This window comes from Micrasema longulum, unplaced genomic scaffold, assembly GCF_059751315.1.
Source record: "Micrasema longulum isolate JH-2025_06_02 unplaced genomic scaffold, ASM5975131v1 h1tg001481l, whole genome shotgun sequence".
NCBI classification, from domain to species: domain Eukaryota; kingdom Metazoa; phylum Arthropoda; class Insecta; order Trichoptera; family Brachycentridae; genus Micrasema; species Micrasema longulum.
In genome coordinates, this window is record NW_028278666.1 from 59,939 (window position 1) to 201,960 (window position 142,022).

The window sequence follows — 142,022 nt, forward strand, 5'->3', positions numbered from 1 at the left end:
ATACCATGGACTATGAGCTCAAATCCGCACTTCTATATTATATGTACTGTAACTACAATAGTTTCCGACCATTTAAAACTATTTTCGTAAAAAAATATTACAAAATAATAAAACTGTTTTCGTTTTTAATAATCTTGTAATGCAAAAATGACCATATATACTTCTTAGACCAGTAGTTAAATATTGATGTTTATTGATCCTGCATTTTTTCAACTTCTTTTTCGTTAATGTAATGCTTAACGTCAATTAGATTAAAAATAAGTACTTTTAGTCACATGAGCTTCAATGGTCAATAATTGTATGTAAAGTAATGGGGAATTTTCTGTGCGAAAATGTAAATATTTGTGTAAATATTTTTAGTACCATATCTGGAAATCTGTAAAACTTGACTTGTCAAAAAATATTTTTTTGAATAAATATTGAATTTTTTATACGAGAAATTCAATTTTACTTTTTAGAAAATTGAAAGTAACCGTGTTAACCCCCCATTGTAATATGGACCCAGGGCCCCAATTTTAATAATAAATTAGCAGAGGTATCTTCAATTGTCTTTAAAGTAAAATTAAATTTTCTGTTTGAATTTGTTTTTATTTGAAATATCTTTATAAGGCAAAGTATGTCTGAAATTAAACATGTTTATCTTATTTTGAAACATGAATATACAACTTTTTATACAAAAACTCTATTATACTCTAGACTCAATTTAACTCTTTTAACCCTTTTGGGGGTATCTAAGGTCCCCCAAGGCTTCGATTATGATGGGAAAAAGTAAAAAGTAAAATTAAGTTTTCTGCGTGAAAAATAGAACATGTTTACATTTTTTTTTCTAAACATGTTCAATTACCGATTATCAACGAAGGTATTTTGAATTTTCATACAAATATACACACTTTCGTACATAAATATCGACATTAGTTTATACCGTCTTAATATATACCGATAAAGACAGCCGTTGATAATCGCGGCCAAGGTATCATATTTTTAATAACGTTTTTGTTAATCATAATTTTCTCAAAAATTCCATAATGTTAAGAATTATATTAACATTATTCAAAAAAAATTCTGTCGAACTATTTAATAAAAATTAAGTAAAATGTTTGGCCACAAAAATAATGCTTTGAATAGTCATAAAATTTCATTCATAATTTACATTTTTCATAACATTCCCCCAGTGCAAACAGCAAACATTACGATTCATTGCTCTACAGTTCAATAATGTTTGATATGTTGGACGGTATGCACGTGTGCTTTTTGCTATTGGGGCGCATATTTCAAATATTTCAACAAAAAAAATCCGGATTTGGAACTTTGCATCTTACATGCATTCCCTCTTCTAATTCCCCGCTGTATCGCCCCGCTAACGCGATCGAGACTTTAGATCAGTGCTGTTCAACGTGTCGTTACGGTCTCGCGATGTCATATAGCATCCTCTCGCAACTGTATTTCACGATAAAATGTATGAATTTAGCAAAAAACTTGAAATATTATGAAACAGTTTCATAAATACAATATTCAAATCCCTCATTAAATCTTACATAGCCGTCTCTTTAGGAAATTTAATGTGTATACTCTAATTAAATAATACCACAAATATTCCTACCTTGTCAAATAAATGTTTGTCGCAGGAGGCAAAATTAGCAGTTTACATCGGAGTTTTGGCGCCGATCATTATGTATGGAAGCGAAGTGCAGAATTTGAAAAACAATGATGAAAGTAGGCTAACGTTGTTTAAAAGTGATCTCTCAGGAGAATGTGTACTGAAACTGTGCATGATAAGTGCACAAATGTCGAGGTCCGTGCATTATGTAAGTCTGAGTAGCTTTATCGACAAAATCAAGAAAGGAGTGCTACGTTGGTTTGGACATGTAGAACGTAGAAACAGTGAAAGAACGGCTAAAAAAATATGATGCGAATGTCGATAGATGCAGAAAACGAGGAAAACTGCGAAAGACATGGCACGATCAAATCCAACAAATACTTGAAAATGAACATGTCAAAAGTCGGAAAAATCAGCGTGCGTGCATGAGAAGATGTATGAATGTAGAGAGAGCGACACTCCGTATTAGTTTTCTATATTATACATTGTTAATGCAATATATATATAAGTTTTTTTTTTTTTAAGTAATAAAAAAGACAGAGTGATATGGCTTTCTATCCTTTCTGCCTATTCCTACGGAGAAACGGTGTGATGGTTTGTTTCGATGCTTGTTTGTATAATTTTCCTTCAGTTTATCGGCTGCCAGTCCAGTGGTCAGCGCGTTTGCTCACCCTGCAAGAGGTGTCGGATTCAATTCCAGAAAATTTAAAAATGTGTTTTTACACTAAAATTAATGTAGTTCCCTATTGATGTACCAATGCAGTGCCTTATGAACTTGGTGCCGAAACGGAATAATAAAATAAGGTAGTTATTTGAAGGGAAATATTTCATGACAATCATGCCGGGAATCGAACCAGGTCCTTGATTATGATGGGAAGATACAGACATCATACCTTCACCTTGACGGTATAGTTGAAAATAAATTCCCTCTAGCGATTACAAATATATACTACCGACCCCCCATCTTCAAGTTTTGGGTAGGTACATCGATTCGAAACAAGGGGAAGCGTACGTCACGGTCCACATATCTACGCCATAAAATGACATATTTATTTATTTTTTAATGCTTTATTTAGTTAGTTCATAACATCTTAAGAATTAATATTAACTTTTAATAATATTACAATTTTTTTTATAAAAAAATCTCAATTACTTATTTTTTCAAATTAATTTGAAATATTTCAATTTTTTCTATTTCCTTTATTTCTTCAGGTAACTCATTGTACAGCTTCAATCCCTTGTACAATGAGTTTCGAGATTCCGTTTTTTTCCTCATTGGTAATCTTATCATTTTTTTACTGTTTCATATGTATGACATTGTTGATTAAATTTTATTATTGTTTTTATTTTATTCATCCCCTTAATTATTTTATGTATAAAAATTGCCACATTATATTAAATTTGTTGCTTTACTGTGAGCAAGCCAATTTCTTTGTGCATTATTTCTACATTAGAATAAATATATTTTTTTAGTATAATCCTCATTGCTTTATTTGGAAGAATTTGTATATTTTGAATATCTCCTTATTTACATAAAAAAAGAATGGAAGAACAGTAATTTATATGTGAACATATAATTGTTACATAGCCTCAGTATAACGTCATAGTTGAAGATAAAAGTCTCCCGACCGATTACAAAGATATACTACCGATACCTCCACCATCAAGTTTTGATGTAAGTACGTCGGTTTGTACCGACGGGTCTAGAACCCTTCGATACGTTTATCTACGCATTAAAAGTGTCAAAATTTTTACTCCGCTAAGCAATTTTTCCTTTTATTATGATTTATTAAAAAATTTTAATCGTTTTGAGGTTGGTACTTTTTCTCTTAAAAGCCAATTTAAATATGAGTGAGATGTAAGTAAATTTTGAAGTCGAATTAAATTCCGACATACCTATCAGTTTAATAAAACTAACGCCTAGATGCAAAAATAATGTCGCTAGGTTCTGTCCTATTAACATATAAGAGTATCTAGGCGTCAGAAAGTTACCACTGTAAAAAAATAACTAGGTATTATATTTTCTCCATATGTTTTACTATCTTTTTGAGAGAACGTGTCGAGAGTCAGCCATGTAATCGCTCAGTACTACCTCAGTAGATAAAAGCAGACGATCGTTAAGCATATCGTTTAGGCAATGGTTAAAAGTCATATAAAAATCATAGGTTAGAAATCTTTTTTTTTGCTTAAATTGGGATTTATTAGAGTTTATAATGGCTTTGAAGTGAGCACTTTCTATCACAGAAGCCTATTTAAAATATAAATAAGAACTATCGTAGATAATAATGACGTAAGGAACGCGGACTAATTGTTTGCGGTCTTTCATTGGCTTGTTTTGATCATATGATGTCGATATGACAAGAAGATAGAACACACTGAGGTAAGATACAGATAGTACAGAAGTTAAGTATACCGTCTCGATATACACAGATGAAGATAGCGTTCATAATCGAGGCACTGAGATCTCTTGAGACGGCCTTGCATTAAAGTATTATTGATAACAGAAACCGCAACCTTCTGAGCTTGAAGCAAGACTCTTAGCTATTACACCACGGGGTCATAAATCAAAAAACGGTGAAAAAGATTTTAATGTTTTAAAAATCTAAAATGTTAAAATTTAATGAATTCTGTCTAACCCAAAAATAATAAATAAATGTATATGTGTAAAGATGTGTTTATATAATGAGACTAAAATTTTGTCGAAATGTTTTGATTGTAAAATAATCTTATCCTTATTTTCTTATATCCTATCTGGTAAAGTGAAGCATATTTTAGATTTTCATTTTCATTTTTTGGTGCTTCATATCGGGCTGTATGTTTTTCAAATATCCCAAGCTCGGTAAAGATAAATTTACAAAAGGTTTATTGGATTTTCCTTCAAAAGAATACTGTATCACCTTAAATTTCAAACAATTAGGTAACTCGGCGATCAACCCACTCTAGGATGAGTAGAAATAATTTATTAGCGAAATTCGAGATTAGAATTATATCCTTAGTAATATTTATTATTACGCTGAAAAAATAAATTACCCTTTATTTTGATTTATTATTCCAAACAATCATTATTTTAGACAATTTCTTCGAAAATAATCAAGCACATAATTTGTGGTAGAACTGATTGCGTGGTTTAGACGTAAACCGTAACAGGAGTCAGAACATATATGTACCTATATATATATATATACAATATGTATCATCATTTTATTCTTAAAGTTACTAAATATCTGATTTTTACTTTAACTTCACTAAAATCAACAAATGGAAGAATTGAAGAAATATGGATGCTAAAACATAGGCAAAATGGTGAATGTTACACAATGTGTAAAGTTGCCACTTAAACCAGCCAATAATAGGTCATAAGCCCTGTAAATGCCTAGACTTACATACTCCCTTATTTAAGGTATTCTCCATCCCTGTTGTAATTTGTTGAAGTTTACTATTTATTAATAAATAATATACCTGGCTTCGTTATAAATATATAAAATCAAATTTAACTCGTTTGGGTTGCTAAAAATGCAAACATAGGAAAAGCTTTGTAGCTAATTTTTAAGTTGTTTTTTTGTTTTTAATATAAAATGAACATAAACGATATATTTATTTTATTTTGGCTTAGTGCTCGATGTTAATAAAACTTTTTTTTGTTTCAGACATTCCACGGTGGAGACTGAAGGAGCCGTCATGACGCGGCCCTCCAGGCACCCGGGCCCTCAGGCGGCCCCCCCGGGGGGGCACAGCCCTGGGCCTCCGCTCCAACAACCCACTGTGATAACCCCCACTACCCCTAATGGCATGACCACCTACAAGATTAAACCAGAAATCGACTTTAACCCTAGCCAATTAGCTCATAGTTGTAGAGAAACCAAATTAAACGAACCCCAACAGACTGCACAACTTGACCAAGAAACACTAGAAGATCAGTTAGAAACCAAGAAACAAGAAAACAAAATTGATGATGGAACTTATATAAGAAAAGAAAGTTATCAAGCTCCCGTAGTGCCTTTATTAAAACAGCAGCAAATCCTAGATTTAGAAACAGAAGCTTTCGGGGAAGCAGTACCCACGCTGCTTCGACCACATTTAAAAGATGTACCAAAAACCCAAAGCCTAGATATAAGGCATGATGACGAAGTCCCAGAGTGCAGCGATAAATCGAAAGCGAACAGCATGGAACCCTCAGCTCTTACGAGGGAGATGAGAGCTAGGTTATTGGTCTCTCAACAGTCCAGATCCTTAGGAAGAGATGAACCGGGGTGCCTGGGGGAAGGATCGGAATCTCCAGGAGGATCTCCGAGATCTGTAAGACGAAGACCACCTCTAAGAGAATCAAGAAGAGTTTCAATCGACGCATCAGGAAACTATCTACAACTTAATCAATACAAACTGATGGAGCCAATCGGACAGGTAAAATTAACTTGTTATTCATTTCTTTTCACTTTCTGTTTCCTCGGTACCCCTTTAAATCAAGAAACTTTTTACCTACAATTTCTTTGCAAAAAAATGTACGTTCTAGAAGCTTTTAATTTCGACACGTTTGCGTTCGCTCAATTGCTGTTTTTCATTAAATCCGCCCATTTTTCAAACAGTGTCAACACGATTCGAGGTTATTTCATACTGAGATACGTGAAAAATATATTTCTTTTTACTTTAGGTCAATATGACAATGTTCATGAACAGTTTTTTTTTAATTAAGGAAAAACTAACGAATTTCAACCTATAAAGAATAAACTTTTTATTTTTGTTACCAATTAAATGAAGTAAACATTAAAAAAAATCATATAACCAAGATAAAACCATTTGTTTGTTAATATATTTCCACAGACAGCTCGGTTGGTGTTTTCATACATTTTTTAAAATAAGAGCTAACTTTTCGATAAGTAAAACTAACCGGCAAAGCAATTTCCCGTCTCTCTGAGAACATAATTATCTTCTTGTAGTTTAATATATTTTTCAAAAATATTTCTTTATTTAATTGTACCTTCGTATTTCACTTCATTAACCCGTCAATTCGCATTGGTAAGCTAACTTGTTTTTCTATTTAAAAGTAACTAAGATATACTTATTAGTGCTCATTTATGAGTAATGTATCCGGGCAGATGAATAATAACATCAGCAGCAATCCAGGACGAGTGTTTTAGACTCGATGACTACTCTCAGGTAGGAATCATGAAAAGGATATCGAGTGGAGAGTTCGCCTCGAAGTGTGGTGGTTGGCAAGTTTGTCTTCTACGATTGAGGTCTCGAGTTGGATTCCTGGCCAAGTAGACATGAAATACACTCTACAGTTTTTTATTATCTCTAGAAAGGACATGCGGCGTTTACTAATGACGTCACTTTATGCAACATATGATCAAGATATACTTCATTTAGGTACTTATGCACTTTCAGGGGCAAATAGGGGGGATAGCAATGATAACTATCAAATAAGCGATCTTTATGAAGTATTTGATCATACGACGCCGGGGGCAGTGCGGTGTGCACAAATTATCTCAAGGCATTTTTATCAGTTCATAGCTAACTCCTGTTTATCCTTCCGAATCATATTTATGTTCCGTGGCTCAGATAATACGTATAAATAACTTTTAAATCAGCGGGGCTACATGCATGATTACGGGATTTATCCTTTAGAGACCTATATGAAAGGCGTCGGAGTTAGGAAATTTTAAAATAAAGATAATTGTAATCTAATTTTTGATACCATTCGTGTTTATAATATGGTCATGAGGATGAATAATATGACAATATCCGACAAAATCGCTCCATATAATTTACCAAATTCACATTGAAAGTAGTAAAGTTAAACTAAATTGAAATCGTAATATATAATACTTGCGAACCCGACAGACGTTGTCCTGCCCGAACGTTGGCATGCCTGCTATAACCTTGGAAAAATACTTTTCATTAATAAGTTAGTACCTGTTATGATTGAATTTAAAAACTGAAAATTATTATTATTCAAATATTAAATTTAAGTAGGTACAGATACTTGTTAATGGTTGAATTCCAAAAGATAAAATAATTAATTTTCAAATATATCTTCTTTTTGCAAACGTCTAATTCAGCTCTTCTCACCAACAGGGGTGCATTTTATTCATGAATGCGATTTTCAAAAATGTATTGAAAGTCAATTAATTTTATTTTAGTGTTACTAAAATTCAGTAAAAAGAAATAAAAAGGAAGAATTTATGAGGAATGTAGGTTAGAACCAGGAAAACTTTAACCGTTTTTTTTGTATTTGCATTCTCGTTGAATGCAAACCTGGTAGGTCGTCGAAAAATTGATTTATGCTTCTAACTTTTTTTTACAGATTCGATTAAAAATTTGAATATTTACAAACACGCGCAGCGCAAAGATTTACATTTCACTGAAAACCGCACGTAAATCGGTTAAGCCGTTTATGAGGAATTCAGTGACATCACACGTACAAAAAAATATAAATAAATAAAGATTGATGATTTTAAAGGGGTAACTCGTTTATTGACAAAAAAACATAGCTTTTTTGTGTGGAGGAATGTAATTTCATATCAACATTTTTTTTAAATGGGGGTTGCTTATTTTTAACATCGCTTATTATGTACAAGGCGCCTGCAAAATGTATTTTCCTTCTAAGTGCTCTAAGTTTTGTGCGAGGACCTGACGGGATAGTCAGCATGGCTTTGTTAAGGAACGTCCCCCCGTTTGCAATGATGAGAAAAGATCAGAAAACTTATTCAGGAGATGTCGGACTATAGACAGACATCAAGAGACTTTCCGCTCCACTAATTCAGTGTACGGCATTTTTTGTCATTCTTTTGTTTATTTCAACAATTGTCTCCATTATTTTAACCATGTGTGTTGTATCTTTCGTGATGAGTCCTTATGAGTTATTACATTTACGATATCTCCCATATCCTCATTCAAATTTTTACATCGCGCCTGAATATTCACATGTACTTTTGAAACTTTGTTCGGCTTATCGAGAAATATACATTAACTTAATATGTATTTAACTCGACATATATGAAAAACTTAAGGTTATGACTATAAAACAAATTTATATAAAAGTTTTACTGATGTATGTATATTTACAAAAATTATTCAATACCTCTCGTGACACTAAACACAAATAGAGTTAACCGACATTAGACCCTGATGCTGCAAAAGCAATTGAAAATTAAAACAACTTTCGTTAGAAGAGGATTGGTCTACTTCTCCATTGAAATGTACAACTTACTTCCATTGTTCATAAGGACAATCAGGAAATACTGTCACTTTAAAATTGCCATTATGAAATGAATAATAGAGGTGTGATGCGCACGGATTGATTGATTGTTTTTATTTGTGAGTTTTATGTGTTTTTATTATGCTTTGTTATACGTATTTGATATAATGATTTAGTTATGTTTAATAAGGCATGTTTCGAAGTTATATAAAATATCTCCCTCGGCACGGGACACCCCCAGTGAGGGAACATTATCATAAATGTAAGAAAAGTAATACATAAATTTCAAAAAAACAAACAAATGAAAAAGTACAAAAATATTAAATAATTAAAAAGATCAAATGTAAAAAGGACACCAATAAATTAACAGGTATTAGATATGAGCGTTTCAGTTATTTAAAAGGTGGAAGTAGCGGTAACAGTTATAGTTTCACAAATTAAACCGTTTTCTAAAACCGTTTTTAAAAAAAAATTAGAGCAGCGTAGGCAAAAAATATAGTAAAACCAGCTGTTGAAACAGTTACTGTAACGAAAAACTAGTTAGGATATTATTAATTCACAAATCAAACTGCTTCGTGAAACTGCCTGGAGGGTGGGTAGCTACGAACTTGCCCACAATTCTATAAACTGTTATTTTATTAACATTTTCATTAATCATATCCTAGCTTGTTATTCGGTACAGTAACCGCTATCGTTTCGGAAGAATATCCGTTTTAAAAGAACTATTTTATATTATTTTATCACCTCTAATAGGTATAAGATTTTGATGGGATCTCGTTGAAATCAATAAAGCCGTTGTATTTGCTTGCGGAAATTTCCACTAAAGGGTGACAAAGCGGTAATGTGCAGCCAATAATGTGACATGACCGTATACGGTCTGTACAACCCCTTCATCTACGGATATATACGCTCAAATATACCATTACAATATCCCAGGGGTTTTCAAACTACGATCGTGTCCCAAAATCTGCCAACCAACACCTTAAATCTGGCGAAAAAATTATCATCATAATTTTTCTTACGATCCATAGAACTAATCGCAGCATATTTTGATCATTTTATTTAAATGATAGATGAGGGGACTCTTGTCCGAACGGATGATAAATACAACTATATTTATGGATGAACATTGGATGAATGTTTTCGACTCGAAGGTCTCTCTCAGGTAAAAATTCTGAAGAACAAAAAGTTGAAATAAGTCCGCCTCGTCGTGTAGTGATTGGCGCGTACGACAACTGTGCTTAATGTTCTGAGTTCGATTCTTGGCAGGATAGATGTGAAATATTAGTTTTAAAGGTGGTTTTACACTGCAATATTTCATTGTTCTTTTATTTATATGGAGGCATTAGACTTATCAGAATATACTACCATTGATGTAGCAAAAATGAATAACATATAATGCTAATAAGTTTTGTGATTAAAGTCCTTACTTTGTAATTATCTTTAAATATATAATTCTTCTGTACGTGTGATGACACTGAACTTCTCTTAAACACCTTAATCAATTTACGTGCTTTTTTCAGCGAAATGTAGATCTTTGCGATGCGCGTGTTTGTAGAAATTAAAATTTTCAATCGAATCTGTAAACACAAAGTTAGAAGCATAAATATTTTTACCATCGACCTACCGGGGTTGCATTCGACTAGAAAACATGTACAAAAAAAGGGAAGGATGCTGTTTTTATGTGTTTAAAAAAAGTTTGTTTTTTAACGCTTATAAACAGAATTAGCTTTTTATAGATCCCAATCAGATTCTTTCCTTTCATTCCTTATGATTTCTACGTTTTTTTTTCTACTTGATTTTCGGTAACACTAAAATAATATTAACTGACATTCAATACATTATTGAATATCGCATTCATGTATAAAGTGCACCTCTGTTGGTAAGAAGAGCCGAGTTTGACATTTGCAAAAAGAATTCAATTATTTTATGTTTTGGAATTCAACCATAAACAAGTATCAAGGTACCTACTTAAATTCAATATTAGAATATTAATAATTTTCAGTTTTGGAATTCAATCATAAACAAGTACCTAGGTACCTACTTATCAATGAAAAGTCTTTATCCAAGCTAATAGCAGGCAAGCCAACGTTCGGGCAGGACAACGTCTGTTGGGTTCGCTAGTTCATTATATAATACAATTTTAAAATTAGCTAATTATAATGGATATAGGGAAAACTTAATTGATAAAATAGTAAAGCAAATGAATAATGCTAAGTTGTGAATTAATATGTTTGTTCTGCTGCCCCAATAAATGAATCTTACCTACCTTAATAATAAAAGACGGATTACTTTTATAAATTTCAATTTATTTAAACATTTATCTTATACCCTACTATCAAACATAAAACCTGTATTCTAAACAACAAATATTAAAGGTTGTGCATTGATAAAAAAATATAATGATTATGGCCCAAAATATAATAAATCCATAGACAAATTATATTATTTATATATGTAATCGCTTATATTACATAGAGTAATTATTGCGATTCAATTTTCATAGGGAAAAATAAAAGAAACGAAAATATTAGAGTAGGGGAACAATAAATTATTATATTTTTTTTCTAATTCACAAAATATCTGATCATAAATTTAACAAAGACGTTGGGTTAAGGGTTCTACAGGTCAAAATTAAACATCACAATAAAGCAACTTAGAAATATTTTAGTCCGATTCCGTCTAGTTTGTTGAAAACAAGTGCAAATTATCGAAATTTTACCCCCCTCACCTCTCATTTCGTACCTCCACAAATACAAAATTATTCTTGACATAAATGTTTGATTCATTATCTCCATATGTATTAGACTTGGGTAGGTACTGTAAATAAAGTAAACTGGGATTATTGTTAATATTCAAAGCATAAACTTTGTGATCAAACATATTTCGAATTGTCGTTAAATATTTTTATTATTTATTTTTTTATTTCGATGGCTTACGCCTTTAACCAAGTATAAAATAATATTGAAAAACAATTATAATGAAACAAAACACCTGTACACAAATATAGAAAATATAGATACATAAAATAAAATCATCAGAAAATAAAGCAATAAAGATATAATAAAGGAAAATCAAATAAGAAAACAAATAACATAGATTTGCAGCAAATTAACAATAAATAAAGATTTAAAATATAAAAAGTATTGAAGTAACAGAGGCGATGTACGAGTATCATAGTATAAACAGTAAAACAAGTGTAACACACTTAGTACATTTTTATAATTTAGAAAGAAAGTGATTAAAAAGTAATGATATTAATTTGTAAAAAGATAAAAGTTTCCATGTTTGTTCGCTAACGTGTGGAGCCGTGGAATAAGTGAGTATTTAGCGTAGTTTGAGCTATGCAAATCAATAGCAAAAGAAGTATTTTGTCTTGTCCCACGTTGTCTCACATAAAAATGCACACAATTCAAAAGTTCGGGACTGTCAATAACATTATTTAATAACTTAAAAAGCAGCACTAAATCTAAAATTTCCCTTCTATCACAAATACATGTTAATCTTAATAACATCATTAAACATTTATAGTTTATCTCCTCAATCAGAATGTTTAATTTGAAATTCATGAATCTTAAAAACTTGTGTTGAACGTTCTCCACACTGTGTATATGGGTAACATAATTATAAGCACTTACCGACTTTTCTATGTCTACCGGTTTCAAGACGCACCCGTCTCTTCGTCTGTACACCAATTAAACCAACATGCAAAACCCACTATACACCTTCACCATAGTTGTTGCACAAAAATATGAGACCATTACGACATGCATTTCAATAAGCACATGCACTGATTAGGACATCGTAGGAAGACAAATTTCAATTAGAAACTTTGCCTTGCAATTCAATAATTTTATTTTTACCGTATGTAAGAAAACATTTTAAATATCCGATTTCCCATTGCACCGAATGAAATAAATTATAAGTGATTAAAAAGTGTTATTGAATTAATATTAAGATACACTGTAATAAGAGTAGGCACCGATGCATTGATCTCCGCATGGCTGCACTGGGTGCATATCTGATCTGTCCCTATCTGATGATGATCATAAATCAAAATGTTGGAGAACCCGGCAATACCCTGAGTCACGTGTATATAATACTGTACAATGTTCTCTTCTCTGTTCAGTCAAAGCAAATTGTAATTGAAACCAAGTATGTATGTTGATCGCTATATCCACACCAGGGATTGAATTAATTTTAATTTCCAATGTTGTTGCGAGTGGCATTATTTTACATTTAGCAGCGTGTATATATTATATTATCACCTAATAAAATTGGATCTATCACGTCCGGTTATTAGGTATTGTCTGCAAAAAAGTTTTGAAACTGTGCAAGATTGTTGACTCGTTGGCTTTCTATAACGTTCGGAAGTTTTTGTTATCTTGAAAAAATCAGACTTACAATGAGTTTCCTGTACATAACTTCATTCCTGCTGGTTTATGAGAGAAAAAAATACACACACGAATTTAAATAATTTGTAACATTTTTCTTCATACTTTTTTTCATAGACCAATTTACGGAATACCGTAGGGCGACATGATAAGAAGAGATAAAAATTAGTCTAGTAGAGATTTAAATATTGTATTAAGCTGCGGTTTCCAAAGAGGGCGGTGCTGTCATCTGCCGTCACGTGGCGGTGAATGATGTCATTAAAACGTTACCAGTACAAACCAATGCCGCTGGTTTCCGAGAGAGCGTTGAGCGTTAAAAACTTTCCCATATCTTCAAGTCGATACGTAACATCTTATCCCTAATTAAAATCAAACAACTAAATTTTATTTTATGTAACTCAATTATAACTTATGGCATAATAGGATGAGGAGGCACCAATAAATCGATATTAAAACCTCTCGAATCTGCTCAAAAATCAATCTTTAATTTTATTTTTTTTAAATCCTTCAGGTACTCCAGCGTCAAGTTATTTGAAATCATAGATATAAGGCAATTATATATTTTTAGAATATAAATGTTTACGAAAGTAAAGTATTCTATCAAATCCCAAAAGAAACACTCCCACACTACCAGAAGTCAAACTAGAGGATGGTTCATGGGGTCTATCACAAACTCTGAATTTGGGCAAAGTAATTTCAGGTTTCTGGTCCCTAAAATATTCAATATGTTACCCAAAGATTGCAAAACCATGACCCGGATTTAATTTAACAAATTTCTCAAAAAATTGGTTTCTGGACTTAGGTCGAGAAAAATCGGAAAATTTACTCAAAATACATTACTAATAAATTAATATTGTATAACTGTATAGTAAATTAACTAGTATGTAGTTATGTTATTGTTTATTTTTGCATAAAAGTATCTGCCTTAAAACAAGTTGTACCTAGTTAGGCAGACTAGACATAATCCAGAGAAATCTATTACCTAAGTGTGTATGTAGTAGATAAAGTAATGATTATTTTGTTAATAAACTATGATTATTATTATTATTATTATTATTATTGTAGCGGAACGCCTAACATCGGTGCCGCCATTTGCAAGACGGTCGTCATAGCGATGCAAACAATCTTCTAACGGTTTTTATCGTGTAGCGGTGAACATTTTTCCCTGTCAAAGCTGTCAAAATCAGCGCAAACTGGATATGGACTAGTGAAAATGACAAAATGTTGATTGATTTTGTAAAAAATCATGACGCTTTATATAATGTGAAGAGCAAAGACTGTAAAAAAGCCCAGTCAAAACAAAATTTGTGGAGAAATATCGGAACAGTATTCGAAAAAGTATATACATACGAGTATATACTATTATAGTGTTTTTTTTTCAAAACATTTCTTTTCATTGTGTGACTTCTACATTATGACTACTGAAAAATATTACAAATCGTAGGTGCTTATTTCAACGCAAATTTTTGACAGATAAATTGTCACGACACCGCTTTCTTTAAGTTTACATTTCTAGACACCGTTAAGACGGGCGTCTTATTACGCCTACCGCATCACAGCATATTGAAGTAAGATAATGATACCGTTTTCCTGGAAAACCATAGCCTTACACTTTTAATCATCAAACTAAATAAAATAAATTCAAAATCCTAAAAGCGGCTTAGGCAGAAAAATTGGTTTCTATAAAATGTAACAATTTACCTTATTTTAAAGAATAACTATAATAATTTGATAATTTGGTTACAAAGACACTTCTTGGTTCTCAACTGGTAGTCGGTTTAAGGCTCAGAGTAATGATTCGCTCCCACTTATAGAGATGCTCTTTGGCTCTATTGCGTAGAACAATAGCGTTCCAAATTTTTGGTTTAACCACAAAGTGTAACGAACAGTTTTGGTTTGCAATTTTCGACCTGATTACCTGCGGCCCGTTGTGTTTACTTATTTGTTTTATTTATTTATTAACGGCCTAAGCCAATTCGTACAGTTTACATCCATGTTATTTGAAGAAAAAAATATTTATCTTTATATATATAATTCTTCTGTACGTGTGGTGTCACTGAACTTCTCCTAAACGGCTTAACCGGTTTACGTGCGGTTTTTAGCGAAACGTAGATCTTTACACTGTGCGTAGATATTAAAAATTTCAATCGAATCTGTGAAAAAAAAGTTAGTAGTATGAATCTTTTTTTCATCGACCAACCAGGGCTGCATTCGACGAGGGATGTGGTTTTTTGCGTTTAAAAAAAGTTTGTTTTTGAATTTTTACAAGCAATTGGATTCTTTATTTCTGTTTCGTTTCATTGAATTTTCGGTAAAACTAAAATAATGTTAACTGACATTAAATACATTTTTCATGAATAAAGTGCTCCCCTGTTGGAGAGAAGAGCCAAGTTTGACTTTTGCAAAAATAATTATATATTTGAAAATGATTTATTTTATGTTTTGGAATTCAAACATAATCAAGCAACATAGGTACCATCTTAAATTCAATATTTTAATATTAATAATTTTTAGTTTTGGAATGCAATCATATACAAGTACCTAGGTATCTCCTTATTAATGAAAAGTCTTTTTCCAAGGTAATAGCAGGCAAGCCAACGTTCGGGCAGGACAACGTCTACCGAGTCCGCTAGTAAATATATCAAATAATACTTAAGCTAAAAACAGAAAATAAGGACAGTAAATTGGAAAAAATGTAAAAATAAATAGTCTTATGGTACCTCAGTTTAGCCATGGCATCCCCCACACTCTTCTTGACTCTAAAAAGACATCTGCGAAACGCAGGAAGATCCAGCCCAAGAAACTCTAAAAGTCATTGCAAGAGTTTACTACTCTACACATCCTATTTAAATTTTAATTGCAAAAGATTTAAATTGCAAAAGACTAGTGACACGGGAGAGAACATGCAAGGAGATTGGTGTAAACTGTAGCAAACTTCGTAACTGATAATCATATAAGGGTTTTTGCCCGTACTGGAGAAGACTCTATAAGCGGGTGGCGTATTATTACTCTGAGATTTAATCGTTTAGGTCAAAAGCCTAAATTTCTGGGTCTTCAATAAGGGATACCTACTATGGGCGTAACTACTGGCATACTGTAAAGAAAATAAACAAATATATATCATGTATTTGTTCTATAGTTTGAATCAAAATTCTTAATTTTCGTTAATTTTCCCGCGCGCACATTTTATTTTGTATGAAGTAAACCTAGTGAATAATTATCTTCTGTCCAATGCACAATGTAGTTGGAGCCGGACGGATGTCACGTCACTTGCGGTATTGTTGATACATCTACCCTGGCCTCCCTTCTCTTTAATATATCACAAAGTCTGCTCAATATTTTCAAGTATTTTTATGCGAGCTTTTCGGAACGATAACAGTTTTATTTACTATGGCAGACAACTGATTTCACAATACGTTAAATATTCACATTCATCTATCTTATCCGCACAAACAGTGCTCGGGGAAACGAGTTTTGTGAAAAGACACGAAAAGCGTATCAATCGACTTGGTGATTTATCGCGGGATATTAACTTAAGTAGCATTGGAGGTTTTCAGCCGTCCTATTTTTGCCATTTATTTTTCAAACTTACACATCCCCTTTTCCTATAACTGACAAGCTTTTATATCAAAGATTTTCACAAATACGAATAAAATCAATGAGATCTAAAGATCACATTTTTTGAATAAAAATATTCCGAGTCTACAAATAATTAAAAGTTTTTTTTAAATAAATATTTTCATTTTTTATAATTTATTTTACGCTTTATATGCATAAACATATAAAGGCAGACATATTGCCTTAACGCAATTTCTCCCTACCTACAAAAACCGTTCAGTTTAATATAATTGTTTTATTTTTATTTTATTTTATTAGGTAAACAAAAAGGAAGTACACAAATATTGCCAATTTCTTTGTAGAAATGGTCATTCTTGAGTTTAGTATTCAGAAATGTTCCTGAATACATTTTGTATCCGCATAATAGGGTATTTTCAGAAATTGGGAATAACGTCAAAAATGCATGAAATATTTAAAACGGATTTTTACGATTCTAATGATATAACCACCGATGTATAAAAAACGAGTAATCATTCATAATTTTTTAGTTTTAAAAAGAACACACACAAAACGGCTTGCAGTTAGTTACCATATGACAGGCGTTTGCTGAATTTGACCGGTATTTTAAGATTTAGACAGGCATGCGGCCGGTGTTCCTTTGAGACAGGCATATTGAACTACAATTTAGTATATTGAGAAAGAAGGACGACACATCGGTTGCAGAAATGAACATTTATTAAACGGTACTTAAAATGCCCTCAAAGCGCTCAAGAAAAAAAAAACTGTCACTACCGATTACTCGAAAACTCAACACTGGAAAACGGCGAGGTTAATGAACGGAATTACAAAAAACATACGACAACTAAGCTTAAAATTGAACCGAAAATTTCGAATATTCCTCCTGATTTTCCGGTGGATAATTTTAGAAAAGAAGCTTTTTAAGTTCGGGTATGGCTTCATCTGTAGAATTTCTTTCAAAGCTGGATGTCACTACGGCCGATGTAAAACTGTAAGACGCTAAAATTGCTAGTCAGTAAAGAAGATATTGGCGATGTATGAAAATTTCAAAATTTCTGTGAAGATATTGATTTTATTATATCAGAAAAAAAGACGCGTTAAAAAAATCTCGGTATCCAAAAAATATGTCTAAGGTCTGTGTGATCTCATTATATTTAATTGCTGTTTCTTTTTTAACGGCTTTTATTTTAAAATGGCATTTTGGGCATCCTAAACAGCCATCCCTTCATTTTGAAATGGTGACCTAATCGCTGTTAGCGTCACGTCGCTTTGACACCACAGGCCATGCTGCCAAATGCGCTTCTAACAAACATTGCATGGAAGTAAACATCTCGTTTTTAAATTTAAATTGAAAAAAAATAACATTTTTAACTTAAAATTTTGAGAAAAAAACTAATTCTTTAATATTTGAAACTGTCGGAAAAAAATAGTTAAAAATCATGGTGACGTAAACTTTATCAGCCTTCAGTCTTTTAAAACTTGCATCTCAACATCGAATTTCTACGCCTTGGATTTGAGCCAAAATTATAATTAACTACTCTTTATTAGAAGTGATACCCATGTTGCCAAAATATTGGTAAATTGTGTTATCTTTAGAAGTAAATAAGGACCTAACTTTAGCTACTGTATGATCTAAAACTCAATTAATTATAATTAAGAAGTTTGTTGGCACTGCTCCAACTACAAGTACGATTTTTATAAATTGATGTAGGGGATAGTAATTTTTGTGTCTTTTTGAGAATTTTTTAAATTTTTTTTTAAAAATAAATATTGGGGTTCTTATAATTTACCCAAATATTTCAATTTTGGTGGCCATTTTCAACGAGTTGTAAATAACTCACTATTATAAAATGGAAACCAAGTTGGGGTAGAGTGGGGTTCGAACCTCGGACCTCTGATCCGTGAGTCCGCCATGGGACCACAACCCGATTCAAATTTAAATTCGTATTTTCTTAAATAATAATTTTTCTCTCTGAGATACCTAGTTCCTAGAACAAGCAGTTCTGCCCATAATTTTAATATCAATTAATAAATCAATTCGTTTATACACATTCACGAAGATGTCGATTTTCAAAGGGTTACCGTTCAGTTAAAAAAAAGACAATGCTCTTCCTCCTGGTATTAATATCGGCAGGCTGGTTCTGAAAGCTGGAAGATAAAATAGCTTAAGCCGCCGATGTTTAAGGTAGTCTTTAATAATGCACATAAAAATACTTTCAATTGCACATTATTTGATAATAAAATCGATTAATCGGGTTGTGGCCCCGTGGCTAGGTCTCGGACTCAGGTTTGACTCCCTTTCTACTCCAACTTGATTCTATTTTCTTTCGTTTCACACCATTTTTATTATTTTACAAGAACACTACTACAGTTTTAGGAAAGCACTCCTCCCATCGACGGGTGATACAAAACAAAAAAGAATTATTTATCATAAAGTGTAACGAAGTGAATGCCGACTCAATAAACAATATTATGTACGCTTTATTTTAAGTAAATAGTAAATATCATGTCATTGAAAGTACGAGTATTGTCCATCGTTAGCGACTACTTTCTTCCATATTTCTAGCAGCATACGAATATCAGTAATATTTGGCGGGTGGGGCAGAACTTCCAATTTGCGCGTTTCCAATTATGTTATGACTGGTTTTGCAACACGTGGTCGAGCGTTGTCATGCTGCAAAGTTACTTTGTCGTGTCTCTCACCTCTATTACTACAAAAAAAGAAGTAAATAATACAAGGGTCGATTTCACTTTATGTATATTAATTACCATTCAGTAAACTAACAAAACTGAAAAAATACACGAATAAGTCAAATATGTGTACTTGAAAACATAAATAAATTATTGCACGATCATAAACACTTCCAACTTTTTTTATTCTCGTGACGCGAAATAAAAGTAGAAGCTGGGGTCTTTTGATCCCCCAGTTCAGATCATGAGTATTTTTTTTATGCTCAGTGAGGAAAAGGTTAACGCTATGATGAAATATGTTTACACTTCGGTGGAATAATATGTACTGTCATTTCAAACCCAACGCGGAGCTTCACGATAAAGATGGCTGTAGTATTGCCTCTATCTAGTAATCTATCGGGAAACAGTGAGAACTTATTCAAATTCCTATTTGTATTTCTAGATCATTAAAATTAACTAATTTTTCACGAAACTTTTATCGTGGTATTTAATTTTGATGCAGTTTGCTTTTTGTTTATTAAGTTTTGATTTATTTAATTAATTTTCTCCACAGCAGGGCCCAATAATAGTGGTTAATTACAGCAGAGAGCATCCAGACTTGGTAAAAATGTAATTAAATAATTTTGTTATGACCGAAAATTGAACCCCGAACCCTTCGTGCGTTAATCAAGCGTCTAACGGAGGCAGATATATTTCTAAATATTCGTTTTGTACTCATGAAACAATAAAAACTTTACCTTTTTTTTACGTTTTAAATGCCTACTAGAATTTTTGTTTGTAAATGAAATCTTCCGAGAATTTCCTGAATTCTCTCAGCGATATTGATTTTCATCAATATTTTCAGCGTCGTATTCTTGAAATGCCGCCGTAGTACTAGATCTTTAACATTTTTAAAATACGTATTCTGGACTCAAAGCCGAAATTCAGTATACATTTTTACAAAGACAAAACAAACTTCCGTATTTCTAAATACTTTTCAGCTGCGAAGGAAATTGAAGATATCCATAACACTTGAAATTTTTTCGTATTTTTAGTCTTCATTCGGAGGCTTTGACGTTCTTTGACAAAAGCTTTGATGTTTTATGGCGTTTGGATTTATCTGATATTTTATAATATATGTTTTCGAACTCTCTTACAAAGAGATGGCTGTAAGAAGAGCGCTATTTGGAAAGTTGTCAAGTTTAGAGAAATAGTTAAAACAAGACCCCGTTTTTAATATCATCACATTCTCGAACAAAACCTACGTATTGCAATGAAAATAACACTTGGTGGGAAAACAAATTCTCACGGAAATGCGGGGCGTAAAATAGCAGGGATGAAGCCCTAGGGCTTCTACAATGTTATTGAGCAGAGCGGACTGCAATTCAATTTAATGAAAATAAGTGAGTTTCCTCAATATGCGGTATGCAGTGTCAATCGGTCACAACCCCAGCAAATGATATGGATTAGGAAGGGATGCCACTAACCTGGTTCTTGTTTTCAGTGGACTTGTCGGATCTGATTTGACAATTGTGGCGGCACTAACACGATGGCAGGCTCCAATCTGGAGCTCAATACTAGTGGTTAGTGGAAGCAAAGTTTTATGAAGCGGCACACATTCAGATAAATATATGCACGATGTACGATACGAGGTCTTAATGTGGCGGGTGATCAAAGAAACTGAGATGAGAAGTAAACAGTGGTTTTTGGTAAAAAGATGTAGAAGTTGTGACAATATTTGATCCGTGCATACCCACATAATTCGCAACCATGAATGTTGGTATAATAAAACATAGTGTTTTTACTGTTGTATATTTTTAGTGTATATTTTGACGTCTATCGTCGACACCTCCATGCCAGAAAATTCGTAATCATTACAAAAATGGCGCTATGTAAGTTATTTATATTAATAATTATTATTGAAGAAATAAGGATTACCAAGAATATATTTTTTTGCAGCGTTAAAAACCTACTTTTGAATTTTTTTTAAATAACTCATTAAAAGTGTACAAGTATTGTTTGTCGCCAAAATCAGTCTAATTAAAGAGATAATTAGTCTAATTATAGACGCAGGACACCGCATACGTGTATTGTAGGTAGCAGAGGCTGTTCCTTAGTATGTGCATAAATGCAGTGTACTGCCGAGTAAAAATTTATTTTAATAAATTAGTAACAATAGATAGTAAAAATTCATATGTAATACAAAGAAACAGGGATTCATTGCAACATAACACTTGTACAACGTTATATATAAACACGTTTAATGATATTCATCGTGTCTACGCATGCGCAATCGTCACCGTGCATATTCTGTTTTGCACAATCTTTTACAATGAATTAATTGTATGAACAATACCTTTACCCATTGTTAAACTACTGGGAGTCTTCTTTCATTCTGACCTTTTTCTTGACGCTCAAACAAGTAGAACGATAAGTTCACGCTTCTATCGGCTGAGACAAATTAAATGCATAAAAATGCCGGTTGGTGCTGCCCGGCAATTAATAAATGCCGCAGCGAGACCTATTTTCGGGATCTCTAAGTTCAGTCATATCACTCCACTACTTCGGGAATTACAACTGGCTACGTTTTCCACAGAGGGTGGAATACAAACTCTGTTGGCTTATGTAACGGTCACTTCACAACTCTGCGGAGTATTTAAGGGAACTCTGCATTCCAGATGATCTAGCTAACAGGCGTCTTACGCTTAGATCATCTACGTCTACGGCGAGTAGAAAAGTTATTATACCTTAACGCAAACAGCGCACTGAATTCGGTGAACCCACATTTGCGGTCGCATGCCCTACGGCATGGAATGCTCTCCCAGCACAGGTGCGAAACTGTGAGAGTGAAGTGATGTTTCGAAAAAAACGTAAAACCCACTTGTTCTATCATTTGAATAAATCCGTTGCATGTGATTACAAAATAGTTTTACTTAAATTACAAATTTAAATATTTCAATTTAATTTATTTATTTATAGAATCTCTTTTTAAAGCGCTCCTGAAGTATTATATTAAGAAAATGGCGCTATATAAGTTATCCATAATAATAATATACGCTAAAACCGTGATTTGCGCGAGATAGACTATGCTTCATACCGATGAATCGTGCGTTAGAGGGAGAAGACAATGTGCATACTCCGGGCATTGCTAACGCAGAGTTGAAACATGAAGTTCTTTTAGAACGTTACTTTGACCACACGTAGTGACATAGTATTAGTACGAATTGAGTTGATTTGAACTTATTTAAAAAAAAATTGTTTACACTTTTTAAAAATATAAAACATAAAAAATAATGAGTCCTCTTAGGTAACATATAACTTTAAACAAATATCTTTAATATTTCTCCAAGTGTTATATTTATATTTCATGCGGCCTCCGTGGTGAAGTGGCTATGATACTTGACTTACGTACGAAACGCTCCGGGTTCGATTGTTTTTACTATTGATGCTCATTTTTTCATTTGGACAAAAACGGACACAACTGATGCTAACGCGTAATATACTCCACCTAGAGAGCGGACATGGAATGTGTTAGCAATTCTTTAATATCATAGCTTATTAAAAAATACATTTTATAGGACGTGCCAGTACTTTATCCAATATGGCGGCATACTCGAAAAATTTCCCGGCGCGTTAATGAAATAAGTGAACAAATAAGATGTAAGACGTTTTTTCAAGTCTCGCCTTGAACAAGATACAAAACTTTTTGCCGAAGATTAAAAAACACACTGAAATAACAAAATGCACATTACTGTTAATGACAACGTGTAAGTTTATCAGAATTTTTTATTAGGTGCCACGAGAATTTCGGATAGTGCATAAAATTACGCACGCTCATGTTCATGACAATTTTCCCACATAATCTGTGTCGAGTATTTTGAGAGGACCTAATAAAAAATACAATATAAAGGTTTTTGTCTACCTATTCATTACATACAAAATGAGTTTCCTTTTGTGTATGAGTCGGAAGTCGGATTTAAAAAAATAAAATACTTTCAATTTTTTTATTTTTTTGTTATTGGTTTTCATTATTTTATTATTCATTATATATATTTACGCGTATGTATGTATGTATGTGTAATTGTGTATACATATATTTTCGGCATCGTAAAACAACGACGATTGTGGGAAAAATGCGGCATTGAGATTGCTCCTTTTTTTTGCAATGCGCGCACTCACTGTCACTACCATAGACTATTATTTTTAATAGATCAATTAACGATTAAACTTTCCCTACAAAATTCAAAGAAGCAATAAAAGTACCTATTTTTAAATCTGGATCTAAAAATAATATTCAAAATTACCGTCCCATTTCAATTTTTTCAAAATTATTTGAGCTCATGGTTTATGATAAAATTTATCCAAAAATTCTAAAAAATGTACAAAATTTTCAGCATGGTTTTCTGAAAAGGCGCTCTGTATCAACCAATATGGTAAATTTCACCGAATACGTCACATCCAACATGGATGACAGAACGCAAGTTGATGTCATATACACAGATTATTTTAAAGCGTTTGATAAGGTGGATCACCGAATTCTTGTGAGTAAATAAGAATATCTGGGGTGACTTATACAGATGGTTCATTTCTTACTTAGATAATGGACTTCATTCAATTGTGGTTGAAGGATATAAATATGATTTCATCTCCATTCCGTCTGGTGTACCACAGGGATCACACCTTGGGCCACTTTTATTTAATGCCTTTATTTATGATATTCAACTATGTTTCAAAATGCCCATTACCTTTGTTATGCTGACGATAAAAAAAAATACCTTAAAATCAAGTGTAGAGATGATTGTGCAAAATTACAACGAGACTTATATGCATTATCGAATTACTGTTTGAAAAACAAACTTCATATCAATGTTTCTAAATGTTACAAAATATCTTTCACTCGTAATAAAAATAAAATAAAATATGACCATATGATAAATGAAAATACAATTAAAGAAGAAAATGAAATACTTGACTTGGGAATTATTTTGGACTCAAAATTAAATTACAATAGTCATATAGAAACTATAATTAACAAGGCATACAAAATGACTGGATTTATCATGCGGCTGTGTAAATCTTTTAAAAACTTAGGTTCATTTATAACGCTATACATAACATACGTACGTCCTCATCTTGAACATTGCACTGCTATCTAGTCTCCTGTTTATACATTAAATATTAATAGAATCGATTGTTCAAAAAAAAATCCTGAAAAAACTAGAATACAAATTTCACTTGCATTTTGCAAATTTTATAGCTTCCTTAGAATTTCATAACCTTGATTCATCAGCACCCAGAAGAGATAGTTTGATCAGACTTTGCTTTACAAAATTGAAAATAATAAATTCGATTCTCCGGAACTCATTAATCTACTTGCTTACAAAATGATTAGTTTCGATGATTAGTTTTAATTTGCGTAAAATTAAAACTAATCATCGAAAATATTCTACGATTCCTCGTATATGAGAAACATTTAACAAACATTTTAATAGTCTTGATATATTTAACACTCCATAGAATATGTACAGAAGAGAACCAATAGGCTTGATTCATGCTCTTCATTCATAATTCATTAAATCATTAAACCAAATGCAATTTTTCACTCTTACTTTCCTTCAATCATCCTTTACCACTCCTTATCAATTTCCTTCTTTTCCTTTCCACTATCTCCTTGTTTTGTCCATATTTATCTTATTTTAATATATGGTATATTTATTATTTATATAGTTTAAACTTTAAGCCGTCGTCGCTTTATTACGGTATTATTAAGAGAATACATATAATTGGATGGCAGGCCTTACTATGTATACATTTTATACAGTTTTTTTAAATATTGATTTAACCTGTACATCTGTTTGTATTCGAAACAAATAAAAATTCTTTGAATTACGCTTCTTCTGCGTTGAGGCATCGGCTCCAACATTTTTTTCAGGTATCGAATGCGCCACGGTAGGCCTCCTCCGGAATGCTCCTTAAAGCCGTGTTACAAGCAGCTTGGATCTTCTTGATAGTCTTGAAATTCTCTTTTTTCATGGGTCTTTTGAGTCGTGGAAACAAAAATAAGCCAGAGGTAGCCAGTTCCGAACTGTCGGGGGCTGGGGTATCAAATGGAACCCCTGCTTTGGCCAGGTAGTTTTGGTGACGAGTAAGTCGCTGCAGACCGGCGCATTGTCGTGATGCAACTTCCAGTCGTCTGCGATATCCGGCCGGACGCGTTGAATCCTGTGTTTCAGTCTTTTTAGCACTTCGATGCTGAATTTACCGTGTACAGTTGTACCAGGTGATACAAACACGCGATGGACCAGTTCTTTGATATAAAAAATGCAATGAGCATCGTCTTAATTTCGGGTCTGATCATCATGACCTTATTGAGGCGAAGGGACGCCGATCTTTTGTTGATCCAATAGATCATCTTCTTGAAAAGCTGTCCTGATCATTTAAACAGTTTCCACCGCAGTCTTGCCAATTTTCACGCAAAACTTGATCGCCATCCTTTGCTCTACTGAGCGCTGCATTTTGACGTGCACAATGTCACAAAACAACTTCCGCGGAAACGCTTGTCCTCACTCTCCGGATGACCGGAGAAGACTAAGTGACCCAGCTTTCGTTATCTGACTTACTCCAGTGCCATTCCCAAACGGTCATTATTTTCCGGACACACCATGCATATGTACGAGTATGTTGTATGTGTATATTTATGTTCATTTTTTTTTGCATTATTTCATATTAACTTATTCTTTCTTCTTCCTTTTTCTCTTCCTTTCCTGTTTTCCCATCACACTTTCTTTCACCCCTAGCGAACTGTACGTTTTGTTTTTTAAGTCCTAAATTATTGCAATTTCAGAGGATTATTACATTTTTTATGAGCTTTTAAAATGTGCCGGGATGAACTACCACCAGGTGATGAAAAGGGGGTTCTTGTCGCAACTAACATGCAACGATAATGTTCTTAATGTTTTTTTACTTACATTTTTTTATTGGAAAACAAAGTGAAATTTATTAAGGCTCTTGTCGGATAAAAAGTAAGGAAATCCTACAATTATGCCATTTTAAAACGTGGTTCATTAAAAATCGCACAATTAAAAAAAAAAACATCAAATAAAAACCATCATTATCTCAGGAATTTCTCACTTACTTAAATATACTTGTTTTACCATCGACAGATTACGGCTCTTGAAATTTAGACCAAACTCAGATACATTGGTAATCGTATAGATTCAATAAAATTTGTTCCAAGGATTTGTAGATTTTAAGCTGCAAAATAAAATTTAAAAAAAAAATGTTTTTAAATAAAAATACGAGCATTTTGAAACGCACAAGTTTTGTGGCGTTTTTCTCTTAGGTTAAATAATTATGCTTTCAATAATCGTTTAAAAAAAAAAATAGTTCTAACTACTACCAAAAAGTCTTAAGGCTTTATAGATTATATAGTTATCAGATAAACTATGATAATATATTATAATATGTCACTAAAAAAACGAATAAACGCTTTTCTGCAACACTGAAACTGTTGCGAAAACCTTTTTTATCGCTTTTTATGTACTTTTTTTAGTAAGAATATTTTGGTTGTAAATATTTTATTTCTATTTAATCTGTTTAGCAAAACTATGTTCGTATCGGCCGTTTGACAGCATTAAAATTTTGCTGCCATAGAATTAAGAATAGTCCAGAAGGAGCGTAGAATCATATTTGAATACATCGGACTGTGTCCAATAATTTCCCCACTTAGACACACTTTCGCCGCGCGCATACTTGAAGTCACCGAGTAATATTGCCAGACCGCGAAGAATATAACAATAACACAAATGTAAGGTAAAAAAAAAACAATTTGTTAATTTTTCTAAAATTTTATTGTGCACTCGGAAACATTGATAGACACAACAGAGTAGATAAGTAAAGGGTCATTTAATAAGAGTAATTGAATTAATAAACTTTGAACTTAAAATATAAAACAAATTTTATTTTACATAAAACGGATATTTTTATATCATGATTAATAATATTTAATGTTTTAAAAATAATTTCGACCAAATTTCCACCATGGTGTTGTTTAATCCGAGGTTCAATTTTTATTATTTCTCTTATTATATAAGCAAAGTAGGGTAAATATTTTTCTACCCTGGCAACACAAACGAAATTTCCATTTTGTTTCTTCGACAACCTGACAGATGGAAAAATAATTCAATTTTTAAGTAATGCATTTGTGACAAACACATTCATTTGCTAATTACACATGAAATGTGATTGCATCCTGTTTCTTTGAGATCCTATCAGTATTTCTACACTTTAAAAGGACACTACACGGCATGGTTAAATTCGAATCAGGATTTGCGTTCTGAGCGATGTTTACAAAGAAACTAATGGGTCAAAACGTAAACCTACTCATTTATGAGTAGTTGAGTCGCCTTCTGTTTGATGTGCGTATGCGGTTTCTGGACTATTCTTAATTCTATGCTCTAGAAATCAATTATTCACAACCAAAATATTGAAAGTATGTAGAATGATTTAGTTATGCAGTACATTTAAAAAAAACTTGTATCTCATTCCTAGAGTTTTTGCAACAGGCCCTTTTTCGAAATTACAGATTAAAGTATTTTTTGTTTGCCGTGGCTTGGTCTATTAAGAATTATTTGCTCGTTCCCACGAATAGGATTCGAGCGGTTAGCGGTCCCAAGTTTTAGTATAAATCATAACTTCGCCGTACTTTGACATACTTAATACTTGCCCTAAGTTATGTTAAGTCCTTAATTACTACCTAATGTTACTTAAAGTAGTGCCGCTTTATTTGGGTGGATGCCAAAAATAGTTTTTAGGAAACTGGAATAATGTTTACAGTCAATTACCATTTAAAAGTCACGTGACGTATGGCAACACAGAACATTTTTTGGCAGCCGTGAACACATTGGACTCGATGAACGGTCGTCTTGTCGTCCACTTCTTTCTCGTCTTTTGTGCTCTGCTGACGTCGGTGCTGCATTCGGCACCTCTATGGTCCAATTGCTCGTGAATAATTTAATATATATATTTTTGTATTAATTTTTTTACTTCTATTAATTAATTTCATAAAAGGTACATGTTTTTTTTTAAATTCTAAACATATCTACTTTTACACATCTAGTAAATGTTATCACTGTAACTCTCCAAAAAAGAGACTTACTCTTGTGCTTGGAAAGTGACTTACACTAATGTTTATTATAAGAGTTTATATAATTTTAACTACGGAAACATGAGAAAAAAAAAAAACATAGGATATGTAAAGAAAAAACATAAAACAATTAATTATTCATACTAATTAAATCTTAATGTAGTTTTTACACGTGATCAAAAAATTTCTTTAGATTTGCTTTAAGTTTATTTATTGATGTATTATTTTTATTTATTTATTTACATACATAAGTTCATTGTACATTATTTGAGACGATAAGTCCCAACTCCGTGGGACTAAAGTCCTGTGTTGAGATGGGACGAGCAATTATATGACACAGACACATGAGTATATTACCACAAATATAGGATTAGAAACATAAGTTTTTGCAGCGAACTGTAAAGGATTTTAATTCCATCACTACCCTCAAAGTGCTATTTACTGCCTTGGTTAGAAGTAATTTAGAATTCAATTCAACAATTTGGTCACCTTATTACAATGTTCATATTTTAAAGTTAGAAAGAGTACAACGTAAATTCCTTAGATTCATCAATTACAAACTTAATATACCCACTGAAAATATTGATTATGATAATTTATTATCTACACTAAATATGTCAACTCTATGTAAAAGAAGAATTATAAATGATTTATTAAATTTATATAAAATAGCAAATGGCGTATTGGACGTCTCGGAATTAACTAGTGTTATCAGCTTGAAAGTACCTCTTCGAAATACTCGGCAGCTAACGTTATTTTTTTAATCTCCTGGCAGTCACAATCATTATTACAATTCACCAATACCTAGACTACACCGGCTAGGTATGTATGTATGTATGTATGGTGAAGTTGATATATTTTGTCTGTCTTTATATAAATATAGGTTAAGTATTCAAAAGGTTATAAATTAATTTGTGTAAAATTTCTTAATATTTTTCTTAATTTACTATTTTTTTTCTCATGTATCTCTATAATAATGTATAAACTTATATGTATGTATATATATGCGTGTATGTTTTCATATGTAAATTTTTTAAATATTTTTCTATGTACCATATACCTATGTTGGTACATTTCCTGATTTTTCTTTTAATTGTATCTTTTAGCTTTTCTTATGTTATCTTTAATTTTAACTAAATTTACATACTCGTGTTTCACTGCTGTACTTAAATATAATTTCTCAAATGTGTAAAAGCCCATAGGGCGTGTAAATTATTAAATAAAAAATAATTATAAAAAATATTTAAAAAAACGTATAGATGGCACATCAATATGGTAAACAGTAAACTCAAGCATTCGGAAAATCATCAAGGAGTTTGCTGTTTCATGTATACTCTGTTTATTTGTTTTATTTTTAATGTATCAATTTTATTAATTTTAGTATTTTTAAAGACAAAAATCAACCCATTTTTTATTAACAAAACAAATTTTAATTCAGTAGTAAAATTAATTATTCATAAAAAAAATTGCAACAAAACTAATTGCGATCTTACAGGTTCAGTACTTGATACTACAGATAAAATTAAATATCTTGGTGTATACATAGACCAAAACTTAAAATGGAAAGACCATATTAGTGAACCAGTTAAACGTATTATAAAATGTATAAAAATATTTATTAGATTAAGGAATATTTTTAAAATCAATAATTTAAAAATAGCTTATTACTCAATTGTACAATCTTTGTTACAATATGGTATTGTAGGGTGGGGTGGTTCATACGCCAATATATTAAACCCTCTTAAAATAGTACAAAGATTAATTATTAAAGTAATTCTAAAGAAACCCACAACATTCAATACGGAAAGTCTATTTAAAAATTTTAAGGTTCATACAGTAGACACTCTTTATAAAATAAATTCTATTACACAAATGTATAAAAATTAAAAAAATAAAAGAATTTGAGATGAATAAGTCACTTAGATACCAACATAATATTAAAATTCCTAAATTCCACACAAGTCATGGTCAAAATAACTTTGTCTTCAAAGGTGTAAAAAATTATAATAATCTTCCCAATAAACTTAAAACTATTAAAAATAATACATCAATAAATAAATTTAAAGTAAACCTAAAGAAATTTTTTGAACACGTGTAAAAACTACATTAAATTTTAACTAGCATGAATGAATTATTGTTTTATGTTTTTTCTTTATATTTCCTATGTTTTTATTTTTTTATTATGTATTTGTATTTAAATTTATATAAACTCTTATAATAAACAATAAACAACTACAACAGTTTAAGTCACTCTCCAAGTACAAGAGTTAGTCTCTTTTTTGGAGAGTTACAGTGATAACATTTACTAGATGTGTAAAAGTAGATATGTATAGAATTTTTAAAAAACAAGTACCTTTTATGAAATTTATTAATAAAAAAAAAATTAAAAAACTTTCTTTTATGAAACACTTATTGGCACAACCGACTAGTTTCGGCAACTCTCGTTGCCCTCTTCAGGGTAATATTATAATAACTAAATAAACATGCATAAAAGAAACAGTGAACAGTGGGTGTCGATAAAGATAGAGGAGAGGGTAATTGTGTTTATGGTGGGGTTGAGGTACCCACTGTTCACTGTTTCTTTTATGTGTTTATATTTAGTTATTGTATAACCCTGAAGAGGGCAACGTGAGTTTCCGAAACTAGTCGGTTGTGATAGTAAAAAAAGATCATAAAACAAAGTAATTTTTTTATACCTTTTTTTTTTTTTTTTTTTTTTTTTTTTTTTTTTTTTTTTTTTTTTAAAAGGAATAACCCGCTAAGCCTCTATTTTGAGGCTTGTCAGCAGGTGGGATAGAGGGGATATGGAAGGAGGTAATGAAAAATACACCACAACACCCAGACCAATTGAGAAAAAAAACTTTTTTGGATTTTTCTCTTGCAACTGGCGAGAATCGAACCCGCGACGCCAGTTTCACAGATAGCCGTCTAACCAACTGCGCCACGGCGCCTGTCTGTTTGGAAAGACTTTTAAAATATAACAAAAAACTACAAAGTGAGTGCTACAAATAACCAAACTATTTATTGTTAGTTCATTTTAAACGGTAACTTATCAAAAATACATGCATTGAAAATATAAAATTTGTCCATACAGTTACACATGATATAGAATTACATTTGTTTTTTTTAAATTTTATTGTTAATTTATCATACAAAATGTACACATTTACTCGTGGATTATTGTTAACTAACTTACTATAAAACGCAGTGTAGAAGAACTGAATGTTTATTTCAATAAAATAAACAGGCATCGGTCAAGTCGGTCACGGCACAAACCCAACATATGTGCATTTTAAAAGGTTTTACTCACGACTTTCAAGGTAGGTTAAAAAATAGAAATATTATTAAACTTACATAAAGTCATCAAAGGCCAGTCCCCAGCCAACTATCCAGAAAGAAAATACTTTTCTTTATTAATGGTTCGGCTTAGGGCACCGTATTAACATTATTTTTTACAGAATTGAATTTGTAGAAATGGTGAAATAAATTTGTGCATAATCAGGTATGTGTAAAATTTCAAGTTCAACAATTTTCTCGGATAGAGTCGACCCTAAATCCAGGTACATACCTCGGCGGCTTTGATATGGCCGCTCAAAGTCGAGATACCTGAGTTAGAAAGAATTTGATATGGCTTGATCAAAACATGTAATGTGTGGATGAAATTTGTGGGTTTTTATGCCAAAGTGTAAAGGCCATAGAGATCGGTGAAGAAAGCAGCGAAATTGGTCTCCCGGTGCCCTCGGCATGCGGCATCGTCTTTCCATCTCGCAAGGAAATTTGTTTCGCCGCATTTGTTGTAAAACAATGAAGGAGAATACAATACTAACTAATTTGTCCTAAATTTTCCCTCTTGTTCTCTTCATTTGGAAACAAACGGACATAAATTATGTTAGCCAACAAATTATTAAATAATGTACTCATCATTATTTTACTACAAATTAGTCAATAATTTATAGCATCTTCACCGTACACTGCACAAATATCGCGAGTAGCTTTGGCAGCTTTATTTCCTCGATTAAACGCAAACAGAAGAAGGTATCAAAACGCTCTCTTTCGTCTACTTGACATTCCATTTTGAAGGGTTATAATAAAATAAATAAATACAAATAACGTTAAATCAAACGCAGCGTGTTATAGACCAGAAAATTTTATTTCGACCCTTAATTTTTGTTTTACTTTTGATGCACATTTTATAATTTGTAAAAAAACGGACAAAACTAATGGCAACATTTATAATTAGAAATCAAACACTGATTTGAGTCTACTGAATACTTTATTTTATTTTTACAAATATAAACATATAAAAATAAAACTTCGTGACAATTGTTTCGCCTTATTAGGGCATTTTCAAACGAATTTCCTCATAATATTTCAATCATGTTTTAAAATTAAAATGAACAGCAACCTGTTATAATATTATTGATATTTTTTTTTTCGACAACAATTATCTAAATTTACAAAACTATAAGGCTTCATTAATTATCTCACAATACATACTTGTATGTCAATAAATACTTACTTTGTTATATTTTCCCCGAAATTCAAATATAAATACCTAAATTCCCCATTACCTATTAAACACTTATCCTCACCCTTAACCATCGGTTTTTCCCTCAATTATGATTAATGTACATGCTATAGTTCATAAGATTATTTTTATTTTCTACTTAAGTACCTTGAATTATATAACTATATAAGGACATTCAATCCAAATAATCTTCACATTCGTTTGAAAATGCCCTAATAAGGCGAAACAATTGTCACGAAGTTTTATTTTTATATGTTAATATTTGTAAAAATAAAATAAAGTATTCAGTAGACTCAAATCAGTGTTTGATTTCTAATTATAAGTTTAAATATGGAGTTCTACAAAATAAACACCAAATCAATCAACTAATGGTAACACCTAATATGTCCTCGTATATATATTTTTATAAATAAAAATAAAACATTCGGTACGATTAAATGAATAATACGTGAGTTTCTTACAGTAAAGAAACTGGTTCTTTGTTTCGTGTATTGTAAAGCTTTATTACATTTCTTTGCTTGCTTTTATTGGTTGTATTTTAACACGCCAGGAAACCGTGGTTTTTATTCCATTCTTTGTAATCGGGTAAAGGGCGAGGCTTTCTTTATAACCTTTACGAACCGTAAACAAGAATTACAGTTCTGTATTTGTACGGCAAAAATGCATTATGTTTTCTTTTATAAGGTTAAATTATAATATATACAAAATAATAAAACAAAGGTACACTCGGTTAAATTGCGGATTTCGGTCGGTTTTATATTTTTGTGCAACAACTACGGTGAAGGTGTATAGTAGGTTTTGCATATTGGTTTAATTGGTGTTCTGACGAAGAGACGGGTAGCTTAAATATTAATACAATTTATATTTACTTCGTAGTTTCTTCCGAATATTCATTACTCCGTAGTGACACCGCTTTTAACACTCTTGCAAAAAAAATTATAAAATTCTTGTAAAAGATAATATGTTTTTTCTTTATAGTAATTAAAAAAGGAAATATTTAAAAAAACACGAAAATATTCCTTATTATTAAAGGGCAACAAAACAAATCATAGAAAAAAAGAGTTCATATCTTTAATTTGAATCCAGGATAGTGCATGTTTTTTAAAAGAAGGAAAATTTTGAAAGTTTGGAATCAATGAAATATTATCAGTAAAAAAAGAATTAAAAATTTTTGGGCCTATAAAATATGCATGTCTCTGTGCAAGCCTCGTTTTACAATATGGTATTTCTAACACACGATCCCTTCTTTGACTTGATCTATTTGAATTACTTGTAAATAAATTTTGGTTCTTAAATATATATTTTAAACATTGAAAACAATATATTTGTCTTAGAACTAAAAGTTTAGCTTCTTGGAACAATTGAAAAGAGAGAAAAGTGCAATTTTTTTGAAGCATTATTTTTAATATAAATTTTTGAATAGGTTCTAATGGTTTAATATGATTGTTGTAAGTTCCTCCCCATCCAATTATTCCATGGGAAAGCGATAACTGTACAAGTGCATAATATACCATTTTAATTGTATTTAGCTGGGCGTAAAAACACAAGATTATTTTTATTTTCTACTTAAATACCTTGAATTATACACGACACCTCGCCGTGTCGCCTCAACTATACGTTGAACTGTAGATAGGGGTGGCTCTGTAGCTGCTGTAGTCCGGCTATCTCGGATGAGATAGGCTTCTCTGTCTGGGTCAGTGGTGATATCCTCCAAGAAGGGCAGGCGGTGGAGTCGAAGGCGGAGAGGGCGTAATTCCAATAAAAAACGCTTTGTCTTAATTTATACACAACTTTATTCCTAAAAAACACACAGGTTTTATTAAATTATTTCCACCGTGTTGCTGTCGGACAGGGTGCGGGACAACATAAGCCGTAGGAGAGAGCGAGAGGGGGTCGGGCTGCCCCGGATTAACGCGTAGGACGCTCTCTCATTTGCTGGACATTTTTATATTTTATTTTTACATAAGTACTTTTAAAGTCATATAACACCGTCGGTATACATTTGACATAAAAATGAAGGATGTAGGCATCATCCCCGTGTCTTAATTAATACATAAATAACACGGGAAAATATTCTTTATACCGATTAAAGGGGTGACACACGTTTTAGTGGGATTCAGTGAGGCCTAAGTTAGAATAACCTAACCTAACCTCAGAGTTCTGATCCACGAGTCCGCGACCACAACCCGATTCAAATTATAACCACCATTACAATATTTGAGTTTGTCTAAATGTTCGTAGACAAAAGACTGGATTTCACCCCCTCGGGAGTCATTAAGATTAACAAATTACAACAGGGATGGAGAATACCTTAAATAAGGGAATATGGAAGTCAAGGTATTCACAGGGCTTATGACCTGTCGTCGGCTGGTTTAAGTGGCCACTTTACACATTGTGTAACATTCACCATTTTGCCTATGTTTAAACATCCATATTTCTTCAATTCTTCCATTTGTTGATTTTTAAATTTTTATGAATTTGATAAACCAGCCAACGACAGGTCATAAGCCCTGTGAATGCCTTGACTTCCATATTCCCTTATTTAAGGTATTTTCCATCCCTGTTGTAATTTGATAATTATAACCACCAGTTTAAAATCACAAATGTGGTATATTATATCTAGCAAAAAAAGTATACATTTGAATAACAAATATTTTTATTTTCGTTCTGTGCTTAAGTAAATAAGGGTGTTTATTTCCCTTTGTAAAATGGCGGAACCTATTGACACAGTCAGTAAACGAGACATTAATTAACATAGTAATATCCCGACTCACCTCCACTTACGTCCCGTGCCTTTGTATCTTCTTATAAAACGTTTTTCCTAACTGCTAAAAGTCCTCCATTCTCCCCTAGGTAAATAAAAGCTTAAACGGGATGGAAACTGCCGAGTAAATGAAATATGTTTGCTATTTCAAAGTCAAAGGAATTCGCTAAACATTTCAGACGACTGAAATTGTTTTCCTCATCAAAAGTCTCGAACAAGTGATTTGGTTGACCGGTTAAGAATATTAAATGAGATTTTTTTATTGGTATCCGTTAATTAATTAATTATTATTAATAATTACCGTAACTTTGTGGTCAAACATTTTTAAAAACATGATGGTATTTTTTTCCAGATATTTTATCATAAAATTATTTCCTGCTCTGTTAATATGTTGCATTCTTCATGTTTTGTTTCTCCATCTATTAAATAATAAATATTTCTGAATCCTTATTTCGACCCAATAACGAATTTTCCTTAAAATGACCGGTTTTTCAAACCCTTAATAAAATACTAATCTGATATTTTTGTAAAAAATAGTATGTAAATTGAAAACGTTGTAAACAATTTACTAGTCCCAAAGATGTCTACTTAGGCGAAAGCGCTCGTTAGTCGAATTAAATATACAAAAAAATAACCATTGACAATTAACCGTATTGATAATTTTACCAAAAACCATTTCGTAAAATTTAAGTAAATCATTGTATCAAAAACCCACTTACCTGTTTCGAGACTTGCCCGTCTTTTCATCGGAATTACCAAGTCCCATTCAACCGCATATAAAAATCATAACAGTCCGCATATGTTATTTTTTTTAATTAATTTTATGTTGTTTTTTTCTGAAATTTTTTAAATACAACTATTTAGACTCTATAAATATGAGAATGAGGTTATTTTTAAAGACAAGATTGATAAAAAAAAAAATATTAAACGGTACAGGATATAAAGGGCGGATGACAATTTTTATGTATTTAAAACTAAAAATGGCACCTAGCGGCAGTTATTATGATCTACATTTCTGTTAAGCTCTTAAAAGGCTATACTACAAAATTCTTTTAAACGCAGTTATTTAACATAGTGTTATCTTAAGCAAAAAACAGAATATTCTGAAGCTCAGGCATTTGAAAAAAAAAACATTAAGATGTACAATATTTTAGTTTGTCCAAATGTTTGTAGACAAAAGACTGAATTTCACCTCCTTGGGAGTCGTTAAGATTAACAAATTACAACAGGGAATGAGAATACCTTAAAGAAGGGAATATATAGGTCTATAAATGCCTAGACTTCCATATTTTCTTCTTTAAGGTTTTCTCATTCCCTGTTGTAATTTGTTAATTAAAAAAATGCTGTCAAATAATTATTTTTCCATAATTCATAAAAATTATAATATAATTAAGGCCACTTGTAGCGAAATAAATTTAAAAATCATAACAACACCGGTCACACAATTAGCGTGCACTCTTTTGTCTACTGTCAATAACCGACTGATTGAACGAATTTTATTTTTGTTTTGTTCACACAAACGCAAACCACAGAACTGCCTTCTTTGTCTTCTTTGTTTAAAGTTCTATTCTCGTGCTTTTTCTTATACAGAAAAACAACCAATAAATTAATTGTGATATTGACATCACTTTTTAATTTTTTTTTTACATATATTAAGGAAAAACAACAGTTGTTATACAAGAATACAAAATATAAAAAATAGTACATACATCCAGTTAAAGTTTTTCACAAATATAATGAGAGAACATGTTACACAGTAAAGAGAAAAATAATATATTATAAAAGACATGAGAAAAAAAAGAGCTCTTAAGAAGGTTAAGGGATGAGGAAATAGAGTGTAGGAGAAGGAATTTCATAATATAGTCGACCAATTAAAAAAATTGATATTATAATAAAATAAACATAATTAAAGGAACATTAACTTTTTACACACTGACAAATGTTTTATTTTACAGTGTTTCAAGAAGTTTTTTTGAAGTCACAAAATTTTGTATTAAAAATATCTAAACGGGGACAAAGTAAATTAAATTTGGAGCAGCTATGATAAATAAACGAGTTTTGAACATAGTTTTTTTTTGGCAATAAATTATTTTAAAAAATGAACTTGTCGTGTTGACTTTACAGGACAATTGATTGAAATCATTATTCTTGTATAGTAAAGATAATTTTTTTTATATTTAAATTCCGCATATTTATACAAAGTTTACTTTAATATTATTTTGTTTTTATTTTTACTTTCCAAATCTGATGTGAAAATGTCCGTTTGAAAAAATAAATACAACTCCTGCATTCAAATAAATAAGAGAGATATTTCAATTATTGTATCCCATGTAGATTCATGTTTCCACACAGCCACACACGAGTAAATAAAATTATACATAAAGATGATTAAACAAGAAAAAAATGTGTACAGGAGATGAAAGGTGGATGTCAGTTAGATTCTGGAGATAAAGTAATAATTTAATATTAACGAAAACCATTTTAAGAGATATATAAAAGTATGGGCTATTTACATTAAGCAGTTTCTTTTATTTTTATTGGTTTATTTTAATGCTCTTGGCCTCATAGAGTTAGATACACGTTATTTTTTTTGTAATAAATGTATCTATAAATATATTTTTTTTAATTTATATTACTACTACTACTACTACTACCATCACGCCATTTCCCCGTAGGGGTAGGCAGAGAGAATGGACCGCCACACACGTCTATCCTGGCAAACACTCCTAGCCTCTTCCACATTCATACATCTTGTCATACATGCCCTTCGGTTCTGTCTGCTTTTGACATGACCAGACTTAAGATTTTGGTTTATCTGATCATGCCACGTCTTCCTTGGTCGTCCTCGTCTAACGTTGCCGTTCATTTTTGCCATATATACTTGTTTTACCATTCTCTCATCGTCCATTCGTTCTACGTGACCAAACCATCTCAGAGACCCTTTTTTAATCTTATCAATTATACTTGTCTCAGATTTACACTCTCTCCTGATTTCATCATTCGTAACCCTGTCATACATTGATTTCCCACACATTCGTCTAAGAGATCGCATTTCAACCGCGTTCACTCGGCTTTCATCCTTCCTCTGCCAGTTCCATGTTTCACTTCCATACATAAGTGTTGGGACTAAAACTCCGTTATATTAACAAACTTTAATTTATATTAACAAATAAAATGTCCAAGAGGTTTGAAACTTCTGTTTCAAAACTTTTATATTTAAAATACATATTTTAGATACTTATACCTTTTATGTTTAATTATTTTTTTGTTAATGTATTTTAAGACTGTTGATAAAATATTATTTATATTTAAAGCATAAACTTTGCGGTCAAACATTTTATTCAATTTAAGTAAAGAATTCCGCATCCAACTCAGGACGAAGTATCCTGAAGAAGAGACAGACGGGTATGCCTAGAAACCGAAATTACAAAAATTTACTAACATTCAGTTACTAAATAATCGAATCCTTTATTAATTTGAACCTCATGATTTGAGAACAATTCGAACAACCACATTAAAATTGAAATCCTGAAAATGATTAAATGGATTTTATGTTGATTGAATAAATGACACGAATAGTGATTTTGCCACATCCGGATACCGGATATTAGGAAAAGCTTTTGGCCGGAGCGTGTGTGCGTTCGGGCGCTTTCAAGTCATGACGTTTTACTCCTTGTTAAAACCGCCTTGTGTTAACAAAGTCGCAACAGACAAAACCTTAATTAAGCAGCATGTACAGGAATAGACTATTCTTTGAAACGGCTGTTGTATAAACAGAAAAGTAAAATCTTTTCTTCTTCTTTCTGTGCCATATCAGGTCTCCCCGACGTTGGCGATCACTCTAGAGTAGGCATTCCGGTCCTGCGCCAACTGGAACAGCGCCTCAACCCCACGCACTCCCGTCCAGTCGCGGATGTTTCTCAGCCAGGACATCTGTCGCCTTCCAACCCCACGCTTTCCCTCGATCTTTCCCATCATAATAAGCTGTAGAAGCGTATATTTGCTTCCGCGCATAATATGGCCCAGATATGCGAGTTTTCTCTGTTTTATTGAGGACAATAGTTCTTTTTCGGCACTGGCTCGTCTCAACACCTCCACGTTGGTCACTAAATCTGTCCACGGGATTTTCAGCATTCTCCGGTGAAGCCACATTTCAAAAGCCTCTAATCGGTTCATGGAGTTCACCTTGAGAGTCCATGTTTCAACCCCGTAGAGCAGTATTGACCACACATAGCACTTGACCATCCTCTGTCTCAGTTTTAAATTAAGACTATCACTGCAGAAGAAATATCTATAAAATCTTTTACTGCCAAGAAATATTGAATTTTTTGTATTCAATGAAAGCATCATATCGTACCTTTAGGATGAAAACTACTTTTTTTTTATTTATTTTTATTTAAGAAGGTAAACATGAACAGAAAAATATAAAAGGAAAACATAATGAAACCCACCAAACCGCGAAACCGGCTTGTCAGCAGGATTCCTTATTTTTCTTTACAAAGAAAAACGTTAAAGAAATTATATACATGTAAAAAGTAATATCAACATTATTAAGAAATAAAAGCATACGTATTTTTAACACAAAATATATTTACAAAAATTAAAATTGATGACTGTTAAAGTAAAATAATAATCAATGTAAAGCCTTGTTACATATTAGCCATTTAATTATTTGTTTCTTAAAAATGTTGTCAACATTTTCTTTTAAGATCTGCTTAGGAATCTTATTGAAAATTTTAGGAATTGTGTAATGAAAAGTTCAAGACCCGAGACAATCGTTCTAAAATTTGGGCCAAGTGTCAATAATGCGCTACTTCAAACTTTATGTTAAACGTCATTAGAGTCGTTTTTTTCTTTGAACTATACAAGTTAGATGCTTCTTATCTCTCCGAGTCTTGAAAGAGAAATCTAAAACCTAATGAACCTAAGGCGTGTGCGCGAAAATTTGGACAATTCTATGGGAACTAGACGCAACTCGACAAGCAGCATCCCGCGTATACTATCAAGAACAAGATACCTAGATATTCAATACGTACGTTGATATAGGAAAAACGCATAATATGTAGCTAGGTATGTATACTGTTCTCAGTGAGAATTTTAGGAATACATATTTAAAGGTTTTATTTCGTATTCGTAATATATTTTTTGTAAAATTCTTGTTATTTTTTAATTTTCAAGGGATGCGCCGCATCCAAAGTATCTATGGACGGAACGCGCCTGGTGAGAATATTTATATGTGTGCCTAATTCATGATTTAAAATAATAAAAAAATAAGGTGAGTTTTCTTTGTATTTCAATACTCCGCAAATTGTATGAGTATTGTACAAAGAAATGTGTGCTAAAAACATTTACGTATTTTCAATTTTTCTATCTTGGATGTAATAAATAGGTTTACCTTTTGCAAGATTTAAATTTCTAACCTTCCCACATGAGCTGGTTTATTCAAATAGAAAATTTCCATAATATTTCTAATCTACATTCGTGGTTCGGGCTTTCTTATTTCTCTTGGGAGAATTAATTCATACTTACACCCGTTTCCTTTCAATTTAACAATATAAAATGATAATCCTTACATCCAAAAATAATACTTATTTCAATAATTCGAAACTAAAATTAAATACAATCAAATTTAATGTTTAAGGGCGCGAAGTAGGCAAACAAATTATTCTGCTGGCGTAACTACTGGCATGTAGGAGAGTAACAGCTATTCAAAACATATTAACTCTTGGAAAAGGAAGTAACACCGCAAGGCTGACACGAGTGGTCAGCGCATTTGCCTACCATGCAAGAGATCTCGAGTTCAATTCACGACATGGTTGACATGAAATATTTATTTAAAAATGTGTTTTTACACTAGAATATTTCAAAGTCACTAGAATGGCACCTGAAGAGTTAGACTGATCATATTGCCTTCACCTAACAAAAAAATATCAAGATACGCTGCGATTGGTGTAACAATGCAGTGCCCTAGGCTTTAGAAGATGCGGAAAGGGAATGATGGTGAAGAAAAGAAGTTAATTTTACTATGAATAAACTGTTATTTCTGTAGCTTGGATCTAGAAAGGCTTATGTCAGATTTTATATTTTTCTTGCCACCAGTTTATACTTTAATCTTTATAGAGGATTGATGTCAATTTAAAAACTTGTGTATCTACTTATATATTTTATTTAAACATACATTTATGTTCAAGGGACCACTTTACACACTGTGTAACACTCACCATTCCGTCCACACTTGAACATCTATATTCCCTCAATTCTTTTATCCTTTGATGTCTGTGAAGTCAAAGATCTGAAACCTTTATTTATACGAGTGAAATTCATCTAATTGAATTATTTCACCTACATACTAAGCAACGCCTGAAAAAAAATACTTTTTCAATTTCTATGCTTCTTCATGGACCAGGTGGATTTATCAACAATATTATAATATAAGTTTGTCCAAATATAAACGCATAAATAAAGGTTTCAGCTCTTTTACTTCACACAAATCAACGGATGAACGAATTAAGGGAATATAAATGTTCAAATGTGGGCGGAATGATGAGTGTTACACAGTGTGTAAAATGGCCACTTGAACAAGCCAATGACAGGTAATGGGCCCTGTAGATGCCTAGATTTCTATATTACCTTCTCTAAGGTATTCTTGACTTCTGTTGTAATGTGTTAGTGTTGGCAGCTCCCCAGGGAGTTGAATCCAGTCCTTGTCTACATAAAATTTGGACAGACTCAAAATATTGTTGATACATTTATGTGTTGTAATGTTTTTGCCAATGACTACTTATGCATTAGAAAACATGGCTCTCATAAAAAGAAATGTAGAAAAACTCAAATGCACACGGCGATCCGTTGAAAGATCTATGCTTGGTATAAGCCTAAAAAAAAAAAGAAATGAAGAAATTAGGAACAGAACCAGAATAACGGATATTATGAATCGTGTAGCAGGACTGAAGCGGCAATGGGCAGGACATGTTGCGAGACAAGACCCCACAAGATGGACGCCTAAAAGTTTAAGATGGAGACCTTGGGAGAATAAGCGAGGCGTCGGAAGACCTAAAAAAAGATGGTCCGATTGACATATGATGACATATTGCCCATAATCAACTGTCATTATCAACAGTTAACGTACTTTGATTCACAAATTTATCCCCCAAATTGAGAAAAAATAGTATCTGAAGTAAATATGTTGATATAAGGAAAGTTTTTAAGCAACACAATACACGTGTCGGGACAATAAATGCCAAAAATAATCATGGGAAAATATTCGGAATCAATTACCTGTAAAAACTGACTCATTTAACACCTTTGACGCTCCTACTGCTGCAACCAAATATACTGCAATTCACCGTAGTCGATTTTTATTTATTATAACGTAAATATCCAAGTTATTTACAAACAAAGCCAAGCACGGCTACTAAAGCATCCGATCGACCCGTTATGTTTATGTTGTCAAATAAAACAAAATGGCCACCAATTGGTTGCTAGCCAACAGACCAACATCGCTTGCGTTCTATGAAACATAGTGTTCGGGCTTCTCTCTAGGTACGCATTATTACTCTGAGGCTGTAAATGAATTTTTCAGAATAAATTTAGAAAATGAGCCGCAACTATATGTTTGTTTGGAATTTCACGCGGTAGCCATTGGTTATATGTCACAGTTAGTACAGGTTTTATGCTAACTTGCTTTTATTTATTTTTGAAAGCCTCAACAGTACAAAACGAAACATCTTCGAGCATGATGGACAAGAGAAGCACTGTAGAATATATTATGCAGAAAAAAAACCATTCGCGAGATCTCTAGATGTTTCAATGTACCTGAGCGCACTTTAATGCGGCGCATAAATGGTATTAATTTAGAGAAAATTCCTCTTGGTTGTAAGTGCTATTTGGGACAAGAGAATGAGAAGAAAAAAACAATTGTGTATGTGCAATAAACTTTTGTGTAAGCCTTAATACCCCACTAGTGGAGTAATATCGCATTTCGACTGTGTTTTTCTTTCTTTAAATATAAAAGTTTTTTAATTTTTTTTTATTTATTAATGATTAATTTAACGTAGTTATGGAGAAAGCAGCCAGCCATAGAAAAGTAAAACTAAGAAAATAGCACCTTTGTGAAAAGAGTGAATAAACAAATATCCGCTACAATTGGAATGTTTTTGACTCTAAAAAATGATAAACAAGGAATATATTAGTTTTTTTTAAAGTTACAAACAAGAATTTAACTATGTATTTGACCAGTTTTAACGATTTTTAAATTCGTTAAGATTTTCTAGTGTTTTCTGCAAATTGAGAAATACCGTTTTTGTGATTGATACCATTTTCAGAAGGTGATTATGACAACTTTTTGTATGAAAACGGTCTGGCTGTTTTGAACAGAACATAGAATTGACCTTACTGCACCCGATAACATCAATATCTCATTTTTTCAAAATTGTGGACTGACTGCTTTCTGCATAACTACATTCAATTGTGTTTTATTAATAAACAAACCCTTTTCTGGTATTTGATTTTTGATAATATTCCTTTTTCCACATACGAACAATCCCAATTCTTTTTTTTGTTGCTGTACTACCTCGACTTACGATATTGATTTAAATTGTATTGTTTTTTTTAGTAGATTGAAAACCTTTTGTTTTATTCGTTTAATTTTTTTAAAACCCGTTCGGATTATATATGCATATTAAAAGGTGAAGTCGTGTTATATACACACATGTAAATAGTACTCACATAGTTATAATGTGCTTTTGATCTTAATTTAAAATTTGTCTCCGATGTAATTTTCCAAATAGTCAGGTAAATAATATTGAATCGTCGCATTGGCATTGGTTCAATTTATTTTTCCCCTGGTGGGTAAGTTTTAGTATTTGTATTCAAGTATTTGGAGATACTCAGGTTACGATTGACTTGAAATACTTTACATTATAATATAAATAATTGTATTCATTTCCCGGGCAATTGTTTTGTCTTGACCATCGCTGTTTTGTTTTTCCTTCTGTACAAAGAAATCACAGAAACGAAGAAGGGTTAGACAAACGTTTTGCGGTATATTGTGGTTTGTTACATTGTAACTTGCATTGTTTTCTCGATAAAAATGACTTTTTAGTCCAAGAGGTCTTTTTGTAGTGATGAAGAGGGTCTGTCAGGGGCGTGCCGTACTTTGAACTACGTCAGGATTTTTGACAATCAACCAATCAACTACAGCGTTGGATAGGTTTCGGTTTCCGGAAGGCCAACTCGCCAATCAGGACAACTCACCGATGACATCTTGTTGCGTCACGGGCGAAGTAATTTCAAAATTACGAAAATTTAAAAAAATCTTTGCGATGAAAATACGATAAATAAAAAAAAGTCAATCTTTTAACAAACAAAAAATCCATTGAACTTCTTCATTAATCTAGAGCAGTTATTAAAAATAGCCGAAAATTTACCTACTAATTAAAAAATATAACGAAGACAGTTTATATCATATTAATGAAAGAAAACGTAGATTTTTATTTCGGTGCTAGCACAGGCAACACTAAAAATCCAAAACAAAAAACACACGTGCCAGGTTAAAACATGATTTTTTAGGGCATGCTGTTACAGGATACCCATAAACGCCAAAAAAAAACGTTTAAGTTCTTTAATGGTAAATGTTATTGGATATTTTTTATTTCTACCGGCTTCGAGACGTACCCGCCTCCTTGTCAGGACACAAATTAAACCAACATTAAAAACCCACTATGCACCAAAATTGTGGCACAAAAATATAAAACTAACATGCCGATTTATAACCACATGCTTTTAGTAGGCAATCCTTACATGCATTGATTAGGTTATAAAAACGTTTGATGTTGTAGGAGAAAATGTTGAAAAAAGTTAATGCCTAAATATCAATCAGTTAGTATTTCAAATATTGATTATATTCTGCAATATGTTTTTGAACTGTGTGTTATATAAAATATATGATTAATAAGTTAGTAAATAAATTATCTACTTTTATCAAGTTTTTAAAATTTATTTATACGTATTTCCTTATTTATTTAATTTGTTTATAATGAAAATCGACAAGATGAATATATTTATTTTTCGTCTATTTTTCTCTTGTTTTATATAGTTTTTTTTTTCTTTTCTGTGTAACATTTTATCTCATTATATTTGTGAAACACTGTAACTGGATGTATGCACTATTTTATATATTCTTATGTAACATTTATTTATTCATTTATTGATGTTTTTTTGTTTATGAACTCAACTTTCTTTCAACTCGTGCTTGTAAATATTTTTTTTAAAAACTCATCTAAATATACAAAATTTAAATAATGATTAAACAGATATTTGATACCTCTTGATTTTTTGCTTTAATTTATTGGGTACCAAAAATTGCGATGATTGCGTATTGTTATGCGTAAACGTTGCACGCCCATGAGTGTGCTTCCTTGTAACTAAAATATATTTCCATTTCAAAAGTAAAGGGTGGTCGGTATTTTGGCGTGGGTTCGTAGGATAACTAAAGTGTTTAGTTAACTGACGTCAACATACCCTAGAGATCACGTATTTTCTTTTTGAACATCTAAAAATAGCCGCGCTAAAAAACGAAATGGATAACATAGTTTATTATTGATCAAATAAATAAACTTTTCTTTTATTTCTCTAATAAATAAAATCTCTGTAAACATAATTTATTTATTTATTTTTATTTATTAAACTTTTTGTACATAATGTTATTTGTACATTGGCGGGCTTATTACCAAATGGCAATTTCTTCCAATCAACCAATAAAATAAAAGTTTTATTTTTATAATTCAAGTCACAGAACATATTCACTAGAAAAAAAAATTAAAAAGCTAAAGATACATAAAAATAGAAATAAACATATCTGTTTATAAATTACCTTAAATCGAAATTATTACTCAATGGTAAAAAGGAAAAAAAGAGGAAAAAGGAAAGGAGGAGAGATTAAGGAAGAGAAAGGAGATGTTTCTTCAGACGTGATTTAAATAGAGAAAATGTAGCAACATCTTTGATGGTGGATGGGAGATGATTCCACAGTCGAGCCGCATGGACACTATATGAGTTAGAGAAGAAAGAGGAATTGTGGATGGGTATTAAGAGAGTGCCTTGAGAATTAGAACGAAGAGGTAAACCATGAACTGATAAGCGTTGAAATTTTTCACGCAGGTATATAGGAGCGTTAGAACTATAAAGTACATTGAACAGAAGTGAGAGGGAGTGATAGTCTCTCCGCTGTCTAATTTTAAGCCATTTCAGTTGCCTACGATAATCAGAAATGTGGTCATATTTCCTAAAACCAAAAATGTACCTTATGCATGTATTCTGAAGTCGTTCAAGTTTATCGACCTTAAAAGGTATTCTCTATCCCTGTTGTTATTTGTTAATCTTAATGACTCCCGAGCGGGTGAAATCCAGTCTTGTGTCTACGAACATTTGGAGAAACTCAAATATTGGACTTAAAATATTGTTTACATGTTGAGTACCGGCCAAATAAACATAGAATTTACCCTGTGCCCGGCCCATTTTTGTGAAATTTCCTGCATTGTGAAGGGTTTTTTAAAAGTGTCATAATTATAAAAATACTGGATTATATCAATTGAAACTTCTCATATTTATTTGAAACAATATAAAAACCTTTTTGTACGATAGTTTTGCTAACATTGGCTTTTATGGAGAGCCACATTGCAATGTTCGCACATATACCTACGGGCACTGGCGGTATTTCCATAGAAGCCCATAAGCCGGGCTTGCCTATTAATTTTATTTCAAAATTACCAAATCTGGACCAAACGCTTAAAAATAATTTATTTCGTTTCTTAAATTTCGCGCCAAATGTGAATTAGAGATCTGTTCGACGTTGGTACTGTTCGCATCCCGAGATCCGAACCGTATGAAATCCGTGTGCGCGAACGACACTATGTCTTCTTATCTCGCTCACGCACGTGGGGTTCTTATGGGGCTATTTCACGGTGCAATTCGCATGTGATGCAAACAGTAAACTCATAAAATGTTTGTCAGAATATGTTGAGTTTTATATGGGAATCTGAAGCCAGCTTCTTTAAGGTAAAGTTGGCAGAGAGCGCCTCTTGTATTTCGTATCGAACAAACTTTACGATTGTTTATTATGCTCTTTTTTACGGAATTTGATAATTTTAAACGGTTATTTTTATCTTAATTGATTAAAGACCCGTACTGGTTAAGATTTATGATAATTTACTTCATTTTGTGCAAACGTCACATACTCGTATAAAAATAATTCGGAGATGGCCGACGTTTCTTTTTTATTTTCCTATCTACTTTCCTTTTTCCTTTTCCAATATTATATATCAATTATAATTTATCTTTATTTTATGTTGATTGAGTGCATGTTGTATAGGGCAAATTATTCTAATGTTTCCTATATGTATTTGGGTTTCGTGTCGTTTGATTGATTTGTTTGTATTACTACGTTCTTCTTCCTTTCCGATGCGGGATCTGGAGCGTACGGCCGCGGTCTCAATTTAGAACTAACACTGTATTCCTCCACTGTAATACTGGGAAATTAGAAAAGGGTGATTGTGCTGACCATGTGTATTTGATTGATCACAAACTGACAAAACTGCAGTGAGGGGTACAATGAAAGTTTTTAAAGTTTATTTGTTTTGTTATTTTCGCGGTTTGATTGTAAAGAAATATTAAATTTTCGCTTAATTAGTTTAAAAAAAAAAAATTGATATTGATATGCGAAACTGAAGAAAGACTTTATGAACAGTTTCGGGAAAGGGGTGGATGCTTTCATTGTATGTATCTATGGGTTCCGATGACTATTATTCAACTCTACGCATGCTATATTTTATTAATGTTACTTATTGGTAATGGTTGATATCTGAGGAATTACTTTATATAAAACAATATTGTGTTTTCTTTATTTCATTTATTTCAATCAGAAAGATTATCCTATACATATTTTCATAAAATATTGTTATTCGTCATAATATACCTTTTGGATGCTTTGTAGACTGTACAACTGTAGCGAAGAAAGCATACATCATGTTTTCACACAAGTGAATTCATCATCATTCCTTTTCCGTACCTAATGGTGCATAGAGCACTGCAATCGCAGTGTATCTTGATATTTTTTGCTACATGAAGGTAAGATCATCAGTCTTACGCTTTAAGTACCAGTCCAGGGACCATGACACATTCTAGTGTAAAAACACCTTTTTAAATAAATATTTCAAATCAACCATGTCGGGAATCGAACCCGAGACCTTTTGCATGGTAGGCAAATGCGCTGACCACTATACTATGAGGCCGTCAGGGAATTACACCACATGTAAATTAAAAATATATATACATGGGCTTGCCTTACTCGTAAACCCAAGGCACGCTACTGCCTACAGGGCCTCACTTCTTTTTTTGTGCTTTGTATCCCGGAGCCGTGTAAACACGTGGTAATAATAACCACGCGTTGTGTCCCGGCCCCGTCTTTAAAGTACGAATAAAAGTCACTAGATGTCAAAAAATGCACTTTTTTAGACAGCTGGTAAACCACGTGTAAACACGGGACCGGGACACAATGCCTGGGTATATAATCACGTGTTTAAACGGCACCGGGATACAAATTTTTAATAAAACACATATTTTTAAATGGTCATTAGCTCAATCAAAGGAAAACGCAATTTTGTCGTACGAGAAAACACCGCCAGTAAAAGTATCAAATTTATATTTTTCTTTTGCGGGTTTAGCGAGCGACAGATTTGTTTCGCCAAGTTTGGTGAAACTTGTTCAAAGGCGTTTTACTTACAACTTTTTCGTTTTGTTCCAGGGATCTTATGGGATTGTGAAACTTGCATACAACGAGGAAGACGACACAAACTACGTAAGTACTTTGCTCCATCTTTACCAAAGATCCAATCTGAATATTTCATATTTTTCCACTTCAATTTTCATCAAGAAATACTGAACAAAGACGTTATTAAATTGTTTTTTAATGATCATGATTATAAGAACATAATTGTTTTGTGTTTTGGTGTTTGTTTTTACTGACAATAGTTTCCACAATTACTTATATGCATTTTTTTTTACGTTACAAATTCATTTAATGTTACAAATTCAAAATACATTATTCCATTAACAAAAAAAACCCACAAATTCAAAGCCTGTGTATGGCAGTGGCGAATGGTATTTTTTAAAAAAATATCATATATTTGTACCTACATAGAAGGTACATAATATAATGCAAGTTGTATTTTATTTACTTCAACAGAGAGGGAAAACATTTTTGAGAAGGAAAAGTGGTAGTCTAGGCATTTACAGGGCTTATAACTTGTCATTGGCTGGTTTAAGTGGCCACTTTACACACTGTGTGACATTCACCATTCTGAATTTATTTATTCATTATTTTACGTTTTACATAATACTTTTTTAAAAATAATGACAGGTCATAAGCCCTGTAAATGCCTAGACTACCATTTTTTCTTCTTAAAAATGTTTTCCTTCTCTGTTGTTATAAATTTAGATATGAATAACTCCCTAGGGAGGAAATCCAGCCAGTCTGCGTGCATTTGGACATACTCAAACATTGTTAAATATTTTATATATTTTATTTTATTAACATAATGGGCAAATCTGCCTTTTACAAAAATTTAAAATACCAACATTTTTGGCTCAATATTTTTTTTAAACACGAATTTCCTTTTACCCAAGATTTATAAAAAAAAATTATACAACATATTTAGTAGAAATTTTAAACAATTCAAACATATATATTATATTAATTGATATTTTTCTGTGGTTCTGGGTGATACAACAACTCTCATCCATGAAATCAACTCAAACGACATAACTTCGTGATCTATTATATTATATAGATATATTATCCATTACTTTGATACATAACTCATCCAATAATAGCACTATGAATTCAGTCGATATTAGGTATTCAATTGAAATGTCAGCTGGCCAAATTGTTCTAGAAATTATTAGTGCTAAAAACGGCCGCGTCGAGCGCCATATGTCCTTTAATATGACGCATGAAAGTAATTATGGTATTTTGTCAAAAGTACCATAATATCTCAGAGAAAAATAGCCCTTAAACAATGTTTGAAATTCTGTTTTCCAAATCAAGAATCTTCAAATAATTTGTGTAATCTGCAAGTTCAATCTAGGAGAAAAAACCCGCACTGGGGTTAAGACAATCAAAATATAGTATACTTACTTGTATGAAAAAATAAGCTGGAATAATCGGCTAGTTTCTTGGCTCATTGCAGGCACTGGGCGCGCTTTATTCATATTTATATGTATACTAGGATAAAAATACAAACGATGGAAATGATTTAAAATAAATTATAATCATTTATTTGCTTTTTTGTAAATAAAGTTACCGTAAAACATTATTATGGTTAGCTACGCACAATTGCTTCTACACACGGTTTGCCCCTAGTTGTATGGGTATACATTTTATTTTGAGGCTAGTGGAAGAATACGAAGAATATATAAAATATCAAAAAGAGCTTATCTTGGAACAACAGCAGCTTGTTAGAAAAGGGTCAAAAACAGAAACTATGTACTCGTATACGGAGAAAAAAATTGAAACAAATTTTAACCGATTTAGAACAAACAGTTTTGGATCTATGAAAAATGAGTGTCAGCACGAATCTTGATTTGTATGGAATTTATTCACTATTAATACGGAAATATCACGTACCCCAAAAAAACTGACAAAAATATATAAAAAGGATTTAGAATGATTAATTGTGTTTTCGAAATCAATATGGATATTGCGGAGAAACGTTTTCATATATATCTCTAAAAGAGAAATGTGTCACTAGAAAAACGCGACATGTTTGGCATTGATAGTTATGAGGTCAAGTTTCGTGACGATGTTCTAAAAAAACTTGAATTGTTTGGAACAATGTTGATTATGAACATGAATCGTGACGTATTAGGGGCGCGGCCAATGGAATGACCGTTTTCGTGGGAATTCAAAATTACAAATTCAAAAATATTTTTTATTAAAAATTATTATTTTTACTGGACAGTATTTCATAAACCCTTATTACTTTTAAAATGTTGAAAAAGTGAAATGTCCCTATTTTTGGGATAGTTCTATTAAACATTTTGTGAAATAAATGTAATCGCATAAAAACATTTCAGATTATTCATTCTTATGTAAAATATTTTATAGATATGTGGGTTTTCTCCGCAAAATTTTATATTCCCTTGATTGGTGTTATAAGCTGTTATTGGAGTAGTACCCTATTAACCATCAGAAACGATAGAAAACCTACGTTGTTACTTACTGATTTTCATACTTGGATTTACTTTTTTATTTAAAATATTTTAGAGAATTTCATAAAGTCAAATCAGCTTCAAAACCTTTAACCCACTCTGTTTATACTGTACATTTTGTATCGTTTTCATTTTTGCCGCGTTAATCCTTTAAATAATCTGTGAGATAAAGTCTCATATTATATTAATAAATTATAAAAACAGCCTACGCAAGCAGTCCTTTAAACTATTTAAATTACCAAGATCTTTTTCCTCTCTAGGGTAGTAGGAATTCACCTTTTCTTTACACAGTCAGCATAAGACAGGAAACATTCTTCTAAGGGATGTTTTTAGAGCTTTTTTCACAGAGAGTAACAAAAGTGTAAGAATTTCCGTTAAGTGCCTTTAAAAGTTATGGTTTCTCGAAATAATTTGTATCCAAAGGTTATTTCTTTCTTAACTATTTGTTTTTCGCCACAGTTTCAATCATAATATTAATATACGGATTTAAATTACGTTTTCTTTCGCTTATTTCCGAAAGGAATAATAGAATCATCGTTTTCGTAAATTCAAAAGAAAAAAAATATTTAAATTTGTTGCAACAGAGAGAAAACCTTTTTGAGAAATGAATTGAGTCTAGACATTTACAGGGCTTATGACCTGTCATTGGTTGGTTTAAGTGGCCATTTTACACACTGTGTAACATCCGCCATTCTGCCTATGTTTGAACAGCAACATTTCCTCAACTCTTCCACCTGTTGACTTTTGAAGTAAAAGAGCTGAAACCTTTATCATGTGGGTGAGATTCATCCGGCTGAACCAATTCACCTCACCTACTAGGCAACGCCTGAAAACAATTTTCTAATTTTTATACTTCTTCGCTTACCACGTAGTTAATTCAACAATGTTCAGAGTATGTCCAAGTGCTTGCAGACTGGCTGGATTTTCTCCCTAGAGAGTTGATCATATTTAAATTTTGTTGTAACAGAAAGGGAAAATATTTTTCATAAGGGAATATGGGAGACTAGGCATTTAAAGGGCTTATGATCTGTCATTGGCTGGTTTAAGTGGCCACTTTACACCATGTGTAATTTCGCCAGCCAGTCGCGAAGAACATTTATCGGATATTATTAAAAAAATATATAGTTGTATAATATTTTAATACTCAATAAAATAGAGTTTTGGGTACAACGTTCATAGGTCGATGACACACACGGGCCGATTGATTTTATCAGAAATCTAGAGCATCGACTGAAGAAGCAATGTAGAATTTTCTATTCAACACAATACATTATGCTGTGCAAGACCAGCATTATTACACACGGGACCTTAACTCAATACCGGAATCGGATGACTAATCTATTGCAACGTTCTGGAGTACATTTACTGAATATTATTTTGACTGCCTAGGAACATAAAATAAAGTATTTAAATAAAAAAAGGCTATAAAAAATGGATAGTGGAGCTAGGTAGAAGTAAAATGGATTGTCCCATTCGCCCAAACCAATATTGAATCAACTGCTCCAGTGTATAGCTTATGTTAGGTTTTTGTTATTTTCATTGTGCGTTTTGTAATATAAATAATATAGATGTACATATTTACCTAGTTTTTAAAACTGTGTATATTTTTTTTTTATAAATTATCTTTGTTTATAAAGTTTGTCTTCTTTGTTTATTCTCAAATGTAAAAAAAACATTTATAAAAAGTATATTGTTAAATGTCTTCGACACGGGTATCCCCAGTGAGGTCACATTATTTTTGTTATTAATTATAGTTTGTTAGAGAAAAATATGAATAAATAAATAAAATGCTTCGGCACGGGTTCTAGCGTTGCCAACTATACCCATTTTTCGGTAGATCTACCTATTTTGGCAGCAATCCACCGATCTACTGAATTCGAAAAAAAAATTACCGAATTTTAAACATTCTCTCATATAGTAAAATTACACCTTATAAATCGTTTTATCTATGAAATTTTGAACAATTGTCAAACTTTTTGGCACACGTCAAGAGGTTGGCAATGCTGGCCAACCCCCGTATACCATCCACGACACATGCATTGGTTATGAATCTCATGATTTATTTTTCAGGATCTACCGATTTTCGTTTAGTGGAGGTTGAAAATCTGACGGATTGTACCCAGTAAGGTGGGCATATAGAATTAAAAATGTATTATGTAAAAGAAGAAAATCAATAAATATAAATAAATTTAAAGTGTCTCAAGCTTAAAAAAACACTCGATTCATATTTTTTTTTAATTATTTTTTTTTAATAATAAATTTCATAAAAGGTACATGTTTTAAAAAAATTCTAAACAAATCTACTTTTACACATCTAGTAAATGTTATCACTTTAACTTTCCAAAAAAAAGACTAACTCTTGTGCTTGGAGAGTGACTTAAACTGTTGTAGTTGTTTATTTATAAGAGTTTATATAATTTTAAACACGAGTACATGAGAAAAAAATAGAAACATAGGATATATAAAGAAAAAACAATAATACATTCATACTAATTGAAATTTTATGTAGTTATTACACGTGTTCAAAAAATTTCTTTAGATTTACTTAAAATTTTATTTATCGATATATTATTTTTAATAGTTTTTAGTTCATTGGGAAGATTATTATAATTTTTCACACCTTTGAAGATAAAGCTATTTTGACCATGACTTGTGTGGAATTTAGGAATTTTAATATTATGTTGGTATTTGAGTGACTTATTCTTCTTCAATTCTTTTACTTTTTTTCTTTTTATAAATTTGTATAATAGAATTTATTTTATAAAGAGTGTCTACTTTTTGAACCTTCAATATTTTATATAGATTTTCCGTATTAAATGTTGAGGGTTTTTTTTAAAAATTACTTTAATAATTAATTAATTAAATACTTTAATAGTTTAATAATATTGACGTATGAACCACCCACTCTACAATACCATATTGTAACAAAGATTGTACAATTGAGTACTAAGCTATTTTTAAATTATTAATTTTCAAAATAGTCCTTAATCTAATTATAATAATCTAATTATAATTTAATAATTATAATAATCCTTTATCCAATTATTATCTATGTTTACACATTTTCTAATTCGTTTAACTAGTTCACCAATATAGTCTTTCCATTTTAAGTTTTGGTCAATGTATACCCCAGGTTATTTAATTTGATCTTTTGTATCAAGTACTGAACATGTAAGATTGCAGTTAGTTTTGTTGCAATTGCTTTGGTGAATAATTATTTTTACTACTGAATCTAAATTTGTTTTATATAAATATATATTTAGAGCATCTTATAATAATAAAATACAAATGTATCTACAATTCGACGTATATAATTTAAGCTTTTTTTTATCAGGCGAGCAAAAAATGTTTGAAACTTGCGACAGACAAATGTTCTTGTAACACGATGCTTTTGAATAAAATTTTCTTCAAGAACATATTTCTGTTTCTACAGCCAACTTGCTTAAGTGTATTTTTTCGTGACAGCAAAAATTCTTTAACACGCATTTTATATTATTTAAAACATAGGTTTCATTTATTTATTTTAGTGAATCAAGAGCGATTAAGCGAATCAAGTTAAACGAAAGACGGTAATAAAAAAATTGCACATATAACTATTGGGTAAAGATAATTAAAGTCGATCATTCTTTATCTTGCGATATTTTTTTCTGTTTATGATTTATATAATATATTATCTTATACTCTAACTGTAATTTTATTTTTCATTTTTCATTTGACGTGGTAATTTTTTCATATTTATTTATTTACTTTTCTATATAATAAACAATGATTAATAATAAAAATAATATGACCTCACTGGGATTACCCGTATCGAGAACACTTTGCAATATTTTTTTTCAAATATTTTTACATGCGAGAATATACTATAATTAATGAAATTTTCAGACAGTTTTATACACTACGTTTTTATATTTAATAAAACTCACAATAAAAGAACAAAAATAAAACCTAAACCATATATTTGTGGAGCAGTTTCCATTTTACTTCTATCCAGCTCCACTATCCATTTTCTTATAGCCTTTTTGAACATTTCTCGATACTAATTGTTTTAGTGGACAGTGGAAGTAGGTAATGAATATTTTTTTTTTTGATATTTTATTTTTATACAATTTACTTTTTATTTCGTAGACCAATTTTTTCACTTTAAATACTATTTTTTTTACTTTTAACGTCGTATCTATATTTTGTACATAACTTTAAATGTGTATATATTTTTAAATCTTTTTTGCAACGCTGATTTTTACTGTTTATTTGCATTGCAGCATATTTTTTTGGTTTTTACACATCTCATTTTAAAAACAAATTATTACATACCATGTTTCTACTTACCTGTGTTATTTTTGCAATTGCCCCGGGGCGTATTGTGAAATTAAATAAATAAAAAAATAAATAAAAATATCCACACATGTGTGTATAATATGTTATGCATATAACGTGCGTCTAATTGAATCAAATGAAAGCTTATGAAAATTGCACTTAAAAAAGTGTATGAACAATAGTTATTTGATGCACTTAATTTAAATGGTTTATTTTTTTGATGTGGTTCTAAACAAAAATATAAAACCAATTATTCATAGATGGGCGCTTTTATATTTTTTTTATTGGAAAATGACATTTTTACGTTTATTTTCAATGGAAATTTTACAAAACTTTACAGTATATTAATTGCAACAAATACCATAATAATAAAATTTAGGTCCTTTTCACAAAATGGTGTACAAAACAAAAAGTACCTTATCTTATATTTTTAAATTTCTATTAAAAAAAAATAAACAATAAAAAATTATGAATAATTTGTTTTATATTTTCGTTTAGAATCACCTTAAGGTTATTATTGTCGGCCTCGCGCTTCGTGATGTTAGCGTGATTGCCTATTATGCAAGAGGTCTCGGGTTCGATTCCCGACATAGTTGGCATGCAGTATTTTTTTAAAAAGGTGTTTTTACACTAGAAAATTTCATAGTCCCTAGACTGGTACCCGAGGCGTAAGACTGATCACCTTACCTTCATGTAACAAACATGACCAAAATACACTGCGACTGGTAGACCAATGCAGTGCCCTGTGCCGCATTAGGTGCGGAAAGAGAAATGATGATGATTTTTTGAAGTAATAAAAACATTAATAGCTGAAACAAACCAAGTATTTTAGAGGAAAGTTATGGCAAAACCGAGAAACTACAATGAAAATGCGAATGTTTATGTTAGGTGACGTTATTAGGCGTTTCTCATGGGCGATTTAATGGCGTTTTTAAATTAACAGTGGTAATTAATACCGAATGAGCGACCGAGTGATTCCGAAACATCCCGAACAGATAACGCGTCGGGTGTTTACGAATATGCAGCCGAAGCGCAGTACTGTGGTAGTGTTACTTAGTTAAAATTAAAACATGAACTGCCGACAAACTGTCAACAATGGACGTCCAGAACCAGAAAACCTGATGCCGTGTATAAAAGGCAAACGTGGTTATGGCTCTCCTAAAGCATCCGCACCAAACTAACGCGAAAAAAATATTTTTCTCTGTAAGTAATCATAATTCGTATCTTCTTTGTTGAATCCGGCTTCTGAGTGTATAAATCTGTGTTAGTTTGTTCGTTCGTTGTTTGTTCTGAAGACTTTATCCTTCGAGTTAGGTGCTTATTATTACCTACGCACGAATTTCAACATTGGCTGGTGTTCTTTGTCGGTTGAACATGTTGCTAAAAATAATTATCCCCTTGTAAGCCCTTTTCGAAGAACGAGATAATACCATCTCTTTAACAAATAGCTAAGAATTTAGAACCAAACCGAAGTTGAACAATCAGTAACAAATATTGGTAAAATAAACCAAAATATGGATCAAAATGCCGAACACTCCTCTAGTGGAACGGAAGGCCTGTTGACTGCTGCCAACATGCCGGCTTCTCCTGATGAGTTTTAAGTGGTTTCCTTTCCACATGAGCAAATGCTGAGAAGTTCCTGATTAGCCCACATAAGTATATCCCTCATGATCCTAATAGTTGAGACAAATTTAATGATATTTAATTCCAGAAAAATCCACTTTTTGAAATATAAACCTTGAATATTATAAGCAAGGTAAATAATGAAGCAACTCCCATATAATTTTTTTTTAATCGGTAATGAATTAGATTAATAGCAAATATTCATAATAAAATGAAAAAATATCAACAAACTAAGTAAGAAAACATGCTTATGGTTACTAGTTAGCGGGTTCGTCTATTTTTCGGGTTGAATTCCTAGAACAAAGGCACGTGCGAGTATTTATTTGAAATTATTATTTATCTTCTCTTAAAGCGTATAACTGGTCGTTTTGCATTCATGTAGTAGAACTTGTTGCTCTAAGTGTAACGATAAAGAATATTTACATATTGCAACAGAGATGGAGAACATTTTAGAGAAGGGAATATGGAAGTATGGGTATTTTGGGGTTTATGAATTATCATTAGCTGCTTTATGTGTCCACTTTACGCACTGCTTTTACTCTCTATTTTTTTTATTGTTAAACTAAAAAAATGATTCAATTACACAGTAATGTATTCTTTTTTAATTGCACCATAGTCAAGATAATAAAATTGGTATCTTCGTATACGTCTTGGTAACAATTAGTTATGGATTAATTAATATCTGCATTTTGTTCTGATATTTTTATTACTACTTTTATTACTGTCGTCATAAATTTTCATTTTATGAATTCATCTATGTAAAGAAATGATATTGAAAAAATACAATTATAACTCTAGAGCTACCTTGTTAAATTTGTAGTAACTTATCTAATCTTGTTTTTATTTAACTCTACCTGCATCTAGCTTAGATTTTCGCTAATTTCACAAATATCAAGATGAAATGTCTGCTTTTACCTGCTAATGCTCTCGAAGCTCGCGGTGCGCGAAGAAACTTCAATTACATCAAATAATGTTTAGTTAATCTCCGTGAGACGCTGGAGAAGTTTGAAGCAGAACTTGAGTGAGCTTTAGATCAACTGCATGATTTTTAACTTCACTGAGTGAAAATAATGTTGAGTTGATGTATCATTTTGTTTAGTGCAAAATATCTCTTGCAGAGATGCAGTATTGATCTGTATCAAATGAGCAGCACCGTCTCAGACTTACAGGAAAATTGATGAAAAAAAAATAGTTTAAATAAACAATATTTTGAGTTTGTCCAAATTTTGGTAGACAAGGACTGGATCTCCAATCAACTCCCTGGGGAGCTGTTTATATTAACATAATACTACAACAAAGATGAAGAACATTTAAGAGAAGGTAATATAGAAGTCTAGGCATCTATTTATTTATTTGACACTTTATCTACATATACAATAAATATACATATAAGGGCAGGCGTATTGTCTTAAGGCAATTTCTTCCTACCTACCCAAACCGTTCAGTTTGAGAAAATTATAAATACATGGACATATTGAATCTTACAATTTTATACAAAAATTAAAAGCAAAGATTAACAAAAATATATATATATGTATAAAAATAACACTATACTATGAAGAGAGGAGAGGGGATGGCAAGGAAAGAAGAAGGATAAAGGAACAATTAAAATATTTAGGTAGTGAACATATATATTCCTTCAATTCTTTCCACTGTTGATGTTTGTGAGGTTGAAGAGCTAAAACCTTTACTTATGCGGGTGAGATTCATCTAATTGATTTATTTCACCTACATACTAGGCAACGCCTGAAAATGTTATTTTTTCAATTTCTATACTTTTTGATGGACCAGGCGAATAAAGTTTTCAGCTCTTTAACCTCACAAACATCAACAGATGAAAGAATCGAAGGAATATAGACGTTCAAATATGGGCAGAATAGTGAATGTTACACAATGTGTAAAATGGCCACTTAAACCAGCCATTAATAATTATAACAATAATTATGGATAACTTATATAGCGCCATTTTCGTAATATAATACCTCAAGGGCGCTTTACAAAGTGATTATATAAAGATATAAATTTAATTTTAACTTTTTAATTTAAGAAAAATAATGTACTTTTTCATATAACTTTTCCACCACGTGCTAAGAATTTATTCAAATGATTTAGAGAACAAGTGGGTTTTAAGTTTCTTCCGAAACATCACTTCACTCTCACAGTTTCGGATTTCTGCTGGGAGAGCATTCCATGCCGTAGGGCCTGCGACAGGTCATAAGCCCTGTAGATGCCTAGACCTCTATATTACCTTCTCATAAATGTTCTTTATCTCTGTTGTAATATGTTAATTAGTTTAAATATTAAAGGACATTCTATTTCTTTTGATTCTTCGAGTAACTGTTGTACAAATTCAAAGCTTTATTACTGGCGATGCGTAAGCTGGTTCCTGACAGTGGGTATAAGATTTTTTTTTGTCAAAGCGCAAAATTGGATTAAGAAAGGAAATTGAGATGGACTAACTTTTTGTAGATTTTTGTTCCTCTGGAAAACAGCGGCAAGACTCCAAACAAAAGGTATCTTCTTTATGACATAAATTTAGTTTGAATTTATTTTTAATTATATTTTTATTTTTACGCGATGCGGTATACCGAAATCGATTGGGCAATTAACGTGTATGTTAGTTGAGTTTTAAGCGGGTACTGACCCCAGGTGACTAAATAATAAATCAAATAGTTTTGGACCTTTATACAGGTGCGAAAGGGACATGATTAAAGTTGGCGAGAGAAAAGGAGACAGGTTTAGGAATTTATTTACGCTGTGACACCTTATCAAACGGCCTAACCAATTACTGTATTGTGCTGATGCCAGCTCAGGGAAATACAAACATGAACACCATCACCCCCCTTTTCCGCACCTAGTAATGCATTAGGAATTTCATTAGTAAATTAAATGCAACGCAGTTTGATCATCTGTTACATGAAGGCAATCAGATGCCATTCCAGACGCCATTCCAGGAACAATAAAATTAAACCGTTTAAAAAACTTTAAAATCAATATTTCCCGTCGATCCTGCCAGAAATTGAACCGCGGACCTCAAGAATAGTAGACAAACGTATTTAACCACAACACGATAAGGCGGTCTTAACTCCACTCGATTTCCTGAGTCAAAATTTTGACTTGGGAGCAGCCATAGAGGCAAAAACACTCGTCCAGGTTTCTGGTTATATTCCACACACAGAACTGTTTCCGCTTGGACACAGATAATTGAACGTAGTTATACAGAAAGCAGCCAGCCATAGAAAAGTGAAACTGAGATAATAGCCATTTTGTGAAAAAGAGTGAATTATAAAATTTACACAACAAGTGGAATGTTTTTGTCTTTAACAATAAACAATGAATACATACGTTTTTTTTATATATTACAATCAAGAATCTTTAATGTATTTGACCAGTTTTTATGATTTTTAAAGTACCATAGGATTTTTCTAGTGCTGTGGGTGTTTTCTACAAATAAAAAAATGCCGTTTTCGTGATCGACACCTTTTTCCGAAGATGATTAATACAGTTTTTTTTTTTTTATGAAAGCGGTCTGGCTGTTTTTAGTAGAACATAGAATTGGCCTTACTGCACCCGATAACATCAATATATATATATCAATATGTAATTTTTCCAAAATTGTGGACTGGCTGCTTTCTGCATAACTAAGTTCAATTATGGTAGTGGTAAGCTAGGGTTTCCTAGGACAGCGGTGCCCGTATCTTAACGGCCGTAGTGAACGGTGATGCGGTGGACAGCCGTCGGAACGGTGACTAGAGAGTGGTTTCCTAGGAAATCGGTGTTAATAAATATTATAAAAACCGTTTTCCTAGGAAACCACTCTCTAGTCACCGTTACAACGGCTATCCACCGCATCACCGTTCACTACGGCCGTTAAGATACGGGCACCGCTGTCCTAGGAAACCCTAGCTTTACTAATCAAATGCACTAACCTGTAAAGCGTGAAGGCAGGCTAATCCCCCGTAGATCTCCTATTTCAGAGTAGCCACCAAGTAGAAAACACCCTTCTAGGGCTATGGTTCTATTTCACACACAGAACTGTATCCGCTTGGACACAAATAATTATTGTAGTGGTACTAATCAAACGCACCAACCTGTAAAGCGTGAAGGCAGGCTAATCCCCAGTCGATTTTCTATTTCAGAGTAGCCACCAAGTAGAAAACACCCGTCCAGGGTTCTAATACAAAGCTGTTATCTTTATTACACCCAAAATCAGCGTCATTTGATTCTTAAAAAAAACACAACAGTTGTAAAGTTATACCAAAGTATAATGCTAGAATACGGATGGGGATATTATCCTTATTATAGTGGTAGATCAAGAAGGGTATTCCAATCGCCATTCTACCGTCGACGATAGGAATACCCTCCTTAATCTACCACTAAGTCTAGGCGTATCTTTATACCAGGTTTATAAGTAAGGCCCATTAAAAACTAGTTTGTTAGCAAACAATTTAAGTGAAAAATAAATAATAAATGATATTCATCGCTTATTCAAATTTTAATTAATTTCTAGTAATAAAGTCCAATTAAAACAGCGTCGATTTTGAAGTTTGTTCTTCCAAAGAAAGTTGTTCATTTATCTCATAGATTGACCTTTGATATTTCTACGCTTTCCCCTTGCGTAATTTTTCTTTAATGGCGTGCGTCATCGTTCTTAAGATAAATTGCCTAGTTTAACCTTAATTAAATTAAGATTGATACATTACAACAGAAACAGAGAACATTTTTGGGAAAGGAATATATAAGTCGACGCATTTATTTTATTCATTTTTTCAAACACTTTATATGCACATACAGTTTAATTATATAACAACAATATTTTGAGTTTGTCCAAATTTTTGTAGACAAGCACTGGATTCAACTCCCGCGGGAGCTGTTTATATTGACATATTGGAACAGAGATGAAGAACATTTAAGAGAAGGTAATATAGAAATCTAGGCATCTACAAGGCTCATGACCTGTCAATGGATGGTTTATGTGGCCACTTTACACACTGTGTAACATTCACCATTCTGCCTATATTTTAACATCTTTATTCCTTCAATGCTTTCATCTGTTGATGTATGTGAAGTTAAAGAGCTGAAACCTTTATTTATGCAGGTAAAATTCATCTAAATGAATTATTTCACCTGCATACTAGGCAACGCATGAAAACATTATTTTTTCTGATGAGGAAGTTCAGTGGTTTTTTTTTTATTGTTAACAGACTATTAAACGAGACTGATTTTTATGAAAAAAAAAATATGTATCGTATTATCAGCGCTAAGATTTTTCAAAGTTTTGTATTTCTGAAATAACTCCGCGTGTAACGTCAAAGGTTCTCCTCCGCTTATTCTGTGAGTTCTGCCGATTGGTTCGTTTACGGTAAGCAAACCGGATGTCTTTTATAGCTCTCTCATTATTTGACAGTTGATTCATATGAACCAGTGAGGTCGTTCAAAGTAGTCAATTTTTCATTGAAATATTTTTTATTATTTTTTTCATACATTTTCAAGAATTTTTGCATTACAATTTGCTACTCCAATTTGTACCGCGCGCAAGAAAACATTTTTGCGTCCAATTTCCCGTAGGGCTGAGGTTCCTCATTAAATTAAAATCGCGATATATAATTATTTTTTTAACTCGTTTATTGACAAAAAATTATTTTTTTTTGTATGAGTGAAACCGATAGAAAGATCCACGGTCTTTAGAATGGTTTCAAGTATGCGGAGGAATGTTCTTTCTCTAGCAGCAGTAAGCAGATGCGTGTACATCGAATGTATTACGTTTTTAATAATTTTGAGTAAAATAATAATAATCTATAGGGTATGGTAGAATAAGATCCTATGGGAAATTAAATTTAATACTAGTTAGTTTATTTGTTAACAAGTTAATAACAGTTATTCAGAATTTTGAATGTCATGATTATTGAATAATACGCGATAAAGATTACTTACATGAGATCGATTTTTTACTGAAGGAAGAATAGATTTATAACTAATAGCTTTTTAGAATTTACGCACGTATTTGTTGGGAGGCGGTCGGCGTTGGCATAGAAAATAGTGCGATCTGTTTTCAGTTATTTTCGTCCAAGATTCTGGTTAACTACGTACACAGAATTTTAGATGTCAATTATTGATTTGAAAACATTTAAGTTTGCTAGTGATAATTTTTGGTAAAGTTCACTGTCTTTTATTATAAGTAGAAATAAATGGCGAGTAGTACTTAAATTCACAAATTTGAAATAACCATTCGCCGGTTTCATCGCTTTCTCGGCATCTTCGAAACTGATATCTTTATTAGGAAATTAAATTAATTCATACGAAAACAGTAATTTCTATCTTTATTGTTTTTGTATAAATACATTTTATTTTATAATAACGATACCAGTCTCAAAAATGTTGCGAAAACAATGTAAGCGGTGGTTTTAAAATAAAATTTGTGGTTTTAAGTATCACTCGTTATTTATTTTCATTGATTTTAGGTTAATCCTTTCATACCTGGATCAATTCCTGTAAACATATTATTTTTTCTATGTTTGTACTACCGAAATTATTTAAAGAAAATTTATATTTTTTATTAACATATTACAACAGAGATGAAGAACATTTTAAAGAAGGTAATATAGAAGCCTAGGTATCTACAGGGCTTATGACCTGTCAGTGGCTGGTTTAAGTGACCACTTTACACACTGTGTAACATTCACCATTCTACCCATATTTAAACATCTATATTCCTTCAGCCAGCCTAAACTGCTTATACCAGCCAATGACAGATCATAAGCCCTGTTGATGCCTAGACTTCTATATTATCTTCTTTAAACTGTTTTTCATCTATGTTGTAATATGTTAATGTTAACACTAGGGAGTTGAATCTAGTCCTTGTCTACAAAAATTTGGACAAACTGAAAATATTATTTATATTTTGTATGATTTTTATCATTTGTAATTAATGAACGTTTATTTTTTTACAAACGATGAGTCTCAAACTGATAATCATCATCCAAAATTCATATTTAATATATGTAAATATAAGTTTATTTAATCAAATTAATTAAATTCAAATTAATAAAAATTAAAAAAATATGTGTAAAACTTACCATTCATGTCATTTATAAGGATGGCCGGAATTCGCTTTAAAACAAAAAAAACACCCAAAAGATAGCTGTCAATGTTAAAAACAAACATTTCCATGCAATGCTAATTACCGACGTATACAAAAAAAAATAGAGACGCACTTAGGGTTTCCAGTAATTAAACAATAAACTGCACCCGGACTGAAAGGGTTAAATATTTCAATTGAATATCTGCCTACCCCTATGGGAAAACTGCGTGACGGTTTATTCTGTTTTTTGTTGTGTATTTGTTTTTTTTTTAAATATAACCAATGTGAATTTCATAGATAAACATTATCTTACTTGAATTTGGCGCCAAATGATCATAACCTTTTTCCAGGCCATGAAGATCCTGTCTAAGCGGAAGTTGCTCCGGAAGGCGGGGCTGTTTGGGCGGGCTCCACCCCTACGGAGAGGGCGCCCTCCACCCGATCCCCTTGACCTCGTGAGGAGAGAGATCGCCGTTCTGAAGAAGCTGGATCACCCTAATGTGGTCAAACTTGTCGAGGTAAACTTTTAAACCACAATAAATACTTAACAAAATTGAAAAAATATTCTTATTTTTTTTCTTGTCCGGGCGGAATAAAGAATACGATTCTGCGTGTGATATGTACTGCCAAGGTCGAGTAAAACATTTACTATATTTTACTGCCGAAATTCTCGAGAGAGTCAGTTCAATAGTTAAGAGAGGGGTTGTCGTCGTCCATTATAATTATATGGCCATTGAAAGAACATTCCTCCACATATTTGAACCGTTTTAAAGATCGCGAGTCTTTCTATCGGTTTCACTGATTTGAAAAAGCAATGTTTTTTCTTCAATAAACGAGTTCCTCCTTTTAAATTTTCAATTTCATATAAAGCGATTTTAATTGAATTTAACTCGACTACTTTCACTACCCCTTTCAATGTAAGTTTGGCAAATTATAAGCAGAGCTTTGGACGGATATTGTCATTTATCCTCATGACTTTATTGCTAACACGAATGGTAGCAAAAACTGTATTTACTTGAATCACAATAGCCTATGTTTCCTATAGTAATTTTATAAATTTAATAAAGACAGATTAGATTAAAATTTCCTAACTCCGACGCTCTTCATATAAATCACTAAACAATAAATCCCGTAACCACGTCTGTAGTGTCGCTTATTTAAGGGTTATTTTAATTTAATTTAATCTAGTCACAGTGAAAAGATTGTTAGTAGGTAGGTACTATATTTGACAATTTCAACACCAAGAGTTAGCAACACTTCTTTCCTTTAATGGGAAAGGACGGCATAAAATATTAGTTCAGTTCATACCCAGAGACATTGGGCTCCCTAGACAATACATACAATTTAATTTAATAACCATTTTACACACTCTCTCAAAGACAAGAATTTCTCAAGTATCTGTCACTATATTATAAGGCACACTTGAGAAGCTCCCATTTCTCAACCCAAGATCTTAGAAGCTGCATACCCCGTTCCAAGCTAGGCACATACATTCATAAAACATAGACAATTTGTTTATAATGCGAAACTTCATGATTGCCATCAGTATATATATATATATATATATATTTTAATTATTCTTTATTTTCATATTTTATTTTCGACATCCAGTAAGAATCACCAATCCGCGGCATGCATCAACCTTTCTGACTCACTACGACCAATGTCATGAAAGAGCGAGGTCAACACCTTCCGCAACTTGAAAACACTCCCGTCTTTCCACGATTCTGGCAAAAGGTTATGGACCTTTTTGCCTACGTAATAGTGTTGTCTCGATGCCAGAATAGTGTTGACCCCTTCACTTAGTATCAGATCCCTATTAGAGTATCTTGTATTATGGTTGTGGTTGACGCTTGGGTGAATGTTTCTATGTATGTGTGTAACCACTACCGTTCTCAATATATACTGTAGAATAATATTTAGTACTCTGAATTTGAAGCGTAAGACCGAATATCTAACCTTTTATGCGATAAAATTGATTGCAATTGATGCAATTTGAGTATCAATGAGCACATATTAGGAAATTGTGATGATTTTATTTTAACAGAGATGGAAAGCCTCTTTGAGAGTGCAATCAGGCAGTTTATGCATTTATAAGGATTATGACCTGTCATTTGCTTGTTTATGTGATTCAAATTGTGTGCGATTAATAAGGTTGGTTGTTAGGTTGGTTGATGGGTCGGTTGATAGATTATTTGATAGGTCTTGACTAGAATGCTAGATTTTAATAGGTTGATGCTAGGTTTTTGTATTCAATAGGGTGGTGCTAGGGATAGAGCGAAATGAACATTAATTATCTTTTTTGGGCTTAATAGGTTTGAATTATTTGGCCGGTGGATGGGTGGTAACAGTTCTGGTTCTCCCGATCGGAAGTGTTTCTTCCGGTTTACTATCACGCTAATGAACTAACATACCCCATTGCCATCAGAATTGGGAAAATTTGATTGAGGGTGACAGAAAAATTGTCCATTTATACTTAGGTTGCTCTTACGGCATTAGGGGCATTGAAAGCAGTCAATGTAAATTAAAAAAATAGAAATACGCAAATCTTTTGTAAACAAAGATTTTTTTGAAAAAAATATAATTTACTGTTCATAACAGCTAAAAAAAATTGTTTTTGCAATGTGCGGATCTAAAAAGAGGCCACAAGACCTTTAAAACAGATCCGGATAAGTGGGTGGGGCTTTCAATGGTCTGAGTATTGTAGTGTATTATTCACGACCTCCTTCCATGTCCCTTCTGTCCTACCTCCTGACAAGCTTCTAAAATAGAGGATTAGCAGGTTATTCCTTGCATTTTTCACACTGTAACATGCTTCAGGACTTGCGTAATTCATAAAATATTCGGTTTTCACCCGCACCAATAAATATTTTAGCCCTCCTACTTTACAAAAAAAAGGATTAAAGAAATTCGAAGACCTCGTTCTAAAAACATTAAATGTATAAATTATCCTTAATCCATAGAATTAAGAATAGTTCAGAAGGAGCGTAGAACCATATTTGAATACATCGGACTGTGTCCAATAATTCCCTCACTATGTCCTACTTTCGCCGCGCGCATTCGTGAGGTCGCAGCATAATGTTGCTTGATGGGACGAAAAAAAAACATTACACAAATGTAAGGTTTAAAAAAAAGCAATATCTTCATTTCTTTAAAATTTAATTGTGCATGCGGAAATATTGATTGACACAACAGAGAAGCTAAGTAAAGGGTCATTTAATAAGAGTTATTGAATTAATGAACTTTAAACTTAAAATATAAAACAAATTTTATTTTACACACATCGCATATTTTTATATCATGTCAAATAATATTTGATGTTTTAAAGATAATTTCAGTCAAATGTCCACCACAAAATTGTTTAATCCGAAATCCAATTTTCATTTATTCTCTCATTAGATGAGCAAAGTAGGGTGAAAAAATTTACTACCCTGGCAACACTAACGAAATTTCCATTTTGTTTCTTCGACAATCTGACAGATGTAAAAATAATTCAATTTTTAAGTAATGCATTTGTTATATACACATTCATTTGCTAATTACACATGAAATGTGATTGCATCCTGTTTCTTTAAGATTTTTGCAGTATTTCTATTTCTATTCAACTATGCATAATTCAGACATAATTGATGGGATTTAAATTTTGGGACAATATCATTATCTTACAAATATGCATAATTCAGATATAAATAATAGGATTCGAATTTGTTTGAGCTTGTTCAACTGCCGCCTATTTGTTTTCAAAGATTAAAAATGATCGTTTCAATTTGTCAAGCGGGCTTTGTGTGCTGTCGAGATTACCGCGAGTGTACGCAATTTGAAAGAAATTACTTGCAAAAATAAATGGTCAACAATTAATTCCATTTTTGTCTTTGGTTTTTATTCAAATCTGCTATTAACGTTCAAATGTTTGTTTTTATGTTTCATTTATTTGTTTTTGTCTTGAGTTTTTAAAAATTCTACACCGTTTAGGGTCGATAAAGAATAAAGTTTTGTGTATGAAATAGAACCAGAACCTTGAACCGGCGATTTCGACTCGGTGGTAACGCTCAGGTAAAAAACCTTCGAAAAATCTCCCCTCGTAGTGTAGTGCTTAGCGTGTTCGCCTACCATGCTTGAAGTCCCAGGTTCGATTCTTAGAAAGGTGGACGTGAAATATGTTTGTATTTTTAACGTGATTTTACACTTATTTCAGTTTCTCCAGTCTCTGGACTGGTACCGGAAGCGTAAGACTGATCACCTTATAGTCAAGTAACATTGAAAAAAATACAGGCTTTGACTAGTATGTAGATGAAGTAATTCAGTCGGTTGATTCTCTCTCGCATCAATAAAGATTTAAGCACTTTAAATTCACAAAAATTAAGAGAAGGATTAAATTTAAAAAATATGGATCTTTAAACATATGCATAATAGTGAATGTTACACTGTGTAAAGTAACCACCTATGCCAGCCAATGGTAGGTCATACGCTCTTTAAATGCCATCTTTTTTACGATTTTCTCCTTAATGGTATGTATTTCATTTATGTATTTTTAGTTACATTGACAACATTACAGAGTATCCAATTCATTCTCAACACATAACAACATATACATATCAGATTTATTAAATAGAAAAGAGAAAAAAAAGTGTAAATTGTCATGTAAAATTGACATACATATTACAATTTGGAAATTGCCCTCCTAAGAGTAATCCCACTGTCATGAAATATATCGACATCCGAGGCGATATGATTGAATAACACGATTGCTCTACCTACCGGCATAACTATTGGCAGATTGGTTCTGCATTATGGTAGGTAGAACAACCTCTGTTTCCTTTGTCGAAGAAAATTATCAGGGACAAATAGACCGAATTAATTCAGAATATCAGAATTATGTATGCGACCATCAATGAGTTGAAAAAAGTGAACACCCAAATGAATATTCCTTCTCCCCAACAATGACTGGTAGCCTAGCATTCCTAGTAATCAATCTTTGTTGTAATATGATTATTTTAATAATACCGTTGAAATAGAAGCATAACCCAAGACGAGTGTTTTTGTCTCGATGGCTACTTTCAGTTGAAAACCCTGAAGAGGGAAACCGACTGCATATAAGTGAGCCTTCCAGTCTACTAATTAGTACGTTTGCCTACCATAACTGAGATTCCGAGTTAGAATCTCTGCAAGGTTTACGTGAAATGTGTATATTGTCCTTCCTAAATTGACGCCTGTAGAGTACGACTGATCATCTTGCATTCATGTCTTATAGTTGATCACTGATACTCTACTTTATTCTAATTTATGCTTGCATTCTAAATTTCAATCAAAATGCTTTAAATTCTCCGTAGATGACAATATCTCATTTCTACGGCGATCACGTACTGGCTGTCTCCGCAAGTGCTTGTGAATCTTTATCGCCGCGTGATCTTGCAGCGTGCAATTGTTATTACGACTATTTAAGTGTCAAAAAACCCCTAAAGAACATAATCCAGCTTTAAATATTCGAACAATAAGGTGAAGGACCCCAGTATAAGGTGAGTGTCGTTTTGGAGGACACGTGTAGCCAACCCTCGGCCCTTGGAAATGTGGGGTTTTAATCATCCCATAATTCGTTCATAAATTCGAAACATCGAGCGTGCATATGATTTATTGACAAAATTTATTTGTTTTTTCTATTTATTTTTTCTATTTAGTTTTTCTACTTGGTTTTTCGTATTTTTTATTTTCTCTTTCCATCTTCGCCACTGTTGTATACACCATGCTTTGGTCTGACACACGTTTTGTATATCCGAATTATGTTTCCAATAATCATGTGTTCATTGTACTATACAACTTTAGTTTTTCTATTTAGTTTTTCTACTTGGTTTCTCGTATTATTTATTTTCTTTTTATCTATCCTCGCCTCTGTTGTATACACCATGCTTTGGTCTGACACGCGTTTTGTATATCCGAATTATGTTTCCAATAATCATGTGTTTATTGTACTATACGACATCTCTTAGGCATCCAGATGTTTACTAACTAAGATGGATATGATCTCATCATCACCATGGCAGCATCATCTGCATGGCATGTGATGTTAATGACTTGATCTCCCTTAGTAGATTCACTACTATTTTTTATTCTTAAAAGCGTTTTTTTTTAAATATATTTATTCTGCTTGTGTAAGAAAAGGTTTTTGGCGTATATATCATTGTGCTATATTTAGTTATAAAGGTGCTAAACTTGCTTTGTTTCTTTGTTGTTCTCAATATGTGTTATTTTCTAGATGTTAATATTATTTATGTCCCGAATTGAGTCGTTGTAACTCCTGGGAATGTAATTCAACGTACTATACTTGTAAAATAATTTGTGTCATACGATTTATAAATAAAATAAAAAATTAAAAATAAATTAAATAAAAAAAAATCAAGACTAAAATTATTAAATATTTGTATATAACCACTTACCAACTTTTCTATGTCTACCGGTTTCGAGACGTACCGGCCTCTTCGTCGGGACACTGATTAAACCAACATGCAAAACCCCTAAACACCTTTACCATAGTTGTTGCACAAAAATATAAAACGAACACGACATGCATTTTAATAAGCGACCCTTGCATGCACTGATTAAGTTGTGAAAATATCTTATGTTGTGGGGGAAATAGTCGAAAAAAGAGTGAGGGGTGAAGGAAGCGGCATTAGTCTAATAGGTATAGGGTGACCATTATAATAAAACATCGTATAATGGGCTATATTGAAAGGTTGTTTGATAATTGATCAAAGGAACATTATTTTTTAAAGCTTTCCTGATGTCAAATATTTCCATATTATTTACTTTTAACCCTTTATTTTTTGTTTGAGATTTAACTCGTGTACCTTTATTGAATTAATGTTTAAAATTGATTAAGTGATTTGCGAATTAGGAGAAATTGTTGTGAAGTCACCTCATATGTTCTTTAACACGAATATCAAAATTTCACATAAGGAAGCTTTTATCACATTAAATCACAATTAATAAGTGTGCTCAGCGCATAGGAATAATTTGTATCCAGAGCGCGTCGGTACGAGTTTTGTTAAAAATGATTCCACTGTATTGGGACTGAAGTTATCAAAACATGATTTTATTGCAGAGCGCATCATATGTATATGTTTTTAATTTTGATTTAATTACTGTGATTTATTTTTAAACGGTATTCACCGACTTATAGAACCTAACTTCTTTTTTATTATGGTTAACTTATATAGCGCTAGTTTCGTAACATAATACCTCAAGGGCGCTTTACAAAGTGACTATATAAAGACATAAACTTAATTTAAACTTTTTAATTTAAGAAAAATAATGAACTTTGTCACCACATGCTAAGGATTTATTCAAATGATTTAGAGAACAAGTGGGTTTTAAGTTTCTTCCGAAACATCACTTCACTCTCACAGTTTCGGACCTCTGATGGGAGAGCATTCCATGCCGTAGGGCCTGCGACCGCAAATTCGCGTTCGCCGAATTTAGTGCGCTGTTTGCGTAGAGGTACAATAACTTTTCCTTTCGACGTAAATGTAGCTGATATAAGCGTAAGACATCTGTCAGCTAGTTCATCTGGAATGCAGAGTTTCCTTAGATATTCCGGAGCAGAGTTGTGCAGTGACTTATACATAAGCCAACAGAGTTTGTATTCGACCCTCTGTGGAAAACGTAGCCAGTGTAGTTCCCGAAGTAGTGGAGTGATATGACTGAATTTAGAGATTCCAAAAATAAGTCTCGCTGCGGCATTCAATACAGAATGTAGGCAAGTCATTTTATTCATTGGTAGACCTGCGTAGATACCGTTACAATAATCGACTCTAGACACTACAAACGCATTTATTAATTGACGGGCGGCATCAACTGGCAAATTTTTGCGTATGCATTTAATCTGTCTCAGCTGGTAAAATCATGAACTTACCGTTCTACTAATTCAGACAAGAGAAAGGTCAGAATTAAGGAAGACTCCCAGTAGTTTAACGGTGGGTAAAACGGTACTCCTTACATCGGGTAGTGCCGTATCCTGAATCAAATTCTGTCGTCTGGCTGAAGCCATCCATAGTTGTTCCGTTTTAGATGGGCTAAGTGTTAGTGTGTATTTTGTATGTGTGGTTGGTTATTTTGATATTCGGGCCGCAACTCAGAGAATTTTTTAAATCTGGTCTTGACCAGAAAAAGGTTGCCCATTCCTGTTGTATCTATTGGAGCTTAGATAATATTAACATATTTTTTTATTGTACTTGGATTATTATTTTAGTGCTCTATAGGTCATGATGTGCTTAACGGAATAAAAGTGATGATAGTTGATGAAAAATAGTTTTATTCTTGCTTCGATCGAGGCTAACGTTGGATGGCAGCTAAAATAATAGCAACACAAAATACTAATTATACATATATTAAAATCATGAGTATTCAATTCACCAAATATTACTTTCGAAACGACCCAAATTTTTACCGGACACGGAGCTATGAGAAGTTATCTATATAGGTTTTAATTAAGGGATGATGGCTATTGTCCATGCGATGATATTTCTTCACAGAGTATAGAACATCTGTTATTTCAGTGCCCATTTTTCAGTTTGCAACGCTATAATCTTGAAGCAGAATGCAGGAAAGATGGAATATCCTTAACAGATATCCACATTGTAGTTAAAAGTAGTTATCACGCGCCATTGTTCTTGAACTTTGCAACAGTGGTGATTGGGCTCATAAAGGTAATAAACCAAAATCAGTGATCGAACATCCCATTTCCAAGACAAACAAAAACTTTTTTTTTTCTTCCGAGTACCTTAGCCTTGTACATGACACGTAAGGCTACTAAATACAGGGGTCCAAATATATATAGAAAAAAAAAATTAAAAATTAAATTCACCAAATATACCTCCCAGCTAATTTTCTGTGTGTAACAAAATATCAAATTCGCTGTGTTTTCGGCGTACCAATTTAGTTCAGTGATCAATTATGAAACCATCCATCGCAACCCATCCCATATTTAGCCACCATTACCAATAACGTGAGTTTTCTCCTCGATAATTTCTACTTTGACCATTAGCGAGGTAATGACACGAGAAGGAATGCTACTATTTAGAGATATTTGAGGTATGTGCCGCCTACGAGCCTTTGTATCGTTACGAATCGGGCGGAGGAATTTAATTCGCGTTATGTGTTCAAAGCTATGGTAAAATGTATGATCAAAGAATCAGAATAATTTGGCCCTTCGATCAAAAAACATATGTACGTTTCTCCTTGAGATCACGCATTTAAAAATATTAATATCTTAACCGCTACCGAAATTACTTACCAAATTAAACGGATAAAATAATCTTTCCTCCGTCGTTGAAAAATTGAAAACGGAATTAGATTGCAAATTTACTTAAACGGATAACAGAATAAATAATTTTGCTGTTTAATTTTGGTAGTGATTAATAATTAATAGCGTTTTTTTTATTGAATAAACCGAAATCTGAAGTCACAGAGGTCAAGTCGAAAATTGACAAAATCGAGGAAAATAATATGACCAAATGTATAGATGAACGATCATAAATGAACCAAATTGACGCTTCAATAATTCAACAACAAATCTCCCATCGATGCAAAAAAATTATAATCCTTATCTTACATCAACTAAAGAACTCTTTAAATAATCTAAACTAATAGATATAACTGAATTAGAATCCTCAAAATGTATTCATAAATAAGCCACTGATGTAATTGTAGACAAAGAACTAAAACCTGAAAAAAATTGTAGTAAACATTGACACAATACATGAATATCAGAACAATTTCATATACAACATTCTAAAACGAGACAAGGACAGTTGAGACTAGTAAACCATGGACTGGAATTACACAATAAACTACCAGACAAAACTAAACAAAAGACTTAGACAGCCATTATAAAAGACGTAAACAATACTGTCATCAACAATAGAATATGAATTTAAAAAAGAAAAATTATTTTTGTTTGGTGAATGTAATTCATAAGGGTTTTTAAATAAATTTCAAATTTAAAAACTAAAAATAATGTTTTAGTGTTTCAATAAACAATATGACAGATAGTATTTCTATAAATACTATGAGTGCTGTTTTATAGTTTTTAATAATATGATTTTAGGTATACCTTGACAAATTAACAGCTGTCTTCCAAAGTCCATTGGTACTATTAATGTAATTTGGAAATTAAACATAATTAAAATTATTGAATGTACCAGATAACAACATTATAATAAAATAAATAAAACAACTTTGTTTTTTCACAGAGACAAAGTCCATAAATATAATAAATCTGGCATATAACAATTAAATTGTAATGATTGCGATTCAATCTACTTTGGAAAAACTAAGAGAAACTTTAAAATTAGAGTAAAATAACACTTAAGGTGTGGTGCCTAAATAATAATATTTTTTCTGAATTCGCAAACAATTTGATAGAAAATAATCATAATTTCAATAAAGACACTAGATTAAAAGTACTTCATTTTGAAAATAAAATATTGAAATTAGACAACTTGGAAATCTTAGAAATTAAAAAGCGGTTTATAATAAGAAAAAAATAATTAAAAACCAAATAAACAATATTTCTTTTAGTCCACTCCTGTCTAGTTTTGAACGTATTCTTCTCATATTACCATCCTTTCAAGAAAAAAAGACGTGATTTATTTGTTTTATTGGCAGCATACTGATAAAATAAAATACCAAAGAATTCAATAGTTAAGTAAACTTTGCTTGTTTAGTTTTGATACCGGTCGGTGGAAAAAAAAATAGTGGTTAAAAAAAAAGTTGTTTTATTTATTTTATTGATAAAAGGTGCTTCGGGAATTTATAACATTTTTTTAAAAATACTGTTGGTTTAGTTCTTCGAAGAAAGTGTTTTTTAAATCGCTGTAATATTTTCCTGGAATAACGAAGATAGAACAGACTGCCGACATAAACACAAAAAAATACCCATTACTCGTTTGTCTTTCTGGGTTGTACAAATTTTGAAAATAAAGTCTGTAATTATTTTCAGGATAATCCTTCGTGAAACTTTGTAAAATCAGTAACAGTCATCCTGTTAAAGAAGTTGAGGACTTAGGTTCATTTCCTGACTTCAGACGAAATTCTAATAAAGCTAATTTTTTTATGTTTTTTGGGGATTTCGCCCACAGGCGCGCCGTGACAAATTCGCCGAAAAGTTTTTAACGGCCTTTGAAAATCATAGCTTCAAAAACATAATATTACGCATATATTATAACGTAGTATACTTTTACGTTTTTAAAACTTCTAATACAACCAGGTTTGACCTTTTAATACACGGATTCGTATTTTATGGTATTTGTTTTATTATTTAAAACGTGTTTATTTACATAAGTCTTTTGTGTGAAATCTAAAAAAAAGATTTTTATTATTTTTAAAAAAAACATTTGCGTTCTTATGATTTACCCAAATATTTAATTTCGAGGGCCATTTTCTACGAGTTGTAAATAACTCACTATTGGAAAATGGGAATCAAATTTTAGCCAATATGTATTTGCGGTTCAAACACCAATTCTAGAATGTGTGCGTGACTCACGTCATCGATTAAAAATATGTGTGTATTAATTTGTTTATCTATGTATTTATTGTAACACAGTTGTATAGTATAGGTATTTAGTTTAAATCGTTACAGTTAATGAAACACTTCGAGATATTTTGTAAATTTTTCATACTTTCACGCATTAATTTCATCCTAAATATTTATTCCTTTTCACATCTAACAATTTCCCCTTTTTTTAGCCATAGGATCTATGTTGTCTGTTCTCCAGAGGATTGCTCCTCCAGATGCGTATCTATTCATCTCTGTGACGAATCTCCCGAAGCTGATTATGTGATGGTGCAGTGTAAGGGTGTCTGGAGGTGTTCATTCTGTGTACATGACCATACCGGCCCCTCTTTCGTTGTCTACTCCATCTTACAATAGCATCTGCCTCACATATCTCTTTAATTCTGGTGTTCCTCACGCGATTTCTAAAGCCGGGTATCCATTATGTTTGCGCACCTACTGCGCTCCTCTAACTGCTCTAATGGAGACGCTATGCGCACTTTTACATGCAACACGCCTGCTCCCTTTGCGTTCGCGCTAAAAACCGACACGACTCGGATCGCTCGTCGTGGAGCGTGCAACGTTGCACGCTCCACGTTCGCGAGCGTAAAGCTAGGGTTTCCTAGGACAGCGGTGCCCGTATTTTAACGGCCGTAGTGAACGGTGATGCAGTGGACAGCCGTCGTAAAGGTGATTAGAGAGTGGTTTCCTAGGAAAACGGTGTTAAATGGTGTTGATAACACCGTTTTCCTAGAAAACCACACTCTAGTCACCTTTACGACGGCTGTCCACTGCATCACCGTTCACTACGGCCGTTAAAATACGGGCACCGCTGTCCTAGGAAACCCTAGCTTAACAAGTTGCAAGCTCCACGTTCGCGAGCGTACCCACTGCCAGGAGCAGTTGCAGGAGCGCGGATCGCGGAGCGCAGTAGGTGCGTGAACAAAGTGGATGTTCAGATGGACCTTTAGAGTTTTGCCTGCTGTCATCCTTAGGGCCGGTTGCATCAAAGTTGGTATAAATTTAGTTTAAAGTTAAATATTTAAACTTAAATAAGGCTCAAAATCTGGTAACTGAAAAATTCCGTTGCATCAAAATTATTTTAGTTAAGCTAAAGTTAAGAATGTTGCCACTGTAAAGGTTCAAGTTTCACCCTAAAAATTGTTGGGATTTTTGCGCAAGCACGTACATGTTTATTTACATGTAGCAATGCACATGCCCCGCGACGCGTCTTTGGGCACGAACGTTTAAATTTCGTTCCAATTTTCAGTGTGTGCGAAAGGGCGAAGCAACACTATACATTCGGAGAAGAAAAGAACAAAAGGGACATCGTCCTTTTTGAACTAGATAAAAAATAAAAGAGCAAAAGCTAAAACAAAATGAAGAACTTTTTACTCTAGAAATAGAGCAAAAAAATTACATTTTTCGGGCAACTATGGCAGCCTTAAATGCCCAGAAAGAGTTAGCTGAGCTCAATCTAGCTCAATTTAAAAATAAATAAACAGCATTTCAATACAATGATGATTTAGATTTATTTTACACCACGCCGCTGATGATCAAGTCCCGTGTTTTGAAAAATAATTAACAATTAAAAATTTAAATAATTATTAGTTCTTCACTTTTTTGACATTCGAAATCTTGCGATAAAGTCGGACTCTTCCCACAAAAAATGGTCCGTTCGTGGTTTGAACCGTTTTTTTTTTCGGTTTAAAATATATTCGATGATAAATTCGTCATCGGAAGACGAAAAATTAGATAAAATTGACATTTTGTGCAACTTTTCACAGATCGATCAATTGATTTCAACACTCACGACGCTTTTTTGACAGATGGCAGATCGCATTTAACTTTAAACTTAACTTTAAACAGTCCCCTGGCGGCCGGTCAAATAAAAGTAACTTTTTTGTTAATATTTAGTTAACTTTTTTTGATGCAACGAATTTTGACATAAAAGTAACTTTTATTTGACTTTAGCCCTGACTTAAACTTAACTTTTGTCGATGAAACCGGCCCTCAGTGTCTTCATCTCGGTAGTTCTCAATACTTGTTTAATTCAACGTCATTTGCCATTGTTGGTCTTTCGCATTCTTTTTCAATTCCCATCTTACTTTGTGGCCATATCTCTATTCCTCCAAATTGTGGATTTTAGAGGATGGGAGATTTATTTATTAACGGGCTTATTAACAAGAGCAAATACATTTTTTTTACGTAATAAATAATATGGGTTCAATTAAAATACAGTACAACTTAAGAATAGGAAAACTAAAACACAACATTCAAATAATAATGACTTCTTCAAGACAAGATCTGTTCTATCTCAGTGATTGTTCGAATCTAGAAAGACTCACGCAAAAAAAGTCCAGATCCTGTCTCGAGTTTATAATGCGACACGACCGGGACATTGGTGAATGCAAGCCTTAGTTTACGCTGTGCTAATCTAGGAACATCCCATTATTATTTCGCAACCGGTGAACCACCAAATGGAGATTGCAGCTACCTTGTTGACTTGAACTCGTATTTCTTCACACTGATCAGCTCTTGCAACCAGATCTAAGTCTACATATCTGCTGACTTATATTAAAATTAAAATTTTTGGTATTTTAGAGATTTTCGTGTTCTACTTTCTCCGATTATAAATAATAAGTACTACTTTGTTCTTATTTGTAGCAATATAAAAATGCTATTTGGATACATAATAATTGTAAAAAATAAATACAAACTCTAGTTCATAACACACAATGTTTTTCTAAACGATATGAAACAGAAACGAAGTTGTGGATGGAAGCTTTTGTCCTGATTTTTTTATAAAAAAATGTATAAATAAAACCGATCCAAATCAACAAAACTCGTTAAGTTTATTCGACAATTCTCTTTCCGAAAATATGAATTGCGGAAAAACGCCACGGGCATATAAAATGAACTTCACTGCAAAACGTGTTTAAATGAAAGACGGCTAACTCGGGAAAAGTTTATAAAATTAAAAAAATGTATCCTACCTATGATACAAACAAAACGAGAAAAATAAAACATATATATTAGAGGCTTTTTAAGACATTTCTCCCTGCCTCCATGAACATTTATATTTCTTAGGAAAAATTCACAACCAACAATAATTAATTAGATACAGGTAGTAGATGTTCATATGTATAATAAAAAATTTAAATTATGAATAAATATTGATTTATTTTTGTATTTATCACATTGTTTATATTATGGTTAGTAAATATTTATTAATATTTTATGTATAAAATTTCTAGAAAAATTTGTATTCAGGTGTAATATTATAAACTTATTTTTTTTTCTGAATAAACTAAAACTATAGCCTAGTTCTCTTAAGAATATTTAGGTTTTTATGAAAATATGTTGCTACTGAACATGACTCCTAACTTCGCATTTAAGACAGACCAATTTTATACCTATACACTGCAGCGACGATTAGTCGCTTTATGGTATTGATTGGACTGAAAGTTTTTTCTTTCCATCTCTAATATTTATCAAATAAATCATCTTACTCCGCTTATTGGGATAAATACAAAACAGGTACTATTTATTAATAGGTTTTTCATTTTAGAAGGGGTATGGGGCGTTACACTGCACGGCTCATAGTACATTTTGGGAGAATTTATTGATTATTTATTATTATATTCCATACATAAAATTGTACGTGTATACAGAATTGCTTCGACTGTCTATCTATGGTTATTTACCATGTTCTAAGCTTGTTGAAAAAATATATAAAAAACAGTAACCAATACATAAAAACAATAAATAAACGTAAAAAACGTAGTGAAAAACAAAACAAAATATGTGGCAAAAAACATAGTAAGAAATGTAGTAAAAGCATAGTAAAAACACATTAAAAAATACCTAGTAAAATAGGTACTAAAAATAAAATACATAAAAGACATAGTAAAAACATATTTAAAACCCAATGAAATCCGTAGTAAAAATAAAATACATGTGCGTAGCATCTAAAATATTTTATAAAAATATAGTAAGATACGAAGTAAAAAGAAAAAACACATAAATAAAAAGGTATATGTATCGTAAAAAACATATTTAAAAAAACAAAGTAAAAACAGAGGAGGATCTTCAAATATTCAATCAACAAAAAAAACTAATAATGTATAATCATATGTAATATATGAGTCGTCTAATTCCGAAATCCGCCATCTCCGTATGGTCCCGGAAAGGAGATGGCTGGTTTTGGAAATACACGACTCATATGTAGACCGTCGTATCATGTTGTTATCTTTCTCGTTTTGCATCATTGCGTGTGATGCTTAGAGTAATAACCGCATAGAGTCACCCATACGGAGTAAACCATTCTACGATTATTGACCACGACGTAAGCTACAGATTACAGCAACACAACGTGCCGTAGTAACTCGGGTAGAGAATTGCGAGTGCAAACTGAAACCGTGCATTACACGTTTGTTGTTAAACTAAAAACTAAACTAAAACCAAACTTAACATTTGGAACGCTTTTGTTCTAGGCAATAGGGCTTAAGGGCTCTAGAGAATTATTACTCTGAGGTGCGATTCAATTTTTTGCTGTATTAGAGTAGGAAAATGACGCGTCAATTTATTTGTACCATCATTGGCTAGATGACTTTTAGGTTGTCAGCATTATTTGTTTTTTCCGAGGAGTTAAAAACAGACTTTATGGCCATTAAATTTGAGGCACTGGGGCATAAATTATATTCATAATCAATGGGTAACTTTTTAACTGGAAAACTTTGTTCAGCTGGTAAACTTAGTCTGATAGAAATTTGTCATGCTCCCGTGAATATTAATGGGGGAGTATTGCCTCCGACTAACTAGTCATTATTATCAGAAATTTATACTGTTACGGTCTGTCTGTCGTGGAATTATTCCATGGGGTAGCTCGCGATACAAGGGATGGTGATTCATCTTAAGACCTCGTCTAAAAACGTCTAAAACGATGTTCTTGAATTTTGTTATTCTCTGTCTATGCGTCCATACAATAATGCTCTCCAAATTTTTGTTAAAAAAAGTCCCTCAGATTCTCTTTTAAAATGCGGTGTTTTCGTGAAAACCACAATAAATATTTCAAATCAATTTGTTTAAAAACAGCAATTAGGAAGTTCAGCTTTACGGGAAATTGGATGGAAAAAATGTATTCTTTCACGCGGTCAAAATTAAAGCAATAAATTGTACGGCGAAGTTTATTCGAAATGTAGGAAAAAAATAATAAATATGACGAAAACGACGTCACTAGTTCTTCTTAATCAACCAATGATATTGTGATAGATTTCTGGTTTACGGTAAGTCAATTGAGCAATAGCAGAACTCACCGAGAAGAAAGGGAAGATAACTTGAGACGTCACACGCGGAGTAATTTTAAAAATACAAAACTTTAAAAAATCATAACGCTGATAATACTAAACACATTTAGTTTAATAGTATGTTAACAAATAAAAAAATAAAAAAACACTGAACTTCCTCAATGTCCACATAAATTTGTATGAATTAATAAAATATATCCTTAAATTAGCATTTCTATCACTATGTAGCGACATTATCATTCATTGTTTGACAGTTGATAGGTGTTCTAAATATTATTTTACTCGTATATAGGTTTAAGCAGTGTTTACTGAATATTTTTGCAAATCTAAAAATGGAGAGTTTAACTACGGTAGAAGTTTTTGAAAAACCGCTATATTTATTCAACTATTCATACTATTTTTTGTATAATTTACAGTATAAGCCTTTAGTGGTTCAAATAATACTGTCTGAAAACAGCAAATATCACACAAAAATTACAATATTTATCTAACAGGTTCAATTTCTGTATAGTGCACTTAAAGTGTATCTAAAAGACATAACAATTAAACCGTGATATCCAGTTTAAATACTCTCCTGAAAAATTGTTGGTTTGTGACATTTGAAGTTTTAAAACGAAGTCTTCAATTAGTTACATGCTTTAGAGTCTGGTGATGCGTAAATAAATTCATCATCAATCCATGTACGCTTCCCAGATGGAGCATATGGTTTCCATCTTTTTAGGGGTCGTTATCCTTCAAGTATCTCTGTCGGCTGCCAACTCCTACAAAGAATAGATGTTATGCAGGCGTAACATCGGCAGCATTTTGAGGGAGTTTTGAGAATAAATGTCTCATAAGAATTTTGGGGGTGCGCTGGTTTGACTTTGTAGCGTTAAGTTGCTAACTTGAAATTATAATCATAATAATATATGGTGATATATGTATATCAATAATATACATAATAATTTATTTATTTACATACACGTAGTTTATTACACATTATGTGACACATAAGTCTCAACTCCATGCGACTAAAAGTCCTGTGTTGAGAGGGGACGAGCAATTTATTGACACAGACACGTGAGTATATTACCACAAATATAGGATAAGAAACACTAAAAATAATTCAAACAAACATAAATATGGCACATTAATACGGTCATCAATAATTTAAACATAACATATATAATATATGCCTTTCGAGCGCTGGTTTTATGTATGAAATGAAAGTCTCATTTTTATTTTTATTTTTTCTTATTTCGTATTTAAAATTTTCCGTAAATTAAACATAAAATAACATTGTAGAGACTTAAATCGCTTCCCAAATGCCTATTCCTTCTTTTTGGGAGTTTACAGTTCGTAGCTTCAACTTTGGTCTTCAATTAGATTAGATTTAGTTAAATGAGATTTGGCAATGTAGTGTTTAGTTTGGGAGAATCACTTCCTGGTGGTAAAATATAGAAGGAGGCTGTTTAATGTAATTATCATTCCGCTTCATTTGGCTTTGGGAAGAGCACGTACATACTTTATCTCTGACTCGTAATTAGGTACTACTATCAATAAATTATTTATGACTACTATAATACCATCATCATCGTAATTTCCATTTCAGCGCCTAGTGGTTCATAAGACACCGCATCGGTACACCAATAATGCAGTGTTTATCGATCACTTGTCCATAAGGGAAGGTGATCAGGCTTACTCTTTAGTTGCCAATCCAGAAACACTAAAAATTGCAGCTTAAACAACTATTGACATCAATATTTCACGTCCATCCTGCAAGGAATCGAACCCAGGACCTCGAGAATGGTAGGGGAACGCTCCGACCACTAAACAACGAAGCGGACTTATCTCCACTCGATTTCCGTATTAAGGGTTTTTATCTGAGAGCAGCCATCGAGTCGAAAAAGCTCGTCCTGGATTTTTAAAATTATTTTTTTTATTAATAAATTTCATAAAAGTTACATGTTTTTTTATGAATTCTATACAGATCTACTTTTATACATCTAGTTAATTTTATCATTGTAACTTTCACTGCTTAGAGAGTGATTTCACTGTTGTAGTTGTTTATTTATAAGAGTTTATATAATTTTGAATATTCGAGTATATGAGAAAAAAAAAAAAAAAGTAGAATATATAATGAAAAAAACATAAAATAATAATACATTCATACTAATCAACATTTAATGCAGTTTTTACACGCGTTCAAAAAATTTACTTTAAATTTATTTCAATAAATAAATTTAAAGTAAATCAATATATATTATTTTGAATTGTTTTTAGTTCATTTGGGAGATTATTATAATTTTTTACACCTTTGAAGACAAAGCTATTTTGACCATGACTTGTGTGGAATTCAAGAATTTCAATATTATTTTGGTATCTGAGTGACTTATTTATCTCAAATTCTGTTATTTTTTCTTCGTTATAAATTTGTATAATGGAATTTATTTTATAAAGTGTCTGCTGTATGAACTTTAAATATGTTATATAGACTTTCCGTATTGAATGTTGACGGTTTCTTAAAAAATACTTTAAAAATTAATCTTTGTACTATTTAAAGAGGGTTTAATATATTGGCATATGCACCACCCCATTCTACAATACTATTTTTTTTTATTTATTCATTAATAACAAATAAAAATACAATATTACAACTAAATACAATTTGACATTAATCATATACATATATTTACATTAACGTTTCCCATTACGTAAAAGAAACAAAAAATTCTTGTTTACATAATGGGGAGTGACGTCTTACAATAGATTATTTATTTCAATCAATAATATTTTTAGAACAACATAAATAAATTACAAAAAAGATATAAACGATGTTTTCAATCGGTGTTACATAAAGAAGAATTATAGGTGTAATTTTTTACTTTTCTCTTAAATATGTTGTATTCCTGACTGTACTATTTACTATCGTTGTTCATTTCATTGAAGAAAAATATCCTTCTGTAAGTATAATGATGTTGTGCAGTAGTTGTTTTTAATTTAGAAATTTAGATATTACCACCTGTTCTAGGTCGCGTACTTACGTTTTGAGACCTAGAAATACTATTTATTTTATCTTTATGTATTTGAAGCAAACAATTCTTTTTATACAGCAATTTTATATCTAAAGCCTTAAATTTTATAAATAATTGAACAGTGGGAAAAGTAGACATTATGTTTCTATTTTACACAGAACTGTATTTTTCATCAGCTTGGACACAAAAAAATACTACTTTAAGAAATGAGCATTTTGTTTATTTCAAAGTAGTACAGTAAAAGAAATAGTCATTTTGCTACCGGTTTTATTAGCCTTACCAAAAACAGTGATCATGGACAGTGACGGTTTTGCTTTCAACCCCCTCAAGGGGTCACTTAAATTAGCCAATGAGCCCTATAAGTGCCTAGACCTCCAAATTTCCTTCCAAAAATGTTTTCCCTCTCAGTTACGATAAATAACAATCTAAATAATGTCTTTGTCATGTCTTGAGCACCTGTTTTTATTGTCTTTATACTAATTACAATAAACAAATACATATAAAATAATAAAGTGCCTCGGTTCGTCTCTTTAACTTTCCTGAAACCTCTTGTCTGACCTGAAACCTGAAGTCTCTGACACGGAAATAAGCACTCGTTGAAAAATGAAGAACGGCGGATCGCTTTCCCGATATTAGTTCCCAAGGGGTGGATGTATTGTTTTAAGGCACTCCGTACTATCAGCTCCTTCAATCGATATCCCACTTCCTTTCTTCAATCATTTGTTACGTAAGCTGAGCCAAATTGAGAAACTTTGCGGTTCTACGAGGATTTAAAGAAAGATCTACTTGGCGTAATGTATTTTTAAAACATACTCTGAATATTTTATTAGTAAGGAAAAGTTCTGTATTTACAGGGTAGCAGGGTGACCAAGAACTTTCCGCAATACACTTTATACATTAAACATTAAACTAGCAGCTAACAGTCGGCTCTTTGAGCTTCGCCCAGTGAAGAAGCTCAATACTACGGGAAATAGGATAAAAAAAAATAGATCACTTAATTGAATATTGAATTTTTAAATATACTCGCCAGCTAAAGTTATTTTTTGAATCTTCTGGCAGTCATAATTATTATTACAATTCACCAATACCTAGACTACACCGGCTAGGTAACGAGTATGGTGAAGTTGGTATATTTCATCTGTTTTTATATAATTATAGGTTAAGTATTTAAAAGGTTATAATTTAATATGTATAAAATTTCTTAATATTTTTCTTTATTTACTATTTTTTTACATGTATATCTACAATAATGTATATGTGTTTGTATATGTATGTGCATATATGTGTATATATATATATATACACATGCATGTATGTATATGTGTGTGTGTGTATGTATGCGTATGGATGTGTATGTATGTGTGTATGTTTTTATATGTAAATTTATTAAATATCTTTCTATTTACTTATATACCTATGTCGGTACATTTCCTTATTTTTACTTATTATTGTATCTTTTAGTTTTTTTTGTGTTATCTTTATTTTAACTGAATGAACATACTTATGTTTTACTGCTGCACTTGAATGTATTTCTAATAAATGTAAAATCCCGTAGGGCGCGTAAATTAAAAAAAATAAATTGTTTATGGATGCAAAATAAAACACGATTTTTGGATTTTAATTCTACTTTATTTTTTATAATATACAATACACCCATAATGTGTCTAATAAAATATACTTCGAATACCCTAATTGATTTTTAATTATTATTATGTTTAAATCATCAACTTTGTGGTCAAACATTTTAATTAATGTTAGTAAATATTAGTATCCAACCACTTACTGACATTTTTAGTCTACCGGTTTCGAGACGTACCCGTCTCTTCGTCGGAGTTTGCTAATTGTCTTATAACGTCAAATCACGATTATGATAAGGATAAAGAAGTAAAAAATTCACATTCAAAATAATGAGAAAGAACTTAAATTAAATAATATGGAGATTTTTTACATTAAAAAAGCCTTAAAAATTATATTTCCTTAATGAATAATCAAATGAGTTTTTAGCACAGCCCTCTTTTTTAATTTAAAATTAACCAATCGGGGAACCTCACCTTTACCCCCCCTCCATTTCAACTCCCCACCAATTCTTTAATATACAATTAAATATCTTTTTAACTAAGCTTAGTACATGCTTTGACAAGGTGGTGTTCGCATCTCTATAAATCTGCATGTGGTTTATGTATTTTTGGAAATACTATATATATAGTACGGTGATGGCGAAGGTGGAGGTGTAATTTAGTATTTGCATGTTGGTGTAGTGAGTGTCCTGACGAAAAAACCAGTAAAATAAAAAAGTCGGTAAATGGTTTTATACCGATTTTTAATTACATTACTTTACTTCTCTTAGCTTGTATAGAAATCTTCAATCATTAAACAGCAACTATTTTTAGTATGTAAGAAAACTTTGTAAATATTTAAGTTAGTTTGAAAATGCCCTAACAAGACGAAACGCGTCACAGTATATCCTCTTGTATATTTAAAAAAATTAAAATCCAATAAACGTGTTTTTTTTTATACATTACCAAATCTAATATGGAATTCTACCAATTGTCTGCATAAACAATAAAAATAATAATTTTTCAGTTGCTATTTTTTATTTGATGTATTAGTTTTATTTCTTATATGTGTACGTATGTTTGTATGTATGTGTATCTATGTATGCACATATGTATATGTATATGTATATATATATACATGAATGTGTGTGTTTATATGTATATGTATATATGTATGTTGTATGTGTATATTTATTTTTACAGTGTTTTATATTTACTTACTCTTTCTTCTTCATTTTTCTCTTCCTTCCCTGTTTTCTCATCACACTTTCTTTCAACAAAAAATTCAAAAAAAACTTTTAGGCAAAGTTCTATAAAGTAAATTGTTTTGTTGTTTTAAATTAAAACAGTGCTTGTTTCACAAAATTGAATGATTGTCAATGGTACCTTTTTGCTATATACACTTTTTTACGTTTAAACAAAAGTGTTTTTTGTTTTTTTTCCGTTTGTGTGGTATGTTATGTTATGTTATATGTTCTTTGGGCACAATTCAATTGTGCGGTGAAGTTTCACGGAAGTGTATTTTTAAAAAAAATAAGTTTAAGTAAAAACGAATTAGATTAAAACGTCATAGGTTCTGTTGAACAGTTGTTTAAAATAACCAATCAATTATGTATAGTGTGAGGTATCCGGGAAGCCATGTTAAGCTTGTTTTCATACGTACGGAGTTCTTTTTTTATGTATCAGATCAACTTACTGACTTGTACTTGTGACATCACGCGAGGTGTAATTTTAAAATAACAAAACCTTAAAAATCATAGCGATGATTATATGATACTTAAATATACTTAAGTATTTTTATTTTTTTATTTTATTTTTCATTGAAGGTAAAATTTAACCCAGACTTGGCAACACCAACCGCCGCGGTGTTGACAGGTCCGATCTCCGCTTTAGCCCGCAACGCGCCGTCCGCTGCAACGTCATCTCGGACAAGATATTAAACGCCGTGCATCGGAAGAAATCATTACATTTCACTTGGCATTTCGTGTCGCCCGGCCACCAGCTCTCCGCCAGTGTTCGCTATTGTAAATTCCTTATGTACAAAATAATAAGATGTAACTCGTGTGTAACTGCTTAATAAATAACTTGAATTGTAATTCGTCTTTCTCATTTAACCTCAAATCAACTCACCCGCACCCGCCCCATAGTAGAAAATGTTGGATTCGGTAATTCCCTTTCTGTCTGAGGTACCAAGCTCTCTAGTTCAAGAATGAACTATCACTTATGTGAAAAATGCACCCTTTCTGAGCACCTTTAAGAAACGTTCGAAACATCACTACGCTTAAAACCCTAGCTCATCATATTATCGGTTTTTTTTTCCTGGAACCTCTCACTTTTCCATATCAAACTCTTTACATGATCCAATTTTTTTGCATTCCTTACCTCGTCATATAAAATGTTTTGCTCTAATAAGTCATTTACTTTAATTTCAATAACATGTAATCTTCACAATATTTGAGTTTGTCCAAATGTTCGTAGACAAAATAAAAAAAAATAACATTTTCAGGGTTACTTAGTATGTAGGTGAAATAATTCAATTAGATGAATCTCACCCGCATAAATAAAGGTTTAAGCTCTTTTACTTCACAAATATCAACAGGTGAAAGAATTGAAGAAATATAGATGTTCAAATATGGACAGAATGGTGAATGTTACACAGTGTATAAAGTGGCCACTTAAACCAGCCAATGACAGGTCATAAGCCCTGTAAATGCGAAGACCGTATTCCCTTATTTAAGGTATTCTTCATCCCTGTTGTAATTTGTTAAAATGTAATCTTACAATATTTTCAGTTTGCCCAGACATTTGTAAACGAAAGACGAATTCATCCCCTACTTCTGTAAATGCCTAGACTTCCACATTTCTTTCTCTAAAAAACGCTGTAAAATCAGTGAGTTCAAACCACGATAAACTTCCTAGCGGCTTTAGTCGGTTGGGTGAAATAAGCCAATAATAATTACGTTTGGTCAAGAAATAAAAAGGAACACTCGCTTCTCGAATACCCACTCAAATCTTTACTTTAGTATTATCACTTAATCATCAAAAAATCTATTTCAGAACATGACATACTTCCACTAATGGTTAGCCACTAAAATATAATGGCGAACGACTTTACGTGAAGATATTTGAACTCATCTTTGACATTTCTTGAACTTTGTGACCGCGTGTTTCAAAGTAGCTTAACTGGTAAAATAGCGAAGTTTATTTTATTTTCTGTTAAGTTTTCAAGAAATGTTCTCAGTTGGAAAAGACGGAATTACATTCAGAGGTTAATAACATTTCATAAATTTTCCAAAAATATTGCTAAAAGCCAACAGAAGCCTTCTTGAAATTCGTATACAAGTTTTATTTCATTTTGCAGAATTGGAAAAATTGTATATGAATTTATTTTCAAAGGTAAAGAAACCGCAGGCTAATTAAATACGTTTTCGTGCTTTAAAGATACGAAAATCGCTATTTTTTTTTTGCTTTCGGTATTTAAAAATAACGCGGTCTCGTGGCGTAATGGTCTCCGGTTCGATTCCCGACATGGTTGATGCGAATTATTTATCTTAAAGTGTTGTTTTTACACTGAGATATTTCATAGTCCCTGGACTGGTACCTGAAGCTTAAGACTGATCATCTTACCTTCACAAAAAAATATCAAGATACGCTGCGACTGGTCTACCAATGCACTACCCTATGCACCATTAGGTGTGGAAAGGGAATGATGATGATACATTTCTGTATTTTCCCTTTAAATGAAAAAATTAGAACGTCAATTCATTAAATAAAAATCAAAATGAAATCACTTTTTTTACCGACTGAGCTACAACGTACTTTTCTATCAAGGCATAATTTATAAATTAATATAATCCAATTTCATAATTTTAACAACGTCTACTCAATACCAAATCTAATGCATTTGGAGATACCAGGAATAGAGTAAGGCATTAAATAAACAATATTTCCAGTCGTCTCATTTGATGTAAACAAGTTCAAGTTATCGAATTCCTACCCCCCTCACTCCATACCTCCATAAACATCACCTGACATGAAAGTGCATTCCTCCACATACCTGAAACCGTTTTAAAAACCGCGAATCTTCCCATCAGTTTCAGTCGTCCAAAAAAGCAATGTTTTTTGTCAATAAACGAGTTACTCGAAATCTACTCCCTTCATAAATACAGTATTCAGTAAACAACGTTAAAATTGTTAAACAGGATTAAATTATTCATTTCTAAATTATACTTTGATAAAGTATCCGTTGTACATAGCTCAGAAACCAGTAAATAATTTAATAAATAATACATTTTTAAAAGCGAAGCTTCTTTGTTCTTATTTTGATTAAAATGTAAAGAATAACCTTGCAGTTATTGCTTCAAATACATACGTCATATTAATTTATTTGTTTGTGATACTTTTAACATTGTCTCATAACAATTACAACCCATAGAGCCACTATCCAGTTGGGGTAGGCAGAAAAGTTAGAACGTCGCACAACTCTGTTTTTGCTTGTGTTTACAAACCTCGTTTCCTCCACATTTTTTTTTTCATTAACTCCATTATTCAGACAGTCTTTGCGATTAAAATAATAATGTCATGTGTGTAACTGTCTTTCTCGCTTTCTGAATACTTTTAAATTGTTTTTTTGTCGATCTTTTCTCCTTTTATTCTACTTGTCGAAAGTTACCGTCACACCCCATTTGCCGGTAATATTGTATCGTTTTCTTCACAGATTAAAATATTTGTTTACCTATCCTAAACAATTTACCACAGATTTACTTAAATGGTCGCATGTCGACCGAATTGTATTCGGAGTTAAAATAAAAAAATAAACCTTAAATACTTATTATACAAAATATTTATTTATTTGCATAGTTTTCGGCAGTGAATTACGAAATCAAAGACAATTTTATTTAAATTAAATTGTTCACTTTTTTATTTTATATTTGTAATAAACGTATATTTATAAAACGTGAAATAATGGTATTTTCTGTTGAAAGCTTTCCGGAATATTGCGCGTCAGGTAAAGCTGCTATTTGACATATCAAATATAAACTTTTCTACCTTTTAAGACCTGCGGATTGGAGTCGTGGAAAACTTAACGATAAATTTCACTAAAACACATATTACTTTACAAATAAATATGACTTTATTTGGGGTGTGCGATACGTGTAATGGAAGCCGACGGAAAATTACAGGAACAGTAATGAAGAGATAAGAAAGTAGACTTTCAAAAAGTAGCCGGAAAAGAAAATGTCGCGATGAAGTGATAAATGTGGGAGGTAAATTCAAAACATGGAATACATAAGTCAAAGAAAATTTTCCTGAAATTCCTGATTGTAATTTCATGCTTATGTTTGTAGGTATAACTCGAATGCTATTTTTGATAATATAATATAATAAAATAAAATACAATTGCTTTATACATTAAGTGTAGGAGCCTTCAAACGCTTTCAATTCCTTTTTTCAGCAGTAGATTGTCATTTATTATTATTATTAATAAAATATATAATACATATAGTTCAAATAATACTCCCAGGAGTTTTAAAAAAAAAACTCATTTGGGACCGTACAAATAAAGAAAATATTTTCGTGACAATACATAATATCATACATATTTAATACATCTGAAATAGTATGAAAACATTATATAAGAAACATAAAACACAGTACTTTACACCATTTATGTAAATTGCATTAATAACTATCACTATCAAAAAGGTTTAAGTAATATTTTTTAATTACGACATTTTTGGATTTTTTGGATCAACTTTTCGTGTTTTAGCTCATCGGGCAGTTTATTAAATTCAGAATGGCCAATATTTTCCAGAGACCTTCTGTCGAATTTCGTTGAGCGAAACTTAGACACATGAAGATTCCCCGAGTAACGCGGATTCTATTACTTTTAGAATTAAAATCTTCTCATAATAAAGATACGAATTATAATAAAATGAATTTAGACCTTCTAACTTATGAATACTGAAATCATTTTATAAAACTCCCAATCCTTTTCATGTGGGTTTTCAGAGGCCATCAGTAATGAAAGAAAAAATTCTGTGCACCGCTTTTTATTCACTATGTGTAAAAAAAACCTATTTATTAGATTCATTAGAAAATACAGACATTTTTATGGTCCAACCACCCAACCACTGAAGTATAATCAATAGACACGTAACTCCTATCCAAGACACATCTAAGATAATAGAAAATATTTCGTTGCAATTTACGACGACAAAAAACAGAAATTACGAATCACTATACACATGCAATCATTCATGTAAGAACGTATTTCCTTAGTTCATTTTTACTTCTCTGTAGCTCGTTACCAAAGAAACGACATAAGCTGGCAGCTATCAAAATTTAAAATATTAAGTAAAATATAAATAATTATCTATGACTGCAATAAAATTGATTGGACATAATCAATACGGCAAAACGATTTCGAAAATATTTAAAACAGGCTATTACATAAAGTTTTCAAATTAATATGGAAACGGTTTCATCGACAAATGTGTTTTAATTTGAAAATAATTAAAAACAAGCAAACAAACCATGCACACCGTTTCTCTGTAGGGATAGGCAGAGAGGCCATAAATAGACTCGCTTTCTCTACATTCGTACATCTTGTACGCGCGACGATCGTTACGATTTTTGACATGTCCATCTTCACGTATTCGTTGTTTTGGTCATGCCATGTCTTTCTCGATCTTCTTCAATTTCTGCATCCATCAACATTCGCATCGTAAATCTGTCGCTGTCCATTGGCTCTACTTGTTCGGATCAACGCAGAACTAATTTCTAGATTGTGTCGATAATGCTTATCTCGGCCCCTCATCATATTTTACGGATATTGACATGTTTATGCACCTATCGTACATAGTTTTACCACACATTCGTCTGAGAGATAATAAATTCATAATAATTCTACAAGTTAACCAATAATATAATAAATACTGTTAATTGCATTTTTTTATGTTCCACCGGAATATACAGATTTATTATTTGGCAAGAAATTATTCATTATTCTATGAACCAAATTGATCAGTTGACAGGCGCTAAAAACGCTATCATATCGCCATCGAGAACAACTGTCCAGCAGCCCAAACACAATGACCGCACGATAAAATTTTCTTATGGATAAGTGTCAGTTAAGGACTTTTAATCGACGTGATAAATATCATGATGAACATCTGCGATTGAGCGCCTGGATTCTAGTTCTATTACACACACATAACTGTATTGTTTATCTATCCGAATGCGGATAAAACTTGTAATCATACGCGACATGAAACGTAGAAAATTAAATTGGCACAACTAGAAAAATAGTATCCTCAAATTTCATAAGTAATTTAATCTGCTTTCAGGTCCTGGACGATCCTTTGGAAGATCACCTGTACCTGGTATTCGAGTTGGTAGAGAGAGGTCCTGTGATGCAGTCCAACTCTGAGCCTATTCCTGAGAACCTTGCAAGGAGCTACTTCCGAGATGTGCTTCTGGGAATCGAATACTGTAAGTTTCCATCAAAATTTGTTTAAATATAAGTTTATTTCCCTAAAGAACAAGAACATTTTTAATACAGAAATGAAAGTTAAATAATATCATTATTTTAGGAAAAGGCTCACAAAGACAACATGATCAAATCGCTGAAACGATTTCAAACCTTTCTTTTTTGGAAGCCACCAAATTATACTTTATTCGATAGAACTTATAAAAGGGCCACGAATAGTAATTAAAGGGAGAAGAAAAAAGGACAATATCACAAAATTTGTTCGGGTGATGAATAAGACCCTTGTGTTATTCAATCTTGGGTAAAGAAGGTTGTAAAATACTTATTCGCTCAATTTATGTCTTTTTAGTAAGGATCATTTCTTCAGTTATTAATGAAAGAAGCATACTGAGAAAATTATTAAGAAGCTCTTCATAGTAATGAGAAATTTTAGTGGTTTTTTTTTATTTGTTAATGGACTATTACACTCAACCAAAATTTTTGTTTTTTTATGTTTATATATCGTATTTTCAGCGCTATGATTTCTTTAAGTTTCGTATTTCCGAAATAACTCCGCGTGTGACGTCAGAGGTGCTCTTCCGCTTATTCTTGATCAGTTCTGCCTATTGTTCCGTTGACGCTGAGCACACCGTCAATCTTCCATAACTCTCTTATTTTTGGTTGATGCATATGAAATAGTGACGTCATTTAAAGTAGTTCGTTTTGAATTCAATATTTTTATTATTCTTTTCGTACACTTTCAAGAACCTTTGCCGCACGATTTGATGCTCCACATCAATTGTATTCAATTTCTTGTAGGGATAAAGTTCCTCATTTCCTTTAATAAAGTTGATGAATGTTTTGGATTGAATTCCGGTAATAGATTTTCTTTAAATACTTACATAACTTTACTTCCCTTCAATTTAATAAACACCTTGCTAGAATGAGCCTTTCTGAAACCTGATGTAGGTTCTGCGGTGCAAGAGATGAAATACTTATACACATTATGTGAATGAGGATACTTTATATCACAAAAGAAGCCGCATCTTTGGGGGACCACTGATTGAACTTGAGGATGTAATAGAGCTCAATCCTACCTTATAGCCCGATATTCTAAGGACATGGCTTGGGGGGGGGAGATTTAGCAATATGAGAACACTCGCCCTACACTCAGTAGCCAGGATCTTTAACCCTAGACACCTAAGCTTCGTCGCATCGACGAATACGCGATAGCAAATACGCTGTATCTTTTTTTCGCTCACGCCGAAGATCGTGTGGTTGCCTGTCAACTCAGTACTTGCCACTGTCTCTCGAGAGAGTTATGTCCAGTGACGTTTGTTTCGAAATATCCACCGCAAAAATCATTCGTCGAATCGACGAATTGTCAGGTTTAATGGGGTTTGTACAAACGTCCACAAGTGTCCAGGGTTAAATACCTAGGCTTGGAAGGGGAGACCTGATTTACGTGAACCCGTCACAATAAATCTACACAGGTCCCAGTGGCGTCAAGATTTTATTAAAGCACAAACCCTTATCTACAAAAATTAGAATTATAAAAATTTCTTTATTCTAATGAATATTGTTTTTTTTTTCTTTTAGTGCACTACCAGAATATAATTCATCGCGACATAAAACCCGATAACCTCCTGGTTGGAGAAGACGGGAAGGTGCTGGTGGCTGATCTTGGAGGAAGCAGTGAGGGTTCAGGTAGTGGAGGACCAGGTACTCCAGCATTCCTGGCTCCGGAAGCTTTTCCATGCGCAAACCCTCAACAAGTTACTAAGGTAAGGTTAATAATTGGTATTATTATATTATGCATGTTTAAATTCAGGATTCCAAATTTCATCATCAATATGCATTAGTACTCGGAGCGTATAAACGATCGTATTGTACATATGTACGTCATGATGGCAAGATGAGCGGTTTTACGCTTCAAGCGCCAGAATAAGGCTTATGAAATATTATAGTGAATAACTACGGTTCTAAAAAAAAATGCTAACGGCGGGAATCAAACCCAGGAGCTCAGGCACGGTAGGCAAACGACAAACCGGTACATTACGTCGTACCAATCTCTATTCGGCGGATTTTTTATGGATTTTTCGAGAGTAGTCATCTAGTCAAAAACAGATTAAGATACTGTTAAGACAAAACCCAAATATATTAATTGTATCATAAAACCCGCGACCGATTGTGCGAAAGGCACTGCATTGGAACACCAAATACCGCGGATCTCGGTCATCTGTTACGTGAAGTTAAGGTGATAGGTCTAATACTTCAGGCTCCTGTTCAGGAATACTGAAATATTGTAAGTAAAATTACCTTAAAAACATATATTTTACGTTGACTCTACAAGGAACAGAATCTGGGACCTCAAGCATTGTAGGCGAACGTTTCCCCGCTCAATTTTCTTTTTCAGAATATTTGCCCGAGGGTGAGTCGAAAACGCTCGAGTGTCCCGATTCTTTTGCACATACATGCAGAATCGTATTATTTTCCTATCCGGACATGAACAGTATATTACCATTATTTAATTAGGGGTTAAGTAAATTACGTACACCTTTTCTTTCCTTGGCCGAACTAATCTAATCTTACATTACCTTTGAGACTTATACCGGAGCAGGGAGCAGGGAGCAGGGAGCAGTATGTATGCATTGTATATGTCTGATCTCTGTGTGGGATTGTTCTTTTATTCGCCCGTTCCTCGCACCTGACGAGTTGTACAATTCCCATTTGCCTAACAATTCACGGGTTTACGGCACAATAATTCAGTTCAACTCCACTCTTTGCAGGCTCCCCCTTCCCTCCCCGAGCCGTTGTCGGCATTTCTAGACTGTTCTGGTATATCGCCTCAGTGTTGCAAAAGGAATTCACCGTTCTAATGGCACTTCACAACTCCACGGAGCATGGGGGTATAAGATGCAACGTAAAATGACATAAATTAAAAACCGTTTTATGACAGTTTATCTCAATTCCAAATTAACAGAATGTACATTGTACAAGCGCTGTTTTCTGTAATAATAATAAAAGTAATAATATTTATTTGTTAATTGATTTGGTGTTTATTTTGTATAACTCCATATTTAAACTTATGATATTAGAAATCAAACACTGATTTGAGTCGACTGAACACTTTATTTTATTTTTACAAACATAAAAACAAACATTTCGTGACAATTGTTTCGCCTTGTTAGGGTATTGTCAAACGAATGTGAAGATTAGATGGATTAAATGTCCTTATATCATGCTTAAATCAGTGTTTGATTTCTAATGTTATAAGTTTTAATATTCATTTGATTCAGAAAAGTTGACAATCAACTACATTTTTTTATATTTCAATTTTTTGCCTAAAAACATTTAGACAAACTCAAAATATTGTAATATTTCTTATAATTATATTATTTCAATGATATGTATGTATATATATATATTTCTTTGAAATAATACTGTCTGCTTAACTAGGTAAAACCCAGTTAAAACGTTTTTTTATGCAGGAATAAATTATTTACTAAACCAGACCAATATTTTTAATAGTAACTGGCGGTTTATGAACCATTCATTTTCAAATATACATATTTTTTAATTTTAAAAAATGTTTTTATAGATTTATTTATTAATAGATACAATTGAAAAGTGTACATTTCTTTCATAAAATTAACAAGTCATTAATTCAAATGTGTCTTTAGAATTTCAATCAATTATATGATATTCTGATATCTTTCAACTTTTGAAATTAGTATTCAAGTGAAAAAAAATGCATACAATATAAGGGTTTTTTTAATACTGCGTGACTGAAATCGGAATATTTTCTCATTAACCGCAAAAACATTCTATATTAAAAATGAATAAAACATTTAGACTGTTTCAAACACAATATTGTAAAATATGAAAAACGGGTTTAACAATATTTTGTGAAATAATCCGAATGTTTCATTCATTCATTCATTCAGGGTATTGTTCCTACAGAACAAACCTTTTGAACTTTTTAAAAGATGGTGAATTATTTACAACTCATTGAAAATTGACACCAAAATTAAAATATTTGGGTTATTAACTGTGTAGTTTTATTTATTTTTTGAAAATATAAATATTATCAAATTTTAATAGGTACTAACGAATCTAATAAATGTCAATCCACGATAATTTTCCCGTGCCGTTTAGATTAGGATGATATGTGTGAAATAGGCTATTCTCCGTCGGGTATCACGCGGCTGGTTTGTTTATTTGGAAATTTTTAGAATAATAAACGGACTTTTTACGGAATCTTACTTTATATGCTTACTTTTTTTTCTTGTTTACTTAAATTATTAATTTTTTTAACTTCGAATATTTTTTTATTACTCATTTCTTTTCAATTTTTTCACATCTTTTTTCTGTTTATTTTGGATTTTATTTTCAATTGAGCATGTTTTTTTTTTGTTAATGTCCCTTGGGCGTTAATAAATAAATTAATAATAAATCTATTACCTAAAACATGTAGTAGATAAAAAGATTGTATTTTTTGTTAATAAGCAACATATTTTCAAAACAGTTTTTTTTTGCAGTTTATGAGAAAAGATTCCAATTTTGGCCATGCATTTTTGTAAAAAAATTCTTCAATTCACCATTCCTAAATTGTTGCCCGGCGCCTGACAGGTGCTAACTGCGAGACTGGCGTTGCGGGTTCGATTCCCGCCAGTTGCAAGAAAAAATCATTTTTTTTCTTAATTTTCTGAGTGTTGTGATGTATTTTTCATAGCTTCCTTCCATATCCTCTCTTTCCCACCTGCTGACTAGCCTCTGAAAAAGAGGCTTAGCGGATTATTCCTTTTTAAAAAAAACACTTGCTCCGTTATTTCATTTATTTAGCAAATCTGCATTTTACAAAAAATTATAATGTTTACATATTTGGTTTAATTATTTTTTAAAAATACATAAATTACTTTTAACTCAAGATTTATAAAAAAAAATTAACCTTAAAATTATAGAATATGAATATTTTATTTTTTTTTAAATTTATTTTTATTTAAGAAGGTAAACATGAACAGAAACAAATAAAAGGAAAAATAATGAAACCCACTAAACCGCGAAACCGGCTTGTCAGCAGGTCTCTTATTTTTCCTTTACAAAGAAAAAGAAAAATTATATAAATTTAAAAAGTAAACATTATTAAGAACTAAAAGCATACGTATTTCTACATAAAATTTATTTACAAAAAATTAAATAGATGACTGTTAACATAAAAAAATAATCAATATAAAGCTTTGTTACATATTAGCCATTTAAATATTTTTTCTTAAAAGTTTTGTCAACATTTTCTTTTAAGATCAGCCTAGGAATATTATTGAAAATTTTAGTGATTGTATAATGAAGTGTTTTTTGGCCATACTTAGGTTTTGTAAAGATTTATTTTTTTTCATGCTGGTTTTACAAGAAAGATCCCCACTGGTAATACCGTGCCTAATAATTGATTCCGCTAACGATTGATAAATAAGTCTTAATGTTTTTATTGGTACAAAATATTTTATACTAAACATACTGCCTATAATTGTCCTTAACCTTTTACATTATTTGGTAATATGTTTATCCCATTTTAAAAAAATATCAATAGTAATACCCAAATACACATATTCATTACCTACACCAATTTTTTCACAGGTTCATAATATGACAATACCATTATGAAGACAGTTAAAACTATGAGATACTATATGAATTTGATTAAGTACTGGTCTTTTTGCATTTATTATAAGACCCATATCATGCGACCATTTAAGCTAGGAATTGTAGTCTTCTTGATTGACTTTCCGCAATAGATGAATGTATGTTAGAAATTACAAGTGCCGTGTCATCGGCGTAAACATAATGTTTGGCATACTTTAAAAAATTGACATTGATGGGACGTAAGTAATATACAAAATCAGACCCAAAATGGATCCCGTAGAAGTTTAAACAATTTAAAAATAAATGTAAAAATTTAATAAATGGAATAATGTACCTACAATAATTAAAATAACAGTAGGTCAATCGAAACAAAACAAAAAGAAAGCGAGCACGCAAATAAGGTAATTTAATTCATTTAATATTGTAGTATTTAGTTTTGCAAAACATGCTTTGAAATATAATTATTTTTTAAACTATTTAAATTTTAGGGACATTTTCAAACAATCTTTACAACTATAAATTTATCAATTTATCTATAAATTCCGTAAATTGTAGGCTGTAAAAAAATATCCTTCTCGCCGAGACATTATTTCCTGTTCATTTCAGTCACTTAAATAAATGTACACATATTTGTATTATCATATGCTTTGAAAATACCTTTATCGTCATACGATTATGGAAGAAATTTCTAGGCACCGTTTTCAGGTAGAGAAATAATGACGTATGAATTACGTTGTTTTGTGTATGCGGTGTTTTGCTTCTCTGGGGAATGTTTAACCGTAAAGAAAACGCAAAAATAATGTCTGTTTTGTAGTCAAATAATGGAAAAATTCTACTTCGAAATAGTCAAGATGCTGAAGAAACTTTATATTTAAGTATTTACTTTTGATAAAAAGCTCGCTAAAGAGAAATGAAGGGTGAATAAATGTAGGTAAATATGACCGCCATTTTTTTTTCTTAACATATACATTTCTTAGAAATTGACATCATACATCTTACAGATCTTAGTGGCTGTCAATAATAACCATGGAATTACTTCAATATAGATGTACTGTACAAGTAACAGTTTGGACTGTATTCCACAATCCTGTAGCAAGGGGTAGGTGTTGGCCGTGTCTCGCTGCCGTCGTCGATCTCGGGGTCGTAAATCCCGAAAGTTATGAAGTCTCGAAATTCCTCTCAAGTCCGGTGTCACTGCGTAGGTCGGTGGAAGATACTGGTTCGTAGTCCTGGGGTGAAGCGATGGTCAAGTCCAAGGTGTAGATCCAGTAGTAGAGCGGGAGGTCGGGCGGGGTGACGAAATGAAACGATCAGACTAACTTGATGTCTCGAGGCGAACTCAATGTTTATTCTTTTAAATGTACACATTATATAGGGCGTGTTGCGGGCTCCCGCTACCTGCGTCCGAACCGGCGCACAGTGTTTCGTTTCATACAAGCTAGAAACTAAAAATTCTGAATGTACTTTTAACTCACGTATGCGATTCATTTAATCCTAAAAAGAGGTTTTTTTATTAAATATGTAATAATAATTCGTTTTATAAAAAATATGTCACATTTTGTTATTTCATAAACGAAATAAATTTTCTGGAAATTGATATCTGCATCCAATAATGTATTTAAGGATCATAAATAATTGAAATTATTACTTTAATTCTATTGAATGATAAATCGGTTAACCTATAAAATAAATCATTGAAAATTATATTAGATACTTAGGCATAAAATAAAGATTTCACCCGAGAGAACTAATCTGCCTTCACTTGTTTTGTCAGAATAACCATTTTACAGCTGATTTTATTATGTTAAACATGACAACTGAAAGAGTTTAAAGAAACTTAAAAGTTTGACATTGTAAGGAACACAGAAGTGAGGCAACGGACACAGCAACTCTTGGTATCTACTGTCATCCAAGGCGTTTTGGCTGGCAAGGCCATGTACTACGTATGCCTTCCGAGAGCCTTAACCATGCTTGCCTATGTTACAAAGCATCAGGTTCTTGGCGTCCTGGTCGTCCACTGTTGACAATTTGTGGGCAGTTTGCGTCAGAGTTGCGGTACGTGGACTTAACTTGGGAGGATGTACGGGAGGTCGATCGCTTGGCCGGAGGCAGATTATGGAATCCATATGCTCCACATAGGGAGCGGATATGGTATGATGATGATAAAACTTAAAGGTTTTTAAATAAAACATTTGTTATAAGTGATTTTCAAATAGATGTATTTTGAGAAATATAAAAAGAGCATGTAATGTAGATAAGCCAAAGGAATAAAATTCTTGTCGAGAAACTCTATTAATACTAATAGAGTTCATTTCACTGGGTTTGGCGCCACAAATATAACAGGACATGGTTGACTTATTTTCAGCCAAAACGTTGCAAATTTTACCATCTACCATTATTAAAAGCATTTTAAATTTTATGGACAATACTACACCTCCAATATTAACATTAAAATTTTCAAGTTTTTCAATTGCATCTTGAAGTTTTTCGATTTCAGACTTAGTAAGAATATCAGTTTCTTTGGCGAAAATAAATTTAATAGGACGACAATAAGAGGTTGAGGAAGGGCTTAAATTTTGCCAAATTACTATATTAGGGTTATCATTAAGCCTTAGTTGTATTGGAACGAATGACATAATAAATAAAAATTCATCTATTGCATACTCTGTGTGAAATTTCTGTTTATAATTACTATGTCCCGAGCTTCCATCTCCACCCTACTTGCATATAAGAGTCAGTACAGAACCTGAAGGAACTCTTTCTTTTAAGACTTCTGATTCTACATTAAGCAATCGTTCCACCGTATGATTTAAAATCACTTGTAGCTGGATTTCTGCACTAGTTTCCGTTATTTTGACAAATTTCTCGCTCAGGCAACATGCTTATTTTGTTTTTCATAAACTATAAAATGCCGGATATATGTTGTGGTTGGTTTTTATGGCATTTTTACGCATAACTTTGTAGGAATACGAAGATAATTTACAGTCAACGTATAAACTTAGCGCTTCCTCAATTGTCAATGCCCGCTGTTTGTTTACTTGTTGACGTTCCCTACGTATTTTTGCTATTTCATTGGGAGTAGCTTTCAAAATTTTCTTTAGGAGATCGGCAACTGTGCGTTTTCCTGATGCTCGAATAGATACCTGCGTGGCAAACGAAAGTTCTTCAGATGTCTTCGTACTCACTAAATCACGCACTTTTGTCCTTTTGCACTGATCACTGCATGCCCCAAAATCCTTTGCGGGCCTTCCAATAGACGTAGATGGTTCATTCATGTCTACTGAAGGACTTTGTCGAAAGTTTTCACATATCAAAATATTTTCACTACCGTCGAGCCATTCAATTTTTTTTTTAACAAATCTATCTAGTTTACAGCCAGATTCGGTCCATTTTCTGCTTATATTTAAACAAATAAGCTTAATTTGATTTTTTAACAGTTTTTCACCACTTGCACCGAGTTCACCGACTTCAAATTTACTAACAATATTATTTAACACTCCTTGAAGCCTTTCTTTCTTCGTCAAACTCTTCCACATCACGTACAATTCTTGACTGGAAATCTCGTATCTGGTACCTGTAAAATAACAAAATAAGATAGATGCAACTTCGTGCGGTAAAATATCGAAACTGTAATGAATTAACAATAAATTGGTCTATTGAAAAATAAAAATAATATTTTGCTACTTTGATATACTCTCCGAGATAAATTCTCGAGAAGTTAGAAATTGATATTTTTTTAACTACTGAAAAATACATAAGTTAAATTATTGTTTTTTTAAATACCTAAATAAAATACATTAAAATATTAGAAAAAAAACCATACAACATACCTTCCAAAATAGCTTCCATTTTTTTTTAAATCGAAATAAAAAACTTTAAACTTGATAAACAACCTTTACACGTCGGACGCCAAAATGCAAATAAATGTAATTAGGCTTTCAAAAACCAATTATCCGACTTTCATATTCTGGTTTGAATCACCCTAAGCATTAATCACCCCGATTAGGCTTACAATCGTCACACTAACTATCTGGTAATGCCCCCATGACGTCATCGTTTAAGAATTCAAAAGTGACTTTTTATATTGTAGCTTGTATGGGTCAAAACACTGTGCGGCGTTAGGCCAATACGGGAGTGGGGGGGGAAATACCGCTCCCACTATACCCGGCCGGCGCGCCTCCCCCAAAGTGCATATAGGGAGGTGCCGGTGCTCGGCCCGGTCACTTCGCTGGGAGCCGCCGCACGCGCCACATCAATTACAAAATGCCTTTTTTAAGGCAGTCTTTATACAAATACAAATATGCATGTTAGGGCAATAACGCGTCAAACGTCTAGATTCAGGCCCTTTTTAGGGCCTGTAACACAAATTCCTGCTCTATAGTACCCCGGTATCGCTAAAGTCAGACCCGAAAGTGGAATATTCATCCTTTATTGTGGGTCCAACATTTAGCCTACAGATACCGGGGGCCCTAACTATATTATTGCATTTCATTCACATATTTAACCGTCCGTTACAATAGATAAAATTTTATGTTTGAAAAATCTCTCACGAAACATTTTTCTTATTAATAATATCGAGTAATCTTACAATTTATTTTATTTTATTAGGCACAGCAAATAAAAATTTAGAAGCATACGTTATTATATTGTATTACGTCATTGGCTAGATAAAGTGGCCACTTTACACACTGTGTCATATTCACCATTCTGTCTTTGTTTGAACATCCATATTTCTTCACTTCTTCAATCTGTTGATTTTAGTAAAGTAAAAGAGCAGAGACCTTTATTCTTGTGAAGATGGTAAAAATTGACTAATTGATTTTAGGTGTTGCAATGTAATTCAATTCAAATCGGAACATATTTCACTAAAATATAGGCAGAATGGTGAATGTAACACTCTAGCACTGTGCGTAAAGTGGCCACTTAATCCAGCTAATGACAGGTCACTAGGCCTATAAATGCCTGGACTCCCTTATTTCAATCTCTAACATGTTCTTCATCTTTGTTGTGATTTGTAAATATTAATAAATCCCTAGGGGGTGAAATCCAGTTTTTTGTCTATAAACATTTTGAAACACTCAAAATAATGAATTCAATTCTTCCATCTCTTGATCATTGTGAAGATAAAGAGCTGATAGTTTTATTAATGTGTAAAATGTGCGTTTTTAAATATTCGCCACCGACAAAATTAGCATTTAGATTCCTACAGTATTTAGGCAGAAATTTAATATTTTGTACTTGCGGCTAAATTATTTTTTTTACTTTATTCATTTCACTGGTAAAATATTCCTCTGTAGTTCGAACTGTCAGTAGAGTCACAGTGAGTCACATCTTGCTGGAAGATGTGCTTCTATAAAATGCTGCGAACGCCTAGTTGCATTCCACCGGCAACACTACTGACTAGTCCAACTCGTTAGCATCCACGTCGCGAACCCCGGGCAATGGGATCACACTCATAACGGTGTGATCACAGCAGATAACGAGAGGATGAAAGGCGAGTTTTTGGCGCCTCAAAACCAAAACCAACCAGCTAAGGGAAGGTAACCCCGACAGAAAATCCACCAGAGAAGGCAACGGGAAACCACTCTGGTCCTCTTTTCCCAGGAATCACTACGGCGAGTACATCAATAAGCAGTCGTCCTGGCTGCGAAATGTAAAATTAGCTCAGTACAGATACATAAGCTTTCGCTGTAGTGATCGCCAACGTCGGGGGGACCCGGCAAGGCACTAGAAGAAGAAGAAGAATTATAATGACGTGGATCTACGTTGTATATCTGTCGCCGCCGAATAGTTAAACCAGACACTCAACTGAGCGGATAAGCTGTTCATTTAATGCCAGCATTTAACTGAATGACTAGGCTAACTTTAGGATAACTCAACGTTAAATGAATTAAGATAACTCAACGTTCAACGTGTTGGTTTGTTGAAACGGCCGAACCAAAAGCCACCGGGTTAGATTAGGATATGTCGGGTTAAGTTAAATAATAATAAAATTATTTTTTACTTAACTTATTAATTTAAGTTTAGGATTAATTAGTAAGTAAGGTAAAAAACATTTTTCTAAATTTAACCCAACCTATATTAACTCACATAACAAAATAAATTAAAAAATACAACAATTATTATTTTTGTATTCAAATTAAAAAGGCTAAGGCGACATATCCAGACTTCCAGACTTATATTTTAAATGCGAAAGTGTGTTTGTCTGTTTCTTTGTGTTTCCTTCACGTCGTGACGAAGCAACCGATCAACGTATTTTTGCATAAGGATAGCCGAAGAGCTGAGAAGTTTTATAGGCTACTTTTATGCCGAAAAACCCGCGGATATAAGCTAGTATTTCATATTTTAAATATACGAGTTTAATAAATAAATGTTTGTCGCAGAAGGCAAAAACTAGCAGTTTACTGTTGAGTCCTGGTACTGACCCTTGTGTATGGGAGTGAGATATGAAATTGGAAAAACAAAGAATAAAGAACGCCGAATGCAGTCAATGTGCGATCTCTCGGGTGAATGTGTGGTAAATCTATGTATGATAGGTGTACAAATGTCGAGATTTGAGCATCGTGTAAGGCTGAGACAAGCATTATCGACGAAATCAAGAAAGGAGTGCTGCGTTGTAGAGCGAATGGACGGCGAAAGAATGTCCAAAAGGATTTACGATTCGAACGTTCACGGATGCAGAAAACGAGGAAGACCGAGAAAGTTATGGCATGAGCAAATTCAGCAAATACTCGAAGATGGACACCTCAAGGGTCGCAATAATCGGCGTGCGTGCATGAGATGATGTATGAATGTAGACGAAGCGAGATATGTATACAAAAAAGGATGATTTCGTATGCTATCCTCTCTGCCTACCCCCACGGGGAAACGGCAAAATGTATGTTGGCGAGTATTTTTCTAATGCAATTATAATTCATTCTTTTGATGTGCGCAATATGAGCAGTAAAAATATCCATAGAATGTAGAGTGGTCAGAAATTTTACTTTAATGCATTTTAAGAATTTCTTTTGTGAGAAAAGCTCGTAAAACTGCTGTTAAGCGTTGCTACGTTTATTGCGCAATAATAAAAAGGCGTTTAACTCTAATCGTCTCGTCGTCTGTTTTGTCAGATAATTGGAATTTTATGCAACAAAGTATATAAAAGTAGATATTTACTGTATAATTTGAGTCGTGCAGCCTCTATTTCTTTTGTTCCCTCAACAATCTCATACGGCGGTCTCTTCCCTTCGTTAAATTCAGTTACGGATGTTCATTTCAAACATATGTCTTATTTCCCCCAGGCGTCCGACGTTTGGTCGATGGGCGTGACCCTGTACGCGCTGGTGACTGGTCAGCTGCCCTGGACGGCCGAGGAAGCCACCGGCCTGTACTCCCTCATCAGGAGACAGCCCCTGACCTTCCCTCCCTCCACCCTCGCCCCGTCGCTGCTGCAGCTCATCACACGGATGCTAGACAAGGACCCCCAATCGAGGATCACCCTTCCGGAGATAAAGGTAAATTATAAAAATAATAACGTCGATAATGATGAAAGGATGCAAAAAGTATTATAAAATTTTAACGAGATCGTTTTAAAGTAGGTAAACAGAAGAAATACCCCAGCTTATTTTTTTTTAATGGTAGCAAGAATACGTGTGTATTTTTAAATATCAAAGCAAGATATACGTTTATGTATATAAATAAGTAATGTACTGGTATATTTTTTGCAAATTTCTCTATTTGTTTTTTATATTCATTCTTCGATTTACGAGTATATTAACTCTTAAAAGACTGTGCTGAATAATCCCTTTGCAGCCGGTGGTGTAACACAATGTGACCACAAGCATAAGTCGAGATATTTTGAAATGTAAGCTAAAATACCAAATTATTTACAATGGTATGTGTTAAAAATGATCTTTATTCAAAGATGTTACATAAAAAATATAAAATTAAAGCATATTTATGCAAAATAAAGTTAGAAATTGTGTTCATTCCTTTTAAAATCCCGCCAGCAAGCGCTGCCGCCCGCGTCTGGTTGTCGACTGAATTCCGAATTACACTTACGACTGAATTTAGCGGAAATAGATCAACCGGGAGACTAGAAAGTATGCTATGCTAATACAACTCTTATTTGAATGCAAAAAAGAATATCAATTTTTTATTGCAAATAAATACTAGATTTTATTAGAATAAATAAAAACGCTGTTAAAACATATTCTTAGAATAATATTGAAATGAAACCTAAAAAATTAGCAAAAAAAACTTGTAAGAAATAAAATAATAGTACGTAATACGTGATATAATCAAATCATAATTAAAATACACAAAAATGACAACGTAAACACGTTTTTTAAAACTAGTTACGAACAAATTTTTTGAACACTTTAAATGAAATAACTTTGCACACTTCCTTGGGTACACTTCCACTTATTTGTTTGACCAATTAGCGCTTTCATCCTCTAATGGACATCTTCAGACTGGCGAATATTATACAATGTAAGGATGATTTATAGAAATCAAAATATTATCTTAAGTGTGGAAATGAGTGGAAGTGTACCAAGTATTTTTGATTAATAACTTATATGTAAATGTATGTAAATATTACATCATTACAATGAAATTCCATCAAGAATTGTCAAAAAATAATTTAAATCAGATAAATTGTGAATAAATTGTAGAAACATTTCGGGAACACGGTGTGTTAAATACAGCGTCAGCTTAGTATACTACAAAAAACTTCACGCGACTGATGTGCTCTCTGTCCCACAAGTGGTATAATTCTGTATCGTGCTCTTTCGGTATTGTTTTCTCGGTCACTCAAGCTCCGCCCCTAACGAATAGTGTCCTTGTCGGTCTTCTGATATGCTATATTCTCGTGCTCTTTCTTATAAAATTTAATAAACCACTTATAATACTGGCATCTCTTTCGTTTGTTTAAATTTATTTTACAAAATGAAGAAATTGTTTTTTATAGAAAAAGCCCGTGCATTTTTCATAAAAATGTTTCCTTATTTTGGTGTAAAAAAGTCCATATAAGGATTACAAAAAATATGAGTTGGTTATTTAAAAAAATAAGAGAGTTATTAAATGTTTTTTACCCGAGGTAGACATCCGTTACCGCATAGCCACACATGAGTTAAGGCGAACTAAAAAATAATCAATTTGATAATTTGGTTATAGAATTTTAGTATACTATTTTTAATAAATGATTGAGGAATTCCAGCCCAACCCGGAATTACATTTTAAAAATGTTTTCGTGTACACGTGAATATTTAAAAATTTTGGAGTAGGATGAAATGTCTCAAAAACGCACGCAAAAATAAATAAAAAATGTTAAAAATAGTATTCATTTTAAAATCGTAAATAATGACGTCACTCCTTATATCTACATGTAGTATTTCCGGTTTCCGCTTTAAAGCCGCACCTTGTAAGGAACGTTCTGACCATAGAAAAAAAAGAGTATAATTTGTATAATTTGACATTTCAACCAGAGATTATGTCAACTTTTTAGGTTTTTCTAAATCGAAGCGTTCGTAAAAACAACCATAACATAGAAATGAGCAAATTACGATCAACTAAATGAAGTAATCAACGCAATATTTATTTTATTTTATTTTATTTGGGATTTTTACAGCTATTACATAAACAAAATAAGTAGAAAATTTTTAAAAAAGGTAAAGACAATTTTAAAAAATCCACTGTAAATATAATGACACATAATATATAAGAAAAGAAGTTTAGTAATTGTATTTGTGTGACGTTTGTATTAATGTGTATGTGAATGTGTGTATGCGTGAATGAATGAGGGAGAGGATACATGTGCGTGTGGGAATGAATGAGGGAGAGGGTGCGTGTGTGTGGGTGTGTAAGTATTAAAAAATAATTGTTAAAAACTTGTAATTGTATGCAAAAGGGTACAATAAAGAGCTTAGTAAAAAGTTAGAAACCTTTTTGTTAAAATTCAAATCAAGAAATGATATAAATTGTATTTTTTTTTAAAAGCATGTTAAATTTCAAAACCGTATTCCGAAAAAAAAAAATCATTTTATTTTAAAATTTAACTGATACACATCGAATGAATAATGTGCGACGAGTCCTATACAATATGGTAGATAACCACAAAATGCAGTAAATACGAAATAATGACAACAATAAAATAAGGTTTGACAATACGCGAACGTTGATTCAAAACGAACACACAAATGCATATTATATGCACCTACATAATATATAAATAAGAATAACATATAAGTTTGATAGAAATGATTCGGATTATAAAAATCAGGTGTCACAAACAGTTGGCCCGCAGTACAGGGATACATACTTATATTAAAAGATCTTCTCTCTATAAAAATTATATTTGTTCAGGGATAGAGAGCAACGAAGAGGAGGATACGGACAAAGACAATTTATTACCTATGGCAGTTTTGATAAATTTAATATTTTTGGTAAATATGTCTATGTCGTTAAATTTCCCGTTATACGTATCCATAATACGGTTAATCGGAGCGTTTTTTGACGAATTTGTTCTGCATTTAGGTATGAGGAAAAGTTGTGTAATATTCCATAGATTCTTGTCAGATCAGTGAAAGTAAGAACGCCAACCGTTTCATGACGTCACTACTGAAAAGTGACACTGATTACAGTCATTTGGCGCGGTATTTGATAAATGTAACTTTAAAAAATCATATCTTAGTAAATAACACACAAAAAAATAATAATATTTTTAAACTTATAATTAGAAATCAAACACTGATTTGAGTCTACTGAACACTTTATTTTATTTTTACAAATATAAACATATAAAAATAAAAACTTCGTGACAATTGTTTCGCCTTATTAGGGCATTTTCAAACGAATGTCTAATAAAAATGAAAATGCCCTAATAAGGCGAAACAATTGTCGCGAAGTTTTTATTTTTATATGTTTATATTTGTAAAAATAAAATAAAGTGTTCAGTAGACTCAAATCAGTGTTTGATTTCTAATTATAAGTTTAAATATGGAGTTCTACAAAATAAACACCAAATCAATCAATAAAAATAATATTTTTGCTTAGTTAAATGTACGCTAATAGAAAAAAAAAATAGAAAACAGCGGAATTCCTCATTATTAGAAAGTTTCCTTAGGCAAACTGGACGAAATGCAAAAGAAAAAGATCATGAAAATTTGTCCCACTTTACGTACTCTCACTGATGATTTTTTTCTCGTTTATCGTGCTTTGTATAATCTAAATCGTTAATGATTTTTACAAGCAATATCCAAGAAAACGTAAAAATACATATAAATTCATCGCTTTCGTCATTTTTTCCAAAAAAATCTACCTTAGTCCGGGAGAACAACTATTTTTTCTTCATGATAATTATTTCAATCACTGAGTGCTATTTCATTAACGAATTATTTCTACTGCATTAATCGGTCAACCACTGTTGCTCGTATTTTAAAAACTTAATACAGAGGAGAATATGAACCTATAACGTAAAATATTAATTTAGTAGAAATAATGTGACGTGAAAATTTTTACATTTAATAGTTTTATTTTCAAAAGAAATTTCTACCTAGATGGGTAAAAAAGTCATTTATGTTAAGTGTGACTTAAAATACTTTTCATTATGTGCATTTATTTCATTATTTATTTATAAGTAAAGTCCGAAAAGTTAGAAAGAGCATTTTACACAGTTTTACGTAGAATTAACCTCAGTCGAAAAAATCGCGCACAAATCAAAAATATTTTTTTATTCCCATTAAATAATTGGTTGGTTGGAAGAAATTGCCATTTGGCAATAAGCCCGCCAATGTACAAATAACATTATGTACAAAAAGTTAAATAAATAAAATTAAAATACTCTCTCTAAACTTATAATTAATTTAAAGAAGAGCGATAAACATATTAATAGTGCTTCCATGAGGAAATTATCGCTAAAAACGAACGTTCTTCGTTATTTAAAAAAATATACAGCCCGTGGACGAAGCCGAGTTTGTTGCGAAGTCGTCTATTGAATGTATTCCGAATTGGTACACGAAAAGCCGCTGAATTTATGGCATCTTTTGCTCGAATCCCCAGTGCAGTGGGTCGCCAGTCACCATTGATTATTCGTTGTAAGTTTTCTCTCCGCCATCTTGCCAAATTGATGACCGCCGCATTGGAGTCTGCTTCCTGTTGAATAATTTATTCCCACTCCTCGTGTTCCCGCGGGAGAAATAACAAAATATTGTGAGAATTACTGCGCTCACGGAACGTGTCGACGAGGGATTATCCTGTGAAGAGCTTCCCTTGTACTAACTAGGGCGAAATATTCAGCCTAAAACACTCGTGGCATGGTAGTAAAAGCCTCATGTATAAATTACATTTGTCCGACATTATTACATATTTTAAATGCTTTGTACGTGGGTGGACTTATTTAATTTAATTATTGTTACGCTTTACTTTAAAAATATTTTAATAAGTAGAATCACTCAGTTAACTATCTCAAAACATGTCACTTTGACTTCTGGGAAAACCATAGTGGTAATAATTAATGACAATGTAGGTAAGTACTTTAATAAATAATACAATAAACGCCGATTTTTTCAGCACTGAAACTGAGACAAACAGTTCTGACTGAATTTACTCTTTAATAAAAGGATCCACAAATTAATGTGCAGTTGGCTGTAAAGAGTTAAGTAATGGCCCAATAATCGTTTATTTTGAATGTGTTTATTTCATTTTTACTATTAATCTGCTGCTGTTTAAACATAAATCAATCAACAGTATCAATCTAAGTGTTATTTCTGTTTTTGACGTAGAATCAATGGATCTGTCCGTTTCAGATGACAGTCCAGAAAAAAAGACATAGTATACCCCTGTACAAACTCTCGTACTCCGATATCACATCGAGCGGTAATCGCCAAAATATCGTTACCAACAAAAACATTATATTACAGGAGAATATTTTATCTTCTTAATTTTTATTAGTATTATTTTATTTTTTTTATTTCACTTTTTACATAACACTTTTTTTTATATGAATACCTCACTGGGCACAACCCCTGTCGAGGCATTCATTTACATGATTTAATATATTATAACTATGGTTTCTAAAAAATATATACAAAATACATATAAAATAATACATATTCATACTTAAATCCACAGAGATATATATATATATATATATATATACATAAAATAATAGTAAGAAAAAATAAAACAACATTATATTATTTGTACAGCTCACATACTTAACTACTGTGCAGACATTGGGTCAAGTAACAAGCTACTGCCAGCTCCCGGTGGCCCAACATCCGCACAAATGCCAAATATACGAGTATATGACATATTTTATTCATCGAGACACTGTGTGGATACAAATACAAAACATGAGATACAAAAATAATTATATATAAACAAGTCTAAAAATCTAAAATCTAAAAACCAGTTTAAAAATGTTGCATCAATAATTTGATTGTATAATTCTCTTGTACGTAGCAAGTTGGAATTTGGAAATATTGTTTGGTCACCTCATTATGTGATTTATAAAAATAGAATTGAAACCGTACAAAAAAAAATTACTTCGTTCTTTGTCATGTGTAACATGGGCAGAATACTTCAATGTTATGAAGAGCGCTTGGAGTATTTTAAAATTGAAAAGTTAGAAACTAGGAGACAAATTATAGATATGATGTACTTGTATAATATAATTCACAATAATGTTGATTCAGTGTTTTGTGTTGAAAATGTGCCATTGTACGTTCCCCGTAGGCGTCTGAGATCACAAGATACATTATACCTTCAATTTTTTACAAACAACACATTTTAACCCTCTTGCAAGTATGTTAAGACTCTATAACAAAATAGAAAAAAAGTTAACATTGACATGTATCATGAATCATGATAGAGCAAATGATTATAAAAAAATATTACTATGTATCTTAAATCAAATGCCCAATCCTTATTTTTGTGTATGTAAATTAATTTTAGTCTATTTTATTCCATCTTATATGTTTTTATTTTCTCTTTTCTTTTCTTAAAAAAAAATGTATTTTCTCATGTTTAACTCAATTTTATTTCTTTAACTCAATCTTTATTCTTATCTTTCACTAAACTTAATCTTTATATTACTTAAATTGATTTTACACACTTATTTTATATAATTTATGAAATATGGTGGAGTTCTATAATTGAGAATATATATAAAGAACGTTAGTAATGCTTACTTAAAAAATGTATGTATTCTTGTTGAACTTCCAAATAAATAAAAAATAAAATAAAATATAATAAAATCTACTGCTTTGGTGGGGTGACCATCTCAAGACAGTTCTCAGGACCTAAATCAATTATTAATTAATCAATTAATCAATCAATATTAAATAATATACATTGAGAACCAATTTTTCTTTCGAATATTTATTTTGTTGATATCAAATTCTATTCTCGAAGTTTTTCTTTAATAATTAAAAAGAAAAAATATTCTACAGCAAAGTATTATTTTTGTCGGTTATGGCGTTTTGGCGATCATGGATTGACATCATACTGACTGCGAAGGCAAATTATACAGCGATTTCTGCAATCACGCGGAAAAGCTTGTGCATATTCTATTTACATTTCTGCCGTGTAAAATGTAAATTCAGTTAATTTAGTGTTTACCCGACTATTTGCATAAAACAGTGTAAGACTCGTGGGACTCAATCAATAAGAGAATGTACTCGTTCCTACAAATAAACATAGTACATATAAGTCAAAGGGTTGGCAGATGTGTGTTACGTGGGAAGTTCTCGCGTTAAGCTAGGGTTTCCTAGGAGAGCGGCGCCCGTATCTTAACGGCCGTAGTGAAAGAAGATGAGGTGGACAGCCGTCGTAACGGTGACTAGAGAGTGGTTTCCTAGGAAAACGATGTTGATAACACCGTTAAAAAATAAAACCACTCTCTAGTCACCACTACGACGGCTGTCCACCGCATCACCGTTCACTACGGCCGTTAAGATACGGGCACCGCTGTCCTAGGAAACCCTAGCTTTAGAGAACATTTGAGTTGGCGCTTTATGTTAAATGAGATAAGCTCCGTGCCATCTGAAGAACTCCATTCTCCATTTCATCATACTCCAGCATTAAAATACATCAACATATTATTATTTTCTTCATCTTACTAACCTCAATCTTTACAGCGATCCCCAAACTGCGGCATACTCGTTCAGTTTGTCCATAAAATTATCCACGCAGATATAAGTATCGAAGTAAGTTTCGAAGACTTTAAATATGAGACAACGGGGAGATAGCAATTTTTATTCATAGATTTTATGAGCAGCCGAATCCTTTACAAAAATCTTGTTGGGGATTATCGAATATCCGATTTTTACAAAATGCTATTCACCGGTTTAATTATTTAGTTAAAACCGTGAGCACTCAGAAAGCGTATGTTTAAGAAGTTTCATTTTCGTAAACCTTTTATAAACTTTGCTTGGCCAGAAAAATGATCTAAGATTGATGTGAATTTTAGGGTTTGCTGCGTTATCCTAAAATCATAAAGTATTTTTTTCTAAGGCTCTTATTAAAATTATCTACAATTTTGTCATTGGTTTTTTTAAAATCAGAAATGATTTTTCAACTATCAATAACACCCGCGTGATTATAGAGCCTTTTAAAATAGTACAAATATGTATGTCCTATTTGCAAACCAAATTATCAGTAAAAAACGTGTTCTTAAGTTTTTAATTGTAATTTTTGTTTTATTATAAATTATGAGTACTAGGCAAAAAAATTGATCATTCAAACTACGTAAAATTTCTGAATAAAACAAAAACCGTAAAGATACAGCCTTGTTTTTATTTTCTTCTATAAATGTACATTTCAATTTTCTGCATCCATTTCGTGTGTTTTTATTTTCGCGGTCTAAAGCAGATTTAATCGCGCGAGATTTATGTATATTCCCCAAACAAGTTAAATTGATCGTAAATATAAACAAAATGAAATGACTAGGCGTGGAGCTTACTGATGAAATAGCCAAAACTATAAATAATAAATGTTTGGATCTCTTCCCTTTGTGCGGGTAATCTCAACTTGTTTAATATGCACTTAGTTTGAGCAACTTTGCTATCAAGATGTGCTAGGGGGATTCTTCGCGAAATTTTATTACTTTAATTCAAGCTTCGGGCGTTTTTATAGTCGCGGCTTTCTTTGGAGATGCTAATCAAAGTACCACAACATTAATTTTTGTAACTAGAGTTTTGTTTAGACGCGGGTAATAACTAACAAACCATTACAACAATCTTCAATCTGACGCGATGGGTGCGCGTGCGGGCAGGTGGAACAGATAATTAATTATCTGAGAGCTAATAAAAAAAATTAAGAGTCAGATATTAGAAACATCACTTTGCATCATCCAACAGAAGCAATATTACTAATGATTGAACCGCTAATTCCACACGGATAGTTAAGTAAATATCTATGGTACACACGGCGATTAAAATCTGAAATTGAAGTTTTAAAAATCCTATGAGAAATAAATGCAGGAACTACGTAAAAACACCCAAAAATGCGTTTCTTGTCATGCTCCGTGCGTCGGTTACACACGTTTTACTAAAAACCTTTCATAATCCCAGATAAAATAAGTTTTAAAATGTTCTAAACGCATAAAACCACATCAAAGTAATTAAATTTTCACTGTAATTCAGGCAAACTTTGGGAATATTTTGTAACGCTAGAGCCGCCTGCTTCCATACAAATTTGTATTGGAGTTTCGACACACGTGGCGTCCTGAAATAATTCTATCAATTTTTTAAATTTATAATTTATTTATCAGTTCGGAGAAATACTTCGAGCTGGATGCACGTAGGTTCGAGTTATATCCATGAAGATAAAGTGACGTCCGTAAATCCATAACGTTTTTTTTTCATTTTTTTCTTTATATATATTATTTTAGTTATTACTACAATTGGGTTATTTTTAGAATACCTACTTTACTTGTTAACTGTATTATTGTTACCTTTGTTATTTTTAATAATTGGAAATTTAATTTCAAACCTAAGTTCTTTTTCATAATAGATATTTTGTAGTAAAACTTAACTTTTAAACTTTCTTTTTGCACCTAAGTTTTTGTTTTTTCACTGTGTTATTTTCTGTTATTTAATTTAATTTACCTTTTAATTATATAAGTAGACATTTTTGTTTATTACAGATGTTATAATATATATTTTTTATTGATACTTTCTAAAGCTTTTTTGGTCGCAATTTGTTCACTGCTGCTATTATAATTTTATAAAAGGTTAATTGGATCATAAATAAATACCTACATCCTGCAGGTCCACCCCTGGGTGACTATGGACGGTCGCTGGCTGCTACCATCAGAAGAAGAGAACTGCCAACTGGTGGAGGTAACGGAGGAAGACGTAGCCCGAGTCGTCACAAGTATCCCCAAAGTCTCTACACTCATCCTCATCAAAACTATGCTCAAGAAACACAGCTTTCAGGTGAAGTATATATGTATATGTTCTTGTCAGAAAAACTACAGAACTTGAAAATATATTTTTATTTTTTGTATACTATTAAACAACAATAATAGCAGGCTCTCACATAGGCATAAAAAGATACCCGTTCTAGAAAGCCTACTTTACAATTACCTATATAGAACACGAAAAATTATTCTTAAACATTCAGAGAAGCAGGTAAGATGTACAGTGTATCATAAGCATAGACTACCTACTCTAAGTAGATTCTTATTCTTATTCTGAAAAATGGGGGTCAGTGCTACGTAAGCTCCTGACATTACTGCGACCTTTATATATCACTGTGAGGGCTCTAGTGAAAACCCTCACTTGGTTTCAGCTAAGTTTCATTAGGTCGAAAGCAAACCATTGCATTGGCAGTGCGTTATGCTCTATTTCCGGGCCCATGACCTAAGTTTATTACGAGGAGCACACTCGTACATCTGAGGCTCCCCCTTCCCACATCCAGAGAGTGTTAACAAACCACAAACCCAATCTGTAACAAATACTTTAAAAATAATGTTTCTTCATTACTACTCGTAACTTCAACGGGCAATATATTGAACGTTTTTGGTTCAATATTGAAAAAAATTTAGACAGACAATTCTTGACTCATTAATATAGTATTCTTAAGAATAGGGATGTCCAAACCTTTTGAACAAGCGGTGATTTTATACTCAGGGATATTATCAAGGTTGAAAATATTTAACAGAGATGGAGAAATTATTTGATAAATTAATATGAAACGTGAGTATGTAAGTACCTAATATTTATTTTATCACATGTTTGGTGCTACAAACTAGTGTTTACTGATAACAAGTGAGTAGGGGCTAGTTGGACGACATAAAGTTAGGTTTAAAAGTGTTTAAAGTTAAATAATACTTAATTGTTTATTTTTGTTAAAATATGCTGTTTTATCTTACTTTTTTCATTCATGATTAAAGCGAAAGAATAATTTACTTTAGACATACATATATCATATTTGAACAAACTTTTTTTGTGCAGCTGGCCCTTAGAAAGGCCACCGTCTTTTGATATGTTTATGAAGTTGACCCCTTTTAGTCAGAAAGTTATTAATCCAAATTATGTCTCATCATATTATTTATGAACATAAGATAAAGATACATAAATAATCTACTAAAAATATTATTGAAGAGTAATCGGTCTTAAGTAATTGAAATAAATTTAAAAAGTATTTTAAAGCTAACTTTGACACGAATTAAACAATACAGATTAATAATTTACTGCTTGCAAAAGGGTGCTGCTAACTATACAAAAATATAAACAGGTGGCATCTCTAACTCACTTGTGGAGCGAAGAGAAAATGTACAAATAATAATATTACTTCTAAAACATTATAATAAAAATTACATAATTGTATTAATTTCCAGAACCCATTCCTCCGACCAGGGAAACTATCCCGTGGCGCAAGATCTGCCTCTGCTCCAGGAGCATACCTGGGTTTTCCAGAACGGTAAATATTCTAATAAAACTACTTTATTAGGATGGTTAATGTGAATAAATTTAAAAAATACTAAGGGAATGAAGACAGTTTAAAATTCAGCATGTTTATTATTCTTACACAATTCTTAAGCAAAATAAGATTTGTTCATGCATCAAATGAGACACTTACTCACTGGACCTAATTGTTATCATAATTTTTCACCGTTGAGACGTGGCTTGATCAGTATCATCCTTACTTCATAATAAATTATCAGGATAAGCTGCAATTGCTGTACAAATGCATTGCCCTAAGTATTAGGTGAAGATAAGGGAATTACATAATAATTTGTATTGGCTGTAAAGGAATCTGTTCAAACTTTAACCAACATCAGCATTCACCAGTCTCCTTTTAGTTAGTCGGAAGTTATTGCTTATGACAGCAAGCCCGCCAATGTATGTATAAAAGTTTAAAATATGTATATACATACTAAATTATTTGTATTTTTTCCAGACAAGGTTCGTTTGACAACTTCCTTCCAGCATTGATAGAGAGTGGGTCACAAGGTTCAAGGAAAAAAAAATTACACACAAATTACAAAGGCTTTATGAACACATCTGTTGCTGAAGAAACTGCCGACAGGGAATCTCACGACCCTGAGCTGGTCGAATATGAAGAAAATACTATGATCGGAGAACAAGAGTCGGGACTTCTAATAGACAATTCTAAAAGTGTTGACTTTGATTTGGGTAAGGTTGGATTTAAATATGGCGGTGTGTTGAGTGATGTCGCCAGATCTCAAGATGGCGGCGGTATCCAGGATAGAGAAGCAAGGTGATGCATCGAATTTTGCAAATATCATCATTTAACTTGGCGATATTTCAAACACTTAATTTAATTATCAATTGATGTGTAAAAATGCCCTCTAATGTATAGAAAAGCAATATACATTTAATCTTTTTTAAGCAAAAGAAAGCCATCAAATTTAATAAACTTTATAGCAAAAGGAATATTATTATCAAAGGGTTATTTTATATTACTCTAAACATTGCAGTCGCCAGTCATGATTTTTTTTTCAATTATTACATTGAAATAATATATGGTAATTCCTGCCTTTCTAATTTCATAGTAAGAAGAGGTTTTTCAATGAGGAAGTTCAGTGGTTTTGAAAAAAATACATTGTTAATTGACCATTAAACCAAGCAAAAAAAAACATTTTATATTTTTATAAGTCGTATTATCAGTGCTATTATTTTTAAAATTTTCATATTTCTGAAATAACTCCGCGTGACGTCAGAGGTTCTCTTCCGTTAATTCTCGATCAGTTCTGCCCATTGGTCCGGTCCATTGATGGCAAGCAAACCGGAAATCTTCCGTAACTCTCTTATCATTAGTTTATTCATATGAACTAGTGATGTCGTTGAAAGTAGTTTGTTTTTATTTATTTTTTTAAATGTACATTTTCCGGAAACTTTTCTGTACAATTTAATGCTCCAATTTTTACCGCGCGCAAGAAAACATTTATTGTATCCAATTTCCCGTGGGGCTGAAGTTCCTCGTTGAAATAATTGAATAACTTATAAACCTTCTACAATAATTCAAGAATAACTGAGTGATTTTGCAGAATCAATATATTGCTTCTCATAGAAAACTGAACTGGTATTTCGTAACAGATTATTGTGAATATCTTTCATTGACAATTTCATTAGTGCACAAGTTTGGTTGTAATTTTATAATTTTTTTGACTTTTTTTTTATTTACTTTAAATATTTTGACGGTTGTGAACTTATCAAGTAAACAGTTTTTGTCAAAGGTTTCATTATCAGCTCTTTCATTGTTTCTCCAGACAGAGAAAAATAAGAAATTGCTGGTTATTCAACATGTCCAGAGGGTTTGTAAAATATCGTCATAGGTATGTTAAAGTTTTTCATTCATGATACCTTTCTTATAGCTCAAACCTCTTTATATGCTTTATTTATGATAAAGACGGCATTTTATAATGAAAGTTCACACTTAATTTTATATTGTATAGTAAATAAGATGTTTCAAATCTATGGACCAAGTGAGTGCACAGAAAATATTTATTTTATGTGCAATATCATTGAAAAGGAAACATGTTAGAGATAAAGTATCGAGTTTTTCAAGCTCATAAGTATGATTATTTTTACAGTCGGGACCACGTTGATGTGATTTGGCTTAAATTTTTAGCTGAATTGTTGGTTTTCGCCGAGTCCCTTAGATGTAAAATATTTTTTGAAATTCCTAGTGGTTTAAAAATATGTATATTGATATAATGCTGATTCCTTTTCTCATTTGTCAAATTAGTGTCAATGTTCATGAAAAGTTGTGCCTTTTTGCTTTACCATTTTAATTACCCGAATGCATGTTGTTTATCTGCCCAAATGTCTTAGTTGTGTACACAATTGATTCAATATAATATTTATGAAGACCATAAGTGCCATTTTTGGCCATATGAGCTTAAATTTACTTTTTGATTATTAGTCTTAACCGTGTAAATAATTGAAAATGTACCTTGGTATTGACTTAATTTTTTTTGCATATCCCCTTTCTAATATGAATGTCCGTAGATATGAATGAAAAATTGAATATTAGGATTTTTAAATACATGTGTAACATGGCTAATGTGATTTGGGATATTATTAAATTATCAGAATTTGTAAATGTGGGTGCCTTGTACAAAAATGAACGATTGGGAGTGAAAATGAATTGAATTGAAATAAGAAACACAAAAGAGTCTCGCCTTCAATTATTATGGAATATCTAAGATTATTCAATCATATTTACTTAAATACTTCATTTAATGTGAAACCAAAACTACGCAGCTATTTGATATTTATATTTGGACCCACAAAAGTATCTATTCAAAGCAGCATTGCCAACTCTACCGAATTTTCGGTAGATCTACCGATTTTGGGAGCAATCTACCAAATTCGATGGTAATTCTGCCGATTTTTGAAAATCTTGAACAATAGGCTATTTTTATGACATAACAGTAGTCCCCCCGAGGAGAGCCTCGCCACTCACCGTGATTTTTAACTGGTCGTGATATGCGAAGCTGTTTTGTAAAAAAACAGTTTTTAGAGTAGTGTGGCAAAACTGTTATATGATACTGTTTAAGAAACAGTATAGGAACAGAAAATTGAAGAATAACAGTTTTTGGCGGCGTGGCTCGTCACAAGTAACAGTACGAAGCTACCGATTGCTGTTTCAAAGTCACATTACTCATAAATGTCACCCACCACTTTTTGTGTTCCTAACAGTGCCATTAATGTATGATTTAAATTTCAACGTGAGAATATCTGCATAATGAGAATCGCATATCGTCCAAATTGATTAGTGTAAATTAAGTATATCTTGTAGATCTACCAAAAGTGAGAACATAATCATATCATGAATGTTTTAAAAGCTACTTAAAAATGTACTTCACATAATTTTTATTGTAAAAAAATATATTTCTTAAATGTTCCGGAGAAAGCTTGAAAATAACCAGCCAGTAGATAAGATGTTTTAACTTTTGATTTTAATGTACATACTCCCTAGAAAGTTTATGAATAATACATTATTTATTATGTGGTGTTGTCTGTTTAGAAAAATCATGTTACTTTTTACTTTTGATGTATTTCAATGTTAGCTGTCCTAATCTAACCTCCTGTCTTCCAAAATTTATGTGTGAAAACTCGTTTGCAAATTATGTGTCCATTGCTTTGTAATAATTCCATGGCAGTACAAGATCGAACCGCATTGCGGTTTTGCTTATTTAATGTTTCTAATTTTCAGCGGATCTAACTAGCTCAAAAGCATCACTTGTGTTATCTTGGTGGTAGCGGTAAAATAAATCAAATAATAAATCAGTAATTCTCAATCTTCCACTGTTTCACTAGTTTTGTTACGTAACCATCATCATCAGACATTGGTAAAGGAAATGCAGAGTATCTCCATCATCAGTTACAGAGAATCTCTCTGATCAGGGTGATCAGTCTTTCGCTTCGGCTGCAAGTCCAGGGACTGTGAAGTTTTGCGGTACAAAACCACCTTATAAATAAATATTAATGTCAAACCTCCCAGGAATCGAACCCGGGTCCTCAAACGTAGTGGGCGATCGCGCCAACCACTACACTATGAGGTGGACTTTCCTACGCTTGATTTTCTTTTTTTAAATATTTTTACTGGAGTGTAGCCATCGAGTCAAAAACACTCATTTGGGATCCCGGTTCCCTTTTACACACAGAAATGTATTCTTCATCCGCCCGGACATATACACCGATGACGTATGATAAAATGGAGTAATATACAGCATTTCTATTCATATGTAGTTACCCTACTTGCATCTCTCTCTTGCATATAAATATTTAAATGTATATCGTGAGTAGTAATCCATTTTTATCTTGTTCAGCCATTCAAAATCAGCAATAGGTTAATTAATCTAATAGCAAATTAAAATATTACTGACATGGAATTACGATTATATTGTTTGTAACTAAATATGCTATTTTGCGTTTGCTATTATCAGTTTTTAATACTAATTTGTGATTTTAGATGTGTCGAAATTCAGTTGCTAAAGGGTAAAATAATTTTACCGTTTTATAATATAGAATATGAATATACCTACATTTTATGATAAAAAAGACTCTAGATGTATTAAAAATATTTTCGTATTTCTTATAGCACTTTTAATAACTTAATAATATGCACAACTTTAATATCGATTCTCTTCTCTAACGTTTTTGTAGCTTTGTAATCCTGATACCTTTATTAGTCATGGTACCTTGGATGTTAAATATATGCATTGACCTTTTACCTTCTTACTTTCAACTTGTTAAATTTTACTTCATTGTGCCAATAATACAACTTGCATTCAATTAAATAGTTAAAATTGCCCATTATCTTGTCAATAAATATTGTTCTCGGCACATTTTTTCTTGGGCCACTTTACGCAAGAAAAGCCTTGATATTGCAATACTTAATGTTCGTTATCTATTGTGCGTAATTAAATTGAATATAATCCTCTACTCTCTTTAATGAATCTCAATTTTGAACATTTATTCAATGTTCTTAGAATAATTATTATCTTTGAAATTATTTATCTATTTGATTGTTGTATATTTTACTATTTTATTGTCTTCTCTGAATATCCAATTTGCAATTTGTTCCTTGTATTATTCTGTAGCCTTATAAATCCAATAAACATGAATAAAAATTATGTGTTTCATTCTATTTACGTTATTTGAGTGGTGTACTATCAAAGACAGACATCCGTCATTCAAGTCTAAATTTAAGTAAAAATTGATACTTGTACATTTTCACTCACACTTTTAAATTTTAACCTAACCTCTATGTATGTACAACAAAAATGGACCGATGTAATTATAATTGAAGAAAAACATAATTGAAAATGTATGTCAATTTCAAAATCGGATATCTACTCCAATGGAACCATCAATTCAAACAATGGAAGGCCTGCGTTTTGGGCCACATAAATTTTATGGCACGACTCAATTTTAGCGGAAAATCTTGAAAACTGAAATTAATTAACATAGGGCTTAATGACATGTCATTGGCTGGTTTATGTGGCCACTTTAAATACTGTATATGACATTCACCATTCTGCTTTCATTTGAACATCCACATTACCTCAACTCTCCCACCTGTTGACCTTTGCGAGATAAGAGCTGAAACCTTTATTGATATAGGTGAGATTTATCTGGCTGGATTAATTCACCTATTAGACAATCAACAATATTTCGAGTATGTCAAAATGTTTGTAGATAAGGAGATACTTAATGTAACAGGTGCGGCGGGTCACTTTCTTCCTCTTGGCGATCACGCCAGTCACAAGGAACTGTGATCTATAGGTCCGGGTGTGCAGGCAGTTGCGGCCGGCGTACGATCCAGTGGATATTCGTATTCCAAGGCCGAATATTCCAAGTGCCGAAGAGATCCGGTTGAATCGAAGTCGGGAGAAGCGGGGAGACGAAGTGGAGAGTAAAAGCCCGTAGTAGTGTTGACAAATGACTGATTTATTAATAAAATAAATAAATCAAATTTGTTTTTAAACACTATTTTTTTTTTTCCAGTGTCCGGTTTCAAGGGAAACAAGCTTCTTCGTCAAGGTTTACGTAACTAATTAGTGGTTAAAAACAAAGTTGTTTAATTTATTTTATTATAATGAATAACCACGAAGTTAGTGCTTTCAATATAAAATTTATACATAGACTGATTTATTATTTGCCCGGTGGGCCTATAGATATATACAACATATTTGACCGCGCGGCGGCGGCGCTCAGCCGATAGCGGGCGGGACTAGGCCGGCCAATCACGTGGCGAGAGATAGCGAGCGCATTTGCCTACTCTATCTGTCTCTCTCGCGTCACGTATGAGGACATTCCCCCCCCCGCTACCCGGCCGCAGTTCGGCGCGAACCGTGCGGCGGTTCACATTCAGACTGAAATAATTTGTATGCAGCATATCATTTTAATAATTTTATTCTTATATGCTTCGGTATGGCGATGATCACCCCCGAAAGCAACAAATGCTAGTCTTTATTGTGGGGAGCACCTCGCATACATATACCGAAGTCCCTAATTCTGTGAAATTAAAAGGCCCCAGGAAGGGCCGCTGAGTTTTCAATGCACGGCGTTAACGTCGGCAACACTTAAGGTATTGTCGCTAAGATGAGCTTTTTATAAGTAGCACCAGTAAATATGTACAAAAAATGTAATTATTATTCAATAAAATTATATCAATGTAAAGAAACTACTACGAGCCGAGTCCCAGAAGTGGAGAGAAAGGAGTTTGAAGTAACACACAAAATGTTTAAAAAGAACTCGGGTATTTTGGGATTTATACTTAGTAGGTACCTCTTACATGAAAAAAAAAGATTAGTTATACAGTGTCGACAATTTAATAAACTCATAAATGGTTTTATTTTCCAAAATTTAGCACATAAATAATTAAGAACTATATTCAAGATTCCACTGAAGAACACAAATTCCCTTATCCCTTCACCGTATACCAAGCCATACATGGTTTCTAAAGTTTTAATATTTTTTTATAACGTAATAAATTATTGAATTCTGATAAAAAAAAACTCAAATCAGTTGAAGTGATTATTTATAAAGAGGAACATATGTTTTTGTTTATGGCAAGTTCGATGCAACAATAATAATTAAACAGTATGTGCAATGCGCCCGGCTTGACAAGTTCTACAAAAATAGTGCTACAATTATCAGTGAAAAATAAATAGTTAAAGGTAAGTGACAAATATAAAAAATTAAATGCATATAGAATGAATCCTTAAGAACATGGAATGTGTTTCGCATTTATGAAATTTTCTATGTTTATCTTGTTTTTGAGCTAATTATTGCGACTGCCATATTTGGCTTCGAGTGCATTGTGGTCTAAAACACTGTCAAACCGATATGGCTTGGTACGCATTTAACGTATTTGCTTTTTTTTCCAGAAATGTTTTTTTCACTTCTAAGCATGTGAATCTTATCCCTGGTGATGGTTCTTCGAGTGATGATTAGCTTGCTTCTGATTTTCATACATCATGAAAAATTTGTCGCCGAATCAATTTAAAATTTGGAATTCGAGAACAACTAATCTGATCTCATTTTACACGTGCACATCACATGCTCTATGAGGCGATCAGCGCAGAAGTGATGTAAGCTACGATTAAGGCCTAAATTTACATAAGCATTGTGGAAAGGATCCCATATCTATGCATTTTATAAACTAGAAGTGATTAGATCTACTTTTTCTCATCCATTAATAAATGACCCTAGTTAAACCATTACCAATTTGTACACAGGACCATGTACATTATTAAACTTTGAATGCAATTATCTCAATTCCACATGTTTGCGGGTTACATCACTTCTATGCTGATTATCACTTCTACACTGATACCCCATATTATATTTGTGTAAATTAAAGATTTGATGTTCTCTATCTAATAAGATCTGGATTGATAAAAAAAAGTTAGATGTGTACATCCTTTCGATACTGATTGTGTTATTCTGGGGGGCGTTTAAAGACAGGTCTCTGCTGCATTGGCATGTTTTTATACTTTTAAATTACTTTTAATTACTTATATTATACATGTATATAAAATCAATATATTGCTGCTCTTACTATAATGTGTCATTAATTTTGAAGATGTTTTTTAAATTGACTTAAATTTATTGTCTTATATTTCACTTAATGATTCTTCTCATCGTTTCTTTGAATCCCTTAAAATAAATACGTGTATATTTATGTTTTTCCTTTTTTCTTAAAAAAAAAAAATTTTATTACTATTTTATTTTATTTTTACATCTGAGCATGTTTTTCATTCTTTATTTCAATTCTTGATTTTTAATTACTCTTACAAATTTTCTTCACTTTTAATATTATTTCCATTTGTAAATAATACTCACTACAAACTTTAAAATATCTTTTTTTTTACTTAAATTTTAATTTTTAAACAACTTTCATTTATGTTTTTTTTTTTCCTTCTCTTTTTTATACTTTCATAATTAACCTTACATATAATTGCTTTATAATATGGAAACTTCACTGGTCCATTAGAATTAAGTCTAATTGTGTAAAATATTAAGCTTTGTAATTGTACTGTATGTTTCCTAAATAAAAGAAAAGAAAATAAAAATAATAAAAAATACAGTAACTGTATCTTTATAAAGACGAGTCTTCTCGTCCCTATGGGACTCACTGACTTGTCCCACGAACAGGATGGAGGTTGATGGTACGCGCCTAAAATGGGAGAATGGCATACCTAGCGGTTGGAGGTGGACAGCGCTTCTCGACACTATCATTAACATCGCCACGTTCAGAGTAAACGCTAGGTACGTGGAACAGTACTGGCATATACCGGCTCCGATAATACGTATTACGAAAGCGGCCTTTCTAGAGACCACCACCACGACAGATTATGTTATTAGTATTGAGACCTGCTGCCCTTCAATAAAGACTAGTATTTGTTACTTGCGGGGACTTTTCCATACCGAGTAGGCTTGTGTCATTCGTGAACGATCGAATCTTTATGATTCGATCATTTTCAAATATTGAATGATCGAATCACTTGTACGAAAATATTGGATTCTCAAAACGATTGGATACTGAAAAAAAATTGGATTCTTAAAACGATTGGATTCTCAAAACGATTGGATTCTTAAAAAGAACGAATATTAAGATCGAATGAAACTTAAATCTACGGATCTACTCAGCGAGTGATAAGCGAGACAACGAATAAGAAAACATATTTATTGAAGCGAGACAAAAAGCATAGTATGGAGAATTCAATTTATATACGAACGGCTATCTGTAAAAAGGGTCCAATATTATAGAAATAATATGTTTAGAGCGTATAGCAAATAAGCTTTTTCGCTACTAAGTTGACAAGTATTCCATGCACAAAATAACTAAGGCCAACTACAGAGGTGTGATGAACATTATGAGTTTAATTTCTTATCAGTATATCAGTAATTACTTACCGGCAATGGCGGTACCTAATAAGATTTTTTCCGGTGTCAATTTATATTTTCATAAATAGACACATATTATTGTCATTCACCAAGCTAACAATCCGATGTCTTTCACTATACAGACGTAACCAAAATCATGTTCAATGTTTATATCTTCTAAAATTAACTATGAATGTTTATAACTGTTTTTTAACTATTTAAATATTGCTATTCAAAAACAACACTTTCTCAGCTTTATCGGGTTTCAAGCGACTACGCTCTGCGGTTATTGTTAATCCCGCTTTCGAAAATATTCTTTCGCAGGGTACAGATGTAGCAACAATACATAATCTCCGTTGCATCAACATATATAATCGAGGATATATGAGTTTCCTCTCCTCCCACCAATGTAATGGATCTTCATTTCGTCTTATTAGTGGTTCATTTATATATTTGTTTATTTCGATTATGCTGGCGACTTTTGGATTATTTGTAGTTATAACATGCTGAACCGTATCATCAAAGTCATCCCAAAGAGCAGATTTTTTAACAGTAATATCCGAAGATGGTGAAAGGGGCTGATGGAGTAGGTTGACTGGTTTGTGAAATTTTAAAGTTCTCTATTTTCACAGTAATTTTATTTGAAGTTTCTTCAAATCTAGTTTGGGAAGAAAACCCATATTTTTTAAAACGTGGGTCAAGAAATGTTGCCTGTGTGGATAGTTCATCTATTTCTATTGACTTAAATCTATTGTTTATTTCAATAGATAAAATTTTTATCATATCGACTACCTCTGCGGGGTTTTTTGGATCGTTTAGTTTACACAAATGATTCCTTATTGCCTTTACAAAAATAATTACTTTAGATAACGTTACTGATTTTTCAGCGGATATTTCTACGGTTATGTCATAAAACAATTCTAAAGTAAGAAATGATTTCTCTAATACAGTCCAATCTAGTTGAGAAAGGGAGTTTAACTGTGGATTTTCCACAGCTAAAACCATCAACACGGCATCTTTTATTTTTAGTATTCTGTTAACCATATCATTAGTAGAATTCCATCTGGTAACCACGTCTTGCTTCAATTTTAATTCAGGAAGCCCCATCTGTAATTGCATTGAATGCAGTTTCGACAAAGCAGATGAACTACGTTTAAAATATTCTACGATAGATTTAACTTTATCGACTTGAAGTTTTATGGGATTTATTCCAGATTGGACAGCTAAATTCACTGTGTGTGCGAAACACGGAAAGTGCCGCCACTTGGTTAATCGTATGGCTGCTACAATATTGGATGCGTTATCCGATACAACACATGAAATGTTATCTTTTAAACCCCATTCATTTACTTGTTCCTTTAACTGACATGCCAAATTTTCTGCCGTATGTCTCTCATGAAAATTTGTACAACCTAAAAGATGTGAATTAAGAAAACAGCCCCTTTCATTTTTTTCGATAAAATGAGCAGTAACTGCAATGAAGCTATGATTATTTATTGATGTCCATCCATCCGTAGTCAGACATACGGCGTCAACATTTTGCAACTTTGCGAAAACCATTTCTTTAGCACTTATGTACATTCGTGGAATTATGCTATTTGAAATAGTTTTTCTGCTTGGCATATTGTAATTTGGGCACAGCATGTTTACAAACTTTTTAAATTCAGGATGGTCAACAATATTAAATGCGTAATACTGCTTGACTATAGCTCGAACCAATTGTTCGTCTATTAGTTTAGATCGAGCTACAGAAAAGGGTCTTCCGATATAACTTGTGATCTTTTCTTGATGACTTGTTTGTATTATGCGCGATGTTACTGCTGGTGGCTGTAGTTGGGTGGAAGAAGGTGGAGTGGGCTCGATGGATGAGTTCGGTGCAAGAGTATCAGAAACAAAAAACTCTTCTCCAGAGTTACTGACTGGCGCAGCAAGTACACTCGATTGGATATTATGGTCGGCGTGACGTTCATTAACGGATATGGAATACCGTTGTTGGTGACCGTAGGTCACTTTTTCTATCGAAACGCCTAAATGTTTCGACTTAATGTGGCGAGCAAGATTTCCAGTAGCGCCTCCCCCATAACTGAAAAGTTTACTGCAATATCCACATTTTGCCTTAACTGGGCTAACAATAGTGAAATGTTTCCAGATTTCACTACGTTTGTTTTTTAAATCAGCCATTTTTACCATTAATATTTTTTTAAATAGCTAGTAAAAAATACGTATGCACAGTAAAAAAAACAAAACACACTAGATGCACTTAAACCACCAAAACGATACTAATATAATTTTGAAGTCAAAATAATGCATTCATTACCACAAACCCAAAATAAAGTTTGTTACTTTGTAAATAAAGTTTCTAAGTCAAATTTATTAGTAATACAAATTTCCGCTTTACGTGTATTTGTATGAAATAAATAACTGCACTGAGATTAATCAACAACCGAACCGTATACTGCACAATGCACCAAACTATGAAATCGACAAAACAAAACTACGAATTACGAATCACCAGATCAACCTGAGATGCATTGATCAACTGATGAACTGATTTAACATCATCACTAACGAATAAGGGTGAATATCGACAAACACTTACCCTTATCACTCATCAGTTCTTAAATATTAGAATTCGTTTGAAGAACATCTCAACCAAATTTAAAATCTCGAAATAATAAGTGCGTAAGTAGGTACATAAAAAAACATTAGTTAAAAATTTGTTTATATTAACAACAGCACATAGTATATTAATGTGTGCTGCGTGTGGAACACAAATCTGAAAAGATTTTTTATTTTAACGTAATTTATATAAGATGGTTAACAAACTTGGTAAAGTATTTCTTTGTGCGATTCCATGTGGAGAATAAATCAATCATCACTAAAGTACATCATATCTTAGTGTTGCGTTTACTAAACATAAACAATAATGTTATTACACTCGAACCGAATCCCTTTCTATAAAAAATGATTTATTAAATGAAAAGATGTCATTGAACTTTTAATAGTTCATAAAGTAAAAAAATTGACTTAATTTTTGAACGACTATAGTGTAAAAGTAATATGCAGATGTACTCTCGCTTATCATTTGAAATATTGTTTTATGACATCATCATCATCATTCCTTTTCCACACATAATGGTACTTAGGGCATTGCATTGGTATACCAATCGCAACGTTTCTTGATCATTTCTGTTACATCAAGGTAAGATGATCAGTCTTAGGCTTCAGGTGCCAGTCCTGAGACTATGAAATATTCTAGTGTAAAAACGCCTTATTAAATAAATATTTCATGCCAACCATGTCAGGAATCAAACCCGAAACCTCTTGCATAGTTGGCAAACGCGCTGACCACTACAACACGAGGCCAACTAGGTATACTGTTTTATGACAACTGCGTTATAATTTACATTTTAGCGCTCTATTTTAGGTGTTTTCTAATACAAAATGAATAATTATGATGAATTAGGTTATAATCCTCAAGTATGCAAATAATATTTTAAAAGCTAGGCAATTTAATTTCAATTTCAAAAACTGTGGTGAATTACAGAACAGTACACCTAGGCTAGAGAAAAATCACTTTTTTTTGTGTTTACACCGGGAATCGAACCCGGAACCTTTCGGGTACGAGTCAAGCATCTTAACCACTACACCACGGAGGCCGCCAATATGAATTTAGCATGGGTAACCTCAGGTTACACACAGTGACTCAGGGGAAATTTTTTCATTTAGTATGTCAAAGGTTAACACAATCAGATCTATTTAACATATTACAACAAAGATGAAGAACATTTTAGAGAAGGTAATATGGAAGTCTAAGCATCTACAGGGGCTGAATAGTGAATGTTACATAGTGTGTAAAGTGGCCATTTAAACCAGCCAACGACAGGTCATACGCCCTGTAGATGCCTAGACTTCTACATTACCTTCTCCAAAATGTTCTTTATCTCTGTTGTAATATGTTAATATTAACAGCTCCTTCGGAAATTGAATCCTGTCCTTGTCTACAAAAATTTGGACAAACTTAAAATATTGTTGATAAATCCACCTGATCCATGAAGAAGCATAGAAATTAAAAAAAAAAAATAATAAGCCGTTGCCTAGTATGCAGGTGAAATAATTATATCATATGAATATGAACCCCCCATAAATAAAGGTTTCAGCTCTTCAACTTCACAAACATCAACAAATGAAAGAATTGAAGGAATGTAGATGTTTAAATATGGACAGAATGGTGAATGTTACACAGTGTGTAAAGTGGCCACTTAAACCATCCAATGACAGGTCATACAGGGCGTAGATGCCCTGTAGATGCCTAGACTAGATGCCCTGTAGATGCCTAGACTTCTATATTACCTTCTCTAAAATGTTCTTCATCTCTGTTGTAATATGTTAATATTAACAGCTCCCTAGGAAATTGAATCCAATCCTTGTCTACAAACATTTGGACAAGCTTAAAATATTGTTGAGATCTACTTAAGATTAAAATGGGTCCAGCCTTTTAGCATGATTCAATATTTCCATACACATCACAAAGGACACAAAGTGATAAAAAAGTGATGAAAAAGTGATGAAAGTGTGATAAAATCACACAAAGTGATGAAAAAGTGATAAAATCATAATTTCATAAATGTGAGCCCGTGTTACAAAGAGAAGGTAAGAGATTTACCAAATTTTTCAATGAGTCTTTATTCAGAAGAAACATACATGAATTATTTTACAAATATATAAAAAAAAAAAAAAAAAACAACAGCTTTTCATCCCAATACTGCTATATAAACAGTTTGTCACCGGGAGCTAAGACGTTATAAAATAAAATTGAGAACAGACTCATAAATTATATATTATATGTACTGACAAAAAATATTTTAAGAACGATACTAAATGTTTGTACCATTTAATCTTAAATTTTGGATTATACATGAAATAAAAAATACAAAAGAAAAAAAAAAAATAATTACTAATAATTTCCATTTGTATTTTTTATTTCTCTTTTCCATTGCTTGCTGAAAAAATGTAATAAATTTTAATAAATGTTTTTGAATTCACATTTTCAGCAGCACGTTTTATTTATTTATTTACGGGTATTGTCCGTTTTGACCATTTAAAAAAAAATGTTTGTGGTAATAGCTACTATGTTTAATTGTATATTAATTTTTTGATTTTGGGGTAGAAAATTAGAGTAGACTATATTTGCAAATACCGGTAAACCACCTTTCCATTGTAACCAAGAACCTGGTTAGTACTTCTTACCAAGTACATCATAATTACCAATACCGTGCGAGAGAAGTTAAAATTAACTGAACAATTTTTTATATAAATTGATTTGGCATAAACATACATTTTTAAATAATCTTATCAAATGCAAAATACGACACTGTTTGTAAGTAGTACTAAATTAAAGCAAACACAAGTTCACAAATGTTTTAACGCAAACCTTGTTCATAACTAAAAATTAACCTTTTAAATAAAAATAACGGTGGTACTGTAAAATGCCAATTCTTTTTGTCATTGCAATTACAGCTCCTTTTACAGATGTGATGAGATGATAGATTATCTTCTAGAGGGGCCCGCGCCCCCCTGCCAAGCGCCCCGGCCGCCGCCCCTGTGAGCCGCCATACCAGGGCCCCCTCGCCCCCGACCCGCAACTGAAAAAGGGAAATTTTTTTTTTTTTAAATTACTTCAAGATCAAAAAAACCGTTTGTGATGCAAAAATGCGGGTCACAAATTATAAAAGTGGTGGAACATATTTCTTGGATGCGCCAGGTGGCACAATTTTGCTTCCGCCGTTTTCCTGTAGATGGCTTTAGCAGTAAGCAGTAGTCGAAATAAATAGATCATCAATATCAATAAACTTGGGCATCTGTCAACATAACCTCAGAAACATAAGTCAATTAGTGATTGCATCATAAAGTTATTCTCGATTGAAAATGTCAGTTTACGATCCAAATTTTCATAGTTTGCGGGAGGTTTTAATTTTCTGCTTCAATAAGAAGAATGGTCTCAAATACTTATGGTGCGGCCGCTACCAGTGAGAGAACTTGTTGCGAGTGATTTAAACGCTTCAACAAAAGTGACTTTCATGTCGAAGACCGTTATAGAGGTGAAAGAAAGAAGATTTTCGAAGATGCATAATTGAAGGCATTACTTGGTGAAGACTCGTGTCAAAGTCAAGAAGAATTTGTACGAACGTACGAAGTGATGGAACTTCAATTTCAAAAAAAGTGGAAAAAGTAAATGAAATGGTTATGAACGATCGTCAAATCACAATCAGAGAAGACGCTGATGATGTTGGCATATCGATTAGCTCATGCCATGAATTTTTTTCTGTTTTGGGTATGATGAAAATTTATTTCGAACAAAAACAGCGGCTAATGGAAGTTGCTCAGGAGTCACTAAATGAAGTAAACGATGATGCAGAATTACTGAAACGTGTTATAAAAGGTGAGGAAACATGGGTTTACAGATATAACGTCAAAACTAAGGCTCGATCGTCCCAGTGGAGGCATTCTGGATCGCTAAGACCGAAAAAGGTTCGACGACTGCGGTCGAACGTAAAGGTGATGCACACTGTGTTTTTCGATTTTAATGGCATAGTGCATCATGAATTCTTGCCTCTAGGTCAAACGGTCAATAAAGAAGGAGTACTACCTACAAGTTCAACGCCGTTTGCGTGAAAACATCAGAAAAATACACCCAGATCTGTGGCAAAACAATACACCTGCTCACACTTCATTGCTAGTTTGTGAATTTTTGGCCAAAAACAATACTGTAACGATACCTCAGCCTCGTTTCGTCAAAAGAGCCGTCGTTTTACAAGCATAGATGTCATTAAAAGCCCATCGCTGAAAGAGCTACAGGCTATCCCAAAGATTGAGTTTAAGAAGTGTTTCGAGGATTAGAAGAAGCGATGGCACAAGTTCATATTATCTAATGGGGACTATTTTGAAAGCGACAACATTAATGTAGACAAATACATAAATATATTTTTTCAAAAAACGAAAATTCCTGTTATTTTCTGAATACACCTCGTATCCTCGATCTCAACTTCCCGCTAACGGTTTGCGTGACTAGATCAGTGCTATTTAACATGTAACAACTAGGATTCTTCGGTGAGAAATGGTTAAAAGCAAATTGCGGTATGGAGTGCCGCATGTGTGTACTATCATAACTTTTAATCATGCGTGAAGCTAAGGGTTAAAGAAAACAACAGACATTACAACAACAAAGAAAAACATTATTTACAAATAAACCAAAATTGTAGACCAATTAGTTTTCTGCATATTTCTCAGAACAATGCCAACTAAAAAAAAAAAAAAGCAAACTTGTGTAAGGTCTATCCCTCCACTTGAAATAAAACATGAGAAAATAAAAAGTTATTTGTTTAGATCTCATCGCCAACAGATTGACACGAAGTACAGTTAAAAGAAGTACTTGGTTAACTTAGTAGAAACTTGGTTATTACGAGGAAAATGGGAATGATTGAATTAGCTCGTTATAAGCATTACTCGTTACACCAGAAATAGGTTTTTTATTAAAATCCAATCACCATTGCATATTGTCACTAAGTAAACAAACAAATATACATATAGTTCATACAGATAATTGAGAAAGTAAAATTATAATAAATGCTTACAAACCTAATACTATTCAAATTTTATAATGCAGATAAACAAACATTCTCATTTTTCCACAATATTTACACTGTGGATAAGAAGATTTTTTACACACCTCAAAATTTTTGCGCCACATTCTATTTCACAAATAATTGCCACTTTTTCCCTAATTGAGAGACACTTCCTCTTGTTAGTAGACATATTTATAATTGAAGGGTTAGTTTTTAACTAATCTGACATCACCCGCTCGTACTGTTTATTATGCATTGACCATAGAACATTAAAATAAACTGAAAATCATTGTAAAAACCCCGGAAATAAGGATGTCATTCATAAACTACAAAAAAGTTATAAATTGTAATGTGGTGCCGAGCCGGAAAACCTTGGATTTTTCACGCAATTTCAACCATGTGATATTTTTTAATGTTGTTGGCAAAAACACCAATTAGGTACATAAACACTTACAAAGGATCATAAACGTCACCCGATCCCGACGCCCAGCAGCATCGGTCCTAAGTTAACCGCCTGTTTAGATTTTATTACTCAGGTTCTTATTTTAAAATTTATGTTTTTAAACTAAAGAGTTTTTGCTCAACTGTTGACAACATTTTTGTTCGGTATGTCCGAGAAGTACAATAGCTCGTTATAAGAGTGAATAAATGTATGGTGACAGCGAGTGGAGTGCGATATATAACATTCAGTATTCCTAGTACCCCATCTAGACACGCAGATTTCTTTAAACAAAGGTTAAACATACACAATGCAGCAACGCTGTTAACTAACAGAAATCATCCACTGCCGTACTGACTGAGAACGAGTAGACTTGGTAGCAAATGCTTTCAGCAATATGTGTGTCTAGAGAAGAACTTCAGAGACTGAACTCAATAGAGTAAAGTGGATTATTTTTGTCAGTTGTTGAAATTATTAAGAGTTATTATTTTCAATTCCTCCCCATAGTGCCACAGTGGAGTGGAAAGTGTAATTTCATTGATGTTTAACTGTTGGACCAATGAAAGAAATTGGCTGCTGCCAGGGACTGTAAAATCAATATATTAGGTTAATTTAAAGATGACTTGTAGGGAGTTCTATAGATACGTAAAAAGGCAAAAAGAACTGCTCAAAAAGTATACTCAGCCAGAAACACCACGTTAAACGTAAGAAAAATATTTCTTATTTATTTAATTATAAAATTGCCAATTTTATTACCTACTACATCTCTTCATCCCAGAGCGTCCCGATAGACCCTGGCCAAATATGGCAACCCTACTCGAGTTTGGATTAAAAGATATTACCGGGTACAAGGAAATATTGATATTTACTGATAAATATGACACTGATAAATGACCTCATAATATTAAAACGGCGACCATACAGAAATTCAAAAATGAACTAAAAGACATGATAAAAAACCAACAAACTTACCTGAAGATGTTTCTTTATGAAATAATAAATGAAATAAAAAACATATTTAAAAAAAGAGATCAATACAACTGAGTAAGTAAGCAAACCTTGAGCTCTAAGAATTGCACTTTTTCCTCTTCCAGCGGAGCCGGGCTTAGCCCCTTGACGTTTAAACATCGGAGCATTTTTCAACATATCGGGTAATATTAAAAACCTGATTTTTGAACCGCGGATGTAGACATTTTCCAACTGCGACACCCTACCGTCGCGATAAGTTACAGTTATTTGTGTCATTTGGCAATTCATGTTATCTTCGGCTTCGATTAATTTTCCTCGGTAGACTTCGCCGGTATTGGTTTCACATGTAACTATATGACCCTCTGCTTCATGGAGAACTTTAATAGGTACTCCAATAGACATATTGATAACTATTACTTATTTTCTTTAATATAAAATACTTTTACACAGCGTAAAACAACCGATGAAAGACGATTTCAACCCAATCAGGATCCAAAATCCAAACAAAGCGTACAAACTTCGTATAACCCCGAAGTTTAATCAAAAACAAATACCGGCAAATTTCCAAACGTGTTGCCAACGATGTTTGTTTATTCCCAATTCCCAAAAACAACAATAAAACAAATTGAAAAATTGTTAACTTTTCTCAGTTAAAAATAATAAAGTTGTACTCAAACAATACTTAAAAATATTCTTTATTTACGGAAGGAAGGTGATCATAAAAAATTATAACTTATAACAACAAAATGCAACTTTAAAATTTGGTTTCGGGGAATCGATGTGATATTAATAGCAACATCGTTTTTCATAGACATTATACATTATGCGATTTTTTCTTCTTCTTTTCTTCGGCTTTATAGTAATGTGCTTACACAATTATTTTATGTACGTATAACAATATATTTATTGATCATATTTATGTATAAAAATCTTCATATCGTTTAATTATTTTTGGTACGGAGCTTTATACTAGTATTATTCGAAAGTTTTCATGTTTTACTTTGACAAAATATGTATTTTCAAAACATTTTCCAAAGACTTTATTTTAATATATTTTTTTTTTTGAAAATAAATATTTGCGTTCTTATGATTTATCTAAATATTTAATTTTGGGTGCCATTTTCAACGAGTTGTAAAGAACTCACTATTAGAAAATGGAATCGAGTTGGGGTAGAGTGGGAGACACTAGCCACAAGACCACAACCCGATTTAGTCCTTTGTGAAGTTAAAACACGTAGTGGAGGATCAGTCGACTTTAGGAAAACAGTAATTATTGTGGAAACATCCGAAATTGATTTTTTTTATTATTTAATGACATGTGTGATATTTACATTTATTAAAATCATTATAATATTAAAAACAAAAAACATTTTTTTGATTTTTGCTAACGTATTTTAAAAAAAAAACATGTTGCAAAATTCAAATTTGGTAAATACTTTGGATAACATTTAAGCCTTAAATGCCAAATATTAATTTCCTTAAAAAAGTAAACATTGTGAATTCAAATAGATATGATTAAATGAAATATAAAATGTTTGCTTATTAAATTAGCGGTTCTCAATTCTCTTCTTCTTAAGTATTTTTTGTAACACTTTACATGAATTTTCTTTCTCCATTGCATTTACCCAGTGTTGCATCTTGCGTCGTCGACAAAAATAAATATCTTTGTGCAATAATTTCTGACTATAGTCACAGAGATAAAGTTTGTTTTGAACAATATATAATATTTAAATGAAAAGTTAATATCATGCACACACAAACAAAAGCCATACTGGAGCCATAGTAAATTAAAAATTGCCTTTTTTTATTAGACTTAGGTAGATACCAACTGTCTTGTTCGTAATCTGTGACTTTACATTCTAAATCTATGAGTAGTTTAGTCTGTGGTTAACTGCCTGATATCTGGAAAACTGATAAGAATTTCGGTTTTCTGCTCAATTTACGAATTTACTTGTTTATTTTAATTAAAAATAGCTATTGATATTAAAAGTTACAAAAAAAACCCTCCCACTATGCCGGTTTGTTTCGTTTTATTAGTTGTTATTACTTTATTGCGCAAATTTTAGCAAAATTTTAATGGTTAGGATATGTGTCATCAGGGTGTGAACTTTTCCAAAATCATCTTTTCTTGTAGTATACACGAAAAATTAACCTTCTGGATCGAAAGCACCATTGTAATATCCCTTAAACTTATTAGTCCGATTATTTTAATTTAAACATGTTTACATTACGTTTTAGGCCTACCACTCATCTTTAACTGACAAGGAGAATCTGCAGACTATAGGAAATATGGCTCTCTTGCCGATCAGAACACAATTCAGAGGTCCTGCTCTGACCGATCCCAAAGATATGGATATCATCGATGAAGCCATTTATTTTTTTAGGGCAAATGTCTTTTTTAGATTTTATGAGATTAAGGTGAGTTCTTAAATTTAAACTGTAATATTTATAACATTTAAGTTTGTAAGTGAAAATTCTTGATGGAAGTTCATTGTAATTTATTATATAAATAAAAGACGAGTGATACTTTAATCCACAAATTTGGAATATCCAGTGACCGGTTTCATCGCTTTCGCGACATCTTCGAGACTGGTATCTTTGTTAAAAAGTTCAATGTATTTCTGCAAAACAGAGGTAAGGATAGATAATTCAAAGTTATATGAAAGTCAATTTAATAAAGTTATTTTTATGTTAAGGATCATTATCAACATTTTTTCTCCAGGTTAATTAATAAGTTGATATAATGCTATTTTAATGAGTTTAAGTATTTTAGTTTATTTTTAGTGTCCCATCCTTCGTGAGTGTGGTTTTGTAAATAATGATTTCTGAAAAACAAAGGGTAAAAAGTCATTAGTAAAATTATATTACAATGGGTAAAGTAATGGAGAATGCACATGTATTATCTGAGTCCGATCTCACCCGTACTTGCAGAACTTTTTATGGACTTTATTGAAAATAAAATAGTAAACCTAAAATTATTTCAATATGTTAAATTCTATCGTCTATATGTCGATGATATTATTATTTTGTGGGTTGGAACAAAACGTCAGTTTGATATCGCGCGAACGCGATGAAACCGGTCACTGGATATTCCAAATTTGTGGATTGAAGTATCACTCGTCTTTTATTTATATAATAAATTGTAATATTTATATCTGCCAGTGGCGATTTTGTATTATATTTCAACACTGCTAGACTTTAATAATAAATATTGATTACCTCCACGTTCCCAAGTATATAATTTAAAAAAACAGTAGAGCATAGATACATATGTAGATATGTAGTTTTGATAAAATTACAGTATTGATTTGCAAGGTAATGATTATTACTTTGCAAATATCATTAGTTTACAAATGGATAATTTTTGTTTTATAGTCTGAGGCAGATCGAGTGCTCATTTATCTGACACTGTACATCACGGAGTGTCTGAAGAAGCTACAGCGGTGCGCTACCAAGGCCCAAGCAACCCAGGAGTTGTATGCCCTCGCTATCTCCAAGTTCACCATCCCCGGTCAGCCCGGCTTCCCACTAAACACTGTGTATGCTAAACCAGCTAACCCAAATGAAGCGGGTAAGTTATATTTAAGATTTTTAAATTACTGCAATTAAACATACATATATTTATAGCTACTTATGTGAAATAACATTTAAAAAGAAAAAAAAACTATTTTATTCGGGTTATGTCAAGACTTATTAGATTTATAATATTGCTACTTATAAAATTTAGAGCTAATTCAAGTAATTAATATTGGGTTAATTAAGTGTTAAAGTTATCGAAAGGGTCGAGACCTTCAAGTGCCTGGGAATATCTTCTTCTTCCTTTGTCGCTTCTACCGCAGGTTGGCAATCGCCAGTCTAATTAACGCTGTTGCACCCGGCACACTGAATCACTGTCTAAGATTTCTGAGCCATGATGCTCTGTTTCATTGCATACCCTGCTTGCCCTCTTTCCATAGTAAGTTGGAGAAGAGCATATTTTTTATTGTGAAATAGGTGACCAAAGTACAAGGCCTTTCTTTTGACAGTGGTCATTAATCTCCTCTCTTCATTCATTATGCTTAAAACTGCTTCGTTGAAGACTAGGTCAGTCCATGAGATTTGAAGCATTATTCTGCGCAACCTATGTTTAAAAGCTTCAATTTTGTTCATCGTTAAGACTTTGAAAGTCCAACCCTCCACTTCAATACATGAGCTTTCATTGTTCTCCATCTTGTGCTTAGTTTCAGATCTCGGTTGCACAAGAGTTTCTGTATTTTACAGAAGGTTGATCTCGCAGTCTCAATTTTGGTCTTTACTTCCGAATCCAGGAGCATCACCCTAATGTACATCAATGTCAATGGGAATCGTAATAATTACAGTATGTTTTGGTATTTTAGATCTCATGAGACAATACTTGCAGCAACTTAGGCAAGAAACTGGAGTTAGGATAATTGAAAAGGTATTGTAATATTTCACTAATTGTGAATTAATTTCTTTTATATTCTGCAACTCATTCGTTTTGTAAATTCATTTGTATTGTATGAAAGGGAACGAGAGCGAAATACGATTTTGATTGCGTTAGAATGAGATGAATATACCAAATGTAACAAACGAACTTATGAAATGAAATTGTGACAGAATAAGCCTGCTGTATTTTGAAATTGGTTTACTGATATTGTCAGATTCATGTTCAAGTTGCTAATTTGCAAAAGTCAAGTTTATAAGAGAGCAAGAAATCACTTTCTTGTTTTCTTTTTTCCAAAGAATATGTATGTTTAGGCTGTCAATATTAATGCCTAATGTGTGTTTATATGCTTTGAATCAATGAAAAACTTAACTTGATAGATATTATAACAGAAATAGTTTTTGAGAAAGGAGAATATAAAGGTTTAGGCGTATTTCCTTCTCAAAGATTTCGCCATCTCTTTTGTAATATCTATCAACAATTATAAACTTTA

The 142,022-nt window shown here is 32.2% G+C and overlaps 3 protein-coding genes across 3 annotated transcripts; 2 read left to right on the forward strand and 1 right to left on the reverse strand.

The window, feature by feature from the left end:
* The first annotated feature begins 5,248 nt into the window (after nt 1-5,248).
* Nucleotides 5,249-119,783, forward strand: LOC148275242 (calcium/calmodulin-dependent protein kinase kinase 1). Its single transcript, XM_088235964.1, has 9 exons — nt 5,249-5,998; nt 49,674-49,727; nt 65,510-65,677; nt 93,933-94,077; nt 95,654-95,838; nt 106,975-107,187; nt 116,947-117,114; nt 118,521-118,603; nt 119,084-119,783. The coding sequence occupies exons 1-9, from the start codon at nt 5,276-5,278 to the stop codon at nt 119,406-119,408; spliced, it is 2,064 nt and encodes a 687-aa protein (XP_088092090.1). The 5' UTR covers nt 5,249-5,275; the 3' UTR covers nt 119,409-119,783.
* A 12,939-nt stretch (nt 119,784-132,722) lies between these two features.
* On the reverse strand, nt 132,723-137,627 carry LOC148275243 (small nuclear ribonucleoprotein Sm D3-like). Its single transcript, XM_088235965.1, has 2 exons — nt 137,175-137,627; nt 132,723-133,697 (listed from the first exon to the last, which is right to left on the reverse strand). Exons 1-2 carry the CDS (start codon nt 137,485-137,487, stop codon nt 133,603-133,605), a joined length of 408 nt encoding a protein of 135 aa, XP_088092091.1. The 5' UTR covers nt 137,488-137,627; the 3' UTR covers nt 132,723-133,602.
* Nucleotides 137,628-138,933: 1,306 nt separating this feature from the next.
* Arpc3A (Actin-related protein 2/3 complex, subunit 3A) lies at nt 138,934-142,021 on the forward strand. Its single transcript, XM_088235966.1, has 4 exons — nt 138,934-139,103; nt 139,324-139,503; nt 140,461-140,656; nt 141,462-142,021. Exons 1-4 carry the CDS (start codon nt 139,098-139,100, stop codon nt 141,530-141,532), a joined length of 453 nt encoding a protein of 150 aa, XP_088092092.1. The 5' UTR covers nt 138,934-139,097; the 3' UTR covers nt 141,533-142,021.
* Nucleotide 142,022: the final 1 nt, after the last annotated feature.

Excerpts from the sequence above, each read along its gene's own strand:
- LOC148275242 (XM_088235964.1), top strand. The coding sequence starts at position 5,276 with ATGACGCGGCCCTCCAGGCACCCGGGCCCTCAGGCGGCCCCCCCGGGG. Across the intron at positions 5,999-49,673 it reads TGATGGAGCCAATCGGACAG|GGATCTTATGGGATTGTGAA; the intron begins GTAAAATTAACT and ends GTTTTGTTCCAG. Across the intron at positions 117,115-118,520 it reads TCAAGAAACACAGCTTTCAG|AACCCATTCCTCCGACCAGG; the intron begins GTGAAGTATATA and ends ATTAATTTCCAG.
- LOC148275243 (XM_088235965.1), bottom strand. The coding sequence starts at position 137,487 with ATGTCTATTGGAGTACCTATTAAAGTTCTCCATGAAGCAGAGGGTCAT. Across the intron at positions 133,698-137,174 it reads TGCAATTCTTAGAGCTCAAG|TTGCGGGTCGGGGGCGAGGG; the intron begins GTTTGCTTACTT and ends TCCCTTTTTCAG.
- Arpc3A (XM_088235966.1), top strand. Across the intron at positions 139,504-140,460 it reads TTAGATTTTATGAGATTAAG|TCTGAGGCAGATCGAGTGCT; the intron begins GTGAGTTCTTAA and ends TTTGTTTTATAG. Across the intron at positions 140,657-141,461 it reads AGCTAACCCAAATGAAGCGG|ATCTCATGAGACAATACTTG; the intron begins GTAAGTTATATT and ends TTGGTATTTTAG.